At 42.8% G+C, this 144,179-nt stretch overlaps 6 protein-coding genes and 1 long non-coding RNA gene across 22 annotated transcripts; 3 read left to right on the top strand and 4 right to left on the bottom strand.

Annotated features, from left to right (window-relative positions):
- Window positions 1-40,140: 40,140 nt before the first annotated feature.
- On the bottom strand, window positions 40,141-47,427 carry ids (iduronate 2-sulfatase). The gene is made up of 9 exons (XM_029771483.1): window positions 47,330-47,427; window positions 46,868-47,004; window positions 46,560-46,737; window positions 44,474-44,562; window positions 43,980-44,180; window positions 43,458-43,628; window positions 43,076-43,202; window positions 42,570-42,743; window positions 40,141-41,776 (listed from the first exon to the last, which is right to left on the bottom strand). The coding sequence occupies exons 1-9, from the start codon at window positions 47,403-47,405 to the stop codon at window positions 41,253-41,255; spliced, it is 1,677 nt and encodes a 558-aa protein (XP_029627343.1). The 5' UTR covers window positions 47,406-47,427; the 3' UTR covers window positions 40,141-41,252.
- LOC115205469 (uncharacterized protein KIAA1211-like) lies at window positions 47,300-77,390 on the top strand. Of its 14 annotated transcripts, XR_003880622.1 has the most exons (14): window positions 47,339-47,439; window positions 48,668-48,714; window positions 60,027-60,109; window positions 65,083-65,257; window positions 65,824-65,956; window positions 67,775-67,915; window positions 68,416-68,481; window positions 70,627-70,788; window positions 71,121-71,211; window positions 71,381-73,030; window positions 73,507-73,661; window positions 73,941-74,028; window positions 74,343-74,564; window positions 76,542-77,390. XR_003880622.1 is itself a non-coding variant. In XM_029771472.1 (13 exons), exons 1-13 carry the CDS (start codon window positions 47,437-47,439, stop codon window positions 74,507-74,509), a joined length of 2,952 nt encoding a protein of 983 aa, XP_029627332.1. In that variant the 5' UTR covers window positions 47,339-47,436; the 3' UTR covers window positions 74,510-75,025. The 14 variants fall into 14 exon arrangements, 12 of the variants coding, with proteins under 12 accessions (XP_029627340.1, XP_029627332.1, XP_029627330.1 ...); XM_029771472.1 differs by lacking the exon at window positions 76,542-77,390 and having other exon boundaries at window positions 73,507-73,652; window positions 74,343-75,025; XM_029771470.1 differs by lacking the exon at window positions 76,542-77,390 and having other exon boundaries at window positions 74,343-75,025.
- Window positions 77,391-82,888: 5,498 nt separating this feature from the next.
- On the bottom strand, window positions 82,889-89,681 carry LOC115205468 (LON peptidase N-terminal domain and RING finger protein 3). The gene is made up of 10 exons (XM_029771469.1): window positions 88,706-89,681; window positions 87,931-88,049; window positions 87,559-87,822; window positions 87,210-87,432; window positions 86,987-87,077; window positions 86,382-86,618; window positions 86,068-86,226; window positions 85,614-85,776; window positions 85,343-85,492; window positions 82,889-85,232 (listed from the first exon to the last, which is right to left on the bottom strand). Exons 1-10 carry the CDS (start codon window positions 89,346-89,348, stop codon window positions 85,071-85,073), a joined length of 2,211 nt encoding a protein of 736 aa, XP_029627329.1. The 5' UTR covers window positions 89,349-89,681; the 3' UTR covers window positions 82,889-85,070.
- A 477-nt stretch (window positions 89,682-90,158) lies between these two features.
- On the bottom strand, window positions 90,159-97,319 carry commd5 (COMM domain containing 5). Its single transcript, XM_029771468.1, has 7 exons — window positions 97,022-97,319; window positions 96,695-96,855; window positions 96,531-96,559; window positions 95,792-95,842; window positions 91,789-91,884; window positions 91,441-91,516; window positions 90,159-90,787 (listed from the first exon to the last, which is right to left on the bottom strand). Exons 1-7 carry the CDS (start codon window positions 97,161-97,163, stop codon window positions 90,686-90,688), a joined length of 657 nt encoding a protein of 218 aa, XP_029627328.1. The 5' UTR covers window positions 97,164-97,319; the 3' UTR covers window positions 90,159-90,685.
- Window positions 97,320-98,851: 1,532 nt separating this feature from the next.
- On the top strand, window positions 98,852-100,577 carry LOC115204891 (uncharacterized). 3 transcript variants are annotated; one of them, XR_003880509.1, is made up of 4 exons: window positions 98,852-98,988; window positions 99,151-99,295; window positions 100,267-100,345; window positions 100,441-100,577. It is a non-coding gene; the product is annotated as an uncharacterized LOC115204891 (long non-coding RNA). The 3 variants fall into 3 exon arrangements; XR_003880508.1 differs by having other exon boundaries at window positions 98,852-99,295; window positions 100,247-100,345; XR_003880507.1 differs by having other exon boundaries at window positions 98,858-99,295.
- Window positions 100,578-110,459: 9,882 nt separating this feature from the next.
- LOC115205466 (protein FAM199X-like) lies at window positions 110,460-115,996 on the top strand. Its single transcript, XM_029771467.1, has 7 exons — window positions 110,460-110,587; window positions 112,048-112,232; window positions 112,341-112,560; window positions 112,652-112,804; window positions 112,889-113,050; window positions 113,205-113,465; window positions 114,606-115,996. The coding sequence occupies exons 2-7, from the start codon at window positions 112,063-112,065 to the stop codon at window positions 114,777-114,779; spliced, it is 1,140 nt and encodes a 379-aa protein (XP_029627327.1). The 5' UTR covers window positions 110,460-110,587; window positions 112,048-112,062; the 3' UTR covers window positions 114,780-115,996.
- Window positions 115,997-120,070: 4,074 nt separating this feature from the next.
- On the bottom strand, window positions 120,071-122,008 carry LOC115205465 (homeobox protein ARX-like). Its single transcript, XM_029771466.1, has 5 exons — window positions 121,799-122,008; window positions 121,312-121,648; window positions 121,115-121,160; window positions 120,691-120,956; window positions 120,071-120,326 (listed from the first exon to the last, which is right to left on the bottom strand). Exons 1-5 carry the CDS (start codon window positions 121,971-121,973, stop codon window positions 120,236-120,238), a joined length of 915 nt encoding a protein of 304 aa, XP_029627326.1. The 5' UTR covers window positions 121,974-122,008; the 3' UTR covers window positions 120,071-120,235.
- Window positions 122,009-144,179: the final 22,171 nt, after the last annotated feature.

Here is a 144,179-nt window from a genome sequence, read left to right as displayed (position 1 = left end):
TTTACCCAGTGTGTGTGTGTGCTCGCATGCGTGTGTACGTGCGTGTGTGCGCAAGGACAGAGACGCCTGATGATGAAGTACTGGTATTGATCATAGCCACCTCCTATCCTGACGTAATATCATTAGCCAGTGTTCCTGCTCCTAGCGGCTCCAAGTGACTCCTAGTGACTCCTCGCTACAGGGTGACCTACATTAACACCATCCTTCTCTTTATCATACCTCATCTCAGTGGAGGGATACACACTGGCAGAGAGGGGCAGAGATACTCACTGGCGGTGCAGAGATACTCACCAGCAGAGAGGGGCTGAGATACACACTGGCAGAGAGGGAGTGAGGAACATTGGCAGAGATACACACTGGCAAAGAGGGACAGGAATACACACTGGCAGAGAAGGGCGGAGATACACACTGGCAGAGAGGGGCTGAGATACACACTGGCAGAGAGAGGCAGGGATACACACTGGCAGAGAGGGGCTGAGATACACACTGGCAGAGAGGGGCTGAGATACACACTGGCAGAGAGGGTAAAAGATACACACTGGCAGAGAGGGGCTGAGATACACACTGGCAGAGAGGGTAAAAGATACACACTGGCAGAGAGGGGCTGAGATACACACTGGCAGAGAGGGGCTGAGATACACACTGGCAGAGAGGGGCTGAGATACACACTGGCAGAGAGGGGCAGGGATACACTGGCAGAGAAGGGCTGAGATACACACTGGCAGAGAGGGGCAGGGATACACACTGGCAGAGAGGGGCTGAGATACACACTGGCAGAGAGGGACAGGGATACACCCTGGCTGAGAAGGGCTGAGATACACACAGGCAGAGAGGGGCAGGGATACACAATGGCAGAGAGGGGCTGAGATACACACTGGCAGAGAGGGGCAGGGATACACACTGGCAGACAGGGGCAGAGATACACACTGGCAGAGAGGGGCAGGGATACACAATGGCAGAGAGGGTCAGCGATACACACTGGCAGAAAGGGACTGAGATACACACTGGCAGAGAAGGGCTGAGATACACACTGCAGAGACTAGCTGAGATTCATGCTGGCAGAAAGGGGCTGAGATACACACTGCAGAGACTAGCTGAGATTCATGCTGGCAGAAAGGGGCTGAGATACACACTGGCAGAGAAGGGCAGGGATACACACTGGCAGAGAGTGGCTGAGATACACACTGGCAGAGAGGGGCTGAGATACACACAGGCCGAGAGGGGCAGGGATACACACTGGCAGAGAGGGGCTGAGATACACACTGGCAGAGAGGGGCAGGGATTCACACTGGCAGAGAGGGTCAGAGATACACACTGGCAGAGAGGGGCTGAGATACACACTGGCAGAGAGTGGCTGAGATACACACTGGCAGAGAGGGGCAGGGATACACACTGGTTGAGAGGGGCTGAGATACACACTGGCAGAGAGTGGCTGAGATACACACTGGCAGAGAGGGGCTGAGATACACACTGGTTGAGAGGGGCAGGGATACACACTGGCAGAGAGGGGCTGAGATACACACTGGCAGAGAGGGGCAGGGATACACACTGGCAGAGAGGGGCTGAGATACACACTGGCAGAGAGTGGCTGAGATACACACTGGCAGAGAGGGGCAGGGATACACACTGGCAGAGAGGGGCTGAGATACACACTGGTTGAGAGGGGCAGGGATACACACTGGCAGAGAGGGGCTGAGATACACACTGGCAGAGAGGGGCAGGGATACACACTGGCCGAGAGGGGCAGGGATACACACTGGCAGAGAAGGGCTGAGATACACACTGGCACAGAGGGGCTGAGATACACACTGGCAGAGAGGGGCTGAGATACACACTGGCAGAGAGGGGCTGAGATACACACTGGCAGAGAGGGGAAGGGATACACACTGGCAGAGAGGGGCTGAGATACACACTGGCAGAGAGGGGCAGGGATACACACTGGCAGAGAGGGGCTGAGATACACACTGGCAGAGAAGGGCTGAGATACACAATGGCAGAGAGGAGCAGGGATACACACTGGCAGAGAGGGGCAGGGATACACACTGGCAGAGAGGGGCTGAGATACACACTGGCAGAGAGGGGCAGGGATACACACTGGCAGAGAGTGGCTGAGATACACACTGGCAGAGAGGGGCTGAGATACACACTGGTTGAGAGGGGCAGGGATACACACTGGCCGAGAGGGGCAGGGATACACACTGGCAGAGAGGGGCTGAGATACACACTGGCAGAGAGGGGCAGGGATTCACACTGGCAGAGAGGGTCAGAGATTCACACTGGCAGAGAAAGTCAGAGATACACACTGGCAGAGAGGGGCTGAGATACACACTGGCAGAGAGGGGCAGGGATGCACACTGGCAGAGAAAGGCTGAGATACACACTGGCAGAGAGGGGCTGAGATACACACTGGCCGAGAGGGGCAGGGATTCACACTGGCAGAGAGAGGCAGGGATACACACTGGCAGAGAGGGGCAGGGATACACACTGGCAGAGAGGGGCTGAGATACACACTGGCAGAGAGTGGCTGAGATACACACTGGCAGAGAGGGGCAGGGATACACACTGGCAGAGAGGGGCTGAGATACACACTGGCAGAGAGGGGCAGGGATACACACTGGCAGAGAAGGGCAGGGATACACACTGGCAGAGAGGGGCTGAGATACACACTGGCAGAGAGGGGCTGAGATACACAATGGCAGAGAGGGGCAGGGATACACACTGGCAGAGAGGGGCTGAGATACACACTGGCAGAGAGGGGCTGAGATACACACTGGCAGAGAGGGGCAGGGATACACACTGGCAGAGAGTGGCTGAGATACACACTGGCTGAGAGGGGCAGGGATACACACTAGCAGAGAGGGTCAGGGATACACACAGGCCGAGATGGGCAGGGATAGACACTGGCAGAGAGGGGCTGAGATACACACTGGCAGAGAGGGGCAGGGATTCACACTGGCAGAGAGGGTCAGAGATTCACACTGGCTGAGAGGGGCTGAGATACACACAGGCAGAGAGGGGCTGAGATACACACAGGCAGAGAGGGGCAGGGATAAACAATGGCAGAGAAAGTTAGAGATACACACTGGCAGAGAGGGTCAGAGATACACACTGGCAGAGAGGAGCTGAGGTAAACACTGGCAGAGAGGGGCAGAGATTGATGACAATGGAATGGTGAAGCTGTAAACACTGCAGTTATAGTAATGGACTTGATCAAAAATTGTTGTAATTGACCTAGCGGGTGAAATGAATAGTAATATGTAGATAACATTGGTCATCAGGTTATTTGAATGCCTTGATTGACAGTATTAATGGTTGTTAAAGGGCTTTCAGGATTAAATCAGAACTACCTTAGTGTTTATGAAGTTTCATTGTTTACAAACTACTGCCTGTGTGCACACACATATCTTATATTGAAAACTGTAGGCATCTACCTATTAGTGGAATCTACAGTATTTTACAATAAATACCATCATGCAGCTTTGATTGAATAGAGCCCAGAGTCTGTAATATATTATTCTGGCAGACAACCAGTGATTCATTCATAATTACTCTTTCTCTCCCTCTAAAGCCGTTTTCTGACAAAGACACTTTGATTGAGGCTGTGCACTTAATTAGGCCAAATTCCGTTGAGGAATATGAAACTGCAAGTATCTCTTTTTTCCCCTATTAACTGCTGCTGCATTACTCAGGCATCTTTAGACAATGAAACACAAGGAGGGTTTGCTTCTCTTGGAAAAAAAGATATGCTTTCTGCATTGTTGCCATGGAAACCTCTTGCCTCTTTCTGTTCTCTCGTTTAGCAAGACAGAAGTCTGCCTCGATGCCAGGTCAATATTCTCTACTCCCCCTTGTGAAAGACAGGCTCAACTGCTACTTCACTCCTAAGCTAGGTTTTCCAAATGTTTTATTATCTAGAGAGGATGGGAACACAGGACAGGCCTGTATGCTTCCCAGACATGGTCTAACGTAGTCATGGGTGTATGCCTAAAGGAATCCTATATGGTAGCCTAGCTGTTTATGGACTGTGTACTGGTGACTCGATGCACATTAGAGCATTGTTAAGTTGTCCTAGTAGTACTATTTCTGACCAGATACAAGGACAGCAAACTAGTTAGTGTTTCACAATCCTTAACGCATCGTTTTTGACACCATCTTCTTAGAATTACCATGAACCGGTTGCTAAGGTGAGAGGTGAGTGAAGGATTTTACCTTTGTTTTGCTATTCAAGAAATAGTGTCTCACCTGACCTTGACATCAAGTGAGTTGACAGTTATTCTACAAGTTTCAATAAGCTGAAAGAAATGACAACTGAGCATACACACATATTGCATACGATCACACAAACAGTGACTAAATTTCTTGTTAAAGTAATGGTTCCCTGACTATACAAACACTAAATACAAAACACAGCCTTTCCGTTTTCTGGTGTGAGAGGAAAGGGAGAGGGAGATGAATGTTTTTGCTCTGCCAGTAAATGTTTAATGTGTGTTGCGAGAGCAGCAGCGGCTCATTACTGGGCTTTGGAACATCAGCGTTCTCCTCTCCTCCTCTCCTCCTCTCCTCCACTCCTCCACTCCATGGCATGCCACTTGGTTAATTACACCCGGGAAGGGAGACATGGTTGTGGCTGCAGGCGGGGGCTGGGTGCTGCAGACTGATTAGACTCCCAGGCTGGGCCCTTGGGCCCCTTATAATGGTGCTCATTTAGCAGGCCCTAATGAAACTGCACTCTTAACACTTATACACAGAGAGTAGACTAGATACCTCCTCCAAAACATTAATACACAGAGAGTAGACTAGATACCTCCTCCAAAACATTAATACACAGAGAGTAGACTAGATACCTCCTCCAAAACACTAATACACAGAGAGTAGACTAGATACCTCCTCCAAAACACTAATACACAGAGAGTAGACTAGATACCTCCTCCAAAACACTAATACACAGAGAGTAGACTAGATACCTCCTCCAAAACACTAATACACAGAGAGTAGACTAGATACCTCCTCCAAAACACTAATACACAGAGAGTAGACTAGATACCTCCTCCAAAACACTAATACACAGAGAGTAGACTAGATACCTCCTCCAAAACACTAATACACAGAGAGTAGACTAGATACCTCCTCCAAAACATTAATACACAGAGAGTAGACTAGATACCTCCTCCAAAACATTAATACACAGAGAGTAGACTAGATACCTCCTCCAAAACACTAATACACAGAGAGTAGACTAGATACCTCCTCCAAAACATTAATACACAGAGAGTAGACTAGATACCTCCTCCAAAACATTAATACACAGAGAGTAGACTAGATACCTCCTCCAAAACATGAATACACAGAGAGTAGACTAGATACCTCCTCCAAAACACTAATACACAGAGAGTAGACTAGATACCTCCTCCAAAACATGAATACCCAGAGAGTAGACTAGATACTTCCTCCAAAACACTAATACACAGAGAGTAGACTAGATACATCCTCCAAAACACTAATACACAGAGAGTAGACTAGATACATCCTCCAAAACACTAATACACAGAGAGTAGACTAGATACCTCCTCCAAAACATGAATACCCAGAGAGTAGACTAGATACTTCCTCCAAAACACTAATACACAGAGAGTAGACTAGATACCTCCTCCAAAACACTAATACACAGAGAGTAGACTAGATACCTCCTGTAATAAGGGTCGTCTAAAGGAGACTAAAATGCAGCGTGTGAAGTGCTCATATTACTTTTAATGAAAACACTTTGCAAAGTAACAAAAACGACCAACACAGTCCCGTCAGGTACAAAGACTAAAACGGAAAACAACCACCCACAAAACCCCATGAAAAACAGGCTGCCTAAGTATGGCTTCCAATCAGAGACAATGAAAAACACCTGCCTCTGATTGGAAACCATACCCGGCACCAACGTAGAAAATACAACATAGAACGACAATCTAGACAACCCATATAGAAAACAGAAAACCCCAAATACATAGACAAAAACACCCCCCTGTCACGCCCTGACCAATCTACTATGGAAAAATGACCTCATACTAAGGTCAGAACATGACACCTCCTCCAAAACACTAATACACAGAGAGTAGACTAGATACCTCCTCCAAAACACTAATACACAGAGAGTAGACTAGATACCTCCTCCAAAACACTAATACACAGAGAGTAGACTAGATACTTCCTCCAAAACACTAATACACAGAGAGTAGACTAGATACCTCCTCCAAAACACTAATACACAGAGAGTAGACTAGATACCTCCTCCAAAACACTAATACACAGAGAGTAGACTAGATACCTCCTCCAAAACACTAATACACAGAGAGTAGACTAGATACATCCTCCAAAACACTAATACACAGAGAGTAGACTAGATACCTCCTCCAAAACACTAATACACAGAGAGTAGACTACATACCTCCTCCAAAACACTTATACACAGAGAGTAGACTACATACCTCCTCCAAAACACTAATACACAGAGAGTAGACTAGATACCTCCTCCAAAACACTAATACACAGAGAGTAGACTAGATACATCCTCCAAAACACTAATACACAGAGAGTAGACTACATACCTCCTCCAAAACATTAATACACAGAGAGTAGACTAGATACCTCCTCCAAAACACTTATACACAGAGAGTAGACTAGATACATCCTCCAAAACACTAATACACAGAGAGTAGACTAGATACCTCCTCCAAAACACTAATACACAGAGAGTAGACTAGATACCTCCTCCAAAACACTAATACACAGAGAGTAGACTAGATACCTCCTCCAAAACACTAATACACAGAGAGTAGACTAGATACCTCCTCCAAAACACTAATACACAGAGAGTAGACTAGATACATCCTCCAAAACACTAATACACAGAGAGTAGACTAGATACCTCCTCCAAAACACTAATACACAGAGAGTAGACTAGATACATCCTCCAAAACACTAATACACAGAGAGTAGACTACATACCTCCTCCAAAACACTAATACACAGAGAGTAGTTTCTACCTTTATCCCCCCACTATAATCCCCATACTTTAATGAAGATAGCTTCTCCATCCTGGAGGGGGAAATCAATAATTTCCATGCCCAGGGACATGTACTAGTCTGTGGCGACCTAAATGCCAGAACCGGACAAGAACCTGACACCCTCAGCACACAGGGAGACAAACACCTGCCTGGAGGTGACAGCATTCCCTCCCCCATATGCCCCTTTAGGCACAACTATGATAACATAACCAACAAAAACAGGTCACAACTCCTGCAGCTCTGTCGCATGCTGGGTCTGTACATAGTCAATGGTAGGCTTGAGGGGACTCCTATGGTAGGTACACCTATAGCTCATCTCTTGGCAGTAGTGCTGTAGACTACTTTATCACTGACCTCAACCCAGAATCTCTCAGAGCGTTCACAGTCAGCCCACTGACACCCCTATGAGATCACATCAAAATCACAGTCTACATGAACAGAGCAATACTCAATCATGAGGCATCAAAGCCAAAGGAACTGAGTAATATTAAGAAATGCTATAGATGGAAGGGAAGTAGTGTGGAAACCTACCAAAAAACAATTAGGCAACAACAAATTCAATCCCTTTTAGACAACTTCCTGAACAAAACGTTCCACTGAGATAGTGAAGGTGTAAACTTGGCAGTAGAAAACCTAAACAGTATATTTGACCTCTCAGCTTCCCTATCAAATCTAAAAATGTCAACCAAAAAAACGAAGAAAATTAACAACAATGACAAATGGTTTGATGAAGAATGCAATAACCTAAGAAAGAAATTGGGAAACCTGTCCAACCAAAAACATAGAGATCCAGAAAACCTGAGTCTACGCCTTCACTGTGGTGAATCACTAAAAGAATACAGAAATACACTACGGAAAAAGAAGGAACTCAATGTAAGAAATCAACTCAATGTAACTGAAGAATTCATAGACTTTAACCACTTCTGGGAAAATTGGAAAACACTTTTACATTTTTTATCTATTTCACCTTTATTTAACCAGGCAGGCCAGTTGAGAACAAGTTTTCATTTACAACTGCGACCTGGCCAAAATAAAGCAAAGCAGTGTGACACAAACAACAACACAGAGTTACACATGGAATAAACAAACGTACAGGCAATAACTAATCTATATACAGTGTGTGCAATTGAGGTAAGATTAGGGAGGTAAGGCAATAATTAGGCCGTAGTGGCGAAGTAATAACAATTTAGCAATTAAACACTCGAGTGATAAATGTGCAGAAGATGCATGTGCAAGTAGAGATACTGGGGTGCAAAGGAGCAAAAAAATATGAATAACAATATGGGGATGAGGTAGTTGGATGGGCTATTTACAGATGGGCTGTGGGCTCTGACAGCTGATGCTTAAAGTTAGTGAGGGAGATATGAGTCTCCAGCTTCAGTGATTTTTGCAATTCGTTCCAGTCATTGGCAGCAGAGAACTGGAAGGAAAGGCGGCCAAAGGATAAATAGGCTTTGGGGGTCACCAGTGAAATATACCTGCTGGAGCGGGTGCTACGGGCGGGTGCTGCTATGGTGACCAGTGAGCTGAGCTAAGGCGGGACTTTACCTAGCAAAGACTTATAGATGACCTGGAGCCAGTGGGTTTGGCAACGAATATGAAGGGCCAGCCAACGAGAGCATACAGGTCGCAGTAGTGGGTAGTATATGGGGCTTTGGTGACAAAACGGATGGCACTGTGATAGACTGTGTCCAATTTGCTGAGTAGAGTGTTAGAGGCTATTTTGTAAATGACATTGCCGAAGTCAAGGATTGGTAGGATAGTCAGTTTTACGAGGGTATGTTTGACAGCATGAATGAAGGATGCTTTGATGTGAAATTGGAAGCCAATTCTAGATTTAATTTTGGATTGGAGATGCTTAATGTGAGTCTGGAAGGACAGTTTACAGTCTAACCAGACACCTAGGTATTTGTAATTGTCCACATATTCTAAGTCAGAACCATCCAGAGTAGTGATGCTGGACGGGCGGGCAGGTGTGGGCAGTGAGCGATCTGTTGAAGAGCATGCATTTAGTTTTACTTGCATTTAAGAGCAGTTGGAGGCCACGGAAGGAGAGTTGTATGGCATTGAAGCTCGTCTGGAGGTTAACACAGTGTCCAAAGAAGGGCCAGAATTATACAGAATGGTGTCGTCTGCTTAGAGGTGGATCAGAGAATCACCAGCAGCAAGAGCTACATCATTGATGTATACCGAGAAAAGAGTTGGCCCAAGAATTGAACCCTGTGGCACCCCCATAGAGACTGCCAGAGGTCCGGACAACAGGCCCTCTGATTTGACACACTGAACTCTGTCTGAGAAGTAGTTGGTGAACCAGGTGAGGCAGTCATTTGAGAAACAAAGGCTGTTGAGTCTGTCGATAAGAATGTGGTGATTGGCAGAGTCGAAAAGCCTTGGCAAGGTTGATGAATACGGCTGCACAGTAGTCTTTTATCGATGGCGGTTATGATATTGTTTAGGACCTTGAGCGTGGCTGAGGTGCACCCATGACCAGCTCGGAAACCAGATTGCATAGCAAAGAAGGTAAATTGGGATTCGAAAAGTTCGGTGATCTGTTTGTTAACTTGGCTTTCGAAGACCTTAGAATGGCAGGGTAGGATAGATATAGGTCTGTAACAGTTTGGGTCTAGAGTGTCTCCCCCTTTGAAGAGGGGGATGACCGCGGCAGCTTTCCAATGTTTGGGGATCTCAGACGATATGAAAGAGATGTTGAACAGGCTAGTAATAGGGGCTGCAACAATTGCGGCGGATAATTTTAGAAAGAGAGGGTCCAGATTGTCTAGCCCACCTGATTTGTAGGGGTCCAGATTTTGCAACTCTTTCAGAACATCAGCTATCTGAATTTGGGTGAAGGAGAAATGGGGAGGTTTGGACAAGTTGCTGTGGGGGGTGGAGGGCTGTTGACCGGGGTAGGGGTAGCCAGGTGGAAAGCATGGCCAGCTGTAGAAAAATTATTATTGAAATTCTCAATTATCGTGGATTTATCAGTGGTGACAGTGTTTCCTAGCCTCAGTGCAGTGGGCAGCTGGGAGGAGATGCTCTTATTCTCCGTGGACGTTACAGTGTCCCAGAACTTTTTGGAGTTTGTGCTACAGGAAGCAAATTTCTGTTTGAAAAAGCTAGCCTTTGCTATCCTAACTGCTTGTGTATATTGGTTCCTAACTTCTCTGAAAAGTTGTATATCACGGGGGCTATTCGATGCTAATGCAGTTCGCCACTAAACAAACAACAACACGAAGAGTTATCTACCCAAAATGGATATGTATGGGTAAACCACTTCTCCAATCTTTTTGGCTCTATAACAAAGAACAAACAGCAAAAACATATACATGATCAAATACAAATCTTAGAATCAACTATTAAAGACTTCCAGAACCCCCTGGATTTTCAAATTATCTTGAATGAACTACAGGACAAAATAAAAACCCTCCAACCCAAAAAGGCCTGTGGTTGTTATGGTATCCTCAATGAAATGTTAAAATATACAGACATCAAATTTAAATTGGCTATACCTAAACTCTTTAACATCATCCTGAGCTCTGGCATCTTCCCCAATATTTGGAACCAAATTTGACCCCAATAACTACAGTTGGATATGCGTCAACAGCAACCTTGGGGAAATCCTCTGCATTATCATTAACAGCAGTGCATTTCCTCAGTGAAAACAATGTACTGAGCAAATGACAAATTGGCTTTTACCAAATGACCGTACAACAGACCACGTATTCACCCTGCACACCCCTATTGACAAACAAACAAACCAAAACAAAGGCAGTGTTCTCATGCTATGTTGATTGTAAAAAAAGCCTTCGACTCAATTTGACATGAGGGTCTGCTATAAATTAATACACAAATAACAAGTCTGAGGTTAAAATTAAAAACACACACAATTCTTTCCACAGGGCCGTGTGGTGAGACAGGGATGGATCATAAGCCCCACCCTCTTCTGCATATATATCAACGAGTTAGCGAGGGCACTAGAACAGCCTGCAGCACCCGGCCTCACCCTACTAGAATCTGAAGTCAAATGTCTACTGTTTGCTGATGGTCTGGTGCTTCTGTCACCAACCAAACAGGGCCTACAGCAGCATCTAGATCTTCTGCACAGATTCTGTCAGACGTGAGCCCTGACAATATATCTCAGTAAGACCAAAATAAAAGTGTTCCAAAAAAGGTCTAGTCAGCAGGACCACAAATACAAATTCCATCTAGATATCGTTGCCCTAGAGCACACAAAAAACTATACATACAGTTGAAGTCGGAAGTTTACATACACCTTAGCCAAATACATTTAAACTCAGTTTTTCATAATTCCTGACATTTAATCCTAGTACAAAATCCCTGTTTTAGGTCAGATAGGATCACCACTTTATTTTAAGAATGTGAAATGTCAGAATAATAGTTGAGAGAATGATTTATTTCAGCTTTTATTTCTTTCATCACATTCCCAGTGGGTCAGAAGTTTACATACACTCAATTAGTATTTGGTAGCATTGCCTTTAAATTGTTTAACTTGGGTCAAACGTTTCGGGACTCCTTCCACAAGCTTCCCACAATAAGTTGGGTGAATTTTGGCCCATTCTTCCTGACAGAGCTGGTGTAACTGAGACAGATTTGTAGGCCTCCTTGCTCGCACACGGTTTTTCAGTTCTGTTAACATATGTTTCCCATGCCAATAAAGCCCCTTGAATTGAATTGAGTAGACTGGCTACCTCCTCCAAAACGACAAGGACAATGGCAGCAACAGTCAAAGAAAGAGGATACCGTTCTTTATGGTGTGATGTCAGTATGTAAGAACAGGGCTCCGGGCAGCCGAGCGGAAATGGAGGAAAACTCGCCTCCCTGCGGACCTGGCATCCTTTCACTCTCTCCTCTCTACATTTTCCTCTTCTGTCTCTGCTGCTAAAGCCACTTTCTACCACTCTAAATTCCAAGCATCTGCCTCTAACCCTAGGAAGCTCTTTGCTACCTTCTCCTCCCTCCTGAATCCTCCTCCCCCTCCCCCCTTCCTCCCTCTCTGCGGATGACTTCGTCAACCATTTGGAAAAGAAGGTTGATAACATCCGATCCTCGTTTGCTAAGTCAAACGACACCGCTGGTCCTGCTCACACTGCCCTACCCTGTGCTTTGACCTCTTTCTCCCCTCTCTCTCCAGATGAAATCTCGCGTCTTGTGACGGCCGGCCGTCCAACAACCTGCCCACTTGACCCTATCCCCTCCTCTCTTCTCCAGACCATTTCCGGAGACCTTCTCCCTTAACTCACCTCGCTCATCAACTCATCCTTGACCGCTGGCTACGTCCCTTCCGTCTTCAAGAGAGCGAGAGTTGCACCCCTTCTGAAAAAAGCTACACTCGATCCCTCCGATGTCAACAACTACAGACCAGTATCCCTTCTTTCTTTTCTCTCCAAAACTCTTGAACGTGCCGTCCTTGGCCAGCTCTCCTGCTATCTCTCTCAGAATGACCTTCTTGATCCTAATCAGTCAGGTTTCAAGACTGGGCATTCAACTGAGACTGCTCTTCTCTGTGTCACGGAGGCTCTCCGCACTGCTAAAGCTAACTCTCTCTCCTCTGCTCTCATCCTTCTAGACCTATCTGCTGCCTTTGATACTGTGAACCATCAGATCCTCCTCTCCACCCTCTCCGAGCTGGGCATCTCCGGCGCGGCCCACGCTTGGATTGCGTCCTACCTGACAGATCGCTCCTACCAGGTGGCGTGGCGAGAATCTGTCTCCGCACCATGTGCTCTCACCACTGGTGTCCCCCAGGGCTCTGTTCTAGGCCCTCTCCTATTCTCACTATACACCAAGTCACTTGGCTCTGTCATATCCTCACATGGTCTCTCCTATCATTGCTACGCAGACGACACACAATTAATCTTCTCCTTTCCCCCTTCTGATAACCAGGTGGCGAATCGCATCTCTGCATGTCTGGCAGACATATCAGTGTGGATGACGGATCACCACCTCAAGCTGAACCTCGGCAAGACGGAGCTGCTCTTCCTCCCAGGGAAGGACTACCCGTTCCATGATCTCACCATCACGGTTGACAACTCCCTTGTGTCCTCCTCCCAGAGTGCTAAGAACCTTGGCGTGACCCTGGACAACACCCTGTCGTTCTCCACTAACATCAAGGCGGTGACCCGATCCTGTAGGTTCATGCTCTACAACATTTGCAGAGTACGACCCTGCCTCACACAGGAAGCGGCGCAGGTCCTAGTCCAGGCACTTGTCATCTCCCGTCTGGATTACTGCAACTCGCTGTTGGCTGGGCTCCCTGCCTGTGCCATTAAACCCCTACAACTCATCCAGAACGCCGCAGCCCGTCTGGTGTTCAACCTTCCCAAGTTCTCTCACGTCACCCCGCTCCTCCGCTCTCTCCACTGGCTTCCAGTTGAAGCTCGCATCCGCTACAAGTCCATGGTGCTTGCCTACGGAGCTGTGAGGGGAACGGCACCTCCGTACTTTCAGGCTCTGATCAGGCCCTACACCCAAACAAGGGCACTGCGTTCATCCACCTCTGGCCTGCTCGCCTCCCTACCTCTGAGGAAGCACAGTTCCCGCTCAGCCCAGTCAAAACTGTTCGCTGCTCTGGCACCCCAATGATGGAACAAGCTCCCTCACGACGCCAGGACAGCGGAGTCAATCACCACCTTCCGGAGACACCTGAAACCCCACCTCTTTAAGGAATACCTGGGATAGGATAAAGTAATCCTTCTAACCCCCCCCCCCCCCCCTAAAAGATTTAGATGCACTATTGTAAAGTGGTTGTTCCACTGGATATCATAAGGTGAATGCACCAATTTGTAAGTCGCTCTGGATAAGAGCGTCTGCTAAATGACTTAAATGTAAATGTAAATGTAATCACCACTTTATTTTAAGAATGTGAAATGTCAGAATAATAGTTGAGAGAATGATTCATTTCAGCTTTTATTTATTTCATCACATTCCCAGTGGGTCAGAAGTTTACATACACTCAATTAGTATTTGGTAGCATTGCCTTTTAATTGTTTAACTTGGGTCAAACGTTTCGGGTAGCCTTCCACAAGTGAAATAATCTGTCTGTAAACAATTGTTGGAAAAATTACTTGTGTCATGCACAAGGTAGTTGTCCTAACCGACTTGCTGAAAATAGAGTTTGTTAACAAGAAATTTGTGGAGTGGTTGAAAAACGAGTTTTAATGACTCCAACCTAAGTGTATGTAAACTTCCGACTTCAACTGTATGTACAGTAGCTTTGATTGGAATGATCATGTCAACATCTTACTTTCAAAGTCTTGATTATGAATCAAGTCGACAATCTACTGGCAAATCCTTTTTAGTCCTTGTCATATGAAGAGAAATAATGAAGAGAAATTATAGATTAAACCTAACAATGCTCATTGGCCATAAAGATTACACAAGTTGGAAATCGCAAATTCAACAATGAGTGGTTTGTAAGGAATCAGTGGCTAACTGCAAGCATTGCAAAGCAACCTCTAACGTTAGCCTGCTATTCAATGGAATGGCTGTGCGTTTTTTCTTTGAGTTTCCACCATAAATCCAGAAAATGCAAGACTTTGAGGACAAAGTTTGATGACAAAATTTGCCCACAAAGGACCGCCTTCACAAGGTGAGTCCAAAAATGTCTTGCATGCTGCTTCGTAAATGATGTAAAATGCAAGGGAGATATATGTATACTGTAGCTAAAAAAGTAATACTAAGTGTATGTTGTGTAGTAAGCTGTTAGTAGCCCATGTGCCTCACCCTAATCATTTGGTCTATTTTCACCAACGCTGTTGTTTGTGGCCTGTGTGTGCTTGTTTGCAAACTTTTTTGTCCAGTATTGACAGTGCTACTGATAGCACTACGGCCATTCATGTGCAAAGTATTGCATTTCCATGAGCATAGTTATCAGCTGTATGTACGATAGTGGAATTCCTTTTTGTCTCTCCCTTTCCCTCTCTTTTGGATCCGCCATTTTGTGTAACAAGCCGTCGTATCGGTTTAGTCCACTAGGGACCTTCCATTGCATTAGAAACCAATAACTATACCGTGTGTGTGTATGTATTTCTGTATGATTAGTTAGTAAATAAATAATTAAGCCAAATTGAATATCGCTGATTCATAATTTATGCTAGGAATCATGCAGATATCCAAGAATTTTGCGACATTCAGAATGAGACCGATCAGGTAAATAAGAATTCATGAATTGACTGTGACTGATGTAAGAGATATTTATATCTTTAAAGATTAGTCAGGAGATAATAACTTGTTAAATAACTTTCCCGTGGTGCCCCAGATTACTAATTACTTAATTGTTATATGATTAACTTAATCGCATAATAATTGAACATGGTATGTCATTATTTTATAAAATAACAGTCAAACCGTCACGGGTGTCGTAGGGATTGGACCAAAACGCAGCGGGAATGTGAATGCTCATTTTTTCTTTATTAAATAAAAATGAACACTGAACAAAAAGAATGACGAAAACAGTCCTGTCAGGTGCAACAAACACTAAACAGGAAACAACTACCCACAAAACCCATAGAAAAACACCCCTACTAACGAGGAACAGCTGCCTCCAATTGAAGGTCAAAACAATAAACTAGACATAGAAATAGAAAAACTAGAAAATAGAACATAGAAATACAAAACATAGAACACAACCCAAAAACCCCGACAACACATATCAAACACACCCCTGCCACGTCCTGACCAAACTACAATAACAAATAACCCCTTATACTGGTCAGGACGTGACAGTACCCCCCCCCCAAAGGTGCAGACCCCGGATGCACCTTAAACAAAAACACAAAAATAAACCCAAAACAAAAATAATCCCAAACTAACCGTCACCAACGGTTCTTGTGCTACACCCCCCCTCCCCAACCTCCTACTACAGAGATGACTCAGGCTCCGGCCTTACTCCCCAACCTAACCTGTCCACCCCCGCTAACTGGTTATTATATTTTACCCCTCCTGAAGTCTCTGGACTAAGGCGCATCGCTGAAGACCTCGGGCTGAGGCGCGTCGCTGGAGACCTCGGGCTGATGCACGTCGCTGGAGACCTCGGGCTGATGCGCTTCACTGGAGACCTCGGATTGGCGGGCGACTCTGGGAGCTCCGGACTGGAGGGCGACTCTGGCTGCGCCGGTTCCAGACTGTAAGGTGACTCTCTCGGTTCCGGACTGTAGGCCGTCTCTCTCGGTTCCGGACATCGCCGGAAGCACTGGACGGGGAACTGTTGCCGGAAGCTCTGGACGGGGAACTGTCGCCGGGAGCTCTGGACGGGGTACTGTCGCCGGAAGCTCTGGACGGGGTACTGTCGCCGGAAGCTCTGGACGGGGTACTGTCGCCGGAAGCTCTGGACGGGGTACTGTCGCCGGAAGCTCTGGACGGGGTACTGAAGCCGGAAGCTCTGGACGGGGTACTGAAGCCGGAAGCTCTGGACGGGGTACTGTCGCCGGAAGCTCTGGACGGGGTACTGTCGCCGGAAGCTCTGGACGGGGTACTGTCGTCGGAAGCTCTGGACGGGGTACTGTCGTCGGAAGCTCTGGACGGGGTACTGTCGTCGGAAGCTCTGGACGGGGTACTGTCGTTGGAAGCTTTGGACGGGGACTGCGCACTGAAAGCCTGATGCGTGGGGCTGGCTTTGGAGACGGCAGACTATTTACACGCACCACAGGGCTAGTGCGAGGAGCAGGAGCAGAACGTACTGGACTGGGCTGACGTACTGGAGGCCTGGTGCGTGGGGCTGGTACTGGAGGTACCAGACTGGGGACACGCACCCCAAGGCTAGTGTGAGGAGCGGGAACAGGACGTACTGGACCATGAGTAGGCACCGGCGGTCTGGAGCGCACCGCCTGCACAACCCGTCCTGGCTGGATGGTAACAGTAGCCCTGCACGAGCGGAGTGCTGGCACAGGGCGAACTGGGCTGTGCAGAGGCCTGATGGCTGCCGTGCGTAGAGCAGGCGTAGGGTAGCCTGGGCCTAGGAGGCGCACTGGTGGCCAGATGTGCTGTGCAGGCATACTCCTACCCGACTGGATGCCCACTCTAGCACGGCACTTGCGAGGAGCTGGGATCGCTCGCACCGGACTGTGCGTGCACATGGGCGAGATCGTGCGCACTTCCGCATACACCGGTGCTCTCACTGCCAAACGCTCCCCATAATAAACACGGGAAGTTGGCTTAGGGCTTACCCTAGGCCCAGCCAAACTACCCGTGTGCCCCCCCAAAAAGAATTTGGGGGCTGCCTCTCGCACTTGCCTCTCGGTGCGTATAATGCCTCATAATAGCGCCGCTCCACCTTGGCTGCCTCCAGCTCCTCCTTAGGGCGCCGGTACTCCCCAGCCTGGTGCCAAGGTCCTGCCCCATGCAGAATCTCTTCCCATGTCCATGATTCCACAGAGCTCTGCTGCTGCTCCTTCCTCTGCTGCTTGGTCCGTTTGTGGTGGGTAGTTCTGTCGCCGTTGTCGTAGGGATTGGACCAAAACGCAGCGGGAATGTGAATGAACACTGAACAAAAAGAATGACGAAAACAGTCCTGTCAGGTGCAACAAACACTAAACAGGAAATAACTACCCACAAAACCCATAGAAAAACACCCCTACTAAATAGGACCTTCAATTAGAGGCAACGAGGAACAGCTGCCTCCAATTGAAGGTCAAAACAATGAACTAGACATAGAAATAGAAAAACTAGAAAATAGAACATAGAAATACAAAACATAGAACACAACCCAAAAACCCCAACAACACAAAACAAACACACCCCTGCCACGTCCTGACCAAACTACAATAACAAATAACCCCTTATACTGGTCAGGATGTGACAAACACATTAATGATAGTCAAGACATGACACAGCAGTGGTCAGGTGTTGGGACTGCTGTTGGGACTCTGATGGGACAGCTTTATGTAGGCCCTAACAATTTGTGGGCACCGTTTGTCATCGTTATAGTGCAATTCATGTATTTTTTAGTGTTGTGGCTTTCTGGCATGCATCACACTTTTTTTTCACCCCACCAAGATTTACATGCTAAAATCGCCCCTGATTATTAAAAAATGGAATTAGCTAATCACAGATATCCCCAGAAACAGTGACCTTTTGCATATACCTTATCATTCATAAGTTTGTTTATTTACACCACACTTCTTATCAATCAGAATGACTAATGACTTACAGGAGAGAAGTAGCCTATGCTGATAGACCACCTGCCAATAGCAAATACTTTTTGCCAGCAGGTCCCAGAGGTTTCCATTACAGCATGACTTCCCTGCACCCAATTAAATCCTCCTCACAGCTGTTGTGACAGTTCGTCAATTAATAAGGATTCAGATTTATTAGGGAGGCGTGTGAGAACATCATACCTTTGACGGAACCTTCAGTACTGCTTAACCACTGACAAGTTTTAATGGCACCCCTATTCACCTTACCAGTCACAACACACCGTCATAATTGGATAATAACAATTAAGCCTGTGATGCACTTTGGAACTGGATCTGTGGTGTCCAATTAGCAATGTACCCCTTTGTCCATACTCTCCCTCTCTTTCTCTCTCTCTGTCCCATATTTTCACCTACTCAGGAAGTGACAGCTAAAGATTACGGGACAGTAAGTGTCTGAAGAGCTGGAGGACGGTTTGTTGATCGGAGAGAAATTGACTGGCATGCTGAACCTCTGCACCAGAGTCAAGTGATAGGCCACAGAGGAAAAGGCCTGCAGCCATTCTCAAAAACAATATGTCAAATGCACATGCTGAAGGCATGACAGCCAAGAGAGAGCGAAAAGCCAATATGTGCATGTGGAGAGAGAGAGAGAGAGAGAGAGAGAGAGAGAGAGAGAGAGAGAGAGAAAGAGAGAGAGAGAGAGAGAGAGAGAGAGAGAGAGAGAGAGAGAGGAGAGGGAGAGGGAGAGAGGGAGAGAGGGAGAGAGAGAGATGTTTCTGGTAGCAAGTTGTTTCTGGTAGCATCATCCAGTTGTTTCTGGTAGCATCATCCAGTTGTTTCTGGTAGCATCATCCAGTTGTTTCTGGTAGCATCATCCAGTTGTTTCTGGTAGCATCATCCAGTTGTTTCTGATAGCATCATCCAGTTGTTTCTGATAGCATCATCAAGTTGTTTCTGGTAGCATCATCCAGTTGTTTCTGGTAGCATCATCCAGTTGTTTCTGGTAGCATCATCCAGTTGTTTCTGGTAGGATCATCCAGTTGTTTCTGGTAGCATCATCCAGTTGTTTCTGGTAGCATCATCCAGTTGTTTCTGGTAGCATCATCAAGTTGTTTCTGGTAGCATCATCCAGTTGTTTCTGGTAGCAAGTTGTTTCTGGTAGCATCATCCAGTTGTTTCTGGTAGCATCATCAAGTTGTTTCTGGTAGCATCATCAAGTTGTTTCTGGTAGCATCATCAAGTTGTTTCTGGTAGCAAGTTGTTTCTGGTAGCATCATCAAGTTGTTTCTGGTAGGATCCTCAAGTTGTTTCTGGTAGCATCATCAAGTTGTTTCTGGTAGCAAGTTGTTTCTGGTAGCATCATCAAGTTGTTTCTGGTAGGATCATCCAGTTGTTTCTGGTAGCATCATCCAGTTGTTTCTGGTAGCATCATCAAGTTGTTTCTGGTAGCATCATCCAGTTGTTTCTGGTAGCAAGTTGTTTCTGGTAGCATCATCAAGTTGTTTCTGGTAGCAAGTTGTTTCTGGTAGCATCATCAAGTTGTTTCTGGTAGGATCATCCAGTTGTTTCTGGTAGGATCATCCAGTTGTTTCTGGTAGGATCATCCAGTTGTTTCTGGTAGCATCATCCAGTTGTTTCTGGTAGCATCATCAAGTTGTTTCTGGTAGCATCATCCAGTTGTTTCTGGTAGCAAGTTGTTTCTGGTAGCATCATCCAGTTGTTTCTGGTAGCATCATCAAGTTGTTTCTGGTAGCAAGTTGTTTCTGGTAGCATCATCCAGTTGTTTCTGGTAGGATCCTCAAGTTGTTTCTGGTAGGATCATCAAGTTGTTTCTGGTAGCAAGTTGTTTCTGGTAGCATCATCAAGTTGTTTCTGGTAGGATCCTGAAGTTGTTTCTGGTAGCATCATCAAGTTGTTTCTGGTAGCAAGTTGTTTCTGGTAGCATCATCAAGTTGTTTCTGGTAGGATCATCCAGTTGTTTCTGGTAGGATCATCCAGTTGTTTCTGGTAGCATCATCCAGTTGTTTCTGGTAGCATCATCCAGTTGTTTCTGGTAGCATCATCCAGTTGTTTCTGGTAGCATCATCAAGTTGTTTCTGGTAGCATCATCCAGTTGTTTCTGGTAGCAAGTTGTTTCTGGTAGCATCATCCAGTTGTTTCTGGTAGCATCATCCAGTTGTTTCTGGTAGCATCATCCAGTTGTTTCTGGTAGGATCATCCAGTTGTTTCTGGTAGCATCATCCAGTTGTTTCTGGTAGCATCATCCAGTTGTTTCTGGTAGCATCATCAAGTTGTTTCTGGTAGCATCATCCAGTTGTTTCTGGTAGCAAGTTGTTTCTGGTAGCATCATCCAGTTGTTTCTGGTAGCATCATCAAGTTGTTTCTGGTAGCAAGTTGTTTCTGGTAGCATCATCAAGTTGTTTCTGGTAGCATCATCCAGTTGTTTCTGGTAGCATCCTCAAGTTGTTTCTGGTAGCATCATCAAGTTGTTTCTGGTAGCAAGTTGTTTCTGGTAGCATCATCCAGTTGTTTCTGGTAGCATCATCAAGTTGTTTCTGGTAGCAAGTTGTTTCTGGTAGCATCATCAAGTTGTTTCTGGTAGCAAGTTGTTTCTGGTAGCATCATCCAGTTGTTTCTGGTAGCATCATCAAGTTGTTTCTGGTAGCAAGTTGTTTCTGGTAGCATCATCAAGTTGTTTCTGGTAGGATCCTCACGTTGTTTCTGGTAGCATCATCAAGTTGTTTCTGGTAGCAAGTTGTTTCTGGTAGCATCATCAAGTTGTTTCTGGTAGGATCATCCAGTTGTTTCTGGTAGGATCATCCAGTTGTTTCTGGTAGCATCATCCAGTTGTTTCTGGTAGCATCATCCAGTTGTTTCTGGTAGCATCATCCAGTTGTTTCTGGTAGCATCATCAAGTTGTTTCTGGTAGCATCATCAAGTTGTTTCTGGTAGCATCATCCAGTTGTTTCTGGTAGCATCATCAAGTTGTTTCTGGTAGCAAGTTGTTTCTGGTAGCATCATCCAGTTGTTTCTGGTAGCATCATCAAGTTGTTTCTGGTAGCATCATCAAGTTGTTTCTGGTAGGATCATCCAGTTGTTTCTGGTAGGATCATCCAGTTGTTTCTGGTAGCATCATCCAGTTGTTTCTGGTAGCATCATCCAGTTGTTTCTGGTAGCATCATTCAGTTGTTTCTGGTAGGATCATCCAGTTGTTTCTGGTAGCATCATCCAGTTGTTTCTGGTAGCATCATCAAGTTGTTTCTGGTAGCATCATCCAGTTGTTTCTGGTAGCATCATCAAGTTGTTTCTGGTAGCAAGTTGTTTCTGGTAGCATCATCCAGTTGTTTCTGGTAGCATCATCAAGTTGTTTCTGGTAGCAAGTTGTTTCTGGTAGCATCATCAAGTTGTTTCTGGTAGGATCCTCAAGTTGTTTCTGGTAGCATCATCAAGTTGTTTCTGGTAGCAAGCTGTTTCTGGTAGCATCATCAAGTTGTTTCTGGTAGGATCATCCAGTTGTTTCTGGTAGGATCATCCAGTTGTTTCTGGTAGCATCATCCAGTTGTTTCTGGTAGCATCATCCAGTTGTTTCTGGTAGCATCATCCAGTTGTTTCTGGTAGCATCATCAAGTTGTTTCTGGTAGCATCATCAAGTTGTTTCTGGTAGCATCATCCAGTTGTTTCTGGTAGCATCATCAAGTTGTTTCTGGTAGCAAGTTGTTTCTGGTAGCATCATCCAGTTGTTTCTGGTAGCATCATCAAGTTGTTTCTGGTAGCATCATCAAGTTGTTTCTGGTAGGATCATCCAGTTGTTTCTGGTAGGATCATCCAGTTGTTTCTGGTAGCATCATCCAGTTGTTTCTGGTAGCATCATCCAGTTGTTTCTGGTAGCATCATTCAGTTGTTTCTGGTAGGATCATCCAGTTGTTTCTGGTAGCATCATCCAGTTGTTTCTGGTAGCATCATCAAGTTGTTTCTGGTAGCATCATCCAGTTGTTTCTGGTAGCATCATCAAGTTGTTTCTGGTAGCAAGTTGTTTCTGGTAGCATAATCCAGTTGTTTCTGGTAGCATCATCAAGTTGTTTCTGGTAGCAAGTTGTTTCTGGTAGCATCATCAAGTTGTTTCTGGTAGGATCCTCAAGTTGTTTCTGGTAGCATCATCCAGTTGTTTCTGGTAGCAAGTTGTTTCTGGTAGCATCATCAAGTTGTTTCTGGTAGGATCCTCAAGTTGTTTCTGGTAGCATCATCCAGTTGGTTGTCTCTTTGGCTTAAGTAAACGTAACATGTAACACATTGTTGGTGTTATTGTGTGAGCAAAATACTGTATATCAAGTCGCCATAGTGAATCCTTTCCAGACGACAGAGTTCCTGTTTAATCACTGGAGAAAAGCTATTTTCCAGTGAACCAATCCAGGGATCACATTTCAACATTTGATTCCAATCACAGAAATTCTCTGATAGCCAAAACATCTCCTGCCCCCACCCCAAAATGTCAAAGCAATCACTCTTTGCACAATAACATGAACAATACAGCTAAGATGACGCAACAGCACTTTGTATGAAAACATCAAGATCTAAGTTACATATTAGAGTGTGGAGTATTGGAAGAATATGCAGGAGATTATTTGACTCTCAAGTTCATTTATATTAATTTTATCCATTTGCCCTCACACTGTGCAATGCTGGACATTTGTGGGAGTTTGTGGGAGTTTGTAACAACCCAGAATGGCTTTAATCCAGTTAGTGATTGTTAATGACTGTTAGTGGTTGTTAATGACTAGTGATTGTTAATGTGTTTAATCCAGTTAGAGTGATTGTTAATGCCTATGTGTTTAACCCAGTTAGAGTGATTGTTAATGCCTGACTATGTGTTTAATCCAGTTAGAGTTATTGTTAATGCCTATGTGTTTAATCCAGTTAGAGTGATTATCAATGCCTATGTGTTTAGTCCAGTGAGACTGATTGTTAATGCCTATGTGTTTAATGCAGTTGAGTGATTGTCAATGCCTATGTGTTTAGTCCTGTTAAAGTGATTATTTATGCCTATGTACTTAATCCAGGTAGAGTGATTGTTATTGCCTATGTGTTTAGTCCAGTTAGAGTTGTTGTTAATGCCTGCCTATGTGTTTCATCCAGTTAGAGTGATTGTTAATGCCTATGTGTTTAAATCAGTTATAATGATTTTAATGACTGCCTATGTGTTTAGTCCAGTTAGAGCGATTGTTAATGCCTATGCGTTTAGTCCAGTTAGAGTGATTGTTAATGCCTGCCTATGTGTTTAATCCAGTGAGAGTGATTGTTAATGCCTTTGTGTTTAGTCCAGTTAGAGCGATTGTTAATGCCTATGTGCTTAGTCCAGTTAGAGCGATTGTTAATGCCTGCCTATGTGTTTAATCCAGTTAGAGTGATTGTTAATGCCTATGTGTTTAAATCAGTTATAATGATTTTAATGACTGCCTATGTGTTTAGTCCAGTTAGAGTGATTGTTAATGCCTATGTGTTTAGTCCAGTTAGAGTGATTGTTAATGCCTTTGTGTTTAGTCCAGTTAGAGCGATTGTTAATGCCTTTGTGTTTAGTCCAGTTAGAGCGATTGTTAATGCCTATGTGTTTAATCCAGTGAGAGTGATTGTTAATGCCTTTGTGTTTAGTCCAGTTAGAGCGATTGTTAATCCCTATGTGTTTAGTCCAGTTAGCGCGATTGTTAATGCTTGCCTATGTGTGTAATCCAGTGAGAGTGATTGTTAATGCCTATGTGTTTAGTCCAGTTACAGTGATGGTCAGTGCTTATGTGTTTAATCCATTTAGAGTGATTGTTAATGCCTATGTGTTTAATGCAGTTTGCGTGATTGTCAATGGCTATGTATTTAATCCAGTTCGCGTGATTGTCAATGGCTATGTATTTAATCCAGTTAGAGTGAATGTTCATGCCTGCCTATGTGTTTAATCCAGTTAAAGTGATTGTTAATGCCTGCCTATGTGTTTAAACCAGTTAGAGTGATTGTTATTGTCAATGTTTTTAATCCATTTAGAGTGATTGTTAATGCCCGTGTGTGTAATGCAGTTAGAGCGATTGTTCATGACCATCTATGTGTTTAATCCATTTAGAGTGATTGTTAATGCCTATTTGTTTATTCCATTTAGAGGGATTGTTAATGCCTATTTGTTTATTCCATTTAGAGGAATTGTTAATGCCTATGTGTTTAATTTAGTTAGCGTGATTGCTATTGCCTGCCTATGTATTTAATCCAGTTATAGTGATTGTTCATGCCTGCCTATGTGTTTAATCCAGTTAGAGTGGTTGTCAATACATATGTGTTTAATCCTGCTTGTGATTGTTAATGTATCCATTTGTTTTGTCTTGTTCCCTGCATACCTGGTTTTCATTCCCCAATCAATTCATATGTATTTATTCCTCTGTTCCTCATCATGTCTTTGTGTCGGATTGTTTGTGTTACGTGTATTTTGATATTGTGGATATTGTTACGCGCATTACTTTTTGTCTATGTTCTGTGTTTTTGGCACATTTATTGTTAGTTTGTGATGTCATTTTGACCGGAATAAAAAGTGTGCCTGTTCACTACACTCTGCTCTCCTGCACCTGACTTCGCCTCCGATACACACTCATAACAGTTCATGCCTATGTGTTTCATCCAGATAGAGTGATTGCTAGTGTCTATGTGTTTAATACAGTTAGAGTGATTGCCAATGCCTATGTGTTTAATGCAATTAGAGTGATTGTCAATGCATATGTGTTTAATCAAGTTGAAGGCAATGCTAATGCCTGCCTATGTATTTAATCAAAATATAGTGATTGTTAATGCCTATGTCTTTAATCCATTTAGAGGTTTTGTTAATGCCTATTTGTTTAATGCAGTTAGAGTAATTGTTCATGCCTGCCTATGTGTTTAATCCAGTTAGAGTGATTGCTAATTCCTGCCTATGTGTTTAATCCAGTTATAGTGATAGTTATTGCCTGCCTATGTGTTTAATCCAGTTAGAGTGATTGTTAATGCCTGTGTGTATAGTCCAGTTAGAGTGATTGTTAATGCCTGTGTGTATAGTCCAGTTAGAGTGATTGTTAATGCCTATGTGCTTAATCCAGTCATAGTGAATGTTAATGCCTATTTGTTTAATCAAATTAGATTGATTGTTAATGTCTATGATTTTAATCCAGTTAGAGTGATTGTTAATGACAATCTATGTGTTTAATCCATTTTGAGTGATTTTTAATGTCTATGTATTTAATACAGTTAGAATTGTCAATGTCTATGTGTTTAGTCCAGTTATAGTGATTGTCAAAGCCTATGTGTTTAATCCAGTTAGAGTAATTGTTCATGCCTGCCTATGTGTTTAATCGAGTTAGAGTGATTGTTCATGCCTGCCTATGTGTTTAATCCAGTTAGAGTGATTGCTAATTCCTGCCTATGTGTTTCATCCAGTTTGAGTGATTATTCATGCCTGCCTATGTGTTTAATTCAGTTAGAGTGATTGTTATTGCCTGCCTATGTGCTTAATCCAGTTAGAGTGGTTGTCAATACCTATGTGTTTAATCCTGCTTTACCACCATCATCTTGCTCTGACATGCTTTGATGAGAAAGTTTACATACACTTAGGTTGGAGTCATTATAACTTGTTTTTCAACCACTCCACACATTTCTTGTTAACAAACTATAGTTTTGGCAAGTCGGTTAGTAGTAATTTTTCCAACAATTGTTTACAGACAGATTATTTCACTTATAATTCACTGTATCACAATTCCAGTGGGTCAGAAGTTTACATACTAAGTTGACTGCGCCATTAAACAGCTTGGAAAATTCCAGAAAATGTTGTCATGGCTTTAGAAGCTTCTTGACATCATGTGAGTCAATTGGATGTGTACCTGTGGATGTATTTCAAGGCCTACCTTCAAACTCAGTGACTCTTTGCTTGACATCATGGAAAAATCAAAAGAAATCAGCCAAGACCTCAGAAAAAGATTTGTAGACCTCCACAAGTCTGGTTCATCCTTGGGAGAAATTTCCAAACGCCTGACGGTACCACGTTCATCTGTACAAAACAATAGTACGCAAGTATAAACACCATGGGACCACGTAGCCGTCATACCACTCAGGAAGGAGACGCGTTCTGTCTCCTAGAGATAGAAAAAATAGAATAGAATTGTTTGGCCATAATGACCATCGTTATGTTTGGAGGAAAAAGGGTGAGGCTTGCAAGCCGGAGAACACCATCCCAACAGTGAAGCACGGGGGTTGCAGCATCATGCTGTGGGGGTGCTTTGCTGCAGGAGGGACTGGTGCACTTCACAAAATAGATGGCATCATGAGAAGGTAAATTATGTGGATATATTGAAGCAACATCTCAAGACATCAGTCAGGAAGTTGAAGCTTGGTCGCAAATGGGTCTTACAAATGGACAATGACCCCAAGCATACTTCCAAAGTTGTGGCAAAATGGCTTAAGGACAACAAAGTCAAGGTATTGGAGTGGCCATCAGAAAGCCCTGACCTCAGTCCCATAGAAAATGTGTGGGCAGAACTGAAAGTGTGTGAGAGCAAGGAGGCCTACAAACCTGACTCAGTTACACCAGTTCTGTCAGGAGGAATGGGCCAAAATTCACTGAACTTACTGTGGGAAGCTTGTGGAAGGCTACCCAAAATATTTGACCCAAGTTAAACAATTTAAAGGCAATGCTACCAAATACTAATTGAGTGTATGTAAACTTCTGGCCCACTGGGAATGTGATGAAAGAAAGGTATGTATAAACTTCCGACTTCAACTGTATTTTGATTGTTGGCCAAATGTTTACATTTTGAATATTGTTCTAATTCTAGACATTCAGTTACATAGCATTGTTTAAATATCCCCCATGTAATGTTAATGGAGAGCTAACATGGCTGCCATAGAATGTTGTAGTGTCATGTAAATCCATCATGATACAGAAACCACATTGGCCCAACTCTCTAGATACATGGTTCTGATGGAACCAGATAAAAGGTTAAACATGAAAAACCAAAGTAGCTCACAGTTCTAAAAGATTCCAAATTATCAAAATCAAGAGAACAGTAAATAGTGTAATTTCCCTCTTTGATGTGGGAATTAAATATTTATCAAGAGCAGAGTTCTTTCATCACTCGTCAAAGAGGCGCCTTTGAGAGATAAAGGTTCAATAAATTCGGAATTTGATTTCAATTTCAATTTGTTTGAAGGGTAAGAAGGGAGTTGGGGTGTGTAGTACGTGCAGTATGCGATCTACTTGGGAGGCATGGCAATGTGTAGTCCTCGAGTGACTGCAAAACACTCCTAATAGCTATTGAATTGTTTTGATATCTGGCCCGTGCCCAAGGGGAAAGCTCTGACCCCTCCAGTCTCATTATATCCAAAGATACTCCAATGCCATTGAAGTGATTGTTTTTTGGTTCACTGGCATTTCTATTGCTTTCAGTTGTAAGGATCACACTTGGCGCTGGGAAAGAGGTTGATAATGAGCGAAGGACATAATCAGATTCAGGGACTTGCTAATCACACTGTCTTGTCTCTGCTCTGCCAGAGGAGTGATCCTGTTCAGGAACAGTTTAAAGTGCCATTAGAAAAAGGGTGGCCTCTGTCACAGTCACACTCACGCTGGTAGTCTAGCAGTTAGAGGCAAGCAGAGCCAGCAACCGGAGGGTTGCCAGTTCAAATCCCTGGTCTGATCAGAAAAAACGAACGGGAAGTGAGCTGGCAACCAGAGGGTTGCTGGCATTAAATCCTAGTTGCCATTGCCTGCTGTTGTGCACTTCAGCAAGGCACTTAACTTCTCACAACAGCTCCCTGGGTGCCCAGTGTGAACTGCACCTCTCCAAAATATCTATACTGTATGTCTTTCGTAGGGGTTTGGTTAAAAGCGGAGTCACATTTTGGTTGGACCAATAAAGTGATCGTAATCACATTTTGAGCATGTTAATCTTGGCTCTGGCTCACTTATACCACAGACGGCATGTTAGCCTTGTCCTGCTGTGCTAGCATGAGGACAGAACATCCTTCCACAGACGGCATGTTAGCCATCTCCTGCTGTGCTAGCGTGAGGACAGAACATCCTTCCACAGAGGGCATGTTAGCCATCTCCTGCTGTGCTAGCGTGAGGACAGAACATCATACCACAGACAGCACGTTTGCCATGTCCTGCTATGCTAGCGTGAGGAGAGAACATCATTCATGTGGGCAGGCATAAGAGTGACAGGAATTGAATGATGGTTTGTAGCTCAACTACATTATCCTCAAAATCATTTAAAACAAAAAGTCAATTGCATGGCCACTGTTACATAAAGTACCATATATATATATATAATTCAAAAACCTTGACTTTTTCCACATTTTGTTTTGTTACAGGCTTACAGCCTGCATTTAAAATGGATTAAATTGAGATTTTGTGTCACTGGTCTACACACAATACCCCATAATGTCAAAATGAAATTATGCTGAAAAGCTGAAATGTCTTGAGTCAATAAGTACAGTTGAAGTTAAAAGTTTACATACACTTAGGTTGGAGTCATTAAAACTTGTTTTTCAACCAGTTGACTGTGCCTTTAAACAACTTGGAAAACTCCAGAAAATTGTGTCATGGCTTTAGAAGCTTCTGATTGACATAATTTGAGTCAATTGGAGGTGTACCTGTGGATGTATTTCAAGGCCTACCTTCAAACAGTGACTCTTTGCTTGACATCATGTAAAAATCAAAAGAAATCAGCCAAGACCTCAGAAAAAAAATTGTAGACCTCCACAAGTCTGGTTCATCTTTGGGAGCAATTTCCAAATGCCTGAAGGTTCCACGTTCATCTGTACAAACAATAGTACGCAAGTATAAACACCATGGGACCACATAGCCGTCATACCACTCAGGAAGGAGACGCGTTCTGTCTCCTAGAGATGAACGTACTTTGGTACGAAAAGTGCAAATCAATCCCAGAACAACAGCAAAGGACCTTGTGAAGATGCTGGAGGAAACAAGTACAAAGCATCTATATCCACTGTAAAACGAGTCCTATATTGACATAACCTGAAAGGCCGCTCAGCAAGAAAGAAGCCACTGCTCCAAAACCGCCATAAAATGCCAGACTACGGTTTGCAACTGCACATGGGGACAAAGATCGTACTTTCTGAAGAAATGTCCTCTGGTCTGATGAAACAAAAATATAATTTTTTGGCCATAATGACCATCGTTATGTTTGGAGGAAAAATGGGGAGGCTTGCAAGCCGAAGAACACCATCCCAACCGTGAAGCACGGGGGTGGCAGCATCATGTTGTGGGGGTGATTTGCTGCAGGAGGGACTGGTGCACTTCACAAAATAGATCGCATCATGAGGAATGAAAATTATGTGGATATATTGAAGCAACATCAAGACATCAGTCAGGAAGTTAAAGCTTGGTCACAAATGGGTCTTCCAAATGGACAATGACCCCAAGCATACTTCCAAAGTTGTGGCAAAATAGCTTAAGGACAACAAAGTAAAGATATTGGAGTGCCCATCACAATGCACTGACCTCATTCCTATAGACAAATTTGTGGGCAGAACTGAAAAGGCGTGTGCGAGCAAGGAGGCCTACAAACCTGACTCAGTTACACCAGCTCTGTCAGGAGGAATTGCCCAAATTCACCCAACTTTTTGTGGGAAGCTTGACGCTTGACCCAAGTTAAACAATTTAAAGGCAATGCTACCAAATACTAATTGAGTGTTTGTAAACTTCTGACCCACTGGGAATGTGATGAAATAAATAAAAGCTGAAATAAATCTCTCCACTATTATTCTGACATTTCACATTCTTAAAATAAAGTGGTGATCCTAACTGGCCTAAGACAGGGAATGTTTACTAGGATTGAGTGTCAGGAATTGGGAAAAACTGAGTTTAAATGTATTTGGCTAAGGTGTATGTAAAATTCTGACTTCAACTGTATTCAACCCCTTTGTTATAGCAAGCCTAAATAAGTTCAGGAGTAAAAATGTGTTTAACAAGTCACATAATAAGTTGCATGGACTCACTCTGTGTGCAATAATAGTGTTTAACCTGATTTTTGAATGACTACCTCATCTCTGTACCCCACACACACAATTATCTGTAAGGTCCCTCAGTCGAGCAGTGAATTACAAACAGAGATTCAACCACAAATACCAGGGAGGTTTTCAAATAGCTCATTAAGAAAGGCTTCTATTGGTAGAAGAGTAAAAATATATTAAAGCAGACATTGAATATCTCTTTGAGCATGGTGAAGTTATTAATTACATTTTGGAATGTGTGTCAATACACCCAGTCACCACAAAGATACAGGTGTCCTTTCTAACTCAGTTGCCGGAGAGGAAGGAAACCGCTCAGAGATTTCACCATGAGGCCAAAAGTGACTTTAAAACATTTACAGAGTTAAATGGCTGTTATAGGATCAACAACATTGTAGTTACTCCTCAATAATAACCTAATTGACAGAGTGAAAAGAAGAAACTGTGCAGTAAACAAATATTCCAAAACATGCATCCTGTTTGCAACAAGGCTCTAAAGTAATACCGCAAAAAAGTACTTTTTGTCCTGAATACAAAGTGTTATGTATGGGGCAAATCCAATACAACACATTAATGTGTATCACACTAACGGTTGTCGTCGGGGATAGAGGACCAGGACAAAACGCAGCAGGAATGTGAATGCTCATCTTGTTAATTTATTTTAAATCAAGAGAACACCAAAATAACAAAAACGAAGAACTCACGAACAACAAAACAGTCTCGTCAGGCTCACACAGGCAAAACAAGAAACAATCTCCCCCCACACTACACCAAACAATTACCCATATATAGGACTCTCAGAGGCAACGAGAAAGCACCTGCCTCCAATTGAGAGTCCAACCCCCCATAAACCTACACATAGAAATACCACAAACCAGAAAGAACATAGAGATACAAAACATAGACCAAAACCCAGAAATAATAAATCAAACACCCTACTACATAAAACACCACCCCGAACCACAAACAAAATACCCTCTGCCACGTCCTGACAAAACTACAATAACAAATAACCCTTATACTGGTCAGGACCTGACAGTACCCCCCCCCCCCCCCTAAAGGTGCAGACCCTGGATGCACCTCATAAATAAATTAAAAAATTTAAAAAAATTAAAAATCCCCCTAAACTAAAGGGAGGGAAGGGAGGGTGGCTGCCGTCACCGACGGCACTTGTGCTACACCCCCCCTCCCCAACCCACCTATACAGGAGGTGGTTCAGGCTCCGGCCTACTGTCCTCCAGAATGCAGACAGACCTGCTTAGTTTCGGGCCGTAGGCAGACTCCCATTGTTACGGATCGTAGGCAGACCTCTTCCTTTCCACACTGTAGGCAGACTCCTTAAATACATAGTTAATCATATTTAGTTCGGGATCGTCAACTGACTTACTTAGTTCCGGGTTGCTGATAGACTCCCTTGGTTCCGGGTCATAGGCAGACTCACCCGGTTCTGGGTCGCAGGCAGACCCCTTCGGTTCCAGGTTGCAGGCAGACTCCCTCGGTTCCGGGTCGCAGGCAGACTCCCTCGGTTCCGGGTCGCAGGCAGACTCCCTCAGTTCCGGACCAGACACTGTTGCCGGATACTCTGGACCGCACACTGGTGCCGGATACTCTGGACCGCACACTGGTGCTGGATACTCTGGACCGCACACTGGTGCCGGATACTCTGGACCGCACACTATTGCCGAACTCTTGAGGCTGGGCCGACGCACAGGAAGCTTGATGCGTGGTGCTGGTACTGGAGGTATCAGCCTGGGAACACGCACCTCAGGGCTAGTGCGGGGAGCAGGAACAGGACATACCGGACTGGGCTGATGCGCTGGAAGCCAGGTGCGTGGTGCTGGTACTGGACGTTCCAGACTAGGGGTTCGCACTTCAGGGCTAGTGCGGGGAGCGGGAACAGGACGAGTTGGACTGGGCTGACGAACTGGAGGCCTGGTGCGTGGTGCTGGTACTATCTTCACTAGACAGCTAGCACACACCTCAGGACTAGTATAAAACGCTAACTCAGGTGATATCATTAGGACACGCTCTGTAGGGCGAATGTCGTGCCTAATACACCAACACAGTGGCTCTCTCATCCCTTTCTCCTCTAATTTTCCCATCAACTCCTTTATAGTCTGTTTCTCTCACCTCCAATTTTACCCCGACTAGCTCTGGTTCCATCCTCGACTCCGCCGATCTGTCCGTGTGCCCCCCCCAAAAATGTATTGGGGCTGCCACTCCGGTTTCCTCGCCAGTCGTGTACCCGGTAGCGTTCCCGGTCCTCACCAGACTTCCTCCATAGGCCCTCTCCGGCCAGAATCTGCTCCCATGTCCATTTCTCCCGCCAGTCCATATTGAATTCCCCTTGCTCCTTACTCCGCTGCTTTGTTCATTTGTGGTGGGAGATTCTGTAACGGTTGTCGTCGGGGATAGAGGACCAAAACGCAGCAGGAATGTGAATGCTCATCTTGTTAATTTATTTTAAATCAAGAGAACACCAAAATAACAAAAACGAAGAACTCCCGAACAACAAAACAGTCTCGTCATGCTCACACAGGCAAAACAAGAAACAATCTCCCACCACACTACACCAAACAATTACCCATATATAGGACTCTCAATCAGAGGCAACGAGAAAGCACCTGCCTCCAATTGAGAGTCCAACCCCCCATAAAACTACGCATAGAAATACCACAAACCAGAAAGAACATAGAGATACAAAACATAGAACATAGACCAAAACCCGGAAATAATAAATCAAACACCCTACTACATAAAACACCACCCTGAACCACATAAACAAAATACCCTCTGCCACGTCCTGACCAAACTACAATAACAAATAACCCTTATACTGGTCAGGACGTGACACACACTCCATATTTTCAAGCATAGTGGTGGCTGCATCATGTTATGGGTATGCTTATAATCGTTAAGAACAGAATGGAGCTAAGCACAGGCAAAATCCTAGAGGAAAACCTTCTTCAGTTTGCTTTTCACCAAACACTGGGAGATTAATTCACCTTTCAGCAGGACAATAACCTAAAACACAAGGCCAAATCTACACTGGAGTTGTTACCAAGAAGACAGTAAATGTTCCTGAGTGGAAGAGTTACAGTTTTGACTTTTATCTACTTGAATGGCATGACCTAAAAATGGTTGTCTAGCAATGATTATGACAGAGCTTATAGAATTTTGAAAAGGCTAATCGGCAAATGTTGTGGAAGGAGCTTTAGCCTTGTTCACATTCGCAGTTCGAAGTGACTCAAATCCAATTTTTCTGCATATCCGTCTCGAATCTGTTCTTGTTCTTGTAGTCTGAACAGCCAACAAACATGGCTTCCTATGGCTTCCTATTTCGCAACAAAGCATCCTTCACTCATGCTGCCAAACATACCCTCGTAAAACTGACCATCCTACCGATCCTCAACTTTGGCGATGTCATTTACAAAATAGCCTCCAATACCCTACTCAACAAACTGGATGCAGTCTATCACAGTGCCATCCGTTTTGTCAACAAAGCCCCATATACTACCCACCACTGCGACCTGTACGCTCTCGTTGGCTGGCCTTCGCTTCATAATCGTCACCAAACCCACTGGCTCCAGGTCATCTACAAGACCCTGTTAGGTAAAGTCCCCCCTTATCTCCGCTCACTGGTCACCATAGCAGCACCCACCTGTAGCACGCGCTCCAGCAGGTATATCTCTCTGGTCACCCCCAAAGCCAATTCCTCCTTTGGCCGTCTCTCTTTCCAGTTCTCTGCTGCCAATGACTGGAACGAACTACAAAAATCTCTGAAACTGGAAACACTTATCTCCCTCACTAGCTTTAAGCACCAGCTGTCAGATCAGCTCACAGATCACTGCACCTGTACATAGCCCATCTATAATTTAGCCCAAACAACTACCACTTCCCCTACTGTATTTATTTATTTTATTTTGCTCCTTTGCACCCCATTAACTATTTTTTTACTTTGCACTTTCTTCTACTACAAATCGACCATTCCAGTGTTTTACTTGCTATATTGTATTTACTTTGCCACCATGGACTTTTTTTGACCTTAACCTCCCGTATCTCAGCTCATTTGCTCACATTGTACATAGACTTATTTTTCTACTGTATTATTGACTGTATATTTGTTTTACTCCATGTGTAACTCTGTGTTGTTGTATGTTGTCGAACTGCTTTGCTTTATCTTGGCCAGGTCGCAATTGTAATTAAGAACTTGTTCTCAACTTGCCTACCTGGTTAAATAAAGGTGAAATAAAATAAATAAATAAAATAAATATGGAATCGGATATTTCAAGCAACATTTCCAACCACCTTCGTATGTGGTTTGAAGTCAGATAAAAATCAGATTTCTGGCCATGTGACTTTTGTCTGAACGGTCAAATCGGATTTATTTGCCCTCAAGTGGTTTTTAGACTGTTATTCGGCATATTATGTTCCTTGCTAGCTACTCACTATGTTGACAGTTTGATAAGAACATGTGGTAGCTAACTAGCTTGTTAATTGTTTACAAAGAAATTAGTGAATGTGCTAGAAAGCTAAACAGCCACCTAGATAACTAGTTGACTGCTGTGGCTAGTCAAAAAGGACTTGTTTTGAAAGTTGGATTATTTTATGAGGCTTTAAAAGTGTTTTCTTACAGTATGATTCTTAACATTCAAAGCAACCGGATAACGTTCATGGCAGGCATTGTTGTCACCTTAGCTTGTTACATAACTTCTAAGTGATAGGACGCAGGAGCACCACCACCAATCAGCCTACACCACTGAACGAACACACACTCGTCATTACTATGACAACTAGCATGGCCTTGTCAGCAAATGACTACTGTCTGAACACACACAAATCTGATTTGGTCACTTGTAACTTGCTGTTTGGATAGTCAGTGGTCCAAAATGGATTTGAAAAATAAAACTGACTTGAAAATGAAAGCCTGCAATGTGAACAAGGCATTAGAGACTTACCCAGAAAGACTCAGTTGTAATTGCTGTCAAAGGTGATTCTAACATGTATTGACTCAGGGGGTCCTTACTAAACATATTGCCTATTGTGTCATGTACAGGGATCTGAGATCAATAAATTCACAAAATGTCTGCCTGATAATTGATTTAATATTTTCAAACTACTGTACATTTTCTTATGAACCATTCCACTGATCATGAAGTAGTAGAGGGGTTATTTTCAATTTATACAGTGTATCCTTTTCCTGAGGAAGAATACATGTGTTTCCGCCATTTTCCTTCTTTCAGACACGTCCCCTCTGGGTGAGCTTTTAAAGGATGGACTCGTTATACTCCAGCATCATATAGGATAACATGTTATAAAGCGACTACAGGTCTCCTATGCAGGATAACATGTTATAAAGCGACTACAGGTCTCCTATGCAGGATAACATGTTATAAAGGGCCTCCAGGTCTCCTATGCAGGATAACATGTTATAAAGCGACTCCAGGTCTCCTATGCAGGATAACATGTTATAAAGGGACTCCAGGTCTCCTATGCAGGATAACATGTTATAAAGGGCCTCCAGGTCTCCTATGCAGGATAACATGTTATAAAGGGACTCCAGGTCTCCTATGCAGGATAACATGTTATAAAGGGACTCCAGGTCTCCTATGCAGGATAACATGTTATAAAGGGACTCCAGGTCTCCTATGCAGGATAACATGTTATAAAGGGACTCCAGGTCTCCTATGCAGGATAACATGTTATAAAGGGACTCCAGGTCTCCTATGCAGGATAACATGTTATAAAGGGCCTCCAGGTCTCCTATGCAGGATAACATGTTATAAAGGGACTCCAGGTCTCCTATGCAGGATAACATGTTATAAAGGGACTCCAGGTCTCCTATGCAGGATAACATGTTATAAAGGGACTCCAGGTCTCCTATGCAGGATAACATGTTATAAAGGGACTCCAGGTCTCCTATGCAGGATAACATGTTATAAAGGGACTCCAGGTCTCCTATGCAGGATAACATGTTATAAAGCGACTCCAGGTCTTCTATGCAGGATAACATGTTATAAAGCGACTCCATGTCTCCTATGCAGGATAACATGTTATAAAGGGACTCCAGGTCTCCTATGCAGGATAACATGTTATAAAGCGACTCCAGGTCTCCTATGCAGGATAACATGTTATAAAGCGACTCCAGGTCTCCTATGCAGGATAACATGTTATAAAGCGACTCCAGGTCTCCTATGCAGGATAACATGTTATAAAGGGACTCCAGGTCTCCTATGCAGGATAACATGTTATAAAGCGACTCCAGGTCTCCTATGCAGGATAACATGTTATAAAGGGACTCCAGGTCTCCTATGCAGGATAACATGTTATAAAGCGACTCCAGGTCTCCTATGCAGGATAACATGTTATAAAGGGACTCCAGGTCTCCTATGCAGGATAAGTGTGTAATAGGAATTTCCAGTTGAACAAAAAGAAGAGCAGTCGTAGGTAAAGTTCATCAAAAATCTATCTGGTTTAAGTTGCAAAAGAGAGACACCTCCAGCACAGAAGCAGAGAAAATGTAAAGTGTCTGCTTGATAATTGTCCCCTCTAGGCAAGCCTGCTCAGAGGATGAACTCTAGTATTCAACAGCATGGATAATATGTTTTTAAAGGATTCCTAAAATATTAAAAGGGGAATGGGCCTAAATGGATGAGCACAAGGTCATGTTGCACCAATGGCAATTATATATGAGATATAACCAGATCCCACCAGATCAAACAGCATCCACTCAGAGGAACAGATAATGAAAACCAGTCCCTTCAGGTCCCCTATGTTTTTCTCAGAGTGGTGTCCCAGTGATAGTAGTTATGTTCCTATCACAGTATAGACACTTCTCTTACAGTCACTAATGAGTCACAATAAACCTTTCACCCTCGATCCCTGTTTATTGAAGATGAAATCTCCCATCATTCATGTCTGTATTATCTCATCTACCAAAGAAGGAAGCATCTCTTATCTGTCACATTGTGACTATATACTGTACAGATGAGTAACACCAAACCACGCAGTGAAATGGAAACATGTCTTTCTTGAATTAGAAAATGCGTATTTATGTTCAGCTGAATAATGAAAATGAGTTTGGGCCAATTAACAAGAGCAAATCAGTCTCCTCAGTTTAGCTTTAGGGGATGACATTTATCACAAGCTGCAAATTGATATAAACATTTCTCTACTCCCATTAGGATGTTATTTTCCTGAACAATAACTGTGTATGATATAAATACTATTTTGTAGCCATAATTTCATTCTTTCAATAATATATTGGATAGTCTTCCCTTGATGATAAGTGCTTGAGCTGCTGCTACAAAGATAAATGATGCATTTCCACCAATTACATCATGGCTATGTGCTGTAATGCTGTGCTGTAATTTTCAGTTCCACCACCACAAAAGCTCTTTTAATTGCATGTTTAAGACAGAAGTGACTAGCTGTCCTTTAAAGCAGTATGATATACAACTATTTCATTACACTTAATGTCCTGGAGTGATTTAAGCAATCTAGCGATGCCCCTGGGATGCATCTCCCTCTAATTCCACAATCTCATAGTATTAGTATTATTATGATTAGCCACAGTGTTTTTCAGAAGTAGTGTCCTCATTCTAACTCAGGTCGTTATGATTCCTGTTTTAGCACCCTGCCTGCACCAGCACCTCCTTCTCTGACTTGGTAAAGCGTAAACAGATGGCCCTGTACCATAGGAGATAACAGCACATCACAGCAGATGGCAGTCTGAAGGGCACAGACCCCAACATCACCATACTGAGGATAGACGGAGGAGAGGAGGGACTGAACCTTGGGGTAATGATCTTACACCTCAAGTCCCTCTCCTCCCAGTGTCCCTAAGGTCCAGTGAGAGGCTTTCACATAGCACCCTAGTACAAACTATACAATTAATCGATTAATTTAAGTAGATCGACAGGTTTTGGAAATTGGGTCATCTTTATTCATAAAACCTATAGCAAATTCACGACAAAAAATACATTTGCATATTAATTGATATTGGCATACACATTCGAATAACAATTTCAGACAGCAATATTATGTTTGTATGAAAATCTTAGTGGGTTTTATTAGTAACTTCACGTAATTGTCTGATATGGAATGTTTTCACATGGAGCGTCAACTCTGGATCTGTTTTACTTCGTAATGCATCTCCATGGAAATGATTATGACTGAAATTAAACATATGGCAGCTGTCAGTAGAAAAGGAGGTAAAAAAATGATGAATTATGCATCTTTGATGTTACTCTCATTAAATACACAGACAGTCGGGTAAACAAGAGTCACAGATAGTACGCTAGGTCTATTTAAAGGACTGACCAGTACAATAGTGTAAGTGGAGTTTTTTTGTCACACAACACAATGCCACAGATGTCTCAAGTTGAGGGACTGTGCAATTGGCATGCTGACTGCTGGAATGTCCACCAGAACTGCCAGAGAATGTAATGTTGATTTCTCTACCATAAGCCGCCTCCAACATTGTTTTAGAGAATTGGGGGGAAGGGGTTCTAAGGAGTATTTTTGTCTGTAATAAAGCCCTTTTGTAGGGAAAAACATTCTGATTGGCTGGGCCTGGCTCCCAAGTGAGTAGGCCCTATGCCCTCCCAGCCCCACCCATGGCTGCGCCCCTGCCCAGTCATGTGAAATCCATAGATTAGGGCCTAATCAATTTATTTCAATTGACTGATTTCCTTATATGAACTATAACGCCATAAAACCTTTGAAATTGTAGCATGTTGCCTTTATATTTTTGTTCAGGATATATATAATCTTACAAACAAAAGCATTGTATTCTTTGAAATGTATAAAGGCTTTTGGAAGCCACCCATTATCAACACTGAAATATCCCCTTATTGCTACTGTATGTTGAGAGCATAGTAGTGACCACTTGTCTCCGATCCCAGACGGCTCTGTTTAACACAGCTGTCAACATGTTCACTACTGAGATAGTCCTCTGCTCTGGCTGTGGGCTACATCTCAGCTTCACTGTGCCAGGAGATAGGGGAGGAGGGGGGCATAGACTCTCTGCTGGCCTGGCTGGCACTCTGCCTCACTAGGCCAGATGGAGGGCATCAGATCCTGGGCTGTAATATCTGCCACACCATTCACTGGAGCACTGCTGTCTACCAGCCATATCCTACAGTACAACACCCTCTGGAGATAAACACCGTCTACCAGCCATATCCTACAGTACAACGCCCTCTGGAGATAAACACCGTCTACCAGCCATATCCTACAGTACAACACCCTCTGGAGATAAACACTGTCTACCAGCCATATCCTGCAGTACAACACCCTCTGGAGATAAACACCGTCTACCAGCCATATCCTACAGTACAACACCCTCTGGAGATAAACACTGTCTACCAGCCATATCCTACAGTACAACACCCTCTGGAGATAAACACCATATCCTACAGTACAACACCCTCTGGCAATAAACACTGTCATTATGAGAGCTTGCTCATGATCTCCAAGTTGCTCTGATTGCCAGTGTGATAGTTGTCAGAATAGTTCCTAACAGTCCAGCTGGCTTTTATGGGTTTGACATTAGGCTGATAAACAAATCTTTACTCTCCATCCTCCAGCAGGGTCCTGCTGCTGCAACTTGGGAGTTGCATTTCCAAAACAAAGACTTGTTTTTCAGCAACATTCTCTGAATTCATTAATCGTCATCAAGCATGTTTTCCATGAATAACTTGCCATTACCTGTTACCCTAATAAGGTGCATCTGAATCAACAAGACAAAGTGACACTAATTTGATATGGATTTGTTAAATACCAACAAATGGGGCTTGATTCCTAAACACAACGAACCTGCATGTGACTTTCAAAACCACCCCTGAATGTATCAGATCTACTTCACCACAGGGTTGTATCAAAGCAATAATTATCTTCAGCAGTGATCCATTACCACATCGCTTCCTTGTTTAATCATATTAACAGGTTTGCATGGTTAATGCCCATCGTCTATCAGCGTTAGGTCACATTATCTTTGTTAATGTTTGTCTACTTTAGGGTAATAACATTCCTGTGTCAGTGAATGGAGCCCTCGCCTGTCCTATTACATCAGGATGGTGTTGCAACTCAAGGTTGAGTGTCAGTAGCTGACAGATTAAAGTCAAATTAACCTATTTTAGTGTATGCGCTACCTTACCTTCAGTAGAGCAACGCTTACAAAATAAGTGAAGCATACACATTTGTAAATAGGACTAGTTGAGTGGTAAGAATAATTTCTTTTGGACAATGTTTGAGGAGTTGCACATCCTCTCCAGATAACACTGTCTGGGAGCTGAAAGGCCTCATTCACAGGGGAAGAAAACTAAATGTGGAACATTTTCTAGCAGAACTTGGAAACAGGAGTTGAAAGAGAATTAAAATCACAGATAAAGTTTGAGCACAAATGCAAGTCCCCTTTGGCGCGAGCAATTAAAATAAGCTTCAATCAGCCCATGGATCCATCTCCAACTGGCCTGACCTCACTTTTAATGCTTATTTGGATTGGATACATTTTAGAAATTCATACTTGTACAACATTTCAAAAAAGTATCTGTGTGCAAAATATGAACATGGATAGTTTTACAGTACAGCATGTTCACCAAGACCTCCCCATGTTGGCCCTAATGATCTTTCCCTATATAAAAACATTTCACCATCGCAGTTTGTTACAGTACATTAGGAAATCATACCTTATGCTTGAAAAATAAGTCTAGTGATCTCAAACCTAGCCTACTGATAACCAGTGAACTAATGGAGTTGTTATGTGCGATTTAGAGGTGGAGTCAAATTCCTGCCGTTGAAATTTACCATCAACATTCAGAAATCTGAAATGCTAAGACAATGATTACACCTAAAAACCCTGTATTGTAGGTTAACCATATGCTAACGCTTAACTACCTAAAGTGCCAATAGAAGCTGAAACAATCTAGTTATAGGCACTTGCCTAGAATGGAAACATCCCTTATGAACACAGCAAAAATGAATCCCTTCCCTCCTAAATAGTTCATTACACAAAGCATCATGCCATCCCTTTAGATTTAGTCCCTGCAGTGAGGTAAAGGAGGTGTTGTTTGAGGGTCTGTGCCCAGGTTTGCTGCTGGCCCAGCTTGCAGAGCAGCAGGCTGTGCTCAGAGCTGTTGTACAGGTTGTGGTCCTGGCCTGGGTCTTCCTCCAGGAGGTACAGCTCCCCACCGTGCACGTCTGACAGGTTAACCTGGAAGCTAGCTGGGTCGAAGCCCGCCCACACAGTGAAGCGATAGTCCCAGGAGCGCAGAGAATAACCCATTATTCGGATGTCCTTCAGGTCGGGCAGGTCTGAGTTCTCCTGGGGGGTGTCGGCGGGCCGGGGGTACTGGCTGAAGGCAATGGCCTCAGACTTCTTGCTGTTGTCATTGTTGAAGGTGTAGGCCAGGTCGTGTCCCTCGGTGCAGAGCTCCACGTGGAAGGAGTTGTCGGGACAGGGGAGTGGGGGCTTCAGCCCAGCCAGGACAGACACAGTGGGGAAGAGATCTACCAGCTCGTTCACGTTGCTCACTGTTCCTCCTGTGGAGAAGAGTTAGTGTGAGTCCCAGCACCACAAGCGATAGTCTACTACATTATATGGGGAATAACAATGTACATAGGCTGCCTGTCTAAATGCAGGCTAATGCTGATATTTTTCACCAATTGCCATTTTGACCAATGAGATCAGCTCTGAAAAAGATATGTGATTGATCAAAAGCCCAATTAGTGGGAAAAATATTAGTATTGTGTAAACGCAGCCATAGAGAAGCACAAACTTCTGGCAATAATCTGTCCTGGGAGAATGACTGGCAGAAACAGAAGAATAGAGTGTCTCAAAGGTTGCATTTACACAACCAGCCCAATTCTGATATCGTTTTCACTAATAGGTCTTTTCACATCAGCTCTTTTTCCAGAGTTGATCTGATAAGTCAAAAGACCAATTCCTGAAAAAAATTGCAGAATTGAGATACCTGTCTAAATGCAGCCCATTTACTCAATTGCATACTCCTCAGAACCCATTGGATGAGAAAGCCAGAGGTCCCTCCCCTCTGCCAATGGGTTTTGAGAAGATGCAAGGAGTATGCAATTCAATCTTCCTAATGGCTTCCTCTCCTTCACTACCACTGATGGGAAGAAAAAAACTGGATTGGTTTCCACCATATTGCCTTCATCATCATCACGTCTTGCCAGATCAGTGATATAAAGTGCAAGAGGAATGAAAACTAGTTATAGACTCTAGGAGTGTATAGACTCTAGGAGTGTATAGACTCTAGGAGTGTATAGACTCTAGGAGTGTATAGACTCTAGGAGTGTATAGACTCTAGGAGTGTACCTTGTGTGAAGCGATGCGGTGTTAGGCCAAACACATCCATGTAGGGGAAGGTCTCGTCCTCTGGCCAAGGACGGACTGCAGTCATACCTGCTACGTAGAACATTAGTGGAACGCGAGTGGCCACGTCAAAGTTGCTGTATTTGGCCCATTCTCCATGCTCCCCAAGTGACCAGCCTGTAAGAGAAATGACTCCTATTACAAATACATACCTAAACACCAACGTATTTAAACAAGACTAACATTTAATTATCGCAATACAACATGCATAAACAGTTCATAGTCAACATAAGGTTTGAAGGGATCCAAGCTTGAGGCTGGTGAAGTCTGTCAACTCAATGTAAAGGCAGAATTTGTGTTGTCACAGCCCCATCTAGTGGACAAAGAACTAAACAAGCAATTTAACTGTTGCCACACTATTATAGGCTAGACAGCAATTTGATGTAGGCAGCAGATTTCACATCTCTACAGTACATAATGTATTGAAACAGAAGGAAGAGTTGACTTACCATGGTCAGATGTAAAGACCACAACAGTGTCTTCAGCCAGGCCCAGATAATCCAGAGTATTCAACAACCGACCCACTTGGGAGTCCATGTACGACACAGACGCATAATAGTGCTGTTGAATCTGGAGCTGAATCCAACATTTATGGTATATCAGTAATACATAACAGTATGCAACCTGCTGTAGTATAATATGCTGCTTCTACCTGTAAATTATTGTGAAAACGTTTAAATAGCTCAACATTTATCTGCATCATATCACCTCATGTAACAGATTGGAAGTAAAGAAATCCACCAGTGGTGCTTCAACCATCTATAGCCACATTAAAAACCATATAGAAAAGATACCTTGCTCCTACAAATCATGAAACTATACCTAACCAACCTGGAAATCCTTTGGGATTGGCCCATATGGGAAGCTGATGTTTAGAGCTTGGACATCTTCCCGTTTCCTGATGTCAGTCCAGGGATTGTAGGCCACGCTGGGGAGGCCTTTAGGAACATCAGGGTCTGGAGCCAGGCGCATCTTCTCCAGGGGATAGAGTGTCAAGAACTCCTAATACAGAGTTAGGCAATTTAAAAACGAAATTACAGTTCACGAGTGCAAAGGCAGTCTCATCAGTATGTTTCAAATCATATCTACATTTATTGAGAGATTCGTATTTATTGCTCATCTGTCATGGTTTAACCCAGCGTATTCCAAACTCAGTCATCAGGACTCCAAGGAGTGAACGTTTAGTTTGCCTTACCACTACACAGCTGATCCAAATGATCAAAACTTGATATTTGAGTCAGCGGTGTAGAGCTAAAAACAAAACGTGCACCCCTTGGGACCTGAGGACCAAGTATGGGGAACCCTGGTTTAACCGCTCCTGGTGTTATGAAGTCAGCCAGGCAACTGCAGTACCTGTGGGATTCTGAAGGGAATGTGAGGTTTGTGGAATCCAACAGCCAGAAAGAAATTCTTGCCAGAATCCCTTGTGGACTTGAGCAGCCTGATGGCCTCCTCTGTGCTCTCCATGTCTGGCAGTGTCCCAAGGGGGGTTTCAGACACATTAACTGAGCACAGCAGGTTGGCATGCAGTTTGCCATCACTGCCCTTGCAAACCTAAACAAAGCAGTACATTTCATTCATGCTAAACATTAAACCTTTCGGGAATTTGTTAAAATGCATGAGAAACATCTTATTAGGCAGTTAAACTAGACATAATACACAGAGGGCTCAAATCAGACAACATGCATAAGCATCCATAGCCATTTAGCTTAAAGTGTCTGTATACCAAATGGAATCCATTCACTAAAGTAAATAGACTATTCAGTATACCGACATCATTTAAGCCATATATGGCTAAAGCATCTGTAGACTAGGGAGTTATGGCAGCAGTCAAGACAAACACTGACCTTCATATTTTCATACTTGAAAGAGGGAGGATGATAAGGAGGTACAGACCAGCTGTACGGGTAATCATCCGAGTGATTAGAGGCTATGCCTTCAGCACAAAACACAGCGATATTAGTATTAAGACGACATGGGAAACTTTGATAAGATTCTTTGATGATTTGAAACTTTGCTTATTTTGTGCAATAAAGGGTTTTAAAACATTAAACACTGAGCACACAAGATAATTGTTACAAATTTCTCAATGTAGACTTAAGAATTCACCAACCACTAACATATTAACTAGGTCTAAGACAAACGGCAGGTTGGCATTTATTGGGATGAATCTTGTCCTGGCGGCAGCTCTGCTGGTTGGTCACTAGCCACAAAGTCAGATTTGAAACCTAAACACGCTACTAACCTTACACCTAACTTTCAATTACAGTGGGGCAAAAAAGTATTTAGTCAGCCACCAATTGTGCAAGTTCTCCCACTTAAGATGAGTGGCCTGTAATTTTCATCATAGGTACACGTCAACTATGACAGACAAAATGAGAAGAAAAAAAAAAAAAATCCAGAAAATCACATTTTAGGATTTTTAATGAATTTATTTGCAAATTATGGTGGAAAATAAGTATTTGGTCAATAACAAAAGTTTCTCAATACTTTGTTATATACCCTTTGTTGGCAATGACACAGGTCAAATGTTTTCTGTAAGTCTTCACAAGGTTTTAAACTGTTGCTGGTATTTTGGCCCATTCCTCCAAAACAGTCTGGAGACTGGCTAGGCCACTCCAGGACTTTGAAATGCTTCTTACGAAGCCACTCCTTCGTTGCCCGGGCGGTGTGTTTGGGATCATTGTCATGCTGAAAGACCCAGCCATGTTTCATCTTCAATGCCCTTGCTGATGGAAGGAGGTTTTCACTGAAAATCTCACGATACATGGCCCCATTCATTCTTTCCTTTACACGGATCAGTCGTCCTGGTCCCTTTGCAGAAAAACAGCCCCAAAGCATGATGTTTCCACCCACATGCTTCACAGTAGGTATGTGTTCTTTGGATGCAACTCAGCATTCTTTGTCCTCCAAACACGACGAGTTGAGTTTACCAAAAAGGTATATTTTGGTTTCATCTGACCATATGACATTCTCCCAATCCTCTTCTGGATCATCCAAATGCTCTCTAGCAAACTTCAGACGGGCCTGGACATGTACTGGCTTAAGCAGGGGGACACGTCTGGCACTGCAGGATTTGAGTCCCTGGCGGCGTATTGTGTTACTGATGGTAGGCTTTGTTACTTTGGTCCCAGCTCTCTGCAGGTCACTCACTAGGTCCCACCGTGTGGTTCTGGGATTTTTGCTCACCGTTCTTGTGATCATTTTGACCCCACGGGGTGAGATCTTGCGTGGAGCCCCAGATCGAGGGAGATTATCAGTGGTCTTGTATGTCTTCCATTTCCTAATAATTGCTCCCACAGTTGATTTCTTCAAACCAAGCTGCTTATCTATTGCAGATTCAGTCTTCCCAGCCTGGTGCAGGTCTACAATTTTGTTTCTGGTGTCCTTTGACAGCTCTTTGGTCTTGGCCATAGTGGCGTTTGGAGTGTGACTGTTTGAGGTTGTGGACAGGTGTCTTTTATACTGATAACAAGTTCAAATAGGTGCCATTAATACAGGTAACGAGTGGAGGACAGAGGAGCCTCTTAAAGAAGAAGTTACAGGTCTGTGAGAGCCAGAAATCTTGCTTGTTTGTAGGTGACCAAATACTTATTTTCCACCATCATTTGCAAATAAATTCATAAAAAAATCCTACAATGTGATTTTCTGGATTTTTTTTCTCATTCTGTCTGTCATAGTTGACGTGTACCTATGATGAAAATTACAGGCCACTCATCTTTTTAAGTGGGAGAACTTGCACAATTGGTGGCTGACTAAATACTTTTTTGCCCCACTGTAGGACCAAAACAAACGTTTGTTTATGCATTTTTTACTATATAGCCAATTTTGACTTTGCGGCTGGCCAATCTAACAGAAACCACTCAACCTTCAGGAATAGATTCATCCCAATAAAATGTCAACCTGCTGACAAAATGTCTAGGATCCTTTTACCTGGGTGAAAAACCTTTCCAACCGACATGGTAGTGTAGCCCTTTGACTTGAAGTACTGAGGGAGAGTGGTGTAGTTCCCCGCATGCACTCTCCAGTAGGAGTTAAAGTCATATAACCGGGTTGTGTCAGGTCTACGACTTGTTAATAAGGAGGTCCGACTTGGTCCACACACTGCTTGCTACAAATTGAATGAGAGAGACAAAAATGGGACATTAATTTATATAGTTACAATCACTGGTAGAAAATGAATTGTCAACTAAAGTAGGCTTGCGCTACAGCGTTAAATCACTTGTTTGTTGTAGGACTACCTGGGCATATGCGTTGAGAAAGACATTACTTTTAGAGGCAAGTTGATCAATGTTCGGTGACTTTACAATAGGATCCCCGTAGCATCCTAATGTTGGTCTCAAATCGTCAGCCATGATGAAGAGAACATTGCGCCTAACTAAAGAAAAACAAATTAGTCAAGGTTACAATGGCTGCGTTCACAGACAGCCCAATTCTGATTCATTCGCCACTAAAATTGGTCTTTTGACCAATCAGATCAGGTATTTCGCAAAAGATCAGAATTTGGCAGCCATAATTGCCCCGCCTTAAAAAAATACAAAAAAAAATCAGCTACAACGAAGCAAGCTTTGAACAAACGCCACACATTGGGCAACATGACTAAAGTTGTAACAATGTTACTGATCAATAATACGTTCTCACAGACGCCTTTCAAACCTCAACAAGAAGCGATCTACTATAAAGGTTTTTGAAGAGTGAGTTACCTGTTTTTGCAACAACGTCATGAGAGAATCTAAACAGAATCAGGACGCAAAACCATTTCTGGACAGACAGAGACATCGTGAGGCAACAGCCTCTCCAAGCTAAGAAAATGGTAAGCTAATGATGCTCGTGTGTGGTCTATAAAGGTATTGCATGGACATATATATATATACACACACGCGACAACTAATCACTGTGTCAAAACAATGATTGCATCGTGTCTGCTGAAATACCTTCCTGGTGAAAGGACCTCCCCTTTGTCTATTTCCATTGGTCGTTGGAAAGTCTACGTCATGCTCTGAAACCTAGACGCCCCGCCTTTATTTATGCAGTTGACAGGTAATCCTGTCCTTTTCAATATGCACAAACTTATTCTATACAAATAAAATCAGTGAGTAGCTAACTTTCCATCCAATTGGCGACTGATTTTCCTGAGAATATTCTAGAATCCGCATAACAAATTCGGCATTTTTCCACCAGTGGTGTGTTTCCACAAAATGGACTTGTTGCAGATACAAATCAGTGAATGATGACGTAATGCACGCGATGCACTTTTTCGCTTAAATTTTCATGTACCGAATAAAAATCTAAAACTCAATGTGTGTCCATCGCATTTTCAAACTCTACCGATAGTTTTGTCACAAAAACACATACAGATGCAGTGCGGGTAGGCTGTCTACATTAAGAGATTATTATGGATAAGGCGGATAATATTTGTATTTGTCAAACGGCAGTCAAGCATCGATCATCATGTCACCAGAATAAGACCCTTATTGGAAAGTAGCATCAAGCGCATCATCATGCACTTTCACCACCCTGTGAAGTTCATCATAATTGATTTTATCTGTAACCTAATAAACGGCATGGTTTCCCGGGTCGTAGTGGGAGGACTACACACCATATCATCTCGAGACTCACGAAATTTAACGTCGATATGATGGTTATTGTGTCAGTTTTTGCGCTAAAGTCGTTTTCACCTCCATTTCCCACATAATTCATTTGGACCATGGCTGGGAAGACAATGGGAACGGCTTTGGGCTGATGCAGGTTGATTTGTGTGCATATGTTGTTGATTGTGTGAGAATGAGGAAGCAGACTTTACCAAGGGGATTTCTGTTGAAATCTGGCAGGTTTTAATAGCATCTTCCTATTCTTCTTTTCGATCGTAGTATAGGCTATTCATTCATATTACATTACATTTGATAATTGCTCCATGGAGCTAGAAAAATAACATTTCATGATTTTGAATAGCAGTGATGCTATAATCAGTGGCTTGAATTGTATTTTAGGAAAGCATTAAAAAGTGATTTGATTGATTTATAAATATTGTCTTTCCCGAGGATCCAGGCGAAATTCCCAGCATGGCCCAAGGAGCACCAGCTGAAAGGTACCCATTGTCTCACCCACCACTCTACTCTGTAGTTTGATAGAAGCAGTGCTGGAAAAAGCACTCAATTGTCATACTTGAGTAAAAGTAAAGATACCTTAATAGAGAATGACTCAAGTAAAAGTCTAAAAGTATTTGGTTTTAAATATAGGCCTACTTAATTATAAAAAGTAAATGGAATTGCTAAAATGTACTTAAGTATCAAAAGTAAAAGTATAACCCATTTCAAAATCCTTATATTTAGCAAGCCAGACGGCACAATTGTATTTTTATTGACGGATAGCCAGGGGCATACTCCATCACTCAGGCATAATTTACAAACGAAGCATTTGTGTTTAGTGAGTCCGCCAGATCAGAGGCAATAGGGATCCCAGGGATGTTCTCTTGATAAGTGTGTGAATTTGGATAATTTTCCTGTCAAAATGTAAAAAGGTACTTTTGGGTATCAGGGAACATTTTCTTTTCTTTGGGAAGGTAGTGAAGTAAAAGTAGGAAAAATATAAATAATAAAGTACAGATACCCCCAAAAAACTACTTAAGTACTTTACACCACTGGATAGAAGTGACGAGTTACATGTTTGTTGTGTGTGCAAATGCATGGAGACCTGGCAAAAATCTATTGTCTGTGTCTTTTCAGGTGGGATTTCCAGATCCTACTCCCTACCACTTCCTAGTACTTTTCTTCCTACTGTAGGCCTTTACCACCTGTCCTTGAGTCTGCCTATGGTGAAAATATCTCCATCTCTTTCTAGCACTGCTGAGTTTTTAGCTAATTGCAATGACTGATGTGTGGTTGTTTAGTTGGACTTAGTTTACCTGCCTGTTAGTCTCTTTGGATAAAATACTATGTCAAATTGCTAACATTTAAATGTAGAATACATGTATTCTATCTATTTTACGAATAAAATCATCATGGAAATGGTGTGGTCAAGTTGTATAATGCATAGATTTGTCAAATTTTCAGCCAGAATCCTTTAAGATCCATACAAAAAACTACCACTAGAGGGCATTGCTGGCCATATATTTAACCCATCAATTCTCCTAGTTCCCCAGCACAGATTATACACAGTGTTTGATTTGGGCAGGAGCTCACTGGACCTGAGTACCTGTACCATTTATAGAATATTAGCTCAAAAGTACTGATTATCTATGGACAAAATTATTTGACCAGAAAATCCGTAAATACATATATTTTTTTATACAGATGGAATTGAGACATGTCATACAAAAAGCAATAGCTAGGAACGCTAGGGGACCGTACACTTTAAAATGTTGCATCTTTGACTGATACTGTAGGCCTAAATTGTTAAATTATTGTTTGGGGTAAATTGTTTGGTTAATTTTACAGTTTATATTTATCTAAAGAAAATTCCCAGTGAGTCAACTGGTGCACACAATTTGTCGACTTTCGCGGACGGCATGGGCGGTACTCCAGTGCTTCTGCGGGCTAGTTGAAGACACGAGACCTCAATGGGCCAGATATAATCATCACAAATCACCGCTGTCTTCTTGACTTTGATGGATGACTGCGTACTCTGAAATATATAACTCAGTTTGTAAGTACCATTTTCTTTCAAGACGAACTTGGAGACAATTGTTTGATAGGCGAAGTTTCCATATGGTTCGCTCCAGTTTTCTAGTTTGCTTTGTGTTTGATTCGCAAAAAGCCTATTGAATTCAGTTGACCGTTTCTTCAACTTTACCGAAGCGATGTTATTGAATTATACCTCACTTGAAGAAACTCCTGGGACATAATTCGATGTTATCTTTAGTTTGCGACTCATTATCCTCTTAAATTTATTTAAAACTTTATTTTTTTTGGTGATGGTGATGAGTGTTTTTGCTGTTTCAATAGGCTGTGGTCAATACAATTTAGTTCAGTTGCTTATTGCCAAATAGCTATCTGGTATGATCAGTCCATTAATAACGTTATATTCCTTATTAGAATACAAATAATAACGCCCCATCATTTTTAAGGGATATAAAATGCTATTCACTGTTGCCAAGTACCTCAACTCCTCCACAGAGTTGAGCGCATAGGCTACTAGAGGTTTTTTTAACGGTTTTTTAATGAGCCTTTACATGATACTTAAATGTACATTCTTAAACCCTCACCATGTACCTATGTTTGACCTCTTGTTGCATGCCTTTGTTTACTGAAAACCATACTTTTGAATAAAACCTTAATCAAACACAACCACCGACTCAGCAAGAAAAATAAATGGTTCCAATCGTTTTTCCACCATTCATTCATATTTCCCATAGGGGATTTTAGAAACACTTCAAATAAGGTCTGTGTCTCATGTAGGCTTACCCTGGCGTGACGTTTTGATTACCATTAGTTTTTCTGACCATAATGGCATGAAGAAAGCCTATTGGCTTAGGTAGCTGGTCCACAAAGTTTTTAATAGGGGTCAGTTCTCAACCACACCCATTCGACCAGTAGGACCAACCAGATTGAGCCATGGCACTATTTCCATGTTTTCAATAGAGGATATCGCTAAGAGCACAACATTTAAAACAATTTTTTTAAAACCACAATTAGTTGATTATCACCATGCAATTAAACCCTTCAGATAAATACCTTCTCGTGTGCCCTTAAGGCCCACATGCTGTGCAGCAAATGATTTGGAATGGAAGGAATGCCTTGTGAAAACAGTAACAACTGTAGGTTAAAGGCAGACTAGAGGGCCTTTAGCAGTTTCATCTAGCAGTAAAACCCAGCAGGATCCCTTTTCACGTGGAGAGTGGGATAGCAGAGTGGGTCGCTTCAAGGGTCAGCTCTAAAAGGTTTCCAGCACCATGAGAAGATAACCAGGCCAGACAGAGAGGACAGTGTGTTGCTGCTGTATAGACATCCCTGTCTGTCCGTGACACATTCAGCCTCCCACCCAGCATGGCTGGCTCCCTAGCTCAGTTCTACAGTATCATGTGTTTGTTATTTACAGTTCTGCTGCATACATGGCCTTAATTAGAGTTGATTAGAGCCAGAGAGATCGCTGCTCGTAGAAGATGTGTTCCAGATGTGAGCAGGAATTCCGAGCGCTTTGTAAAGAAAAGAAACAGTACTCTGCAGGGGTTAACTAAAGAAACCTGAGTCAGAGCAAACTGTTGAGGGGATGAGGGATTGAAGAGAACAGGGGGAAAAGGGCCTCCTGCTCAATCATGGGCAAATATTTAATTCTTCAGAATTCAACTTTATATAAGTAACTATAGTTGAAAACAGTATGTTATTTTACTCTGAATTTCAACTACAGTATCTTGGTAAACCACAAAGTTGAGGACAATCACAATGCTTGATATTTGCACTGAGAAATGATCTCCTGAACTAACTCCAATGCCCATCCTGTCCTTCTCACCATCGTTAGCTGCTTTACTTTCTCAGTTCTGAGCAAAGCAATAGGTTTCTGTGGGGGCAGTTGAAAAATGGTTCAGGAAATACCACAAAAAAAATCAAGGAGTAAAACTGACAGACATTGCTCTTAGCTTTAAAAACAGAGGGATATATGTGTTTTTTGAAATTAGTCCACATATAGTTTGTATGAATTGAGATTTCCCATGTGTGACAATCTACTCGGTGTCAGGTAGTCTGTCTGGATGTTTCAATACTAAGATGGTGGCTGCTTGTGATTGCTGTCGGTGTATAGAAGACACCAGATTGTATACATTGAGTTGATAAGCAAAGTCTATTGATTCTAATGATGTATTTGATCAATTATTTGTTATCACCCAAGTCATATTCCTTTGGAATGCCATTAAGTAGAGTAAATGCTATGGTAGCGCTGTGGTTACTCTCTGACACAGGCTTCTAATGTGTTTACACTTTCAGGATGAGGGAAATATTTCATTTTGAAATGGAGTCTCGGAGGTCTGGAGCTAATAGAGTTTGAGTGGATTGTTTACGTGAACACATTCTTTATTCCCAGGAAAAGGGCTCCACTTGGATAGATTCCAAGCAGATCTGGCCATTTTGGTTGTATTCTGATCCAGCTTTACCAAATCCTTCACAGACCCTGATCTCACATAGAGATGTTCAGTTAAAAACTTTCCGACTGACTTGAGTTATTCATGAGTAAAAAGTTGTATTAGTTTCATTTGAATATTATTGTAGTAAAAGGTTTATTGTTAGCATTTTGCCATAACATACTTCTGGGCAATTCCATGGTGACAGAATGATGCCAAGACTTAGATTTTTCACTTTAAAATGTCAAACAAAAACCACTGATTGGAAAGTTAAACAATACAACTCTATGCACAAGGACAACTGTTAACAAATCCCACAGAAAAAGTTACAAAAACACATTTTACTTGAACAGTGCAGATGGAAAGTTTGGTAACAGAATGACGGTTTGTGCTGTTTATCTGATAATTAGGCCTTATTATCCAACCTGTTGATCAGTAGCCCATATTGATTTTCTACTTAGTCGTCCATATGAATTGACATCACAACATGAATGACACAAAGGTTGAACCATAGTTAGCCATAGTTAGAGGTTAAGATTTAGACATCTGTTGTCTGTGTTGACTCTGACTCTATGGCAGGGTGGTACTCTTGGTTGGGCAGTTTTGTTTTTCAGATGGGGATAGGATAGAGTTCCTAGCCAGGACAATCCTCATGTCTCCTCACGACACCCCCTATCTAATTATCACAGACACACGGGTCAGATCGGCTGGAAGTAAGCTGCCTGGTTGAGACAATAGCTGCAGGCTGCCGCTCGGGATTAGGCTAATGACGGGGCAGGGAGTGGGAGGAGGGAGGTGGAGATGGGTGGGAAAAGTAGCTTGGGGCTGGCTGTTAGTTCACACTAGTGTCCTCCCACTGTAGGCAGGTCACTGGGAGGGAGGGCGGGCAGGTATCCTCAAAGTTAGCTCTGTGTCTTTATTGTTGTCTTTCTGCCGTTCTGTCTTAATTCATGTACATGAAGAAGAGGGGTGTTTGTGTGTAGTGGACTGGTGGCCTTTAACGTTGCAGTTGGGGCTTGCACAGGGACTCTTCCACTTGCCGCCATCACTCAGACAAGCTGGGAAAGGGTGTACTGCCTGCTGTATCTCTTGAACATTCCCAACTAGAAACCATGGCTGGATTTTACGGCTGCTTGCAGGGAAAGAAGTAAGTCTGTTCTCTCTGCTTTTCTGGTTCGACTTGTTTGATATCCTGGCAAGGTATGAAGACAGAGGAAATACATCTATCGCCAGAGCATTTATCTGAAGTGAACATAGTCATGTATGCTATTTGTCCCTGGCAGTCTTCTTAATGTACATGGCATGTGTACATGTGTCTTAGAGAAGGGCAATAGTTATGTTCTGGTTCTGAACCCTAATATCAGGACACAGTAGGCCTGCATTGATTCTGCAAGTCATAACATGAACAAATAGTTAATTTGAAACTAAGACCACTGTTGTAGCCTCGTGGACTAGATTGTAAATGCACTGTATAGGGGCTGTTTATTCGCAGTGTTAAAGAACCATCTCCCCCTTTATCCTTCTGTCTCAAGACATTAAAAAGACAATAAAAGCTTTATTGACCCCTCACTCAGTTCATTGATCAAATGTGAGAAAGAGCCAGACAGCCTTTTTTTAACTGTGAACTGACCCACTTAGTAAGTCAGCCTGAACGGGATCAGCTCTTCTCCCCCAGAGTGAGTAACTGACTACCACGGTTTATTCACATCCATCCACATCCCAAACATCCATTTCGTGGTTTGTGTCTGTCAGCTGTCCCAACTAAGTTCCTCTTAGCAGCAGTCTGGCTAAGTAATGGCTTTCATGTGACATCTTGTACACAGACTGACTTAGAAATGGAGAACATATGACATACAGTATGGATGAGTACAAAACATAACATGCTAGTGTAAACAGCTTGGCACAGATGTGTGGGTCACCTGCACCGTTTCACATGGTTCTCGTTTAAACAGTCATCCTTCCTTGATATTGGACTGTAAAAGCCTCACTTTTTCCAGATGGAACTTGTCTGATCTGGTTTAATCCTCCTTGTCCTACAGAACAGGGGTAAGGAAGGCTGCGTTGAACTATGCTATACTACTAACACCAAAATGTTTATTTTTCCTCTTGTTGGATTAATATGTTCAAGCTAGATTAATGCATTCACGCATGTTAAGCCCTGTTGCACACAACATCATGTGAGCGCAACACACAGAATGTCTTTCTTGCTACACACAACTCGTATTTGGGACAGATGTGTAGCCTAACCCTTCCGTACAGAATGCACCCTTGATACAACTTCTAAATTCAATAAGCTTTTTTTTTCCAAAGTCTGACTTAGTCACTCCTCTCATTTAGAAAGAGTGAGGAGAGGAAATTCCATGGGTTTGTGGCTCTGGTTCAAGACAAACATTAAGGTATGTGAGGTTTTACTCAACAGCTGAAAAAAAACTTAGGAAAAAAAACTGTGCTGTGATGAGCAGACCATCCACTTTGGATATGCAGCCTCATATATGGGGGCTCCACCCAATGAAAAGTGTTCACTCAGCATAGCAGAGAATGGTGGGTTAAACCTCCAATAAAAAAGACAGCACATCCTTCTTTGATATCCTGAAAGTCCGCCCATTGTAACTACTCTAGGAGTTCTTCCTTCCAGGCAGCTGTGCCCTGCAGTAGCCTTGTCCTGGGTACTGTGCTTCTCCTGTTAAGTTTCATTGGAGCTCCTGTTTGGTTGCTGTGATCATCTTGTATGTTCTGGGGAATCGATGATTTACCCAGATTGCATTCAGTTTGGACATCTTTATGTAGGGCTACTGGCCTACTACACCCACTACTAACGAACTACACTGCACATCATCTACGGTGCCTTCAGAAAGTATTCAGACCCTTTGACTGTCCACATTTTGTTACGTTACAGCCTTATTCTAAAATAGATTTTTTTAATTCACTCATCAATCTATACACAGTACCCCATAATGACAAAGCAAAAACATTATTAAACCCTGAAATCTAACATTTACATAAGTATTCTGACCCTTTACTAAATACTTTGAAGCACCTTGGCAGTGATTACAGCCTCAAGTCTTCTTGGATATGACTCTACAAACTTGGCACACCTGTATTTGAGGAGTTTCTCCCCTTCTTCTCTGCAGATCCTCTCAAGCTTTGTCAGGTTGGATGGGGAGCTTTGCTGCACAGCTATTTTCAGGTCTCTCCAGAGATGTTCGATGTCCGGGCTCTGGCTGGGCCACTCAAGGACATTCAGGCACTTGTCCCGAAGCCACTCCTGCGTTGTCTTGGCTGTGTGCTTAGGGTCGTTGTCCTGTTGGAAGGTGAACCTTCACCCCAGTCTGAGGTCCTGAGCGCTCTGGAGCAGGTTTTCATCAAGGATCTCTCTTTGCTCCTTTCATCTTCCCCTCGATCCTGACTAGACTCCCAGTCCCTGCCGCTGAAAAACATCCCCAGAGCAAGATGCTGCCACCACCATGCTTCACTGTAGGGAGGGTGTCAGGTTTCTTCCAGACATGACGCTTGGCATTCAGTCCAAAGAGTTCAATCTTGGTTTCATCAGACCAGAGAATCTTGTTTCTCATGGTCTGAGAGTCCTTTAGGTGCCTTTTGGCGAACTCCAAGCGGGCTGTCATGTCCCTTTTTACTGAGGAGTGGCTTCTGTCTGGCCACTCTACCATAAAGGCCTGATTGGTGGAGTGCTGCAGAGATGGTTTTCCTTCTGGAAGTTTCTCCCATCTCCACAGAGGAACATCGGGTTCTTGGTCACCTCCCTGACCAAGGCCCTTCTCCCACGATTGCTCAGTTTGGCCGGGCGGCCAGCTCGCTTTGTCATTATGGGGTATTATGTGTAGATTTATGGGGAAGGCTGTAACGTAAGAAAATATGGAAAAAGTCAAGGGGTCTGAATACTTTCTGAATGCACTGTATGTCTGTCCTTAGTGCTCCATGCTCCACAGGCTATGTGTATAATTTAGACTGCCAGAGGACTCTTGCGCCAGTTAAAATGTAAAGGCATGCCTGTATAAACTACCAAACAAAATGGCCAGTATCATTGCTTGGCACTACTGCTAACAATATTCACATGGAGCGTTTTATTTCTTACCTTTAAAAAACATGCATAAGAACTTTGGCGTTTCTGAGAATTTGTGTTCAAGATAACTGAGTGGAATGTGTTGTGTACCGTCCCTACTTAAGATAACGTAATTGCTTATTTAACCCAGTTGATGGTTTGCGCTGTTACATAGGCATATTAGTCTATATTGGATTGACTTTAGATATGGTTTGATATTTTAAAAAAAAAAGTGAATTCCTACAAACTCCCTATTTCCTTTTCCACAAATATTAGAAGTATCCTGGATGTTGAGGAATACGGTTTCCGAGGACACTGTGAGGCTTCAATCACACTCTGTTCTGCACAGCATAGGTGGATTTATTAAGACTTAGACCAGAAGGCAGTCTACTGACTGCTGAAGAGTGTGTGAACATTAGAATCAAGGTGTTGTCTGTCTTGTACACCTTGCTAGTTGCTTGATTGCATAACATAGGTGACTCCTCACATCTGGCTCTGAAATAGGGGATCGCCCAGTACTGAAATAGGGGATCGCCCAGTACTGAAATAGGGGATCGCCCAGTACTGAAATAGGGGATCGCCCAGTACTGAAATAGGGGATCGCCCAGTACTGAAATAGGGGATCGCCCAGTACTGAAATAGGGGATCGCTCAGTAAAAAAACAATACTCAAACCTGGCTGTATCTTGGAACTGGCCGACTCAACTGTTTAACTCCCTGTGCTCAAATAAATATTTTCTCATCTTCTAAATAATGGTTTTGTTTATCTAACAAGCTCTTTTGTTCTCATAATGTAATACTGCTCCTTCCCACCAACTCTCTTCCCTTTCAACCCCTGAAAAGTTAAGACATGAAACAGAGGACGTCATCGCTGCTGGTCAGTATTGGAGTCAGTCCAAGGTCAGTCCATTAGCCCAGCTGAACCCTCCTGCCCCTGAACCATGTTGCCCCACTACGTCGTGCGTACTCAGTAGTTCTCTCCTTTTCTAGAGGATGTTCCTCTGTGGAAGCAGAGCTGTGTGACTGGGGTTGGTCACATGGTCAGACCCGGGGAGGTTATGGTTCATAGGCTAGCTGTGACGACAACCCCAGGCTGCATTCTCCCCAGAATGCTCTCTGTTGGTCACAAGCACAAGTAGTACCCCTTCCCATGGTCTAGTCTATACAGATCCCCAGTCTCTCTCTTATTATCCCCTAGTCTTAATCGACTGTGTGTGATGTGTGTTTGTGTTGAAGATGTATTGGTGGTGGGGGGTTTCAGTCACACATTGTCTCCCTTGGTATTGGTGGGGGGGGGGTTCAGTCTGTATCTCTGAAGTGTTATTTCTCTGTGAAGCAGGTAACATTTACTCAGAGATACAGAGGAAATGAAGAGGCAGATTGGATCTCTTTCTCTCTCAATTCAAAGGGCTGACAAACATTGTGGAATGTTTCAACTCACTAAAATAATACTTACAATGTCTATATAATATCTTTAGGTCAGTAAAGTTACTACTAGACAACACATTGTCTGAGTAACTGAACTTTTTCTCAGGTGCTTTCTGTTAAAATGGTTTTCATAACAATTTTCATAACTATTCTAACAGAAAACACCTGAGAAAAGGTTCAGTTTCTCAGACAATGTGTTGTCTAGTAGTAACTTTACCTAGTCTGGAGTGGGCCTGTCTGTTGTACTGTTTGGTACAAGCGTTGCCAGGGGAACAGGGAAACCAGTTGAAATGTATGTTTATTTATAACTGTCAAGGGTTTGTAAATTGTTGAAATAAACAAATTAAACTAATGTAATCAAATGGTTTTGTGCCACTGAGAAAGGCCTGCAGTTAGGAGTTCAACATATGATATTCTCACAGCTGGTATAATGAAGTTGCCATGTGTTTATTGATTATTGAAGAAGATTTCAGATACAGAAGGCACATGTTTTATCTCACACAAGGAACATTATGTTCTTATTGAACAACAATGACGTAGATGGGGTAGTCTCAGGCTGAGTTGAATAGCTTCAAGCTATTGGGACAGGGCCTTGGACTTCAGCAGGGATGTAACTGTAGATGTTACGTGACACAGGAGGCTCCCAGCAGCTTATGTCACACCAGGAAGCGGAGTCCAGTACGCACTGCAGCTGCTTATTCCCATGAGACAGTACTGCCTTTGAATTTTCTCAGCTGGGTTTATATTTATTCTCTGACTGCCTCAGGTATTTGTACTACGCTGCTGGGTGTAATGATTACACATTTTAGTATTGTAACTTCTAATTCTTTCGTTCACTGTTTCTGTTGGGTGTTTCTTGTTCTTATAATCATCACATCCAGACTTAAGATAATGTGGAAATAAACAAGTCAATCCTCAGATATTATATTTGAGAATTCTTCATTAAGACCACCCCCGAGACATGGATCTAGATTTTCACAAAACATAGCCGCTCTGAGCTCACCAGGTTCTTCACAGAGTTGGCAGAGGAGGTAATTACCTTATTAACGGAGTAACTCGTTTTGCATGTGCGGTCGAAATCCAAATTGCCTCCACATCCTGTTTAGCCATTCCGTGGGGCCAGAGGTTGAGACTCGCTGTCACTGACCGCTGATGGCTTCCTCCTGCTGGGTCGGCATGGAGGGTCTGAGGCTATCCTGCTGGGAGCTCCAGCCCCAGGCAGCCCCCTCCAGTAATCTGCCCCAGGCACAGGCTGCTTATCTCAGCCCCATCCTGTGACATGACAGGGTGGTGTCACTGAGGGCATTGTAGTAGAGAGAGATTGGTAGGCTGAGACCATCCCTGATCTCTCCTTATATAGAGAGCAGGGTTATGGACGTGGTTGTTGCCCTCAGTGGAGATGCACACAGCTGAGTTACAGTAAATAGGGATGATTTGAAATACAGTGCCTGATTGAATCTACATTGTACTCAGCCCAAACTGACTGTGGTCTCATTATTAGTTGCCCAAATCCCTGGAAGGCTTCCCTCTATAATAGAGCTAATTATAGAGCTAATTATCTCTCCCTCTGCTCCATAGTCAATGGCTCTCTCCCTCTGCTCCATAGTCAATGGGGTGGCAGGTAGCCTAGTGGTTAGAGCGTTGGGCCAGTAACCGAAAAATTGCTCTATCGAATCCCCGAGCTGACAAAGTAAAAATCTGTCGTTCTGCTCCTGAACAAGGCAGTTAACCCACTGTTCCTAGGCCGTCATTGTAAATAAGAATTTGTTCTTAACTGACTTGCCTAGTTAAATAAAGGTAAAAATTTTTTTTTAAATGACTCTCTCCCTCTGCTCCTTAGTCAATGACTCTCTCCCTCCCAGTAGTGACTGCAGTATCATGGCCTCTGGACCATCAGATGTGTTGACCAACCAGGATCCAGCAGACACCACTGAAGAGTGCACAGGTAAACCCATACTTTAACTGGCATTGCTAGCCCTTTAAAGGGGCTCTTCACTTTTCTCTGGTCATGGAACTCTGTCTGTCTGTGGTAGTGCTATGGGGAATGTGTGACAGCAGATCCTATCTGATCAGATTTACAGGATCTAATCTGTGGATCTATGCCTCGCCTGAAGATTTGTGTCTGAGAAGCCTTGTGGTTCATTGCAAGTTGAAGTGAGATGATTTTATCATGATGAGAATCCCTCCACAAGATCCATGCTACAGTATCAGTGTTTCTTCTAGACCAGTGTGCTATTATCTCTTTCTTGCAGAGAGCACTGGGCTTCAGGGAGGATCAGGTCAAGCTTAAGAAGGAGATTTTCTTAGTTTTATTGGCAGGAAATGAAGTACAAAAAATATATCTCATCAGCTCCCATAAGAACATATTTTCCCACTGTCTGTCTGCCAACCCTTCACCCTGCTGTGATGCGCTCTGGGAACAAGGAAGTCGGGATCTGCAAGGTCAGGCTGGGAACTGTCTCTGGAGGGCTAGCTGGGACGTGGATTAGCCCTTTCCTTCAGGAATAGCTCCCACTGACAAGGGGAATAATCTACTCTATCAGATTGAATTTCTAAAGCGGAGCACGGAGGGCGAAGTCCATTATTAAAATAAATAATTTGTCAATGGCTGGCAGTGTGCTGGCTGGCGGTGGGCCGGGGGATAATTTGGAATACCCTGATGGGCGGCTGCCCCATGGCATTATCCTCGTGGCGACCTGGGAGGGTAGTGGGGGACGGGTGAATATTCCAAGGAGTTAATCTTCAGTCAAGATAGTAGATCTTTGTGTACTACAGACTAGGTCTTGGTCATGACTCTTCCCAAGATTTTTTGATTTATAATACACAGTTTATTAGGTACAACCATCTAATACTCCCGAGTGGCGCAGCTAATACTCCCGAGTGGCGCAGCGGTCTAAGGTACTGCCTGTCAGTGCTTGAGTTGTCACTACTGACACCCTGATTCAAATCCAGGCTGTATCACAACCTGCTGTGATTGGGAGTCCCATAGGGCGGCGCACAATTGGCCCGGCGTTGTCCGGGTTTGGCCGGTGTAGGCCGTCATTGTATATAAGAATTTGTTCTTAACTGACTTGCCTAGTTAAATAAAGGTTCAATAAATAAATAAAAAATGTCAGAAGTTCCACGGCGGACCCCATTTTTTCCTCCAGAACAGGCTGAATTCTTCAGGGAATAGATTCTATAAGGTGTCGGAAACGTCAGTTGCTGAATTGGTATCAAGGGACCTAACGTGTCCCAGGAAAAACATTCCCCACACCAGTATACCACCGCCACCAGCCTGTATACCACCGCCACCAGCCTGTATACCACCGCCACCAGCCTGTATACCACCGCCACCAGCCTGTATACCACCGCCACCAGCCTGTATACCACCGCCACCAGCCTGTATACCACCGCCACCAGCCTGTACGAGGCAGGATGGGTCCATGGACTCATGCTGCTTACACCAAATCCTGACTCTGCCATCAGCATGATGGAACTGGAATTTTGTCGAACCAAACAATGTTTTTCCACTCCTCAATTGTCCAGTGTTGGTGATCGCGTACCCACTGGAGACACTTCTTGTTTTTAGCTGATAGGAGTGGAACCTAGTGTGGTCGTCCTTGAGTAATAGCCCATCCGTGACGAGGACTGACGAATTGTGCGTTCCGAGATGCTGTTCTACACACCACTGTTGTACTGCGTCATTATTTGTCTGTTTGTGGTCTGCCTGTTAGCTTGCATGATTCTTTCCATTCTCCTTCCACCTCTCTCATCAACAAGCTTCTTTTTTTTTTTGTCGCACCATCTCGGTAAACCCTAGACACTTTCGTGCTTGAAAAGTCCAGGCACCGACGATCATACCACGCTCAGTCGCTTAGGTCACTCGTTTTTCCCATTCTAACGTTCAATCGAGCAGTAACTGAATGCCTCGATGTCTGTCTGCCTGCTTTATATAGCAAGCCACGGCCACGTGACTCACTGTCTGTAGGAGCGATACATTTTCATGAACGGGGTGATGTACCTAACAAACTGAGCAGTGAGTGTATATAATAATAATATGTCAATTAGCAGACGCCTTTATCCAAAGTGACTTAGTCATGTGTGCATACATTTTCCGTATGGGTGGTCCCGGGAATAGACCACCTACCCTGGCGTTACAAGCGCCATGCTATACCAACTGAGCTACAAAGGACCAGGTTTACCTGGGCTAACAGTTTGTAATAGGTTTAACATCAACTCAAGGGGAGTAAGTTGTGGTTGGGTATGGCAGTGCTCTCCAGATCAACAAGGAGATGCAGTGCGTCAGAATGTTTCTGTTTCTGACTGTTTATCTCCTGGTCATGCTTCTCCTTCATGTGTCCCATCTAGGCCTACATTTTGCCTGTTTGAAAAAAATACCCTCTCTGGACAAAATGTCTTCATGTTTACATTTTCAGCTATACAGTGGGGGAAAAAAGTATTTCATCCCCTGCTGATTTTTGTACGTTTGCCCACTGACAAAGAAAGGATCAGTCTATAATTTTAATGGCAGGTTTATTTGAACAGTGAGAGACAGAATAACAACAAAAATATCCAGAAAAACGCATGTCAGAAATGTTATAAATTGATTTGCATTTTAATGAGGGAAATAAGTATTTGACCCCCTCTCAATCAGAAAGATTTCTGGCTCCCAGGTGTCTTTTATACAGGTAACGAGCTGAGATTAGGAGCACACTCTTAAAGGGAGTGCTCCTAACCGCAGCTTGTTACCTGTAAAAAAAGACACCTGTCCACAGAAGCAATCAATCAATCAGATTCCAAACTCTCCACCATGGCCAAGACCAAAGAGCTCTCCAAGGATGTCAGGGACAAGATTGTAGACCTACACAAGGCTGGAATGGGCTACAAGACCATCGCCAAGCAGCTTGGTGAGAAGGTGACAACATTTGGTGCGATTATTCGCAAATGGAAGAAACACAAAAGAACTGTCAATATCCCTCGGCCTGGGGCTCCATGCAAGATCTCACCTCGTGGAGTTGCAATGATCATGAGAACGGTGAGGAATCAGCCCAGAACTACACGGGAGGATCTTGTCAATGATCTCAAGGCAGCTGGGACCATAGTCACCAAGAAAACAATTGGTAACACACTATGCCGTGAAGGACTGAAATCCTGCAGCGCCCGCAAGGTCCCCCTGATCAAGAATACATATACATGCCTGTCTGAAGTTTGCCAATGAACATCTGAATGATTGAGGACAACTGGGTGAAAGTGTTGTGGTCAGATGAGACCAAAATGCAGCTCTTTGACATCAACTCAACTCGCCATGTTTGGAGGAGGAGGAATGCTGCCTATGACCCCAAGAACACCATCTCCACTGTCAAACATGGAGGTGGAAACATGCTTTGGGGGTGTTTTTCTGCTAAGGGGACAGGACAACTTCACCGCATCATTTGACGGGGCCATGTACTGTCAAATCTTGGGTGAGAACCTCCTTCTCTCAGCCAGGGCATTGAAAATGGGTCGTGGATGGGTATTCCAGCATGACAATGACCCAAAACACACGGCCAAAGCAACAAAGGAGTGGCTCAAGAAGAAGCACATTAAGGTCCTGGAGTGGCCTAGCCAGACCTTAATCCCATAGAAAATCTGTGGAGGTAGCTGAAGGTTCGAGTTGCCAAACGTCAGCCTCGAAACCTTAATGACTTGGAGAAGATCTGCAAAGAGGAGTGTGCCAAAATCCCTCCTGAGATGTGTGCAAACCTGGTGGTCAACTACAAGAAACGTCTGACCTCTGTGATTGCCAACAAGGGTTTTGCCACCAAGTACTAAGTCATGTTTTGCAGAGGGGTCAAATACTTATTTCCCTCATTAAAATGCAAATCAATTCATAACATTTTTGACATGCGTTTTTCTGGATTTTTTTGTAGTTATTCTGTCTCTCACTGTTCTAATAAACCTACCATTACAATTATAGACTGATCATTTCTTTGTAAGTGGGCAAACGTACAAAATCAGCAGGGGATCAAATACTTTTTTCCCCCCACTGTATGTACAGTATGCATCCAAAATATGTAGTACCTCTCCTATTGGGAGGAAGTTTTCCATGAATTGTTGACTTTTTCCAGCCATACTGAATGGGCCAGTTTAAAGTGTGTGATCATACCATCTCTAGGCCTTGTCTACAGTTAGATCTCAAGTGTTTTCCAGAGCATGTGAGCCAGTCACGGGATGGTGTGGCTTTATATATAAATAGTCTCTCACTAGCAAGCTTCAATCCTCCAAGCAGCACTCACTCTTTAATCAGACGATTGCATTCCTGGCTGCTGAAGGTCTCCATCCGAGGATTGTTCACGTTGCAGTCATCCCCTCCCAAATATTGGCAACATTTCTATGGATCCAACTAACTTGACCTTCTCTTTTAAGAATTGGCCATTCTGCTTTGTTTCTGGCTATGCTGCTACTTTGGTGTAATCAACATATTGTTTCTAAAACAGCTTGATGTGTTGTATTCATGAGCTGTAGGCAAATGTCTCAGATCTTGCCCTGCTATTATTCTCAACAAAGGGAGAGGGAGTTTACACTCACAAAAAAACACTTGAAGTAGTTAAAAAGAGGTGTTGAGAATTTCCACTGTGGTGCTAATGTAAATGGAACAGTGGGAGTATTTTTACTATCTCATTAATGCCACCTGGGTTTATGACCAGCAGAGTAACTACTCTCACTTGAGTTCACATGAGGGAATAGTTACATTTCAAATAATGATTGAGGTTTGTTACAAAGCTTTCTGTTAGGTGGTCTTATTTGTTCAGTGGTGGAAAGATGTGAAGGAAAATGGTGAAAAAGAACATGTTTAAAAACTGGTGAAAACTGGTAGTGAAGGAATAGGTCCCATTTTGTTAACTGGAGATGAACAACCTCTGCCATGCTATATTCTTGATGTGATCTTCAATGTAGGCAAGAAGAAGTCCAAGTTCCAGACCTTCAAGAACTTATTTTCTAAGAAGAAGAGAAAGGAGGCCGCTGCGCCTGCCGGGGGGAACAGTGGGTTGAAGTGTAGCCAGTCTAGTGACAATGTCAACGCCCCTGAACCTGCACTTCTCATCCGCTCTGAGAAAGACGAGGGCTCTGGGTAAGATGATTTTCTTTTCACGATACAGGCAATTTAATTTTATTCCCAAGGAACAAATGCGCCATTGAATTTCTACCGGGTAGTGTGAAGTCTCCTCTACGTATGTTTACAACTTTAAAGGTACATATTTGTACTAATTTAGAGTGGACTGCTGGAAATTAACATTCTGCCTACCAATTAGTCACCTGAATAATAAACCCAGTCTTCTCCGCTCATTCTAGATCTTAGTGAATTTTTATTCATTAAGCATGCAGCCTTATAGGCTACCTGCTGCAGATTCCTTCCCCAGGGCTGCGTCCCAAATGGCTCCCTATTTGGTGCACTACGTTTGACCAGGGTCCATAGGGTTCTGGTCAAATGTAGTGCACCTCACAGGGAGTAGGGTGCCATTTGGGACACAGACAGGGCTAGTGGCTTGTCATTTCTGCTCCTTAGGTTTTTCTCCAAACTTTATTACACTTAGTCCTACATGATTGAAGGGAGATAGGCAGTGTCTGGGTTAACTGCTACTGCCTAGAAGCGCAGATGTTCTGATCTGTCATTTTTTCTATTTCTTTCTTTCAAAGGTCAAAAATAAATATGGGTAATAAGGCTCTGTCACATGACAGTGTCTTTGTCTCTGAATCTCCCCTGTCAGAGGTGACTGAGGGTCTGGGAGTCTCTCAGGACAGCATCCATGGGAAAGTCAAGTCTCTACAGGTAGGTAGTAGAGCCTCTGTCCTATTCCTCCATACTGGGACTGGCTGTAAGATGACCTGTTGTAGCTATGCTCCTATACTTTACTATCTCCGACATTCAGGTCTCTTCATTGGTATTAGCGTTGCCACTCCGTCTGTAGAACCTGGGTATAAAATTAGCCAGTCTGGTCATAAGCCGGTTAGACTGGGCGCTAGCTAGCCAAGGCTCATCCTTAGTTGTCACCTGTTCTAGACAGCATCCCACCGAGGGTCAGAGTGTACGTACAGAAGTCTGAAGCACAGTACAGCTAGTGTTGGCTAGGCACAACAACATGCTAGAACAAGGAGGAGATAATCGAGAGAGAGAGAGAGAGAGACTTGACTGGTGGTGTTCAGTCATTTGGATAAGGATAGGGATTCTAAAGCCTTGGAGGAAACAGACCTGAGACTGTGTCCTCGGGAGCAGCTGAGCTCATACTAATAGAGTATTTTCAGTTTGTGCGTCTGTGGTACCGCTTTCTTTCACCACGCACAGTCTATTTCTCAGCTAGAGTGGACCTATTACTTCTTAACTCACTTTCACTTATCATTCCACTTTGAGAAGAGTTCTCTTCCACTGGGTTGGATAGCATGGTCTTGGAGAACACTTAGTCTGACAGGAAAAGCCACTCTGCTTAGTACACTAATCCTGCACACACATCATGATAGCCACTCCCTATGAACACATAAAAATACTGAAAACACTTGAAAATAGCTGATAGAAGTGGTTAAGTTTCAGCTGGAGCTGCAGGGGAATCAGGCTCTCCTCCGTCTCTGTTGAAACAGGTCATAAGGCTCTCCTCCGTCTCTGTTGAAACAGGTCATAAGGCTCTCCTCCGTCTCTGTTGAAACAGGTCATCAGACTAGGCTCTCCTCCGTCTCTGTTGAAACAGGTCATCAGACTAGGCTCTCCTCCATCTCTGTTGAAACAGGTCATAAGGCTCTCCTCCGTCTCTGTTGAAACAGGCCATCAGGCTCTCCTCCGTCTCTGTTGAAACAGGCCATCAGACTAGGCTCTCCTCCGTCTCTGTTGAAACAGGCCATCAGACTAGGCTCTCCTCCGTCTCTGTTGAAACAGGCCATCAGACTAGGCTCTCCTCCGTCTCTGTTGAAACAGGCCATCAGGCTAGGCTCTCCTCCGTCTCTGTTGAAACAGGCCATCAGGCTAGGCTCTCCTCCGTCTCTGTTGAAACAGGTCATCAGGCTAGGCTCTCCTCCGTCTCTGTTGAAACAGGTCATCAGACTAGGCTCTCCTCCGTCTCTGTTGAAACAGGTCATCAGGCTAGGCTCTCCTCCGTCTCTGTTGAAACAGGTCATCAGGCTAGGCTCTCCTCCGTCTCTGTTGAAACAGGTCATCAGGCTAGGCTCTCCTCCGTCTCTGTTGAAACAGGTCATCAGGCTAGGCTCTCCTCCGTCTCTGTTGAAACAGGTCATCAGACTAGGCTCTCCTCCGTCTCTGTTGAAACAGGTCATCAGGCTAGGCTCTCCTCCGTCTCTGTTGAAACAGCCCATCAGGCTTTCCTCCGTCTCTGTTGAAACAGCCCATCAGGCTAGGCTTTCCTCCGTCTTTGAAACAGGTCATCAGGCTGTCCTCCGTCTCTGTTGAAACAGGCCATCAGGCTAGGCGGTCCTCCGTCTCTGTTGAAACAGGCCATCGGGCTAGGCGGTCCTCCGTCTCTGTTGAAACAGGTCATCAGGCTCTCCTCCGTCTCTGTTGAAACAGGTCATCAGGCTAGGCTCTCCACCGTCTCTGTTGAAACAGGTCATCAGGCTAGGCTGTCCTCCGTCTCTGTTGAAACAGGTCATCAAGCTAGGCTCTCCTCCGTCTCTGTGTGTGAAGAAGATGGATGACGCAGGGACTCTTTCAGAGGATGACGGCCTGCCCTGCAGCCCACCAGAGTACTCCACCCTGCACACTGTCCTGGCTGGGGTGTCTCACAGGGTACGCATCATTATGCAGTCAGGACTGGCATAGTATTCATGGGGTCTGTGGGGTCAACTTCATGTTAGCGATCATTGCACCAGATTAGCTACGTAGCTAATTCTCATCTTCAGTCCCTATTATAATTGTGTGGTATGTACTATGTGACTGCAATCACACGATCCCTTGCACATACAATAGATATACAATACATACCACACATTCATGCTTCATGAAAGCTACCAAGAGGATGACTCCATGCACTCCTGCTTACTTCTACAGCACAGGAGGCTTGTGAGGCTAGGATGGCTCATAATAATGCCTGGGATGCAGTGAATGGTATTAAAACATATGGAAACCATGTATTTGATACCATTCCAGGAATTCCGTTCCAGCCATTACAATGAGCCCGTCCTCCCCAATTAAGGTGCCTCCAGCCACCTGTGGTCTACAGATCTATTACTGCCGATCACCCTTTTTCTAACTGCATTGTCCCTCATCCCATCTGTCTCTAATTCTAGTCTTCCAAACCGGTGCAGAGGAACAGCTCCCTGAGTCTGGAAGGGACTGACAGTGATGAAGACCAGGTAATAACCAGTTATCCATGTCTCCAGTATACTACTTTGTTATTGTTATGCGCTTCCTGTTCCTGTTCTTTGCCTCCACACTATGGCAAAATGTGTAGAATTGCACGTAGCTTCTATTATTTTTCTATCAATGATGGTAGACCATTTTTCTCTTCAGCTGTCTTTTCCCCATAGCCGTGAGTTTAACAGGAGGTCAGAATGGAGTGGAAAACCTCCAGAGAGTACCTCACTCCATTCAGCATTTTAAAATCTAATTTTCTTTGTCACATGCTTTGTAAACAACCGGTGTAGACTAACAATAAAATGCTTACAGGTCCTTCCCAACAATGCAGAGAGAAATAATAGAAAAATGTTCATCCTCAAACACACACACACACACACACACACACACACACACACACACACACATGCAGTAGTTTGTGCCTGAACCTCAAAATAGTTGTCATGTGTTTGTGTTTTGCCTTGTTTGAGATGCTACAGTTTGACCCAGAGCTGTATCAAGCTAGAAGATGGTTTTTCAAGCCATAAGAGGGAGCGTGCTGTTAGTTTTACCTCCTCTGTGTGCAGTGAGCACCACTGAGAAGCCCAGCACAAATCTTTAGTTGAAGGTGTTGACCTGACAGTAATAATGCTGCATGTCATTCTACTGCTCTGTTTCTGCAGGATGTATTGTTTGACTAGGAGAGAGAAAGGTGGGGGGGTGTTTTTTGAGTCTCCTGTGTGGTCTGAATTCATTCCAATGGTTTTTCTCTTGCATTCAGGCTGTCTGCTACAAATGGGGACATAAGGGGGCCCTGCCAAGTTGAGCTCTGGTTATAGTCTGGCTATAGAACAAACACAACATTAATTTACTATATCTAATAATCTAATCCACTGGATACAATACCCAACACAGTACATTCAATTTACTATATATCTAATAATCTAATCCACTCTTGATACAATACCCAACACAGTACATTTAATTTACTATATATCTAATGATCTAACCCACTCTGCTGGATACAATACCCAACACAGTACATTTAATTTACTATATATCTAATGATCTAACCCACTCTGCTGGATACAATACCCAACACAGTACATTTAATTTACTATATATCTAATGATCTAACCCACTCTGCTGGATACAATACCCATCACAGTACATTTAATTTACTATATATCTAATGATCTAACCCACTCTGCTGGATACAATACCCAACACAGAGGTAGTTTGAATTATGACTACCTGTCTCTGGTTACACAGGGCAAATACGCTGTTATGCCCATAATGGGAGCAATCCTGTTTGGTAATATGTTTGTATTAAATGCCAGATAGCTATTTATCCTAAGCATCCATTTTTAGTATGAAGGCAAGACCAGAGGTGGCCCATTGGCGTCTTCTTTAGAGCTCACTATTCCTCACTTTCGGATTGACAGGTTGTCATATCAGATCACTTAAAGTAAGTCAGGGTGTCACTGAAGGTCTTTCGCCCTCCTGTCTCCCGTCCATCTCTTTACCTTTTAGGGTGAATTGCTGTCAGAAACAGTAGATTAGACCTACATTCCAGTGGGCTGAGAACAGAGGCCTGTATTTGTTCAGCTAATGTATGGGGGAGCCAGGCAGAAAAATGCCAGGATGCAGGTCTGCCTGGGACTTCAGTGGCTGGTTATTTTTAGCTGCTGAGAGGTCTTGATAATGGCGTCCCTGACATTGTTTATCCAGCTGTTGAAAAAGTCAGTTCTCCCTCTGTCTGACATTGTTTCTCCAGCTGTTTAGACAGTCAGTCCTCCCTCTGTCTGACATTGTTTCTCCAGCTGTTTAGACAGTCAGTCCTCCAGCTGTTTGACATTATTTCTCCAGCTGTTTAGACAGTCAGTCCTCCCTCTGTCTGACATTGTTTAGCCAGCTGTTTAGACAGTCAGTCCTCCCTCTGTCTGAATGTTTTTCCTTCGTCTTGAGTAGGAGACTGAGCCATGTCTCAGGATAGGGTTCATCTGTATCAGGAGAACCACAATACGGCATTCTTGAATCTGTTTAGCTGGTATCTGGCATCAGCAGAAAGTTGTGATGTGTGTAGACAGAGATGTCTGAAAACATTGAGGTTGTAATAATTGTATTTACTGTATCAAAATGTTCTCTCTAACCCTCATGTGTAGATGTCCTGTGAGACAGGCTCCAGATCGGTCAGTCCCCTGGTCTTCCTGCCTGTAGACTTCAGCCAGCCTGCCAGTTCCATGGGCTGTCTGGACAACACTGCCGCTCGCCACCGCCTGGCTGTCCGACACAAGGCCTGTACCAAGACGAGGAAACCCACCACTGTAAGATATATATATATATATATATATATATACCCATCCCCTTCCAACACAACCATCCGCTCCACTTCCCTAGCCAACACACCCGCACCACCCCCTGCTCCACGCCTAGCCTAACTCTGATCACTAGAGCAGAACCCCTCAAAATCTATCCAATGAGCCAAGAGTCCAGCCCATGTAGCCCAAACACAACGCACCAGCCTGCCATCAGTGTGCGTGGCTCATGAGTCTACGAGATCTGTGTAAAACATGTCCATATGACTGAAGCTGGAAAGCTTAGTGATCTTTAAATGAACTGTATTGTTATTAAGATAAAATGACTGTTCTCTGTTCAGAGGGTTGATGGCAGGGCTGAGGGAGAATCATTCCAGGAGGAAAGACAGAATTGTATCATTCCAGAATCTGTGGAGGAGGATGAGGAGGAAGGTAATATAAATGATCCTTATCACAGTAACATTACACAGATATACACAAGTGTAAATATTGGTAAAATATCAGAAAGATGATCATTCTTACCCAATACAATGACTGATGAGAGTATAATTATATAGGAACTTAGTGGGGCTGTGCTCTGACGTAGTTATGTATGCTCCAGATGTGAAACGCGAGCAGGCTGGTGTTGAGGAGGAGGAGGAGGAGGAGGAGGAGCAGCAGACAGATGGGGTCGTGGTGTCCCAGCAGGCCGAGCGGTCAGCCCCAGATGAGGAGGATAAGCAGGGTGTCCAACAGGAAGTGTCTCATGCTCAGGATGCCCCCTCCCTCTCCATACAGAATGACTCTGACTCTGAGGAATGTTTTTCAGGCCAGGCTGAGGTTCCAGCTCCCTGGCTCCAGACCGCCCCACTGCTTGGCTCCCTGAAGTCTCTGGAGCCCCCTACTGGAGATGACTTCCTCCTGGCCCCTCCTGGGTGTGAGGTGGCTGTGGAGGGAGGCTCTCTACTCCAGGAGGTGTTGAGCTCCCTCAAGGGTCCACTGACATCTGTCCTGGGACTGGAGACAGAGGCTGTGCTCCTGGAGGTGGAGGTGAATATGGAGGGGTCAGAGGCTGAGAGCGGGGTGGATGAGCTGGCATTGAACCCACAGGAAGAAGCGTGTCTCCCCAGTGATGGACCGGACTGCCCAGCAGAGCCCCGAGAGGAGGTGGAGGGTGAGCCTTATGAATCTGAGGAGGAGTTAGTGGTGGAACATTTCAATCCAAAGGAGGAAGAGGAAGATGCAGAGGAAATCAACCCTGAATACTTTACCAAAGAGGATCAGGACATGCCTTCAGTGGAAAAGGAGGAAGAAGAGGAGAGGGAGGAGGGGGCAGAGGTAGAGGAGAAGGAAACAGAGGAGGTTGTGGAAGATGAGAGGAAGGAAGAGGAGGACAAAATGGAGCCAGTCTCAGATGTGCCAGTGCAGACAGCCTTACTGGAGCCAGGGGAGGAAGAGGATGTAAATCCAACCTCTGTGGAGGATGATTTCCAGCAGGTTCCAGACAGAGACCCTGAGAGAGCTTGTGAGAGCCCTGAGTGCACCACTGAACTGTCTGACCAAACAGTCACGGACCAAGCCTGTCTCCCCCAGCTGCCAAACAGCAGTACACCTCCTCCAGAGTCCCTAGACCAGCCTGAGGCCCCTGCACACACCACACAGGACCAGGAAGAGCCCAGTGTAACAACTGACCAGCCCTGTATAACCAGTCCCAGTGCAGCCACCGGCCCAGAGCAGAGCCTCCAGGAGCACTGCAGTAGACCAACTGCCACCGAGGATCCTGGGAAACCATCTGGTGGTTCTGAACATAATAGACCCAGGTACACCATTGCCCCTGCCTGGCAAAGGTTGGCTACCAAAGAGCTAACCTCCCCTTCTCCATCTCCCTCGGTCACTGTGCCTGGGGCTGTGGAAGCAAAAAGAGACCCCCCAAGTGGAGTGGAGCCACTTAGCCCTGTGGGGGCTGATGTCCCTGCTAGTCCCAGCCCAACACAGAGCACCACAGCACCCATCATGTCACCTGAAGACACTCCCCCTGCAGCCCAGGAGGAAGAGACCCCTGAGAATCTGTTTGGTGTCAGGCTGAGGAAGACCTCTGTGGGTATGCTTCGCTTAGGCTCAGAGAGTGAAACTCCCCCTGCATCCCCAGCACACTCACTTCCCATAGAGCCACAGAGGGCCTCGTTCACTGAACCACAGCCAAACAGCAAACCTGCCCTGCCCAGAAAGCCCTCAGAGCTGGATGGTATGGTCAAGCCCAAGAGAACACCAGGTACTAAAACCATCTTAGTCACCATCACATCAGTGTTTACAGACGTGTGCTATTTGGCATATCCTTCACTTGCAAGGTCATCTTTGTTTATATCTATTTTACAATGTTGATCTTAAGACTTCAGATGACAAAACATTTAGCCTGTGTATGTTATAGGAATATGGACTCCTGCTGTTCTAACTTTGAACTAACAATTCATACTGAAACAGGTCCATGAGTGCTGTTGAGAGCAGACTTATTGAGAGCTATCTAAAAAGAGACTCATAAACACCAAGGAGAGATTCCTCCATATGACTATTTAGAGCAACAAATTAGCTGGAATGCTATTGCTTTTCAAAATTGTGTCTTTTATTAATTTGCACCTCTTATCTTCCATTTCCACTCCAAAAAAATCATTATGCCAAATGAAGTTACCAGGCAGCTCCTATATATTCCACACCAGTTGAAGACATTTCTCCTGTGTTCTTTTGTTTCAGATCTGTCTGTGGGTCGAGAGCCTAGTGGGGGACCTGGTGGGGGATCTCAATCGCCAAGCTGGCTCTCAGTGGCCAGACAAAAGCAGAGGATCTTAAAAGAGAACTCATTGGAGGAAACCACGGATAACAAAGTCCCTGCAGAGGTGGTAGGGATGGTGCATATTGTTTCATGTGTTCTTTTGTTTACCGAGAAGCCCACTGTTTGAGAGAGGAAAAGAGTTGACTCGTCAATCAATCAATCCATCCAGTCCTCACACTTGAGCAAAATAGGTATTTTTGATCTTGTGCATACTGGGCAGCTCTTTATCATTTCTTTTGACGCGAAAACTAGATGTTTTATGACTGGCTATAAAGTTGTATAGGTTCCATTTACTTTGTTAAATTAGAATGAATAAGCACATAATTCAATCTCTTCACAAAACCTATATTTCCAGGAGGAGCCTAACAGAAAAAAATCAATTCGTACATTGACAAGGCCTGTCAACAAAGACCAAGCCAAGCCTCCAGGATCTCCTGTTAAAGGTTAAGACTCATCAGTATCCGACTCTGCTACCACACATGCAGCACTTTCTTATTGAAGTGTTTTCATTGTTCTCACAAGTGTGATTGATCCACTGCTGCCCCCTTGTGGACCACACCTGCAAATAGAATGTTCCCATTGATAATAATCCCTACCTAACCACTACTAATCTTCAATTACATGCCTGAAATAAGACAACAACAAAAATATTATAGGCAATTTTTATAAAAATGTACTTTGTGGTAGGACTACTTTTTTGGGGACAATGCTAAAAGTGATTGTATCTTTAAAGATGTTCTCTGCTCGTTGTCCATAGTGTTGTGTTCCCTGGAGATCTCCAAACCTGTCGTGGTTGAGAAGGAAGGGAAGAGAGTCCTGGCTCACCCAGCCCCTACAGCCCTGGCTCAGGACGAGCCCCCGTGGTTGGCCCTGGCTAAGAAGAAGGCCAAAGCCTGGAGCGAGATGCCCCAGATAGTGCAGTGAAGATGGGCCAAACCATCCGTCCGCTGATGGATCAGAATGCATTTGCACACCCAGAGTATACATTTTGTTTTCTACTTCTTCTGCTGTTCTAATACCTTCAAGCTTCTGATTGGTCAGATACTGAAACCCTCAAATCACACGCTGCAGTGAAAGGTGTGAGTTGGGAATTGGGCCAAATGAGTAAATGTTTTGAATTATTGATTGATACGGCATACAATTGGATTCAGTTGACATGATATGTCTTTAAGTAAGACAGACCAATGACTAAATTAGTTATTTGTTTTAATTTCTTAACTGACAATGTCAGTCTGTATGAGGTGAGGTTCAGGTGTGTCAAAACCTTAAACCTAGCCTTGATCTTTGATTTGGGGATGAATAAGCATGGATGGAAAGAAAGAGATGAAGGTTTCTTCTTTTTATTTATTAAATCTCATGTTTGATGTATTTTTTTATTTTTTGTATCACATTTGAACGTGTGTACATGACTTGTACATAAAATGTGCGGTAATGAACAAATGCTGTTTCTCTTTGTCATCTGAACTCAAGAACAGTAAGATACAAGGAAGGTACATCTGACAGTTGCTCCTTTTTGTACCTACTGACAATCGAGCTGAAAAATATAGTGCATCACAGATTTTTGTACAAAAAAATGTACTGTTTAACTGATGCCCCACTTCGCATTTCAACCCCCCCTCCCCCCCAAAATGGAAACCGATTTATTTTAAACTATTATTTTTGACGAATCGAAAGATTCACTTCGCTTTTGTGTGGTGATTCGGTTAAATCGTGTTGGATCAAATCATGGGTAGTGATTCCTAACAGTGACCCTAGTATTTTTACAATGGGTTCAAATAGTATTTAATTTATTTATTCGCTCACTCGCCTCACTGTTCTAAAAATGAAATCTGTTATACATTATAAAATGTGGAACAACCTTACTGTAGTGACCCTGTGTTTATACGCGGGGATGAGAACTCTGCCACTAGAATTCTTTTGTGGCACAGTCGATGGTGTGCAGGGCTAGGCCAGAAGATTGAGGGTTCACCGACCACAGTGGATATCCACACTTCTGACACCACACCAGTGTAATGAAACAGGCAGGGAGAGTGAGCTTGTTCCCTCAACCTTTTGGCTCAATTCATGAATTTGTGAATATACAGTGGGGTCCGGAATTATTGGATTCATTGATAAAGAGCAAAAAAGACTAGAAAATAAATAATACAAATACTGAGCTATATTGTATGAAAATAAAGTTAAATTATATTATTTTTTACTAATACAATTTCTCAGAGAAAGATATATATTTTTAGGTGATAAAAAACAATCTCAAAGATAAGGGTTGGAATGATTGGCTCCCCCGTTTTCAGTATTCTAGCAACCTGAGCCTTTTAGAGAAAGGTTTTATGATTTTGGAGAACAAATTGGGAGGGATCTTAGACCATTCCTCCATACAGAATCTTTCCAGATCCTTTATCTGTCTGTGCTTATGGCCTGCCCTCTTCAATTCAAACCACAGGTTTTCATTGAGGTTCAGGTCCGGAGACCTTTAAAATGCTGCTCCTCTCCCAGATCAATCTCTTCAGTGTCCTTGTGGGACCAAGAAAGGATGTTTGCATGGAGTGGACACTTTGCATTGGCAGCACACACTTCAGTGGACACTTTGCATTGGCAGCACACACTTCAGTGGACACTTTGCATCGGCAGCACACACTTCAGTGGACACTTTGCATCGGCAGCACATGCTTCAGTGCTCTGGGAGTATTTATAGCCCTGTGAGTTTGACACTTCATTATCGAGCGCTGTCTTTCATGACAACCGTACCCACAACAACCATTACTTTTACCACCATCTTCATCTAGATATTTGCCACTGACTTTCTAGGTAAAAAAACAAAACAATTTTTACACAAATGATGTGACTCCATTACAGGGTGTCTTGAGAGTTGATGTACCCATGCGTTTTGTCATCAAATCTTTGTCAAACATTGACGTTGAGGGAGAATCTAAGCAATCAATTATTGTTTTTTTTTCAGAAACAAGGGAACAGATCATTGGGACTCAGATACAATCTAGATTCAGTGGCAGCGGAACTTATAGTGATATCACTCTGCCCACCAGTGGAGTCCAGACTGAAGGTGCTGGGACGTACTGCAGGTGCTGAGGGAGAATTGAAGAGACAGTGACATGGAACACTGACTAAACACCCACCTAAGAACCCACCCAGCTCCTGATCTGGGCCACCAGGCTGATAAAAATACAGAGGTTGACAGAGCTGCCAGGTGAAGGATGGAATCTGAGCATCAACAAAAGCCAAATAACTGTTTCAGCTCAGACCCTGGGAGGACTTGCTGCTAGATCCGTATCGGTCCAGCAGAGCATCGAGATTAGTGCAACTGCGACTCCTCTCCTTCCCATCCCATCGCAGGAAGACCACTAGCACACACAGCAGAGCAATTGCCACTCTGAGGATGTTGTCCTTGGGGTTAGTTTTCTTCTACTATATGTTGGTGTTCAACCTCATCTTCAAAAGGCTGTTAAGTGAGGGTTTCATCATTGTCATTGTTCGACTGCAGAACTGTCACTCTCAAGCGTTCTCCAGTATCTATGGTCACTGGCAAGGTTTGCTATTTGATGTGGTTGCAGCCAAGGTTGTAAAGCAAACATAATGCAAATATAGTAAGGGGGAAAACCCAATAAAACATGCTTGAGCATTGCAATAAAAATAAACAAATCTTTGTTTTGAGAAAATGTCTATTCAAGGTACAGATTGACTAACTCTAGCTTTGACTCATTTTATGCAACCCAAAATGATTTCATGTAACTACAAAAATTCTTCTGAATTACCAAGAAATGTTGATTAAATATTATTACCTCAATTTAAAGTGGAGTCTGTGATTAACTGGACTGACCTACAGTACCAGTCAAAAGTTTGGATACACCTACTCATTCAAGGGTTTTTCTTTATTTGACTATTTTCTACATTGTAGAATAATAGTGACATCAAAACCATGAAATAACACACATGGAATCATGTGGCAACCAAAAAACTGTTAAATCAAAATATATTTCAGATTCCTCAAAGTAGCCCCCTTTGCCTTGATGACAGCTTTGCACACTTGGCATTCTCTCAACCAGCTTCATGTGGAATGCTTTTCCAACAGTCTTGAATGAGTTCCCACATCTGCTGAGCAGGTGTTGACTGCTTTTCTTTCACTCTGTAGTCCAACTAATCCAAAACCATCTCAATTGGGTTGAGGTTGGGTGATTGTGGAGGCCAGGTCATCTGATGCAGCACTCCATCACTCTCCTTGGTCATATAACCCGTACACAGCCTGGAGGTGTATGTTGGGTCATTGTTCTGTTGAAAAACAAATGATATTCCCACTAACAGCAAACCAGATGGGATGGCGTATCGCTGCAGAATGCTGTGGTAGCCATGCTGGTTAAGTGTGGCTCGAATTCTAAATAAATCACACAGTGTCACCAGCAAAGCACCATCACACCTCCTCCATGCTTCATGGTGGGAGCCACACATGCGGAGACCATCCGTTCACCTACTCTGCGTCTCACAAAGACACGGCGATTGGTACCAAAAATCTCAAATTTGGAGTCATCAGACCAAAGGAAAGGTTTCCACCAGTTTAATGTTCATTGCTTGTGTTTCTTGGCCAGAGCAAGTCTCTTCTTATTATTGGTGTCCTTTTAGTAGTGGTTTCTTTGCAGCAATTTGACCATGAAGGCCTGATTCATGCGGTCTCCTCTGAATAGTTGATGTTGAGATGTCTGTTACTTGAACTCTGAAGCATTTATTTGGGCTGCAATCTGAGGTGCAGGAACTTGTCCCTTGCAGGAGGGCCAACTCTCGGTCTTCCTTTACTGTGGCGGTCCTCTTGAGAGCCAGTTTTATCATAGCGCTTGATAGTTTTTGTGACTGCACTTGAAGAAACTTTCAGAGTTCTTAAAATGTTCCATATTGACTGACCTTCATGTCTTAAAGTAATGATGGAATGTCGTTTTTCTTTGATTATTTGAGCTGTTGTTGCCATAATATGGATTTGGTCTTTCATCAAATAGGGCTATCTTCTGTATATGACCCCTACCTTGTAATAACACAACTGATTGGCCCAAACGCATTAAGAAGGAAAGAAATTGCACAAATGAACTTTTAACAAGGCACACCTGTTAATTGAAATGCATTCCAGGTGACTACCTCATGAAGCTGGTTGAGAGAATGCCAAGAGTGTGCAAAGCTGTCATCAAGGCAAAGGGTGGCGACTTTAAAGAATCTCAAATATAAAATATATTTTGATTTGTTTAACACTTTTTTATTATTTCATAGTTTGATGTCTTCACTATTATTCTACAATGTAGAAAATAATAAAAATATTTTAAAAAGCCTTGAATGAGTAGGTGTGTCCAACATTTTGACTGGTAGTGTATATAAAACTCAAAGCATACCGTGTTGATCCATTACAACTGCAGTAGCATGGAAACGAAGTCAGAGGAAGCATTAACACTGCCTGTGGCTATTAATCCATTCCTGCATTGCACAGTACACATTCCACATACTGTACCTGAAAATACCCTTTGGTTTGTAATGACTTAGATGGAACTTAATTTTACATGATATGACTAAGCAGGCACACTATCTTCCTTCCTGTGTACTAGTATTTATAACTAAGTAGCCTACTGTACCCAATTACCTGTTATACAACCACACTTGGAACGGCTTGGCTCGCTTGACCTTCTTGGGCTGCTCTGCCATTGCAAACCTCTGTGCCATTTTCTGCTGTGTTACACAAGCACATTACTCACATCAAGGGCTTTATTATGTCTAGTGAATAAGGCACCTACACACCCAGTGGATGGCCCGGGCCAGGTACTGTTATATAAAGGCTGTTCAGCTGCAGCTGTCAAAGTGCAGATATGTCAGCCCAGACATTTTCTTCTATGATCAGAGTGTTAAAGGGTTACAAACCTTATTAAATGCTAGGTATTATTTATTTTTGACAACTTAGTGAATTGAGCTTCACCTCACTAAAGAAGTGTGATTCTACAGTTTTCCTGATGTCCATAGTGTCCACGTTTTGACTACTGGACCCAACTGCCAGTGACCTGGCGGGAGAGGGGGTATTTGTTACATCATGCAGATAAAAGCATGTACAGTGCTGAGAAAAAGTATTTGCCCCCTTCTAATTTTCTCTACTTTGGTATATTTTTGATACTGAATGTTATCAGATCTTCAACCAAAACCTCTTATTAGATAAAGGGAACCTGAGTGAACGAAGAACACAAAAATGACTTAGTTATTTCATAAACAAAGTTATGCCACACCCAATGGCCCTGTGTGTAAAAGTAATTGCCCCCTTACACTCCATAACTTGTTGTGCCACCTTAAGCTACAATGACTCCAACCAAATACTTCCTGCAGTTGTTGATCAGCCTCTCATGTCGCTGTGGAGGAATTTTGGCCCACTCTTCCATGCAGAATTGCTTTAACTCAGGGACATTTGTGGGTTTTCAATCATGAATTGCTCATTTCAAGTCCTGCCACAACATCTCAATTGTGATTAGGTCTGGACTTTGACTAGGCCATTCCAAAACTTCACATTTGTTGCTTCTTAGCCATTTTCATGTAGACTTGAGTGTGTGTTTTGGATCATTGTCTTGCTGCATGACCCAGCTGCGCTTCAGCTTCAGCTCACAGATGGATGGCCTGACATTCTCCTGTAGAACTCTCTGATACAGAACATAATTCATGATTCCTTCTATTAAGGCAAGTCATCCGGGTCTTGAGGCAGCAAAGCATCCCCAAACCATCACACTACCGCCACCATTATGTCTGGCGAAAACTACATGTGAAGTTTTGGAATGGCCTACTCAAAGTGCAGATCTAATCCCAATTGAGATGTTGTGGCAGGACTTGAAACGAGCAATTAATGCTTAAAACCCCACAAATATCACTGAGTTAAAGCAGTTCTGCATGTAAGAGCGGGCAAAAATTCCTCCACAGTGATGTGAGAGACTGATCAACAACTACACATGTTGTATTCGGCGCATGTGACAAATAAAGTTTGATTTGATTGCAGCTAAAGGTGGCACAACCGGTTATTGAATGTAATGGGGCAATTACTTTTTCACACAGGTGAATTGGGTGTTGCATAACTTTGTTAATTAAATAAATAAAATAAGTATATTTTTTTGTTATTTGTAAACTCAAGTTCCCTTTATCTAATATTAAGTTTTAGTTGAAGATCTGATAACATTCAGTATAAAAAATATGCCAAGACAGAGAAAATCAGACAGGGCAAATACTTTTTTTCATGGCATTATACTTCCAGATGACAAAAGTGGTTTGGAGAGGGGAGATAACCGAGGCACTGACTCATGAAATATCTTTTGTGTTCCACAACCTTCCATTTCAGCCCATGGGTTAAGCTCGTGTGCATGGGGTGTTTTGTTGGAGGCACAGAACAAACATTCCCAAGAGTCAGGAATTTTTCAGTGGCAGAGATGTTTCCTGTGTTTCAGCTCATGTTGATAGCCCTCTCAAACGTTGCTTTTGAAAAGCCTTTGCAATCTAATGGCCCCCTCATCTGGTGTTTAAAGAATACGTATTTATTTAATTGAATTAGAGTAGACAAGTGTAATGCAAGATAAGACTATGGCCACATACACAATACAACTTGTGCAACTGATGTAAAATGCATTTGACACAATGGTTGTGATACAACAGTCTGCCTGCACAAAAATCATAACACAGTCATTGGGTAGTGTCTCCACATTGCCTGTGTAAAAATGTTTTTGCGGACAAACTCTCTGTTGTATCACAACTGTTGTCACGTGTTGTAAACTAGGATGTGTACTCTTTAGTTTGACTATTCCTCATCACAGACAAAGCTTTGAGGGATACAAAGACAAACCCTGCAATATCCGCTGCAATATGATAACCATTATACAACACTTTGATTAGGCACATTAAAATAGCATGCATTTATTCGCAGCAGCTTAAGGCTGAGGGCAGGCTGTCTGCACATTACAAGCACAGCCAGCACAGTGTGACAGCATGGAAGTGTTGGCAGCATTGAAGCGATAGGAGACAGTATCGAAGCCAGAGCCCACCCTCTGTGCCATCCATCCACTGGCAGCATCTCAGAGCTATCAGCCACAGGCAGCAGCATCTCAGGGCTATACATTGAGCACCTAACACTGTATCATATGAGCTTGTGGCACACATAGTCACACACTTCTCACAGGGGCACACTCTAGCCCTTTGACACACTGCCCTCTCTCTCACGCAGTTTCCCACACTGTTTACAATGGACGATCTAGCACTAAGTGTGAGTTCTGTCATCACATCAGCACACAGACAGGCACTTAACCTCCCAGATGCCTTTTCTGGGTAAGTTAGGTAACCATTTTTCCCACAATGCACTGCTTTGCCCTACTTCTGTCAGTGTGTTACATGTTTTATAAAATTGGGGGAAGGTGTATCTGCCAAGTTCCAATAGCAACCCCTCTAGTGACCTTATCATTTCAGTTACATAACCTTACTTGGCGTGTAACATAGGACTAGTGTTATGTGGCCAGTCTGGCCAGGGCACACTGATGAGGGATCTGTTTTAAGGCGTATGCTAAGAAAGAGTATCTTTATACTACCTAGTTCCAGTGGGGCTCTCGGTACAGTTGAATAATATCTGGCTTAGTCGCTTCACACCTTTGAGATCCCATTTGTCACTCACTAAAGATTGTTTCTGCATTTTTCTGTCCTGAACAAACAAAGCATGACACCTTATTCAAAATAACAAAGATGGGGGGAAAAAGAGTCCCTTGCCATTTTGGCACGATTCCTGGACCGACTGCTGAAAAATGCCCTCTCTCAAAGGCAGAACAAGATACCCTGATCCTCTGCAGATGCTAACCCCATTTCAAAGTTTACGTAACGTCTGACTGCCTTGTTATGTAAGCCCTATTAAACATATCCCCATGGCTTCTCCCTCCCTCACTCCCACCAGACAGACAGCCTGCTAATTACATTGGTGCTACTTGTCCCCTCTTCATCGGAGTCCATTATCCCTCCCAGTCAAGGAGGTGCGGTTCGGTATGGGTAAGGTCATCTCCTCCAGCAAAAAGGCAGAATGTGCAGAATGTGGGGCAGTGGGGCAAGGGGAGTGGAATAGTGTTTCCTTCCTCCTAAACCGTGACCTACATTCACACTGTTGTGTAAAGCCAATGCAGCCTTACATAAGCTTTCTGTTATGTCCCAACATTCTAGATGTTTCTAAAGAGCTATATTGACACTACTTTAGACTAACACCGAACCAAAGGAGAAAAATGTTGAACACGGGACGAGACAAATGAAAGACCATCTGTTTAGCACTTATTCCACTAATTAAGAGCCTTTTTTATTCAGAAGTGTGTTTTCTGTACATTGTATAACATTGCAATGACTACATTTCCATCAAAACAGGAATATAACGTCAGATAAGATGCCTACAACATACATTCCATTTTTTTTGTAAACACATACAGTTAGAGGCAATTATACCTGTGTTATACAATCACCCAAAAAAGACTCCATCCATGGTCACCTCATCGCCATAGAAACAAATGACATGTACATTTTAATTAGCATGTTCTGTGGTGGAAGAGCTACAGGTCAGTGTGTCAGAGGTAGATGGCTTCAATCATTAGAGCAAGGTTCAATGTGGAATTCAAAAAGGGCAGGAAGATACTACCGTTGAATTTCTGTTGTTTTGGCATTTTCTGATGTAAATGGGAAAAATGAATCTTTGCATAGAATTTGGCTTACATGCAACAGCCATATCAAATGTATATACATGCAAATGTGTGATGTTGGAGGAAACATTATCTACTTGAATTGACATGCCAATCAATTAACTTTTATCCTGACATTTAATTCAACCACTCAACCAAGGCTCAATGTTGTTGTTGTATATGAAAGTCCAGCTGAAAATACTCAAATTGTGTTCTTGCATTGAGATGATTTTCATTTAGTTGGGATAAAATACACAATATAATACCAATATTTGTAACAACAGCAATACTCACAATGAACCAGGACTGGAATTGTTTAAAATGACTGTTTGTCTCCTCAGCAATAGTTTGGACTTTAAGCCAAGTCTTCCTCGATGGAACGCTACCTTGAACCCTGAATTCTGCTACATAGTTTGAGCTTAATGGTACTGGCATCATGGAGGAAATCCAACTTAAGGCACTAAATGTTGAAAAAGATTAGAAATCACTGAGTGTTTGATGCTACAGTTTATGATTCCAGTGGACAATAACTGGAATGACAAGATGACAGTTCAAATGTCAGAAATAACTATTCCAACTCCTTCATGAGCTTTTAGAATGGTTAGACTGCTGCCTGTTTCATCTGACTGTAATGTGTGTTAGGAAAATCATTTCAGAGTGTTTTGGGCAACCAAATGCAAAAACGTTTTTCTAAAACCAAACTGAGAATATTGGAAAGTGGTAAAAGTGGCAAGGCTGATAAATCCTTCACGCTCTACAAGTTGATATTTCCCTCGTCTAGTTATTTGCATGTTCACATTCACATCGTTGTCTTTTGTATACAAGCCAGGAATCACGCTGCACAAGTGGTAACCGTTATTGCAATCACTGAGTTTGTTCGTCACTTGTGTCATCTCTAATTTATGACCATATATGTTGCAAATAAGAGACAAGGCAGCCCTATATAAATACAATAACTTACAATTGGCCCTTGGAATACAAAACATAATTGTTCTTCATGAACACATTTCCACAAGATTTAACATAACCATCCTGGTTCAACATTGTCTGTATAAAAAGGTGATCATCATAACAAAAATAACAGTAGAAAACTATTTTTTTTAGAAGTCTGTCAGACAAAGAATCATGTAACATCCAACAAAACAATAAAAGGTTTTCCTTTCTTAAAGGCAAATCTCACGACCCATCTTTGCTCACCATGAGAGTATCACTTATGCTGCTGCTGCAAAGTAGGTAATATAAATAACAATACATATTCCATCGTAAGTAGGAGATAGCTCCTTTCACACTCATCTACACCAAAACAGGGATGAAATCGTATTATCTGAATGATATAGTTAAAGCAGCAGCAGAACATGTACTGTTCTGTATCGTCATTTTGTTAACTCATTTTCTACATTTTCAGGGGTTTTGGTTTTGATAATATGTCATTTGTGGTGGTTAATAAACCCTATGGAAATAAAAAGTTATTTGTGTAATAGTTTAGAGTTTGTCATCCCTCCCAGGGATGTAAACATGTTGCATGCACACGCTGTGTTTATAAATAATAACAAAAACTAAATCAATCATTATTGTCTTTAAAGCACACCGATTAAAAGATTCAGTCCATATGTAGCCTCTTCTAATCCTTGGAAGGAAGAAATAATCAGCATCACATTTTGGTAATCTAATCAAAGCCCACTTGCCAATAACCTATTTACGCAGAAGGCTTTCGTTAACATTTGGTCTTCCTGACAAAACAGACATCCACATGGAGGAGATGGATGGTTGTGTGACGGTTGGAGTTATCGAGAGGAGCGGTTGCGGGTCATGAAGAGGAGTACTCTGCGGATGCCACTGAGTCTGTCCTTCAGGGAGGTCATGGCAAGGAAGGGCAGCTGGGCTCGACCCTGCAGAGGAAGGACTGCCAGCAGCCACCAGCACCAGGACGGCCCGTTGGGACTGGCCTACAGGGGACAACCAGAAGAATCCATCCATAACCTGTTCAATACAAACTGTGTCGTATCAAAATAGAGTTAACATATATACGATCTGTATCCAGGGTTCACGTATTTACCTGTGGTTCAGAGTTTTTCTCCGGCATGGGCCCAAAGTGACCCACGATCCTCTCCATCTGTTCTGCTTTGAGGGAGTTGACCCAGATTAAGGCCTGGTCATACACTGCATCATGGAGACTCTGAAGCTCCTTCTCTGTCACACCCTCCACCTATACAGAATAAAAACAGCCTTTATTAGCACAGTGAGATACACTAATACACTTTAAACATGTTCAAACAAGTTCAGAGAACATTCACGCAAATGCTTGAGTTTATGTGATTAACAATGACCTTAATGTCTTCCAGGTATTCAATGTCTGCTGTGTTGTACCCATCTCTCTGGTGTTGCTCAATGACTTTAAACCTTCTTTTCCCGATGGTGTCAACAATGGAGCGGCCATCTGCAAAGAATTCCACGTTTCGGATCTCCAGGAGGCAACCGTAATCTGCAAATCTATGGGGATGGAAAAAAAGTAGATATGGTAACCAAATAAGACCAAAAATGTGCTTAAGCCAAACAATAAAGTAGGCTATATAAACTATCTGAAGTTGCTTATACAAAATGACATGCAAGACCTGCTCAGTTCTGATAATAGCCTAAGGCCCTCAATGGGGCCAGACAAGAGAGTTGACCCAATGGGGCTTCTGAGTTGTTAACATGAACTGCCAGATGATGCTGATATCCCCGGTCTGACTGAGGAACATGCAACACAATGTCTCTCTGCTTTGTACAGGCTTTACTCACCCTTTGAGGTTATCATCGAGGCACATTCCAAACTGCTTGGTACCCATCTCCATACACCTGCGGATCATCAGCCTGTAGCAGGGCTCAAAGACGTGAAGAGGGCATGGAACGGTGGGGAAGGCCATGGTGCAAACAAATATAGGCACGTTCTTGTTTAGACTGCAAAAGAAGAAATCAAAGTAGAGAAAATTATTTGTTTGTGGAAATAATATATCCAAAGTTACAGGTGAAGAAACATAAATGCCATGTTACATGTCTTTGTTACACAGTACTGGATCAATGGGGTAGTGTCTGTATGCTGACGTGATTCTTACTTCGATAAGTCTGCAATCTCCTCCGTGTTGACTTTCTGCCTGTCCATGAGCTCGGATGGCAGATACTTGCAGATGAGGTTCTCCACCAAGACAGTCTTGTTGTATTTACTTTCTGACAGATACTCTTTCAGATCCATCTTGCAGAGAGGACACTTGGGGTTGTAGTCCAGACATCGCTCCAGGCATTTCAGACAGAAGGTGTGTCCGCAAGGAGTGGTGACTGGTTCATAAAAGAGCCTAGGGTATACCATGGAGAGAAAAAATACTCAGAACGTCTCACACTACTCTATTGTTGATTACTTTCAGGTTCTTATTTATAGCGCATTGCATTTAAATTACAATGTTTGATAATGAAATGTAAGCTATAACGGTGAAAATAAGGCTAGATGTTTACCTATTCATCTTTATTGCTTAATACTATCAGAAAGGAAGATTGATATCTTGTGTTCACTTGTAAAATAACTGACTTGTGTCAGGCTGAGAAAATAACTTTTAATCCAAGAATATCAGAATCAAAAGCAGAACACTATATTATTATCCTTTTAGCCTTAAGTGGCAAATACTACAATTCAGCTACAAGTATTGTCATGGATGGTAGTACTCACCTCATACACAGAGAACACTCCAGGTCAGTCGGGTCTATGAGGCCAGCAAGTACTGTACTCCAGGAAGTTGCCTGTTCATTCTGTGTCACTTCTGTAAAGGAGAACCATTTGAGTTAGATAGTGAATCTCAATGACTACTTCACTTACAGTAGACATCATGCCAATAAAGCGCCATCGAATTGAAGAGCATTTAAGGGGTGAGACAAGAGGCATTTAAACTTACCATATCTGGAACGCTTGCAGATGTCGCTACTGTCCACTTGGCTGTCCTCGGATGAGCTACGTTTGAGGAAGACACTCCTGTTGGTGACGCTGGGATGGCAGACATTCACCTGATTTTCTCTTTTCTTTCCGCTGCATGTCTCAAATGAGCCATCTGTCTTAGATTCACTCATCGTGGGCGACAACGTCAACTTCTCGTCAGAGGCGATGATATTCTTGTATTCCTGTGAGAAAGGGTGATGATATTATGAACTTACCAAAATGTCCTAAGTTCATGAGCTCAACTCCAGGCACTATATGATAGTACTGTATTATATAGAAAAACTCAGAAGATAGATGACTTCTCTTACCTTGTAAGATGTGGTGATGATGCAGCTTGAGGTGTTCAGGACGCCACCTTTAAATCTACTTCTGGAAGATAGTAGACTTGTGCAGTCCAGGATTCTGTTGTGTACTTGATCAGTGACAGGGGCCAGGAGATCACTCAGAATCTTTTGCGCCTCTGTTTTTGCCAGTTTACTCTCAGGGTCTAATGCAATGACGACCAGGTACTCTCTTAATGCTTCTTCACATTTCCCCAGAGTGACAAGAGCTTGTGCTTTTCTAATATGTCCCTGGAAGAAAAGTCATGTTTAGTAATCAGTACAAACCTACAATTTCTTTGCATGGTGAAGTTCTGATGATAGATCTAAATTAAACATGGCAAAACATTCAACCCTCACCATGGACCAAAGAGGCATGAGTTTGCATGCCATCTCTGCATCATGAAGGGCATCCTGGTAATTCTTCAGACTGGAATTGATCTGTGATCGGTTGCTGTACAGAACATGGTCCCTTGGAGCTGGAAAATAAATACAACATACTGAAAATGATCATCTATGAATTATTCCATCATTCTATCATTGAATGTCACACAAGACCAGTGTTCTTTAGATCACAGTGAAAATGTGGGGATTTTGGATTATTGTTGAAAGAGATTGTTGTTCAACATTTGAAGAAGTATATGTTTAATCAATAATGACAGTGGAACCAATACTCCTGTGTCTACTGTTGAACTTGAATTACCCTTGACCCACATTTATTTTACTGTTTGTTACACAATCACAACAAAATGCCATGGCTCACATGTTACTCAATGTTTGGTCACTTAGCCCAGTGTTTCCCAAACTCGGACCCTGGCCTAGCCTACATAACATTTTATTTAACCTTCACACGCCCATGTCTGACATAAGCACGACTCTCTCCGAATTAAGGGGTTATAGCCTACTAAAACAGGATACATTGTTATAATCATTTCCCCATCGAAATCTTACAATGTAGCGCAGTTTACACCACACGCTGCTGATTCAGCTGTCAATTAAACCAGCCCATGGGCACTGAAAACAGTACCCTACATACTGTTGCAACATTGCATAGGATATAGGCCACCCATTTAATTTAATTCCATTTAGAATTAGTTTTGAACATTGATTGAAATGAAAAGGTAAAATAACATACCTATTTGTATTGCTTCGTTGTATTTTTCCAAAGCAGAATCCATTTTCTCTGAATATAGTCCATTCCCCTCACGTCTCAGATGAACAGCAAGTAATTGAACTGGAAACCACTTTGATAACAAGTTACTAAGAACAACATTTACTCTATAATTGTCCACATCATTGAATTTGGTCATGTCATTGCACTCTTTGCAGCAGACATGCATTTTTTCTCGGTCCAGGCACTTTTTGCAAAAGCAGTGTCCACAAGGCAAGGTAACTGGCTCGTATAGAAATCTATAACATATTCTGCAGGTAAATGCATCATATCCAACGCAATAAGAGTTCGTCTCCTGCCTGTTGCTTTGACTGTCTGTCCCATCATTTCTTTTAATACTGTTAGAGAGATATTTAATAAGATTCTCCAGATGGACAGGTCGGAGTCTCCCGATTTCAGCCGCTTTTCGGTAGATTTCGAAAGCTTCGTTCAATTTGCCAGCAAATGCCAGGGCATCGGCTCGTTTCACCAACAGATCTTGCTGCTTACCAGGGTCACGGAGGTGCAGCATTTGACATTCGTATATGTCTGCTGCGAGCCCGAAGTTTTTAGATTTAAACGCTTCTACCGCAAGAATCAGCATACAATCTGTACTATCCGTTCCCATGATGACTGCTGTTGTGTAGTAGTCTCGCGAAATTAATATTTCCTTTTTGGAAGTAACAGGTCGTTCTCTATTTATCTCATTTTCTGAGGTCTTCGCTCCTGTTCAGCTCACTACTCAGACGATATGATAGCACACCATAAATAATATTATATATTTTTTAAATAAATAAATACAAGTTACATAAACTGTCATGTGACCACAGCCAGCTGTTTCTATTGGACAGGTTTCTAACGCGGTTGCCTAATAACAATTCAGTTGTAACAGAGAGCGTCTGGACTGAGGATAGAAATGGGTCTAATGCGTAATACTTGTATAGATGTACGTAGGCTGAAGTCATTCCATCACTGGTCTCTTGGACAGTAGAGCATATGGCGCGGCAGGTTGCCTCGTTACTGGCGTTGGGCCAGTAACTGAAAGGTTGGTAGATCTAATCCCCGAGCAGACAAGGTAAAAATCTGTCGTTCTGCTCCTGAACAAGGCAGTTAACCCACTGTTCCTAGGACCCTCTAAAATAGGATCCAGAGAACCCTTTTTGGTTCCACATAGAACCACCTCAAGGGTGACATTTGGAAGCAGATGTTCTATGTGCTACCAAATAAGGTTTTATGTGAACTGAAAAGGGTTCTATCTGGAACCTTATTTTCAGAGGGTTCTCCTACAGGGACAAAAGGTTCTACATAGCACTCTTTCTGAGAGAGTATGTGGCAGTAGGCTATAAAGTGACATAATAGATAGTCTATTATAATTACAAATTCTTAAGCTTGTTTTACTAATGTGACACATTAATTAGGCACTGTGCCAGAGGCAGTATTACATGGAAAATGTGTTTTTATTCATTCAAGGACTAAAGACAGTTAGTGGGTTACACGGTTACCCAAATTCCTCCACACAGGTAGGTCGTCTGAGATGGCAAATTAACTCAATCCCATTTTCAGACAGCCAGGGACAGGTCAACCTTCTTTTACAGTGACTCTGAAAGTGGGCCATCGGTGTAACCCAGTCAGTCTAGACCTGGATGAGGTTTAGCCTAAATCCTGTGGCTGACCCATAACTTTCCCCCATGTCACCTTAGCAATTCTAGGTCAACTTTACTTTGAACTGTACATTAAATAACCACATGGTTATAAACAAACAAAATACATTTACTGTTAACACCGTTAAGTCAAGCGCTAATAAAAATATCTGATATTTAAAACACAACACCCATTTTAGTACAATTGATAATATTTAATATCTACAGTATGACATGTCAAAATGATATAAATCCATTTTATGGCAAAAACCCTGCCTGATGAAACCACTTACTGGTCTTCGAATAACCTAACTGACATGCATGGTTAATCTTGAATCTTCAAAACACTTCTCTTCTCCAGATCGTTCATCTCTTTAAGAATAAGTGCAACGTTGTATCGGAGTTCTTGAAACTTGGAAACAGGCACCTAGAGAGAAAAAACCCTGACATATTTAAAAAGGTAGACTGGTAGAATGACGTTGCCATGAGCAGCATGCCGGGTTCGCTTCACTAATTTACAACGTGGTAACCACGGAACCAAAACAGCGGAGAAGTTGAGCCTCGTGCTTCAACGTCCTTAGTTGTTGCGGAACTTGACCCACTATGCCGTTTTCTTTCTGCATCTTGGTCATATTGCTGAGTCTACCTTTAAAATTACCCAATTGTATTGAAGGAAATAACACTATTATTAACACTATGAATGCTGATATCAAGCTCTGTCTTACAAATGGACTATGGAATAAATGCAATGTCCGATTACTTGTTTGAACAGTACAATATTTATGTTTGAGGGAAGTGTTGGACATGCCAGACAGTTCCCAAAACCCTTCACCATAAGATGTTGATAGTCTAAAACAGATGTAGCCCATATTCTAGTCTAAACCATGTTGTATAAAGTTGTATAAAGCAGGGACACACTGTTACATAGTAACCTACTTGCAACTGTGATAGGCCAACATATTTACAGGCTGAGTAATTACACACATGCATTAGACAAACTTAAACCAACCCTCACCCTAGTAAGCCAGTGAGGAGATGTGCATATCAAAGCCATAACAAGCAAGTTGTTAGTGTTTTTACCTCAAAGCGATGGGCCTTTCCATCTGAGAGCTTCATCTGCATTAAAATGGAGGGCTGCAATGCACGAGCTAGGGAGCTTCCAAGAAAATAACAGACAATGTGATGCATGTATTATTAAAATCAGAGCCTTCTAAGCAATTCTGTTTGCTTTTTAAATTCTCACTACACAATAATGAAATGTGTTTACCATTTATCAAACCATTTATTGTACTACTATATAACGATAAAACTGCATGCATTTCATGCACATTTTCAGTTCTCACAATATTTTCTCAGTTTAATTCTCTGTTCAATTTCTCCTTCAGAAAGTTGACCCTCCTATGTGATAGTGAACAAAGTATAGTGTACCTTGTTGATATGGCCACATCCACTCTCCATCTAAAATCCTTCAGGGAGGGTAATCGAGGCCCCTGCTGTGTAGCCACTGCCTCCAGTGCTGTTCGTCTGAAAAAAAATGAAAAAAAAGAGAGAAAGCAAGGGACAGTGAGCTGATCCACAATCACAGAGTGAGCACCACAGGGGTCTTTGTGCATAATAAACCCACCACATAAGTGCTGGAAACCTTGATTTTAACTTAAGAAAGACAAACCTTTTCATTAAGTTGGTCATTTTGTGCATTCAGAAAGTAAACAGAACCAATGATTTTTTCCAAACTTTGTTACATTACAGCCTTATTAAAAAAAAATGGATTGTTTTCCCCCCCCTTAGCAATCTACACAGTGGTGGAAAAAGTACCCAGTAGTTATACTTGAGTAAAAGTAAAGATACCTCTTAAGGATCCGCCCCCTTTTTTCAATTTTCTCCTAAAATGACATACCCAAATCTAAGTGCCTGTAGCTCAGGACCTGAAGCAAGGATATGCCATTTGAAAAGTAACACTTTGAAGTTTGTGGAAATGTTAAATTAAATGTAGGACAATATAACACATTAGATCTGGTAAAAGATAAGAAAGAAAAAAGTTTTTTGTACCATCATCTTTGAAATGCAAGAGAAAGGCCATAATGTATTTTGCCAGACCAGGCGCAATTTAGATTTTGGCCACTAGATGGCAGCAGTGCACGTGCAAAGTTTTAGATCGACACAATGAACCATTGTATTTCTGTTCAAAATGATGTATCAAGACTGCCCACATGTGCCTAATTGGTTTATTAATACATTTCCAAGTTCACAACTGTGCACACTCAAACAATAGCATGGTATTCGTTCACTGTAATAGCTACTGTAAATTGGACAGTGCAGTTAGATTAACAAGAATTTAAGCTTTCTGCCAATATCAGACATGTCTATGTCCTGGGAAATGTTCTTTTTACTTACAACCTCATGCTAATCACATTAGCATACGTTAGCTCAACCCTCCCGCGGGGGACCCACCGATCCTGTATTAATAGAAAATTACTCAAGTAAAAGTGAAAGTCACCCACTAAAATACTACTTGAGTAAAAGTCTAAAAGTATTTGGTTATAAATATACTTAAGTCTCAAAAGTAAATGTAATTGCTAAAAAAATAATAATACATATATTACATCATTTACAAATTAAGCATGTGTTTAGTGAGTCCACCAGACCAGAGGCAGTAGGGATGGCCAGGGATGTTCTCTTAATAAGTGCGTGAATTTGACCATTTTCCTGTCCTGCTAAGCATTAAAAAAATGTAAGTACTTTTGGGTCTTAGGGAGAATGTAAGGAGTAAAAAGTACATTGTTTTCTTTATGAATTTAGTGAGGTAAAAGTAGTCAAAAATATAAATAGTAAAGTGAAGTACCTATACCCCCAAAAAACTACTTAAGTAGTACTTTCAAGTGTTTTTACATTAGTACTTTACACCACTGACAATACCCCATAATGACAAAGCAAAAACAGTTGACATTTTTGCAAATGAATAAAAAAATACCAAACTTAAATATTACATTTACATTAGTCTAAAAGACCCTTTACTCAGTACTTTGTTAAAGCACCTTTGGCAGCTATTACAGCAGAGTCTTCTGGGTATTACGCTACAAGATTGGCACACCTGTATTTGGGGAGTTTCTCCCATTCTTCTCTGCAGATCCTCTCAAGCTCTGTCTGGTTGGATGGGGAGCGTCGCTGCACAGCTATTTTCAGGTCTCTCCAGAGATGTTTGATCGGGTTCAAGTCCGGGCTCTGGCTGGACCACTGCACTTTGCTCCATTCATCTTCCCACGATCCTGACTAGTCTCCCAGTCCTTGCCGCTGAAAAACATCCCCACAGCATGATGCTGCCACCACAGTGCTTCACTGTAGAGATGGTGCCTGCTTTCCTCCAGACGTGACACTTGGCCTTCAGGACAAAGAGTTCAATCTTGGTTTCATCAGACCAGAGAATCTTGTTTCTCATGATCTGAGTCTTTAGGTGCCTTTTCCAAAACTCCAAGAGGGCTATCATGTGTCTTTTACTGAGGAGTGGCTTCCGTCTGGCCACTCTACCATAAAGACCTGATTGGTGGAGTGCTGCAGAGATGGTTGACCTTCTGGAAGTTTCTCCCATCTCCACAGAGGAACTCTGGAGCTGTCAGAGGGACCATCGGGTTCTTGGTCACCTCCCTGAACAAGGCCCTTCTCCCACAATTGCTCAGTTTGGCCAGGTGTCCAGCTCTAGGAAGGGTCTTGGTGGTTTCAAACTTCTTCCATTTAAGAATGATGGAGGCCACTGTGTTCTTGGGGACCTTCAATGCTGCAGAAATGTTTTGGTACCCTTCCCCAGATCTCTGCCTCGACACAATCCTGTTTCGGACCGCTACGGACAATTCCCTTGACCTCATGGCTTGGTTTTTGCTCTGACATGCACTGTCAACTGAGGGACCTTATATAGACAGGTGTGTGCCTTTCCAAATCATGTCCAATCAATTTAATTTAAATAAAGGTGGACTCCAATTAAGTTGTGGAAACATTTCAAGGATGATCAATGGAAACATGATGCACCTGAGCTCAACTTCAAGTCTCATAGCAAAGGGTCTGAAAACTTACAGTACCAGTCAAAAGTTGACACACCTACTCATTCAAGGGTTTTTCTTTATTTTTACTATTTTCTACATTGTAAAATAGTGAAGAGATCAAAACTATGAAACATAAATAATATAATGTAGTAACCAAAGAAAAGTTACTCAAAGTAGCCACGCCTTTGCCTTGATAACAGATTTGCACACTCTTGGCATTCTCTCAACCAGCTTCATGAGGAATGCTTTTCCAACAGTCTTGAAGGTGTTCCCACATATGCTGAGCACTTGTTGGCTGCTTTTCCTTCACTCTGCAGTCTAACTCATCCAAAACCATCTCAATTGGGTTGAGGTTGGGTGATTGTGGAGGCCAGGTCATCTGAGGCAGCAAACCAGATGGGATGGCTTTTCGCTGCAGAATGCTGTGGTAGCCATGCTGGTTAACTGTGCCTTGAATTCAAAATAAATGTAAAATAAGTCACAAACAGTGTCACCAGCAAAGCACCCCCACACCTTTGAACTCTGTGAAGCATTTATTTGGGCTAAAATCTGAGGTGCAGTTAATTCTAATTAACTTATTCTCTGCAGCAGAGGTAACTGGGTGTTCCTTTCCTGTGGCGGTCCTCATGAGAGCCAGTTTCATCATAGTGCTTGATGGTTTTTGCAACTGCACTTGACGAAATCTTCAAAGTTCTTGAAATTTTCCGGATTGACTGACCTTCACGTCTTAAAGTAATGGACTGTCGTTTCTTTTTGTTATTTGACCTGTTCTTGCCATATAGGGCTCTCTTCTGTATATTTCCCCTACCTTGTCACAACACAACTGATTGGCTCAAACATATTAAGGAAAGAAATACCACAAATTAACTTAAGGCACACCTGTTAATTGAAATGCATTCCAGGTGACTACCTCATGAAGCTCGTTGACAGAATGCCAAGAGTGTGCAAAGCTGTCAAGGCAAAGCGTGGCTACTTTGAAGAATCTCAAATATAAAATATATTTTGATTTGTTTAACACTTTCATGGTTACTACATGATTCCATGTGTTATTTCATAGTTTGGATTTCTTTACAATGTAGAAAATAGTAAAAATAAAGAAACCCTGGAATGAGTAGGTGTGTCCAAACTTTTGACTGGTACTGTATGTAAATAAGGTAATTCTGTTTGTTTTTTTAATACATGTGCAAAAATGTCCATAAACCTGTTTTCACATTGTCATTGTGGGGTATTGTGTTTAGATTGATGTGCAAAATGTTTTACTTTATCCATTTTAAAATAAGGCTGTAACGTAACAAAATGTGGGAAAAGGGAAGGGGTCTGAATACTTACCGAATGCACTGTATGACAACAAAATGTTGGGAATATAGGCTAATGTTAATCCATAGCAGTCAACATACCGATTGCCAAACACCACACTTGCAAAGTCTGTGATGAATTCCTCAGGTATCCTACAATGAAAGAATGGAATGTCAGCTGAAAACAATTCAAAACATTTCCAGATAATATTTTGACGGCACAGTATGAATCATTGCTTTGAATAACGTAGACTACCAAGTGTAGAGTCAGTGTTTCATATTACGATAAATGCAACAATAACAAAAAACCTTTGGGGTTAATTTACACAATGATATATTGTAATAATGTGTGTGATCTAATATACCGCCAGCTCCTTCTGTGATAAACAAATTATGGGGATCTTGGATTGCCTATTGCAGGGTTCCCCAACTGGTGGCCTGTGGGACGAATTTGGCCTGCAGGTGGTTTTATTTGGCCCCCTAAGTTCTCTGAGCAAATAGACTGTAAAAACACCAGGAAATCAGCTTCAAGTGATATTCATTTAGGAAATATGTTTGCAAGTACTCCCACACATAATAGAGAGAGAATTGATCATATACAAACACAAGCAAGATTTGAAATTATTATGTTTTGGTCAAATCTATTTGGGCTTCACGCGGACAATTTGCGGTCTAGAAATTATTTGTAATTAGGCACCCGACCATCCTTGGCTGAATCTAGTTGATGATCTCTGGCCTATTGTAAGCAGTTGTTCAATTCCTTGATACAGGCAAGATAAACTGATGCTTCACAGCTTTGAGATGTGATGAGGTGATGAAGGTGACACATGGAAGAAGCTACCTTAGTTCTCTTAGATCTTCTTTGAAGACCTAGAAGATGTAAAAAATATATTTTATTGTAGATGTTATGTAGGAGTCATGAAATCAGACATCTTGAAATCCAACCTGACCATGGTCTATGACAGTATGGTTTCAATACAACATAAACAATAACCAGTTCTTTACCTCTTGTTTTAAAGATGATGTGGGGATACGTAATGCCTCTTTTAGGAGTCTGTACATTCCAGCCACAACATAACTCAACCGTTCTTCAGGGAGGGCAGCATTTTCCGCGATAACCTTCATTGCTTCTCTGCAGTCCTTGCCCTCAATAGCACTCACCACCGCTGAGAATAGACACAAGAAAAGTGATGTCAAAATGGTTTACGTGTGTGTGTGTGTGTGTGTGAGAGAGAGAGAGAGTGAGTGCGTGGACAAACGGAAGAGAGAGAAATGGAAACGAATTAATTTAACAATATACCAAAGTTAATAGCATGCAATTTAATAACAAACCTTTGAGTATTTTTCTAAACATTTCTTGGTCTAAATCCTTCAGCTGTTTAGCCATGATTTCGATTTCTGATGGTATCCTTCCTCCCAAAAAACTTGAGTCTTTGGATGCACCAACCGCGACTTTGGCATGGCTTGACGACATTATACTTCATATATAGCTAAACTTATTGAACAAACCTAAATGAGCGTAACTTCTTTTCAAATTATGATGTGTTTGAGCTGAGTAGCTTGTCGGTTTATTTATTCCAGACGATTTCTGTAATGGTAGATCACATGACATGCCTTCTTCTAATGGCGGTCTGCAAACAACCGTTAGAGGTGCCTCTGCCGCCACCTACTGTACTGGAGGGTGTGGTCAAGCATAGTTTACAGATTTTAGAATAAAAGGAAACAAACGAACATACAAACAAAAATTAAACCCTCCTACCTAATCATGTACAGTAAATAAAAAAAGAGCCCTACTAACTTTTAACAAAAACAAACCCTCCTGTATCTCCAGAATCCCTTCCAACCTTCCCCAACCGAGATGCATCCATCTGCAGTCCTGCAGCATAGCCTCTGACAAATACTAGCCTGTCACTAAAACCAATACTATCTATCGCCATCTACTGGTCGTGGTTAATCCCTTACGCAAACTGTGCATGTGAACTCCTTTCCTTTCCTAGATTACTTTCCTTCTTTCCTCTCTCCCTTTCCTTTTCTCCTTTCCTAGTTTCCTTTCCTCCTTTCTTAGCTTCATGTGGCAGCAGGTAACCTAGCGTTACAGCATTGGGCCAGCTGGTTCGAATACCCGAAGTGAGCAAGGCATTTAACCCTAATTTGCTACTATGGCTGACGCTGTAAAAAAAAAAAACAGTTCCCTGCACATATCTGGTGTATGTGACAATAAAACATCTTTATAAAAAAAATCCTTCCTGACTTCCTCCCCTAGCTTCCTTTCCTTTCCTCCGTTTTATTCCCTAGATACCTGCACTCCTTTCCTAGCTCCCTTTATTTTCCTCCTGTCTAGCTTCCTTTCCTCTTTCCCTAACTTGCTTGATTTTCATCCTTTCCTAGTTAGGAAAAAAGTGAAAGAAAGGGAGATATGGAAGGAGGAGAGGAAAGGGAGGTAGGGAAAGAAAGGAAGCTTGGAAAGGATGAAAGGAAGCTAGGAAAATATGAATAGAAAAGAAGCTAGGACGGGGAAAGGAAAGGGAGAGAGGAAATTAATCTACAAAATAAAAGGAGTTGACGTGTATGTGGTAGGGGTTAATCATGGTCAGTAGATGGCGATAGTAATAAAAAAATACAAATCTTGGTCACGTTCACATATTTAAATCAAACCAAATCAAATCAAACTGTATTTGTCACATACACTTGTTAATTAACAGATGTTATTGCGGGTGTAGCGAAATGCTTATTGGTTTTAGTGACAGGCGGGTTTTAGTAACAGGCTAGCTCTGTTTTATTTTTTACAGAAAAGTAGTTTGATTTCTTTTTTTTCTTTTTTTGTAGTTTGTTCAGTTTTTTGGGAATCCTGTTTCCATCCTGCACAGTGGGTGGCGGGATGCACATCAAATTCTGCGAATGCCAATATACTGCTGCTGCTGCGGGGCTGCAGCTGGATACTGTTGAGTACCACAGTATGAGTCACAATACCAAAAAAAACCTAGCGGTAAAACCAGTAAATGGTTCCAATTGTAATTCGACCATTCATTTTTCCATAGGGGATTTTAGAACTGCTTCATATAAGGTCAGTGCTCCATGTAGGCTTACCCTCGTGTGACATTTTGATAACTACCCAAATCTCTCTCAGACAATGTCAATTTTATCAATATATTCACCTGTAATCACCCCCCCCTCCTCAAATGAAACGCTAATTAGCAGCTAATGTGGCTATCATACAGAACTACACAGTAATCACTCAATGTGCAGGGTGGGAAAAACCTCCACATTTCTCCATGTAAACTCTCATTGACAAGTAACAAGTAAGCTAGCAAGTACAAATTATAGCTCTTTTTAGTTTCTCGTGTAAATAATTGATATTGTGTTTTTCTCGTGTGTATTCTTGTTTAGCATTTTGAAAATTACTTAGCTAGCTACCTTATTTTTTAATTCTCAAAATGTTCTAATTGCCCTGGCCTTTGAAGCTAACTAGCTTCTCCGTTGATCAGAAGCAAGGATGGTTCTGTGCTATGTAACGGATTTGTCAATCACTACTCTGATAAGCACACGTGCATTTGATAATTTTCCGACATCTGTAAGCGTGAGGCATCGCTGGAGCTGTGTGATAAGGTAAGCCCTGTTTGCTAGCTTCGAACAAGCTATTTTGGTTAGGTCAAAGATCTGTGGTTAGCTAGATGCTTTTGAAAATTACCTTCCTTAGAAGTAAAAAAAAAAAAAAAAAAAAAAAACAGGCATAGGCCAGCATAATCACTGTTGTGACCTTTTATTATTGACAAGTTCTTTGTGATCTAGCCAGCTAGTTAATGTTAGCTCACGGTTTTTGTAGTCATACTTTTTCACGTGGTGACATGCTAGTTAGTTAATGTTAGCCCACCAGGGCAGGGATATAGCTAGCTAAATATCGCCTGGTGGGCTAGCAAGTTAGGCACTTTGGTTGGCCAGTTGTCTACATTAGCTAATGTTAGCTAGCCAACGTTGCAACATTTTTCACTGTGGTGTAGTCGAACTTTCCCGACAGGCAGTGACATGTAAACGAATGTGCCTAATGTTAGTAACTACACGAACGACGAGCTAACTTAGCTAGCTAAACGTTAGCTATCCCTGCCCTGGTGAGCTAAAATTAGCTAGCATGTCACCATGTGGAAAAGTGTGATCACACGATTGGTGAGCTAACGTTAATTAGCTGGCTAGTTCTCACAAAGCACATATGGGCTCAATGTTTTCCCATACAAAACCCAAACGATATTGAGCCACATCTAATCAAAATACCTGTGAAGTCAGTTATACATGTCAACAGGGATGAAAATTAAGCTAGCCCGAGGCTAGTACTTTCAGACTGGGCTAGTAGACAATGTGCCAAACTTTTCATTTTACAAACAACTTCCAAGACCCATTAAATCAGAGACATAGCTGTTGATTGAGAAACAAGAATAAACAATGAGGCATGAGGATTGGGTGTTGAGGGACCACTTGTCACATTATCAGGGTGGCAGGTAACCTAGTGGTTAGAGCGTTGGGCCTGACAATGTACAAATCTGTCGTTCTGCCCACTGTTCCTAGGCCGAACCCACTGTTCCTAGGCCGTCATTGTGTCAGTGTGAACTGAGCACAAGCATCCAGTTGTGGAGACTGCAGCACATCAAGCCTGTGGACGGACAGGTCAGTAACTCAGATGTAATAATATTTTGTGCACATCATTGAATTTCTAGATGCATCGACATATTGACTTTGTCCCCTTTTCCCCCATGTTTTAGATATGAGACGTGACATGTGGTACATCAGGCTCACCCCATGAGAAGCACTGCATGATCAACGCCACCCTCTATCTCTCCATTAAATTCAAAGGGCTTTATTGGTGTCACGGTTGTCGTAAGAACGGGACCAAGGCGCAGCGTGTGTAGAGTTCCACATCTTTATTCCAAAGTGAAACTTCAAGCCAAAAACAAAGAAATCAAATAAACGAACAACTAAACGTGACTACGTGCTGCACAAAACAATATCCCACAAACACAGGTGTGAAAAATAGCTACTTAAATATGATCCCCAATTAGAGACAACGATTACCAGCTGCCTCTAATTGGGAATCATACAAAACACCAACATAGAAAATATGAACTAGACTACCCCCTAGTCACGCCCTGACCTACTAAACCATAGAGAAACAAGGGTTCTCTATGGTCAGGGCGTGACAGCACCCCCCCCCCCCCAAGGTGTGGACTCTGGCCGCAGAACCTGAAACCAAGTGGGGGGTTGGGGGGGGGTGAATAGTGTCGGTAGCGGCTCCGGTGTGGGTCGTAGCCCCCCCCCCCCCCCAGAGCTGACCATGGCGCCGGGCTGAACGCCATGCCTAGACTGGGCACCGGCGCAGAGGAGGGCTCCGGCCATGGAGCGGGACTGGACGCCGTGCCTGAACTGGGCACCGTCGCAGAGGAAGGCTCCGGCCTTGGAGCTGGACTGGACGCCGTGCTTGGACGCCGTGCTTGGACGCCGTGCTTGGACTGGGCACCGTCGCAGAGGAAGGCTCCGGCCTTGGAGCTGGACTGGATGCCGTGCTTGGACTGGGAATCGGTGCAGGGGAAGGCTCTGGCCATGGAGCCTCCGGCCCCGCACCGTAGACCGCCACCGGAGGCTCTGAATGTGCACTAGAGGCCGAGTGCGTGGAGCCAGTACCGGTGGCACCGGACTGTTGAGGCGCACTGGAGGCCTGATGCTTCGAGCCGGCACAGGTGGTACCGGATTGGTGACACACACTTCAGGGCGAGTGCGAGGAGCAGGCACAGGACGTACTGGCCTGGGGAGGCGCACTGGAGGCCTGATGCGTGGGGCCGGCACAGGTTGCACCGGACTGGTGACACGCTCTTCAGGGCGAGTGCGAGGGGCAGGCACAGGATGTACCGGACTGGGGAAACGCACTTCAGGGCGAATGCGAGGATCAGGCACAGGACGTACCGGACTGGGGACACGCACTGGAGGCCTGATGCGTGGGTCCGGCACAGGTTGCACCGGACTGGTGACCGGATCCTCTGGTCGGATGTTGAGCAGAACACACTTGCACAACATCTCTCTCATCTCTCCCCATGTGGTCTCTGGCTCTTCCCTCTGCTCAGCCACCAGCTCCATGTGCCCCCCCCCCAAAAAAATGATTGGGGTTTCTGTGGCCGTGGTCTGACGACACGCTCCTCCAGAGTTTGCCAATCGGGCTCTGGCACTCTCCTAGACCGGCCACCCCTTGTTGTGCCCCCCCCCCCCCAAAAAAAAATATTGGGGTTGTCCTTGGGCTTTCTGTGGCCATGAACCCTGGCGTTGTCGCCTTCCTCCATCATTACCTTCCGTCTGCCACCAAGGAAGGGTCTCGCATCCACCCATTACTTCTTCCCATGTCCAAAACTCCTTCACCTGGTGAACACGCTGCTTGGTCCTGGTTTGGTGGGATATTCTGTCAAGGTTGTCATAAGAACAGGACCAAGGCGCAGCGTGTGTAGAGTTCCACATCTTTATTCCAAAGTGAAACTTCAAGCCAAAAACAAATTAATCAAATAAACGAACAAATAAACATGACTACGTGGTGCACAAACACAAAACAATATCCCACAAACACAGGTGGGAAAAATAGCTACTTAAATATGATCCCCAATTAGAGACAACGAATACCAGCTGCCTCTAATTGGGAATCATACAAAGCACCAACATAGACAATATAAACTAGAACACAACATAGAAATATAAACTAGACTACCCTCTAGTCACGCCCTGACCTACTACACCATAGAGAAACAAGGGCTCTCTATGGTCAGGGTGTGACAATTGGCATGGGAAACATATGTTTACTTTGCCAAAACAAGTGAAATAGATTATGAACAAAAGTGAAATAAACAATAAAAAATGTACAGTAAACATTACACTCACAAAAGTTCCAAAGGAATAGAGACATTTAAAATGTCATATTATGGCTATATACAGTGTTGTAACGATGTGCAAATAGTTAAAGTACAAAAGGCAAAATAAAGAAACTTAAATATGGGTTGTATTTACAATGGTATTTGTTCTTTTCATGTGGCAACAGGTCACAAATATTGCTGCTGTGATGGCACACTGTGGGAGTTTATCATAATTGCATTTGTTTTCGAATTCTTTGGGTCTGTGTAATCTGAAGGAAATATGTGTCTCCAATATGGTCATACATTTGGCAAGAGGTTAAAAAGTGCAGCTCAGTTTCCTCCTCATTTTGTGGGCACTGTGCACAGATCAGATCTGCTTACGGCGGCCTCTCTCAATAGCAAGGCTATGCTCACTGAGTCTGTACATAGTCAAAGCTTTCCTTAATTTTTGGTCAGTCAAAGTGGTCAGGTATTCTGCCACATTGTAGTCTTTGTTTAGGGCAAAATAGCATTCTAGCTTGTTGTTTTTTTTGTTAATTATTTCCAATGTGTCAAGTAATTATCTTTGTGTTCTCGCATAATTTGGTTGGGTCTAATTGTGTTGCTGTCCTGGGGCTCTGTTTGTGAACAGAGCCCCAGGACCAGCTTGCTTAGGGCACTCTTCTCCAGGTTCATCTCTCTGTGGGTGATGGCTTCGTTATGGAAGGTTTGGGAATCTTTTCTGGATTTTGATAATTAGCGAGTATCGGCCTTATGCTGCTCTGCATGCATAATTTGGTGTTTTACATTGTACACTGAGGACATTTTTGCAGAATTCTGCAAGCAGAATCTCAATTTGCTGTTTGTCCCATTTTGTGAATTGTTGGTTGGTGAGCGGACCCCAGACCTCACAACCATAAAGGGCAATGGGTTCTATAACTGATTCAAGTATTTTAGCCAGACCTTAATTGGTATGTCAAATTTTACGTTCCTTTTCATGGCGTAGAACGCCCTTCTTGCCTTGTCTCTCAGATCGTTCACAGCTTTGTGGAAGTTACCTGTGGCGCATTGGTGTATGGATGGAATTTGTATTTGTTGTCCTGTCAACTGGACCTTTTTTGGAACACCATTATTTTTGTCTTACTGAGATTTACTGTCAGGGCCCAGGTCTGGCAGACTCTGTGCAGAAGATCTAGGTGCTTCTGTAGGCCCTCCTTGTTTGGGGACAGAAACACCAGATCATCAGCAAACAGTAGACATTTTACTTTAGATTCTAGTAGAGTGCTGCAGAATGTTCTAGTGCCCTCGCCAATTCATTGATATACATGTTGACGAGGGTGGGGCTCAAGCTGCATCCCTGTCTCACCCCACAGCCCTGTGGAAAGAAATGTGTGTCTTTTGCCAATTTTAACTGCACAACTTGTTTGTGTACATGGATTTTATAATGTCCTATGTTTTTCCTCCAACGCTTTCCATCAATTTGTATAGCAGACTCTCTGAGTCAAAAGCATTTTTGAAATCAACAAAGCATGAGAACACGTTGCCTTTGCTTTGGTTTGTTTGTTTTTCAATTAGGGTGTGTAGGGTGAATACTTGGTCTGTCTTATGATTATCTGATAAAAAGACAATTTGACATTTTCTCAGTACATTGTTTTCACTGAGGAAATGTATGAGTCTGCTGTTGATGATAATGCAGAAGATTTTCCCAATGTTGCTGTTGACGCATATCGCACTGTATTTATTCTGGTCAAATTTGTCTCCATTTTTGTGGATTGGGGTGATCAGTCCTTGGTTCCAAATATTGGGTAAGATGCCAAAGCTGAGGATGATGTTAAAGAGTTTAAGTATATCCAATTGGAATTCGTGGTCTGTATATTTTATCAAATCAAATGTATTTATATAGCCCTTCTTACATCGGCTGATATCTCAAAGTGCTGTACAGAAACCCAGCCTAAAACCCCAAACAGCAAGCAATGCAGGTGTAGAAGCACGGTGGCTAGGAAAAACTCCCTAGAAAGGCCAAAACCTAGGAAGAAACCTAGAGAGGAACCAGGCTATGAGGGGTGGCCAGTCCTCTTCTGGCTGTGCCGGGTGGAGATTATAACAGCACATGGCCAAGATGTTCAAATGTTCATAAATGACCAGCATGGTCAAATAATAATAATCATAGTAGTTGTCGAGGGTGTAACAAGTCAGTAACACAAGAGTAAGTGTCAGTTGGCTTTTTCATAGCCGATCTTTAAGAGTATCTCTACCGCTCCTGCTGTCTCTAGAGAGTTGAAAACAGCAGGTCTGGGACAGGTAGCACGTCCGGTGAACAGGTCAGGGTTCCAGCAGGTCTGGGACAGGTAGCACGTCCGGTGAACAGGTCAGGGTTCCATAGCCGCAGGCAGAACAGTTGAAACTGGAGCAGCAGCACGGCCAGGTGGACTGGGGACAGCAAGGAGTCATCATGCCAGGTAGTCCTGAGGCATGGTCCTAGGGCTCAGGTCCTCCGTGAGAGAGAAAGAGAGAATTAGCGAGAGCATATTTAAATTCACACAGGACACCGGATAAGACAAGAGAAATTCTCCAGATGTAACAGACTGACCCTAGCCCCCCGACACATAAACTACTGCAGCATAAATACTGGAGGCTGAGACAGGAGGGGCCAGGAGACACTGTGGCCCCATCCGATGAAACCCCCGGACAGGGCCAAACAGGCAGGATATAACCCCACCCACTTTGCCAAAGCACAGCCCCCACACCACTGAAGGGATATCTCCAACCACCAACTTACCATCCTGAGACAAGGCAGAGTATAGCCCACAAAGATCTCCGCCACGGCACAACCCAAGGGGGGGCGCCAACCCAGACAGGAAGACCACGTCAGTGACTCAACCCACTCAAGTGACGCACCCCTCCTAGGGACGGCATGGAAGAACACCAGTAAGTCAGTGACTCAGCCCCTGTAATAGGGTTAGAGGCAGAGAATCCCAGTGGAGAGATCATTTATCATTTCATTTAGGATACATCAACACCACATGCCTTTTGGGGTTGGAGGGTTTGTATTTTGTCCTGTAGATCATTCAAGGTAATTGGAGAATCCAGTGGGTTCTGGCAGTCTTTAATAGTTGATTCTAAGATTTGTATTTGATCATGTATATGTTTTCGCTGTTTGTTTGTTCTTTTGTTATCGAGCAAAAAAGATTGGAGAAGTGGTTTATCCATACATCTCCATTTTGGTTAGATAACTTTTTGTTGTTTAGTGTGTTCCAATTTTCCCAGAAGTGGTTAGATTCTATAGATTCAATTACATTGAGCTGATTTCTGATGTGCTGTTCCTTTTTTCCCCTCCGTAGTGTATTTCTGTATTGTTTCAGTGATTCACCATAGTGAAGGCGTAGGCTCAGGTTTTCTGTGCCTCTGTTTTTGTTTGGATAGGTTTCTCAATTTCTTTCTTAGGTTTTTGTATTCTTCATCAAACCATTTGTCGTTGTTGTTCATTTTCTTAGGTTGGCTGCTTGACATTTTTAGATTTGATAGGGAAGCTGAGAGGTCAAATATATTGTTGAGGTTTTCTACTGCCAAGTTTACGCCTTCACTATTACAGCGAAACGTTTTGTCCAGTAAGTTGTCTAGAAGGGATTGAATTTGTTGTTGCTTAATAGTTTTTTGGTAGGTTTCTACACTACTTTCCTTCCATCTATAGCATTTTTAAATATTATGCAGTTCCTTTGGCTTTGATGCCTCATTATTGAGTATTGCTCTGTTCAAGTAGACTGTGATCTGATAGGGTTGTAAGTGGGCTGACTGTGAACGCCCTGAGAGACTCGGTTGAGGTCAGTGATAAAGTAATCTACAGTACTACTGTCAAGGGATGAGCTGTAGGTGTACCTACCATAGGAGTCTCCTCGAAGCCTACCATTGACTATGTACAGACCCAGCTGTGACAGAGCTGCAGGAGTTGTGACCTGTTTTTGTTGATTGTTTTGTCAGGGGGGCATATTTGGGAGGGAATGCTGTCACCTCCAGGTAGGTGTTTATTCCTGTGTGCTAAGAGTTTCAGGTTAATGTCTAGTTCTGGCATTTAGGTCGCCACAGACTAGTTCATGTCCTTGGGACTGGAAATGGTTGACCCCCCCCCCCTTCTAGGATGGAGAAGCTGTCATCGTTAAAGTATGGGGCAGCAACTAAGACACAGGAGGTAAGAAATAATTTGAACATCACAGATATAAATTCCCACTGTGCCCATGATAAAGTTAACTACATTATTTTAGTTGGCTGCTTTGAGCAATACGTGTATGTAATATAACCTATTCTGGGAGCCTACAGTAGTGTGTGTTTGTGTGTGTCTAAGAACTACGTGGAATATTTTTGGACCGTTGGCTTCCCTGAAAACAGGTACTGACAGGAGGCGTAACGAGAATGCTGATTGGAATAAAACCTCAAGGTAAGAACTGATTTGTGTGAAACTATTTACAAGATATGCTGTGCCAACTCTGGGAGCATGTGGTCCTTGAAAAACTCCTCTAGTCCAGCAATATGAGTCTGCCAGAGGTCGTCACTTTGGATGGGAATGGTGATGGAGGCTTTGGTGGTCCACACAACGAAGAAGCAAGTGTCCCTTCCAGTAATGTGGAGCTGCCCTTGGGCCTGGTGCCAGTAAGGATGGTCTTCAGAGACGGTAAGACCCTCCCTCCTGGATATAGAAATCATTCGACTTCACTGCCTTTTCAATGGCAAGGTCCTTGCAGCATAGGGACACTTGACCTCCACCACTGCTGTGGTGCCCACCAGACCATCCGGTGAGGCACCCAGGATCCCAGACCCCGTGACCCAAAGCCTTGATGTGTAGGCCTTGATGTGTAGGCTCCTACACATCCATCCCTGTAGCCATGTTGAATGCCTTGATGCCCTCCTTCATTATCTGTGCCCCAAAATGTTAGATAACACCCCATCTAATGACTTTGATCTGAGGACTCTTTTTTTTTAGCAGCGATGGAGTAACGAGCTTGGGCCTAACCAGTACTCCAAAATTGTTTTCTGTCAACTTCCCTCTCCTCACGGTGTGCCAGTTGGGGTTGGTGCGCTGTCCAACTGTTGCCTACTTCTCCACCGACAGCACAATGCCAGCCAGGATGCCTGCATGCCCCAGGTGCCTTTTTAAAACAATGTCTGGTACAGACAGGAATGACAGGGAGAGTAGAGGTTGTTCTGGCTCAGGTTCAAGGAGACAAGGAGACCTGCCCCGGAGACAGTTCCTTAGCCACTGAACATCCTCCTCTGTGGGCTCACTCTCTCTCATGGCTGGCTTCCTCCACTCACATTCCACATCCGTACAACCGATATTGTGAACTGCAAAAATAGCCAATGCAACTACATTGCTACACTTATGAGCTCCACGGTGCATTTGCATGCGTTAGAGAGAATCCCCTGGTCACCTATTGAGACCTGCCAAGAGGAAGGATGTTAAGTGCTACATTCCTTTTCAATGCTTTTAACACCTTGAAAAGCATTTTTTGTAAGAAATGTGCTATATAAATAAAGTTTGATTTGATTGATGACATTACAGCTGTAGAATATGTAATAAACTCTAATTTTCACATGAAGACAAGTGCAGTTTTTCCATAAGCAATGTTTTCTAACTTGACACATCCATCATACAGTGGGAAAGATCCTATAAATGAAGAATGTGTGACTGCATGTACCACTTTGAATATATAAATGATGTGCCTTTGAGGTTTTCCCTCTGGACATAGAGGCTGGATGTCTAAACAAAGTCAATCATTCTGAATGTCAATGGATTTAAAAAAAAATCTAATTAATGACAACATTCTAGAACTGAGTCATCACTCATCTGTGTCTGGTGTAATCTAATATACACTGAACAAAAAAAATAATTGCAACATGTAAAGTGTTGGTTTCATGAGCTGAAACAAAAGATCCCAGAAATTTTCCATATGCACAAAACGCTTATTTCTCTTAAGATTTTGGCCCAAATTTGTTTACATCCCTGTTAGTGAGCAGTTCTCCTTTGCCAAGACAATCCATCCACCTGATAGGTGGATTATCAGGAAGCACATGATCATTACACAGGTGCAGCTGGCGCTGGGGACAAAAGGCCACTCTAAAATGTGCAGTTGTGTCACACAACACAATGCCACAGCTCTGTCAAGTTTTGAGGGAGCGTGCAATTGGCATGCTGACTGCAGGAATGTCTACCAGAGCTGTTGCCAGATAATTTAATGTACATTTCTCTACCATAAACCGCCTCCAACATTGTTTTAGAGAATTTGGCAGTACGTCCAACCGGCCTCACAACTGCAGACCACGTGTAACCTCGCCAACCCAGGACCTCCACATCCAGCTTCTTCACCTGTGGGATCGTCTGAGACCAGCCAGCCGTCTCAGGGAAGCTCATCTGCATGCTGGTCATCCACACCAGGGTCTTGATCTGACTGCAGCTCGGAGTCGTAACCGACTTCAGTGGCAAATTCTCACCTTTGATGGCCACTGGCAGGCTGGAGAAGTGTGCACTTCACAGATTAATCCCGGTATCAACTGTACCAGGCAGATGGCAGACATTGCATTGTGTGGGCGAGCGGTTTGCTGATGTCAATGTTGTGAACAGAGTGCCCCATGGTGGGGTTATGGTATGGGTAGGCATAAGCTACAGATAACGAATACAATTGCATTTTGATGACAATGTGAATGCACAGAGATACCGTGACGAGATCCTGAGGTCCATTGTCGTGCCATTCATCCACCACTTTCACCTCATGTTTCAGCATAATATATGGCCCCATGTCGCAAGGATCTGTACACAATTCCTGGATGCTGAAAATGCCCCAGTTCTTCCATGGCCTGCATTACTCACAAGACATGTCACCCATTGATCATGTTGGCAATGCACTGGATCAACAGCGTGTTACAGTTCCCGCCAATATCCAGAAACTTTGCACAGTCATTGAAGAGGAGTGGGACAACATTCCACAGGTCACAATCAACAGCATGATCAACTCTATGCAAGGAGATGTGTTGCGCTGAATGAGGTAAATTGAGGTCACACCAGATACTGGTTTTCTGATCCAAGCCCCTACCTTTTTTTAAAGGTATCTGTGACCAACAGATGCATTAATTTATTCACAGTCATGTGAAATCCTAATTAATTTATTACAATTCTGTAATTTAGTAAAATCTTTGAAAATGTTGCGTGTATATTTTTGTTCAGTTTAATTGATTAAGTGGGTCTTCCTTGTAGAATGTTCACAGCTATATAGAACATATTGTATTGCTAATATGCTCAAACTTCATTTAAGAGCTACATCGACACAGGATAAACATCTCCCATGATAGCCCTGACCAAACCTGTAAATTGTCACTCACTATAGCTGCGCTTCTCCACATACCCAGATTTAAAGCATTTTTTAAATTTATTTTACCTTTATTTAACTAGGCAAGTCAGTTAAGAACAAATTCTTATTTTCAATGACGGCCTAGGAACAGTGGGTTAACTGTCTTGTATATGTATTAGTCAAAGGGGGCCAACTCAGTCTCCCATTAATATGGATCAGGGGTCCGAACAAACAAGGAGCTGGGCAGAGCCAAGCACGAGCTAACGAGAGCCTATTGGCGCGTTCTAGCATTTAATTGTATATTTCCGTTAGGACACAACTACTCTGTGAAGTGCGCAATAACTCAATTAGCCTTTGCACTCCTAAACAACGTATTTTGGCAAAGGGTAAAGTTTACAAAACGTAGTCCACTCTGTTCGTAATAGTTTTCTAGTTTGGAGAACAGACAATTGTATTGAGATCGACCTCTTTGCTTCCTCTGGAAACGCCAAGTGGATGTTTCAGATTTATACGTTCGGTGAAATATCTGTTTCATTGTTCTATCTGTCCTTATAGCAGTCTTTTCCATGACATGACATCTACTTCCTATTTTCACTTGCAAGGGGGCGCAGTCGTTTTCAAGCGTCGAATTGACGTATGTGATTGCGGAGTTGCGTAGTGTTTGCAAATGGAGGAGGAAATAACTGTTTTTCTCTGAACAACTGCAGGTTTGTTGTTTGGTCAACTTCTTTCGACCAGGCAAGGTCTTCCGTGGCAAATAATGTTTGGCATATTATTAGTGAATGGATTATTATCTCGAACAAGCCAGCTAACGTTAACTCTCTGCCTTTTCGATTTCGCTGAGGATTTAGCTAACGAGGCCTCGTTGTTTGCCTTCAAAATGATGTATTTTTGTCCCAAAATAACTAGCTAGCTAGATCATTAGCATGTAACATGTCGTTAACATTTGAAATGGACAAGTTAGCCATCTACTGTACCTTGCTAGTTAACTGACTAACCAACTCGGAAGCTTGCTGGGGACGCTAGCTAACTAGGTAGTTAGCCGGTGTTAGCAATGTTTTGTTAACAGACCGCTAGTCGCTACGTTGCCAGTTAATTTATCTTGCCAGCCAATCTCAGATACACTATGTACAAAAGAATGTGGATACCGCTTCAAATGAGTGGATTCGGCTATTTCAGCCACACCCGTTGCTGACAGGTGTACAAAGTCGAACACACAGCCATGCAATCTCTATAGACAGACATTGGCAGCAAAATGGTCTTACTGAAGAGCTCAGTGACTTTAAACGTGACACCTTTCCAACAAGTCAGTTTGTCAGATTGCTGCCCCTTAAACTGTAAGTGCTGTTATTGTGAAGTTGCAACGTCTTGGAGCAACAACAGCTCATCAGAGAAGTGGTAGGTCACACAAGCTCACAGAACGGGACCGCCGAGTGCTGAAGCTTGTAGCGAGTAAAAATCGCCTGTTGCAACAGTCACTACCGCTTTCCAAACTGCCTCTGGAAGCAACGTCAGCACAATAACTGTTCATTGGGAGCTTCATGAAATGGGCTTCCATGGCCGAGCACCGTGCGGGTGAGATCACCATGATCTCACCATGAGCAATGCCAGGTGGTCGGCTGGAGTGGTGTAAACTCACCGCCAATGGACTCTGGAGCAGTGGAAACGTGTTCTCTGGAATGATGAGTCATGCTTCGCTATCTGGCAGTCCGACAGATCTGGGTTTGGTCGAATGCCAGGAGAACGCTACCTGCCCCAATGCATAGTGCAAACTTTAAAGTTTTGTGGAGGAGGAATGATGAGTCTTGGGCTGTTTTTCATGCTTTGGGCTTGGCACTTTTGTTCCTTTTGAAGGGAAATCTTAATGCTACAGCTTGGGGAAACAAGTCCCCACAGCAATGTTCCAACATCTAGTGGAAAGCCTTCCCAGAAGAGTGGAGGCTGTTATAACAGCAAAGGGGGGGGACCCACTCCATATTAAGGCCCATGATTTTGGAATGATATGTTTGACGAGCAGGTGTCCACATAGTTTTGGTCATGTAGTGTAGGTAGGTAGCTAATCTGCTTAATTATCCAAGTGGAAGAGCCTTGTTTAAACATTTGACCGGCTAGCTAGCTACCTATAAAACATTTTCTAATTACACTTATTTCCCACTGTTTTTCTCAGGTGGAGAAAACCAAAATGTCTGAGGCTCTTTATGAAAAGTTCCTCTCTCCAGAGGAGCCCTTTCCACGGCTGCTGTCTCAGCGAGGGAACATCAGTGAGACGGGCACATTGGATGTCAGTGACTTTGGCTGTCAGTTATCCTCTTGTCACCGGACAGACCAACTGCGCCGCTTACATAGTAACAGGTAAGGCTGATGGCTACCTGTTTTTGACTTGCATTCCACTTTTTAATGCAAGACGATAGTGGAACAGGCTAACCACACCAAAATGTTGCTTTTGTTGACTGTTTTCAGATGGAACCTGACTTCTTGTGGAACCAGTGTGGCCAGCTCCGAATGCAGTGAGGAGCTGTTCTCCTCCGTTTCTGTGGGAGACCAGGAAGACTGCTACTCCCTTTTGGATGACCAGGAGTTCACCTCTTTTGACCTGTTCCCGGAGGGCAGCGTCTGCAGCGACGTGTCTTCCTCTATCAGCACTTACTGGGACTGGTCAGACAGCGAGTTTGAGTGGCAGGTATGTGCCCCCCAATGTGATAACATAAATCTTTTTGGCAAGTTATGTTGGTAGTTGTTTCATTTGGGTTAATGTTTTTGTTTATCCACAGTTGCCTGGAAGTGACATAACCAGTGGAAGTGATGTACTCTCTGACATCATACCCAGTGTTCCCAGCTCCCCATGCCTCTCCTCCAAGAGAAAGACCAAACCCCATAGAAATCTGGATGAGCTCCCTTGGAGTGCTATGACCAATGATGAACAGGTATGGAGACCAGCTCTCAAATTCACAATGCCAAGAATTGTAAAGCAGTGGTTGCAGATGTTATATGCTTTGTCTCTCTGTCAGGTGGAATATATTGAATATCTAAGCAGAAAGGTCAGCACAGAGATGGGGCTGCGAGAGCAGTTGGACATCATCAAGATCATTGACCCGTGTGCACAGATATCCCCCACAGACAGCGAGTTCATCATTGAGCTCAACTGCCTGACGGATGACAAACTGAAACAGGCGAGTGAATAGCACACACGGTACACTTTTTTTTTAAACATTTTTTATTTATTGGATTGTGACACTATGCTGTGCAGCGTACTCACATCTAAAGAAATAGTAAAGCTTTTCAGATGTGTGTTGAACCTGAAGCTTTAACATTCCTATCCTCCAGGTGAGAAACTACATCCGGGAGCACAGTCCGCGGCAGCGCCCCAGCAGCACCCGAGACGGCTGGAAGAGGAGTGGCCACAGCAGTGCTAGCACTAGTGGGGTGAGCAGCAGTAATGCTAGCTTGGTCAGCAGTGCCAGCAGCTCCACCGGATCCACAGGCTCCACCGGCAACTCCACGTCCAACTGCAGCACAGCTAACATCAGCCGTGCCCACAGCGACGGGAACCTGTCCAGTGCAGCTGAGCGCATCCGGGACTCCAAGGTAAGGCAGGGGCTTCACTCTTGACTGTTGAAGTTCGCTATGGCTTTTGAATAGCTCCAAGTTTTCCATACCTACAGATTAAACAGCTACTAAAATTGAAATTGCAATTTGACTGAAATCAACAACATACAGAGCATTGAAGGATGATCTTTGGAAACAGGATGCACCTGAGCTTTAAATAAAAACAGACAGAAGTAGGTATCCTCCCTAGAAAAATGGACCAATGATTTGGACATCTCCCTCGACAGGGAAGCTCAGAGGAGAGGAAAGTATTTACCAGCGCTAACAGCATCTTGCGTAATTCAAAAACAAATGTTATCTATTACGCAGTATTTTATGTTTTGCTAGCTTAATCTCCCAAGAATAGATTTTAAATGAAGAGATGAAGAGTATTTCGATGAAGTAATCTTCCTTCCCTCTTCCTGTAATTTATTGCCTGGTCGAGTAGTTAGCTTAAAAATGTTAAACTGTGCTAGCATACTAGCTACTAATCCACGGATGGGAGGCATAGACGAGTGGAAGGTTCAAAAGTATTTGGACAGTTTGTTTTAGCTCTGTACTCCAGCACTTTGGCTTTAAAATTATACAATGACTGAGGTTACATTAATGTAGAAGTGTTTAGAAGCATATTCTGAAAAGATCCTCAAATTAAAGCTGACACTGTTTACACTTTAACCTCATAGTCATCGTGTCATTTAAAATCCAAGGTGCTGGAGTACAAAGCCAAAACAAACAAATGTCACTGTCCAAATACTTTGGGACATCAATATATGTATTTCACCTTGCATAATTATTGCAGTCACTTCCATGTGGTGTCAATGTGGTGCGCGTTACTCTACATGAGGTATTCAAATGGGTTTCTATTTGATATGTACACACTCCTACAGTTTAGTCATTTTGCACAGTGATAACACGGACATATTCTCAATATGTAGGTGACCTACTGTAAGATGAAGTGACCAGATATAATGGAAAATGGATCTACTGCCTCAAGTAAAAAACATTACTCTACATTTGAGTCATGGAACTGTAGCCTGAGCCTCTGTTTTGCACTGCTTGGTGTGCTGCCTGTTCTCGTGTGTGTGCTTGGTGTGCCACTGCCACACATTGCTTATCTTCTTGTCCTATTTGTTTTGGAAGAAACGCTCTAAGCAGAGGAAGCTGCAGCAGAAAGCCCTGCGTAAGAGACAGCTGAAGGAACAGAGACAGGCCCGCAAGGAGAGGCTGAGTGGCCTGTTCCTCAACGAAGAGGTGCTGTCACTCAAAGTCACCGAGGAGGACCATGGAGAAGATGTGGTGGATGTCTTCATGTGACAAGAATGAATCAGTCAGTGTTCCCTCTAAGCCTCACAATAACGTCCTCCACTAACATCACAGCTGGTCCCACATCCTAGAGCCCCATTCACATTGAAGCAAAGCTGCCCTATTGGGACCATTCTTGAGTTCTAGTTTATATCCTTAGAATTGGACACCTGCACAGAATATTATTATTTTTAAATGAACCACCTTGTTTTGAAGAATCTAGTTCTCTTTTTATTCTGTTTTATTTGTCTTAATCTATAGACATTGGAAGTATGATCCTGCTGAGGCAAAGCACTGAGCACTAATATTGAATGAGTATTCAAGTAAAACTACTCATTTTAAGATGAGGTTAACTTCCTAATTCTGTGGTTCATTTAATCTTGAAGGCATAGATGGAACACTGAGTCACTGCATGGGAAGTCATCACTGTTGGCATTGAGTTAAGTGCGGTTAATCATAAAGAACAGTTTTTGCATCAAGTCTCCCCTTTAAGGTAAAATATAAAGGCTTACACATTCATAAATGCAACATGGTAACACAGTGTTCGCCTCTAACAAATCTCCTTTTGTTTTTTTATTTTCCTTGTGTTTTGTGCATGGGGGCTAGGGTTGAGCATGACATGTAAAATAATGCAAATATGCATTGCACACAGGAGATATTTTTATGTTGCTGAATGACATGAAACTTTAGTATGACTGCATTGTCTTTGAATGGGAAGGTATTTCATGATGTCTTGGCTTACTCTCCTTGGCTACTGATCCTGTTCTGTAGAACTCATTACTCTTTCCACTTCAACAGTTAACACTAACTGCTGTACATTAGAACATGTATTTACCTTAAGAAGCTTTACTTCGCTTTGTCTTTTTCCTGTATAAAGTTATGCTTTTAAGTAATTCTGAAAACAATATAATAGATCAACTAGATATTGTGAGTAGATCTTTATTTTGAATGAAAGAGATAAATAGCCATAAAACAACTATTTCTGTGTATATTGTACCATTCATTCTGGGGAGGAAAGTTCAACGGACCAAGATGGGATGTATTCGTCGGTGCTTTCTTGAAAGTCCAATTATAAATTGTATATACTACAACCACGTATTACTGACCTGACTGCGGTGTTGGAAATATAGTGTTGCAGAACAGACGCAAACCAGAACTCAGTTTCTGTGTGATGTACTCAATAGTAATGTAATGCATAATGAGAAATAAATTGCCATCGATGCATCATATTTTCCTTGATGTTTCTTTTAATTTTCATTAGAGAAATATATCAATGGATAAACTGTAGTTCTTGATTGGCTTTTGCAATGCAATTTGCATTGCAATTTGAGTGCCTGGATACAGCCCTTAGCCGTGGTATATCAGCCATATACCACAAACCCCCGAGGTGCCTTATTGCCATTATAAACTGGTTACCAACGTAATTACAACAGTAAAAATAAATGTTTTGTCATACCTGTGGTATACGGTCTGATATACCGTGGCTGTCAGCCAATCAGCGTTCTGGGCTTGAACCACCCAGTTTATAAATGACTTTATTGCACATATCATTTTACTAGCCTATACTTAGTCATTACATGAACTGGTTTCTTCTGGGGCTGACATTTCTTAAGACTAATATACTGTATTTCATTGTGTAACAGCATGCAATGGCTAAGGAGTTCATCATTTGAGCTTCATTGCAGATCCGTTTCCTCTGTCATAGACTGAAGGTCAATAGGTAGTGCATTAGAAGAAATACATTATAGGTATAAACCGAGACAACCGTTCTAAAGGGGTAGATAGTGTTTGAATGAAAGCAATGAAATTGATCTGTGATTAATCAGTGTGTTAGTGACTCCTCACTGTCCAGGGTACATTAGAAATGTGTTTGCTTAGCTCCATTAGCGTTATCTGGAAGAGATACAAGCACATAATCAGCTAGACTGTAATGGTGATGGAGGTGCCATATCATATTGATTGGATCCTAAAAAAATTGCTATTCCAACCACTACCTAAATAAAGTGGATGCTAAATGATCTGGTTAAACTTAGCTTTTGCAATTTAATACTTGATAAGATGTTAATCAAGAGAGTAATAGTTCATGTAGCCTATCTGACATCTACTGATTTAGACCTATTTCCCTGAAATGGATGTCTGAAACTCATTCAAATCTGGTTATTTTGTCTGCAATGGAATAAAGTATGGCAAGTATATCTATCACTCCAGTGTTTAATTGCTAAATTGTAATTATTTTGCCACTATGGCCTACTTATTGCCTTACCTCCCTAATCTTACTACATTTGCACACACTATATCGATTTGTTCTATTGTGTTATTGACTGTGCGTTTGTTTATCCCATGTGTAACGCTGTGTTGTTTGTGTCGCACTGCTTTGCTTTATCTTGGCCAGGTTGCAGTTGTAAATGAGAACTTGTCCTCAACTGGCCTGCCTGGTTAAATAAAGGTGAAAAAAAAGAGGAAGAGACGAAGCGAGATGATTTACTCCACCCAAAATCTGTCCGTGTGAGATAAGCCTTTTTTGTACGGAGGTATATGAGGGAGTGTCGATTTACATCAGTCCTATCTGATGGAATAGACGTTTTGTAATGTTTAGGCTGTTACGAATGTACTGATATAAGTGGATGCATGTGGCATTCCGGGCACTTTGATAAAAACAACTACTGTAAGATAGATGTGCCTGTTCACACGCGCATCTGCCGTCTAATTGGCTAGAATGGTCCCACCTGATCTCCCCTGCCTTCTATCTTTGAGTACATGTATTTCCGTTAGAGCGGCTATCTTGTCAATATAGTAGGTTATCTTTGGTATATGCCATTATTCCACTGCCATAGTTTTTGATGGGAGGTTTTAAATTAACCTTGAAGTTAATTGGAAGTAGGTGCAGATTTCAATAGAGGTGCTCTTCACTGTAATTAACTAACAGGCATACTGGTGAGCAGGAGGGCTGGGATTTGCCAGGGAATTCACGATATGATATTATTACGATACTTAGGTGCCGATAAGAAATGTATTGCGATTCTATATGTATCACGATTTATTAAAATTCTATATATGTGTTGTGTTTCGATACTGCGATTTTTATGGAAATGTATTGTTCTGCTGCAGAGGGACAAGAGAGAGCTATAATATAAATGAGTTTTGATCAGTCATGAAAGTAAAATTGCTGAACTATAGGTGGAGAAATACTAAAGTTTTGGCGCAGGTACAGCCAACTAGCGTTAGCTAACGTAAACTACCTAGCAAAAACGGTCTGAGAATGGCTGCCACAGGGAATGGGACCGTTACACAGTTGAGCCATCGACAATACTACTGATACACCAATGCATCAAGCCTTATATCATGAACAATGTAATGTCTTTTTTAATCAATTCTCTGTTGGCCCAAACAATAGAATAGTATACAATTTATGGAGCAAGAAGTGCTGAAGAACTGATGTAAATAATAGGGCAATTCAGTGGCAGGAAACAGAGGATGCCATAGCGTAAGCTTCTTGTGGTTAATTATACTTACAAAGAAACATAGAAATGTTACTGAGAATAGATGGTCCCTTTTCAAATCACCACTTCCTCTTTTTCAAGAAAAGCATTAGATGCATTACTGATGAACCCACTATTTCTCTGAATTGCGCTGAGGGAGGTGAAGTCTGCATAACTTGAAAAGATAATCTGTATGAGAACAACCTACTGCCAATGCAGCCGCTACCTTTTGTTTTCTGTAGTGTATGTACACAGACAGACTGTGTTGCAGAAATAAGTATTTGGTCATGCACCATTGCATTTCTGATGGTTGTATTTGTCCCCATCCAAGAGAATAGGTGAATCAGAGCCACAAATTGGTCCCTGTGCTTCTTACTGAATACTAAGCACACCAGCAATGTTTTACAACCCTTATCGGAAGCAATAAACTTCCATTCATGTATTTATTGTAAGAGAACATAGTGTAGGAACACTAGTGCTGATGATATCAGTTAGAGCTGATAGGGTGAGTAAAGTTTATTTTGAAAATACTCTGAGTCAAGATGTGGTCGTGAACGTCAGTCTCATCACCCATGAAACATTTGAGTGGCACCGGTCTGCATGGCTAGTTGAACAGTAATGGTCAACAATATGTGTGTTATTTGTCTGTTAAGTTAAGGCAGGACCTAAGTCATTCCCATCTGATTTCAGTGGGCATTTGAAGCTTTGCAGTCAGTTATTGCCTTACGTGTTTCCCATTGACAGGTAGGCTGCTCCTGAAATCCAAGCTGACTATTGTTTAGAGGAGCCTAACGGACTCGTCTGTCAAATCATGGTGTCCCATTGTTAGCTGGTCTATTGCTTTTGAAATTGTGTTTTTGTGTGCAAGACATTTGAAGGACGTTTTGATTGACCATCAACTAGAGTGATTGTTATGTCTCGATCCCTTTTAACAAAGTCATTAATGTTATCTGAAAGCTTGGTCAATATCATTTGTGGATGAACATAACCTGAGTAAAGACATACGTATCCATATGCACAGTACTGTATTTGCCACTGGGAATGTCAGGCGCATATTGAAAAGATCATGTTTAAGTGGTACACAGATAAAAAAATATATTGCTTACAAAATATATGTTTTTGTCTATATATAGTTACCGTATTTACCAAAAATATATAGTAAAGGTATTTTGTAAGATGTCCAACATCTTTACATTCAATCAATAAATCATACAGGACACACTACAAACACTAAATCAATAAACCATACAGGACACACTACAAACACTAAATCAATAAACCATACAGGACACACTACAAACACTAAATCAATAAACCATACAGGACACACTAAATCAATAAACCATACAGGACACACTACAAACACTAAATCAATAAACCATACAGGACACACTACAAACACTAAATCAATAAAGCATACAGGACACACTACAAACACTAAATCAATAAATCATACAGGAAGGACACTCTACAAACAATCAATCAATAAATCGTACAGGACACACTACAAACACTAAATCAATAAATCGTACAGGACACACTACAAACACTAAATCAATAAATCGTACAGGACACACTACAAACATTCAATCAATAAATCGTACAGGACACTACAAACATTCAATCAATAAATCATACAGGACACTCTACAAACACTAAATCAATAAATCATACAGGACACTCTACAAACATTCAATCAATAAATCATACAGGACACTACAAACACTAAATCAATAAATCATACAGGACACTCTACAAACACTAAATCAATAAATCATAAAGGACACTCTACAAACATTCAATCAATAAATCATACAGGACACACTACAAACATTTGAACTGAATCTGATGATGCTGACATTCAGATAACAAAACACTGCACCAATATAAACCAAGCATGGACAAGATGGACTGGATAATGTCCCTTAATCTGTTAGACTACTGTCTGTGGACTGAGTGCTGCTTGGTGTGGGCAGTAGCCTCCTGTCATTACCCAGTATGGCATCTGGTCTGGGATGGTCTGGTAGCTTTGGTCATCAGGGTTGGAGTGTTACCCAAAGGATTCATCACGGTTAAAAACCTTAGGAGATAAAAATAACTTCAGGTTTCTATACTCTTAGAAAAAAAGGTGCTATCTAGAACCTAAAAAGGGCTATTCGGCTGACCCTATAGGAGAACCCTTTTTGGTTCCATGTAGAACCTTATGGAGACAGCCGAATAACCCTTTTGGAACTCTTTTTTCTAAGAGTGTAGTATATTGACAAATTAAAACCCAAAATGCATAGTCCCATCTCCCACATGGCGTTAGGTTTGGGTTTAGTCTGTCTTAACCATTACCAAGATGTGTAGCTATGCAAGTGTTTTTCAGATCAGAGTAAATCCAAATTGTAATCGCTACACATTACGTAACATATGTCTGGCTCAACAGAAGACTGATAAACTACCTGCTGAAGTTTGGATGGATAAGAGGATGTCCACACAGTGAGACCCAGGCCAGAGTGCCAATATCCAGGGTTCCCACAGAGTCAGGCCCATATAGAGAGACTGTATGTGGGGTTCCCCCCCAGGATGGCTCCACCACAGAGGCCTGGTGCAGGGGGACATCCAAGTACAGGCTCAGGGGGTTGGTTAGAGGTAGCCCAGGGACCGAGCTCAAAACGCCAGACTTCTCAAGCTTACGCCACTTGGCTCTGCGGTTTTGGAACCACACCTGGACACACAGGTGTAGCAAGTGGAGAAATGTCAGGAGCCTATTGGTGGATCCATGACTGGCTACGATGTGTTGCAGCCTCACACTAAATAAGAATCAGCTCCAAGAACAACATTTACAGTATAAAGGGAAAAAAACAAATGATTGGGTATGTGTACCTGGACCCTTGCCTCCGTCAAAGTTAGACGTGTCGCCAGTTCTTCTCTAGGGAAATAAAGAGCCAATGATCTATGAACAGTTTCTGTCTTTTAGAATAAACATGATTGAAAGGTGAGGTACGTAGTATACTACATTGCAACAAGACCCCCACTACTAATGTCAATAACCAGTAGTAATGATAGCATAATGTTATTACCTGGCAAAAAAGTGTGGATAATGAGATTTGCGGAAAGCCCTCTCCAGTTGGTCCAACTGGGAATGAGTAAAGGTGGTTCGATAAAGTCGTTGCTTCCTTGAGTTGATGTTGTGTCCACCTAGACTTTCTGCTGTCAGCTGCTCTTTTTGGTCTCTGCTGGAGCCCACCTCTGTCTCTCTACTAGTGTTTACTGGGAGCGCCATCCTGGTATCTTCGTGTAGCTGTGAAGTATCTTGTTTGTTCTCCTCAGGAGCAATACGATGTGTTATTGATATCTGCTTGGACTTGTTGGATTGACTCTCAGGCCCTTTGAGAGATGTAGGACCCATGGTATCCACTGTTTGGAAAATGTGCACAGTTAGTCATCTATCGTGTAACAGAATTATTTTCACCTTTTTAGAAATTTCACCATTCACAAACAATTTCCCCTGCGGCACTTGCAAAAGTTAATGGACAATTTCCCCTAAATGTAGTTTAGGTACAGTACCTCCTCTGTTGATCCCAGTGTCTTTGGTTGCATCTTTGCCCAGAATGGAATCAATCAAATAAGACGATGAAAATGTAAATGTCTGTAGCCCATGTGATGACTTCTGGTTTGTAGGATGGTTCTTCTTTTCCAAATCCTGTGGTTTAGGAGACCACCTTACAGCCCTCTCACTCATTTCTGTCTACTACAGATGAGATCTCTGAGTTACTCTGACAGAAGAGTTAGATGTGTACAAAGCATTGGCTCTCAAATAGTGGAAGCTGTGCTGCTCTCTATTGGTTCATCACTGTAGTGTTGTCAATATCATTAGCATCTTTACTTGTCCATCTGCCAGGAGAGGGATGAAGACTTTATGTCCAGTTGTTTGTGAATTTGTAGATTGATAGCCCTACTTTGCCATGAATGAGCAAAAATAGGTAATACTACTAGCAATACTAATAGAAGTTGTGTTAGTATCAGCTCTAGTAAACTCTAGCTATATAACAGTAGCTGTAACAGATAACTGCAGCTCTATCCTTGTAATGGGGGTTGATAGGTTATATAACTGTTTATTGGTTCTGAATTATTTTATTATGAAGGACATCAATTTACTGACCATATAAAGTAATTGCACTTAATTTGAATTTGTATACCACTAAATGACATTCAATGATGATGGGAGATGAGTGCACTCTAGTGGCCACCTGTGGAAATCAATGTGGAAAGAAAAAGGGATCTGAACCACAGTTTGTAAACCCAGAGGCGCAACATTGCGAGACTTCCGGGTACTCTTGTGAAACAGACCAGGCAGGGGTTTGTGGTTGGAGAATCAAAGACAGAATGGAAAAATCTTTCCTTAGTTGTTAATTTGCTCTAAATCTAAAGGCACAACCAAGATTCGAGCCAATGTCTTAAGTAGTTGAGCATGTTGTTACTCCGACCTCGTAAAAGTGACAAACTGACACGTATATAACTTTATTTCGAACGAGTGCCTTTGATTTGACGTCCTGCACATGCGCATTTCGCCGCGAGACTACCGTCAGACCCGAAGACGTTTTTTACGCATGAGCTTAGTTAGTCAACGTAACCACGACATCACCTAAAAGTGTGATAATGGGTTTCTATTAGAGAAGCAGTTTTAGCCCATCGTCATACTGTACTGTCTTTGTCTGAACAGCAATTTTTATCAAATTAAATCAAAGTTTATTGGTTGCCTATACAGATTTGCAGATGTTATTGCAGGTGCAACAAAATGCTTATATTTTCTAGCTCCAACAATCAGTAATATCTAGCAATACAATAGCAATACATACAGTTGAAGTCGGAAGTTTACATACTTAGGTTAGAGTCATTAAAACTCATTTTTCAACCATTTCACAAATTTCTTGTTAACAAACTATAGTTTTGGCAAGTCGGTTAGGACATCTACTTTGTGCATGACACAAGTCATTTTTCCAACAATTGTTTACAGACAGATTATTTCACTTATATCACAATGTATCACAATTCCAGTGGGTCAGAAGTTTACATACACTAAGTTGACTGTGCCTTTAAACAGCTTGAAAAATTCCATAAAATGATGTCATGACTTTAGAAGCTTCTTGACATCATTTCAGTCAATTGGGGGTGTACCTGTGGATGTGTTTCAAGGCTTACCTTCAAACTCAGTGCCTCTTTTCTTGACATCATGGAAAAATCAAAAGAAATCAGCCAAGACTTCAGATTCTTTTTTTTTTTTTAGACATCCACAAGTCTGGTTCATCCTTGGGAGCAATTTCCAAACGCCTGAAGGTACCACGTGCATCTGTACAAACAATAGTACGCAAGTATAAACACCATGGGACCACACAGCTGTCATACTGCTCAGGAAGGAGAAGCGTTCTGTCTCCTGGAGATGAATATACTTTGGTGCGAAAAGTGCAAATCAATCGCAGAACAACAGCAAAGGACCTTGTGAAGATGCTGGAGGAAACAGGTACAAAAGTATCTATATCCACAGTAAAACAAGTCCAATATCGACATAAACTGAAAGGCCGCTCAGCAAGGAAGAAGCCACTGCTCCAAAACCGCCATAAAAAAGCCAGACTACGGTTTGCAACTGCACATGGGAACAAAGATTGTACTTTTTGGAGAAATGTCCTCTGGTCTGATGAAACAAAAACATAACTGTTTGGCCATAATGACCATCGTTATGTTTGGAGGAAAAAGGGGGAGGCTTGCAAGCCGAAGAACACCATCCCAACCGTGAAGCACGGGGGTGGCAGCATCATGTTGTAGGGGTGCTTTGCTGCAGGAGGGACTGGTGCATTTCACAAAATAGATGGCACCATGAGGAAGGAAAATGACGTGGATATATTGAAATAACATCTCAAGACATCAGTCACGAAGTTAAAGCTTGGTCGTAAATGGGTCTTCCAAATGGACAATGACCCCAAGCATATTTCCAAAGTTGTGGCAAAATGGCTTAAGGACAACAAAGTCAAGGTATTGGAGGGGCCATCACAAAGCCCTGACCTCAACCCTATAGAAAAGTTGTGGGCAGAACTGAAAAAGTGTGTGCGAGCAAGGAGGCCTACAAACCTGATTCCGTTACACCAGCTCTGTCTGGAGGAATGGGCCAAAATTCACCCAACTTATTGTGGGAAGTTTGTGGAAGGCTACCCGAGACATTTGACCCAAGTTAAACAATTTAAAGGCAATGCTAGCAAATTCTTATTGAGTGTATGTAAACTTCTGACCCACTGGGAATGTGATGAAAGAAATAAAAGCTGAAATAAACCATTCTCTCTACTATTATTCTGACATTTCACATTCTTAAAATAAAGTGGTGATCCTATCTGACCTAAGACAGGGAATTTTTACTAGGATTAAATGTCAGGAAAAATGAAAAACTGAGTTTAAATGTATTTGGCTAAGGTGTATGTAAACTTCCGACTTCAACTGTGTATATATATATATATATATATATATATATATGTATATATACACACATACATACACTGCTCCAAAAAATAAAGGGAACACTTAAACAACACAATATAACTCCAAGTCAATCACACTTCTGTGAAATCAAACTGTCCACTTAGGAAGCAACACTGATTGAGAATAAATTTCACATGCTGTTGTGCAAATGGAATAGACAACAGGTGGAAATTATAGGCAATTAGCAAGACACCCCCAATAAAGGAGTGGTTCTGCAGGTGGGGACCACAGACCACTTCTCAGTTCCTATGCTTCCTGGCTGATGTTTTGGTCACTTTTGAATGCTGGCGGTGCTTTCACTCTAGTGGTAGCATGAGACGGAGTCTACAACCCACACAAGTGGCTCAGGTAGTGCAGCTCATCCAGGATGGCACATCAATGCGAACTGTGGCAAGAAGGTTTGCTGTGTCTGTCAGCGTAGTGTCCAGAGCATGGAGGCGCTACCAGGAGACAGGCCAGTACATCAGGAGACGTGAAGGAGGCCGTAGGAGGGCAAGAACCCAGCAGCAGGACCGCTACCTCCGCCTTTGTGCAAGGAGGAGCAGGAGAAGCACTGCCAGAGCCCTGCAAAATGACCTCCAGCAGGCCACAAATGTGCATGTGTCTGCTCAAACGGTCAGAAAGACTCCATGAGGGTGGTATGAGGGCCCGACGTCCACATGTGGGGGTTGTGCTTACAGCCCAACACCGTGCAGGACGTTTGGCATTTGCCAGAGAACACCAAGATTGGCAAATTCGCCACTGGCGCCCTGTGCTCTTCACAGATGAAAGCAGGTTGACACTGAGCACTTGACAGACGTGACAGAGTCTGGAGACGCCGTGGAGAACGTTCTGCTGCCTGCAGCATCCTTCAGCATGACCGGTTTGGCGGTGGGTCAGTCATGGTGTGGGGTGGCATTTCTTTGGGGGGCCGCACAGCCCTCCATGTGCTCGCCAGAGGTAGCCTGACTGCCATTAGGTACCGAGATGAGATCCTCAGACCCCTTGTGAGACCATATGCTGGTGCGGTTGGCCCTGGGTTCCTCTTAATGCAAGACAATGCTAGACCTCATGTGGCTGGAGTGTGTCAGCAGTTCCTGCCAGAGGAAGGCATTGATGCTATGGACTGGCCCGCCCGTTCCCCAGACCTGAATCCAATTGAGCACATCTGGGACATCATGTCTCGCTCCATCTACCAACGCCACGTTGCACCACAGACTGTCCAGGAGTTGGCTGATGCTTTAGTCCAGGTCTGGGAGGAGATCCCTCAGGAGACCATCCGCCACCTCATCAGGAGCATGCCCAGGCGTTGTAGGGAGGTCATACAGGCACGTGGAGGCCACACACACTGCTGAGCCTCATTTTGACTTGTTTTAAGGACATTACATCAAAGTTGGATCAGCCTGTAGTGTGGTTTTCCACTTTAATTTTGAGTGTGACTCCAAATCCAGACCTCCATGGGTTGATAAATTGGATTTCCATTGATTATTTTTGTGTGATTTTGTTGTCAGCACATTCAACTTTGTAAAGAAAAAAGTATTTAATAAGATTATTTATTTCATTCAGATCTAGGATGTGTTGTTTAAGTGTTCCCTTTATTTTTTGGAGCAGTATATATATATATATATATATATAAATAAAATATGCGTTGGGACTTATTGAATATGATGTCAGTTCAGTTGGCGTCTGAGACATGATTACTGATGATAGGACGACATAAACTGTATCTTGGAAAATCTACACATTCTAGTTATCAGATTCACATGGAATTGTTGTGCAATTTAAATGTTTAAATATGAAATTATTTGTGAAAAGATGAAATGTAATTTTTAGCTTGTTAATGAGAGAACGGTTTATCAGAAGAACACCACTCTGCTCACTCAAAGGCCCCACCCAAGTGAACAGACATGGGTTGTAAACTATGAAACACAGCCCTCTCTTCCAATCCTATATAAGCTCCTTGACAAAAATGTAACTTTCTGTTCCGAGGACGTTAGGGCGACGGTCCTACATTAAAAGGGCTCAGATAATAACCTGTTCCAAGGACGTGTGGACTTGAGTTCCCCACGTTGAAAGGACAAAGACCACCTACAGAACTAAGCCAACCTCAACAAGAATCTAACGAAATTAGCATCGAATTTCAATGTGAAGGTGACGACCTACACGCCGGAAGGATGAATTTCGACTATACCAGCCAGAATATAGCATGAGCTTAAAGTATGGCAACTTGGTATGAACTTTGAACTCTTATTCACTAAAGAAGTGATACCTCCTAGCCGACGCGTTAGTGGAGCAACTGTAGACGTGGGCTAGGAGAGGACGGACAGAGTATCTATTCTACAACACGATGACGGTACTACCAAGTATCCATTCTACCACCAGAGATCCATGCTGGACCACCCGGCCTCCCATCTACGAACAATCTACCGAGGCGCAGCTCAGAGTAAATATTTATTGCATTTTCTTTTTTCAAATGGGCGGTAATTTAGAATGCATAAGATACTGTATTTACGATAGCTTCTTCCTTTGTTCCTCAGTCTTCACGCTCTTTCACTCAACCCCCCCCCCCTTTCTTTGTGTAACCAGCCGCTATATCGACTCCGTTCACCAGGTCCATCAATATATGAGTCATTCTGTGTATATGTAATTCTGTATGATTAGTTAGGTATTTAGTAAATAAATAATTAAACCAAATTTTGTATTGCTGATTCAACTTGTTAGCCAGGGTTCGTGAAGATAACCAATCATTTACAACTTTCAGATGAGACTAAATAAATTGAGGATTAAATATTGACTGCTACTGACGTAAAAGATTACCAGGTCTTTAAGAGTTTATTCGGAAGATAACAGCTCTATAAACATTATTTCGTGGTGCCCCGACTCTAGTTAATTATTTACCTGAGTAGCTTAATCAGTTAATATGAATTACAGAGAAATTATTTTATAGAATAGCATGTCATATCACTTAATCCGGAATAGCCAACGACACGACAGTATATATATATACATATATATATGGTGTGTGTATAGACTGTATGGATAGTATGAATAGAAAAGGTGTGTACAGCAGTAGTTATATAGCATGAGCCTTGACTAGAATATAGTATATACATATGAAGTGGGTGAAACAGTATGTAAACATTAGTAAAGTGACCAGTGTTCAATGACTCTGTGTACATAGGGCAGCAGTCTCTAAGGTTCCGGGTAGAACACCGGGTGGTAGCCGGCTAGTGACAGTGTCTAAGGTTCAGGGCAGTGTAGTGATGACTGTTTAACATTCTGATGGGCTGGAGATAGAAGCTGTTTTTCAGTCTCTCGGTCCCAGCTGTGATGCACCTATACTGTCTCTGCCTTCTAGATGGTAGCAGTGTGAACAGGCCATGGCTCGGGTGGCTGAGGTCCTTGATGATCTCCTTGGCCTTCGTGTAAGACCAGGTGCTGTAGATGTCCTGAAGGGCTGGCAGTGTGCCCCCGGTGATGCATTGGGTTGATCGCACCACCCTCAGTAGAGCCCTGCGGTTGCAGGCGGTGCAGTTTCCGTACCAGGCGGTGATACAGCCTGACAGAATGCTCTTGAAGGTGCATCTGTAGAAGTTGGTGAGGGTCTAAGGGGCCAAGGTGAATTTCTTCATCCTCCTGAGGTTGAAGAGGCGCTGTTTAAATTTGTTGGGCCTTCATCACCACATTCAGTGCCTTCGGAAAGTATTCAGACCCCATTACTTTTTCCACAATTTGTTACAATACAGCCTTATTCTAAAATATTTTTGATTAACCTTAGCATGCTATGTCATGCTGGTAGTGGCAGGACACAGGCTTCCATCATTGCGGCATTATCCATCAACATCTACAGTGCTGCTGTGCTGCAGAGAGCTTTTAGAGAGCCAGGATTCTCACATAGGCTCATAAGCTCAGGCTTACTTGCTCTTTGGTGCAGAATTGAAAATGTTGTGACTGATTGTTGTCCATACAGCACCAATCAGTCCAAGCAATAGTAGCACTTGCCCAGAATAATGTCATTAATTATTCAAAACCCACATTGATAGATACATTCCAAACACTCCTGGAGCTATTTAATATCAGGACTATGAAAATCAGCTAGTTTAATTTCATCAATGAGGAGGCAGGCATATGGAGGCCAGCCCACAAGTTGGCGTTAATGTGGTTTAATTGAAGCATGGAGGGGGCTCTGATAAATGTACAGGAGATCAGTCTCTTCATGATTTATGACAGTAACTATTAGTAGGGAAGTGCCAGAAAAGGATCCTATTTGAAACTCCAAACCTCAATTTCTCACTTTCTTACGCAAACACAGGGTGTCAATATTGCCACACACATCGATTTGGAATCCCAGCCAGCCTGTCCTTCAGTCAGCCAGCTATAGCCTGCTACCTGCTGCACAGCTTTTAGCTGTAACTAACAGTCTTTTTGATGATGCCCAGGTCCTATTCGTTTAATCTGGGCAATGCTCTGGGAATGCTTGAAATGTGAATGTGCACCAGCATGGCTTCACTTATGCAAATCATATTTTTGAATTAACATGCCACTGGAGGGGATATTTGACATAATATGAATCAGTGAGGATAATGTTAAACGTATGTGTGTGTGTGTCTGCATGTACACTGCATCACCATGTTTGATTTTCAAACCAACAAGTTCAAAACTAACCAGTCTGAACCATTTTCTATCAGATGATGTAATTCATTTGTCCTATGATGGTCCTCTCAGGGAGAAAAAGAAGCCTCACAACAGATAGTGGTTTATTCCACTGGATGGCAGTAGTACACCATGTGGAATAATATCTAAGGTACATTCTAAATCTATATTTGTAAGATTTAGGAAATCATATTTAATCCACAGGAATGAACCCTATGCTTAAGACTTGAGCACACAGTGAAAACATGAATATTTAAAAAAAGGGGGGGGGTTTACAGCATTAGATTTCTCATCTCTTGTGTAATAGCAAACAAAATAGCAAACTTTTCTTGTGTAAAGCAAGTTGCTTTACATTGACACTTGGCCAAAGAAGAATGCTTCCAAGTAAAGTTGGATTGATTGTTGGATCATTGCTCAGAACCATAGCGGTGCTCTGTCCAATTTAGCCCATGTGGCAGTCAATGAAACACCTCTGGGATCTGGGTCTTTGCGACAAACAGAATGTGCTCAGTCCTGAATTGTTCACTTTTCAGGAGAAGTTAAGCGGAGAAGTGTACATGTGTATCGAGAGAATAGGAAGAGAAGGGGGGACTTTGGTTTCTCGGGTGGAAGAGAAGAAATTCTGACATCTTGCTTGGAGACTGTGGAAAACAAGTTATTTTCTGTCGATGTACAATTCAAAAGATTTTTGAAACTGTGGTCCCATTCAATCTACTGACCACCACTCTACCACTGTTCAGTCTTCAAAATCAAATAAAATGATATTGGTCACATACACGTGTTTAGCAGATGTTATTGCGGGTGTAGCGAAATGCTTGTGTTTCTAGCTCTGACAGTGCAGTAATATCTAACAAGTAATATCTTCTCTTCCCTGTAATGTCTGACATGTCTTTTGTAATGCCAAATTCATTATCTTTCAAAATTCAATCTTACAAGCCAGCATGGAATAATTTGATGATAATCATTCATCACATTTATCTTTGCTTTAGCTCTTCTTCTATTTTCACAGCTTGGGTTTGTGTCCAGATCAGCCTATTGCCCTATATCAGCATACACCATTCCCTCATTAGAATCCTGTGAGGACTGACCTGAAGAGACCTCATGTCACGGCTGTTAGAAGGAGTGGACCAAGATGCAGCGTTTTCGTAGTTCCACATATTTATTAAAAGTGAAACTGAATGCAAATACAGAAAACTTGAAATACCAAAACAAACCGTGACACAGAGAGGACGACACAATACTCAAAAGACAATAACCCACAAACCACAATGAGAAAAACCCCTACTTAAATATGATCTCTAATCAGAGGCAATGAGGATCAGCTGCCTCCAGTTAGAGATCAACCCCAAACAATCCCAACATAGAAATAGACAAACTAGAACCTAAACATAGAAAACAGATAAACCAAAAACACCTCCTGCCACGCCCTGCCCTACACTACTATAGAAAATGACATCTTACTAGAGTCAGGACATGACAGTACACCCCCCCAAAGGTGCAAACTCTGAATGCAAACAAAAACCCAACAAAACAACCACAAAAACACAAAGGGAGGGTAGGGTGGGTGACTAATGTCTATGGCGGCGGCTCTGGTTCCGGGCGTAGTACCCCCACTGATCCCCCCGCTTCTGTATGTCTGGAGGAACCAGACCATGGATCATCCCCGGAGGCTTCGGACCGCCAACCGCCGCTGAAGACTCTGGGCTAAAGGCCGCCGCTGAAGACACTGGGCTGCAGACCGCCGCTGGAGGCTCCGGGCTGAGGAGTGTCGCTGGAGGCTCCGGGCTGAGGAGTGTCGCTGGGGACCGAGTGCTCACAGCAGGCACTGGCTGTACCGGGTTATGGATGCGCATTGGAGGGAGAGTGCGAGGAGCAGGAATCGGTCTCACCGGACTGGGGAGACGCACTAAGGGTCAGTGCTCACAGCAGGCACTGGCTGTACCGGGTTATGGATGCGCACTGGAGGCCTGATGCATGGGGCTGGCATAGGAGGCGCCAGGCTAGTCACACACACCTTCAGGCTAGTGTGGGGAGCAGGAACAGGACGTACTGGGCTCTGGTGTCACTGGAGGTCTGCTACGTGGGGCTGATATAGGAGGCGCCAGGCTAGTACCACATTCCTTCGGGCTAGTGCGGGGAGTCGGAACAGGACGTACTGGGCTATGGTGGCGCACTGGAGGTAGAGTACGCGGAGCAGGCACAGGGTACACTGGGTCTTGGAGACGCACTGGAGGTCTGGAGCGCACAGCCTGCACAACCCGTCATGTCTGGATGGTCACTGTAGCCCGGCACGGGCGGAGCGCTGGCACAGGGCAAACTGGGCTGTGCTGGGGAATGAGGGCTGCCGTGCGTAGAGCAGGCGCAGTATAAACTGGGCCGAGGCGATGCACTGGCGGCCAGATGCCCTGAGCAGGCACACTCCTTCCTGGCTGAATGCCAATCTTAACCCAACAAGGATGAGGAGCTTGCACCGAGCGCACCGGGCTTTGAATGCGTATGGGCGATACAGTGCGCATTTCCGCATAGCTCGGTGCTTTCCTCGTCACCCGCTCCCCACGGTAAGCACGGGGAGTTGGCTCAGGTCTCCATCCTGACTTAGCAAACCTCCCCGTGTGCCCCCCCACAAAATGTTTTGGGGCTGCCTCTCGCACTTGCCTTTCGGTGCATATAACGCCTCGTAGTATCGCCGCTCTGCCTTCGCTGCCTCAAGTTCCTCCTTCGATCGGAGATACTCCCCAGCCTGACTCCAGGGTTCTTTCCCATCCTGGATTTCTTCCCAAGTCCATTTCTCCTGCTGCTCCATTTCACGCTGCTTGGTCCTTCTTTGGTGGGTTATTCTGTCACGGCTGTTAGAAGGAGCGGACTAAGATGCAGCGTTTTCATAGTTCCACATATTTATTAAAAGTGAAACTGAATGCAAATACAGAAAACTTGAAATACCAAAACAACAAACTGTGACGCAGAGAGGACGCCACACTACTCAAAAGACAATAACCCACAAACCACAATGAGGAAAAACCCCTACTTAAATATCATCCCAACATAGAAATAGACAAACTAGAACCTAAACATAGAAATAGAAAACATAGATAAACCAAAAACACCCCCTGTCACGCCCTGCCCTACACTACTATAGAAAATGACATCTTACTAGAGTCAGAACAGATCATTAGAGTCCTGTGAGGACTGACCTGTAGAGTCTCCTCATCCTTTCCTGTCATCCTACTCCAAACTGGGTGCCATCCCCCTCCATCCCTCCATCCCAGGCGGTCTGGTTGATGGACCCGAGGCAGGAAGAGAGAGAGAAAAAGAGAAAAGAAAGAGAGAGAGAGAGAGAGAGAGAGAGAGAGAGAGAGAGAGAGAGAGAGAGAGAGAGAGAAGACTTCCTCCTCAAAATACTGCCGGGTCACCTTGATCATTCACCAATTTGCTGTCGGAATTAACATTGTAAACTTGGTGTGAATTAGATAGTTTTATGTCTCTACATGACAGTTTTTTATATGAAATGGTTAACAAGAATCATATTGTTTATCGTGGGTACATGTTGTCTTGCATGTGAGGGAGGCCCAGGTGTTAATCCCACTGGCACATTTCTAAATTACAACCCTCTCTCATATGTCAAGTGTTTGCTTTAATAATGACCTCAAAACACCACTGTCAATTATTGGCCTTCCACAGGATTAGCCCCAAGGCAATCTTGGTTCAATTACATTCTATATTTTGCACCCATTTTTGTCTCTCTTAATTGTTTTGGTAGGTTGAAATATCGTTTCATTTTGCAGCTTTTTGATGGTTCACACTGATTTAGATACAGCGCCAATTCATTGGACACTGTCTGATAGAGGAAGGCAGCCATGTGTTTGACACAGTTTTTCTAACACTCGTTTAGGGCCGATTATTGGCCCTTTATGGGCTGTAAAGTGCTGATTTGCTGGGCAGCAGGGAGTCAGAATTAGTGGGCCATAAACCTGATGGTGCATTACAACGTCTTTAATATGCAATAATGGCCAAAGATGCTCTCAGGGTAAGAGCCAGAGCCCATGGAGAGTCCTGTTAACTGTACGTTACCTATCTACTGTGTGGGTTGTTTGCAGTATGTTTGCTTGTATAGTCTTATACAATATTGTCCATGTTGTGTAATAAATGTACAGAAATGAGCGCAGTGTTTTTTTCAGTATGTTGTTTTGTCACGACTCCTACCGTATGTAGTTCCCCCTCCTGTTCGGGTGGCACTCGGCGGTGGTTGTTTTTCCCCCTTTTCATTTATTGTGTGCACCTGTTTTTGGTTTGGGCTGATTAGCTGGGCTATTTAAGCCAGGAGGCCCGCCTGCTCTGTGTGCGGGATTATTTGTTCGTTGTATTGCTTGTGAATGCACGCTCATTTGTATTTTTGAGGTGCGAGTGCGTATTTTGCGCCGACCTGTTTTTGTCCCATGTGTTTGGGCACTTTGGTTTTTGTGTGCGCTCTAGTTCGCTGTTGGGGTGGCTTGTGTTTTGCCGTTGTGTGTTGAATAAATAACACTACCCTGCATTCTCTGCCTCCTGCTCCTGACTCTGCACCCACTACGCCCAAGCGTTACATGTTTAAGTTAGGGTTCTATTGGCCATGCTAGTTTTTACAATACTATCTTCAATTTCATGAGAATTATACTCTGTAGACTGTTGCATATATACATGCGTAGTTGTCATGAAACAGATAGGATGAGTCAATCTATGAAGGCTATCTCTTCTTTCTCAGTATGCTCTCATGGCATATTTAAGAGATTGGAATTATGGGAAGGAGAAAGTAGGCTACATAATCAATCTACATCAGATATATGAACAAAAAGTACCTTTTTCCGCTCATAAAATATGTGTTTTCTCTGGAAGAACATTGGGTTTTCCTCTGGAAGAACATCGGGTTTTCCTCTTCAAGTACATCCCAAATGTGGCTAAAGTTGACATGATTGAAAGGTAAAAAGCAATAGTCATATTTACGGCTGTGAAAATGAATTCAGAAGCAGGATTTAGCCTCAGGCCAGATACGAACAACTAGACATTCAATTACATGTTCTGTATGTTTCTTAATGTTGACAGTAATTTGTGGTCTCTGAAGCCAACTGTGGCACAGCAGTTGAACCAACTGGCTTTGTATTTCCTTGTTCATCTAAGAGAAATGCAATTTATGCTCGAGACAACTACTGTAGTCTGGGCTTCTCTCCCACTTGTTGTACTTAATAAAGTTTATGACAAGCGTGGCTATGTTTTGATTAGAGTGATATTCCTAGCTTTAGCAATAAGATGGGTATAGCACACTGTCTGCTGAAAGAAAATACAATTGCTTCTTTTAAAAAATGTGTTGCACTGGCTGTACATCTAGTTGAATGCTCTTTAGGGACCAGTGTTTGAGAAGAGTTTTAGACCTTATGAGCCACCTTTGATCACCGGTTCTGTCTGTGTTTCAGATAATTGGACACTAATTACAACCATCAAACACATTCTGCTGTCACTGCAACAGATCTGTTCCTCTTCAGGTCTCACTGTGTACAACATAGCTAGACTGTTTATTTCTGTTGTGGTAGGTTCATGTTGTTGTCTTTTTCATTCAAATCATTAGACTATATAGGAATGTATCACAATATAATGTATGTATAAAACCAGCCTCTTGAGCTCCATGCCTAAGTGATGTAGGTTTAATGGCATCAAGAGCCAGTGGTTCAATGCTGTCGTGCGTATTGGGCGATGTGGTGTCATCACCATCAGCACATCAACTAGAGACACCTTAATGACAGCCTTCTCTCTCTTGTTCTCACACACACACACACACACACACACACACACACACACACACACACACACACACACACACACACACACACACACACACACACACACTGATCCCCCCTCCAAACCCAATAGTAAAGTCACCTACAGAGCACATCACACAGGGAGGCAGGTCTCTGAGAACAGCACAGACCCTGTCACACTTAACTAATCCATCAGGCAGGCTGAGCTGCCAGTGATAGCAGAGTGGGCCTCACCATCTCGGCTTCCTGCCCAGGAGCGTGTCACCGGAGGAGGGGACACTGCAGATGGGTCTAATGTCACTTAATGTGGAGGCATGAAGGCTCCTCTTAATTAGCCTGTGAGTCTGATTACTCTGACGGCAACAAAGAGGGCACAATAGGAGGGCTCCTTCAAACACGTGGCATTTGCTTTTCTCCTTGATTATAGGAGTTGCTGTGTGATGCAGGCCACCTAATGGGCACACTTGTGGTCCCCAACGCTGGCTGATGTATGGCATCACACTCCGAGGATAGTCATCACTCGACTGGCTCCTCAGTTACAGTGTAGAATCACAAAAGACAGGTATAAATTATTGTTAGGCTAGAGTTTAGCAGGGGCTAGGCTGGGGAGGATTATTATCAAATCAAAATAAATGATAGCATTGCTTGGGTCTTAATATTTTCTTGCTCTCACATAGCAATTTCAAATGTTGTCTTCTGATATTGACTGTACCTTTAGGACAGTGAGAGAAAACACTTATTAGTGAAATTAAGCAATAATCCCAGTGACTATAATTGCAGGTGGAGGGAATTTAGGCTTTGATTGAATGTGATTCTTTTCCAGCCTCTAGCTGCCAGTAGCTGGTTTAAGTTCCTGAACTCAAAGATGATCAAATCCTAGAACCTAGAGCCAGCCTCTGTGATTGTAGGTCATGCCAGTCAACACGAGTCAACACTAGTCTCATCAGGCAAAAGTAAACCTGACAGGAGTGATGAGACAGTGGATGCATACTAAGACCATCCTGGTTGATTGACACATGACAGAGAAGAAAGGCTTCTCGGATAAATGTAAAGTACTGTATATTATAGTGCTGGAATTCATTTGACATCTATGTGTCACCGTATTGTTTTATGTATCCATCCAATATACGATAGTTTTGTTGTAGCAATGACTGTGAAGACTGTTATATTATCAAATCAATTCTCTGTAATTATTCCTTACATGATTAAACTAATCATGTAGCTTTAATTAACTATGAAGTCGGGACACCACAGAATTTTTTTTATAGAGTCTCTATTTCCCGAGTTAACTCTTCAGATATTTTCATATCTTATCGATTACAGTCTTCTATTAATGCATTGTTACCTCATCAGTCTCATTCTTGAATGTCGCAAACCCTTTGATATCTGCACAAACCCTAACATAAATCATGAATCAGCGATATACAAATTGGCTTAATTATTTATTTACTAACTAACTAATCAATCACAGAATTACATGAACACACACACAATTAGTTATACATTGGGTACTAACATGACACAAGGAAAAGTCCCTAATGGACGAAACCGATATGACGGCTTGGTAGACAAAGGAAAGGGGTGGGGACAGCTCAAGAGTGGGAAAACTCTTTTTTTTAACTACACTGATGGAAATGCTAGTACTTTTAACATGAACAACTGCTCATTCGAAAATAAATTGCAATTTACATATTTACGAGTGCATGCTTTTGTTGTTCCTCTGTTGTTCTGTCTGCTGGATAGTTAGTCAACAGAAAGCCTCTGGTTTGTCCACCAGAGATCAAAGTCTGTCGTAGTTGTAGGTTGATGTAATGGATAGGTCACCGAGTACCAATCGGGAAATATTCTTTGATCGGATGCGTTTACCAGACTAAAGTATTTAAACAGCTGCAGCCTGAGTCATTGATCTTTAGTTTGTAGATTTCTTCACCATTTCAGTGTGGGGATGATCTCCATGTTCTCTGGTCTTGTCCTTTGTAGTTTAAACCACTTCACACACCAGCATCACCGGCATGTTTTGGTCTAATGTAAATTTTGTCGGAAGTAGGTTTTATACTTTTAGTAGAAAAGGGGGCGTTCCATGACGTCGATGTAAATGTCTGTGCTCACGGGGTGTGGTCACTGATTAGTTAAAACTTTATATGAAAACCCATACTCTCATTTAGAAGGCTAACATCACATTTCATAATTTCAAAAGTATTCATATACTCAATAATTCATTTTATACACATTCAGATGCAAACCCCATAATTGAGAAGTGTATACAAACAAAGAAATAGTAATGTGTGTCTCCTGTCCTTCATGAGGTCACCAAATGAAACAAACTCGACATGACTGTTCCGTAAGTGTCCACGGACCACTCCAACTGCTTGGAATACAGAAACACTGTTCAATTATTCAACCTTTTGACGTTACCGTACTGCAGTCTTTTTCTGTGGTAACAAAGGGATTCTCAACCTTCATTTTGGCCGAGTGGAGTAAAGAGTTTTAGGTATTTATGACCGTCATAAACCTGTGGTGGGAGAGAGAGAGAGGGCTAAGATCCTCACCCAAAAAGAGCACGTCGTAACAGTATTTTTGATGGAAGTTTTGATATTTGGATTTCTTGCAGACTACAGGAAGCTGTAGAGGACTTTGCAGGTCAGAACATGAATCTAAGCACCTCACTGGTTGCCATAGTATTGCCCTTTCTTAGTTGTCCAGGATCTACGGTTCCTCCTTGCTTCACTTGTTATCTATAGTTGTAACAGCCTATAGGGAAGTCGTGAGAATTACAGAAACATTTCAGGTATTTACAGTTGAAGCACACCAGTCAAAACCAACACATATTTTCTCCCAAACACACAGTTATTTCTTCAGCATTCAAAGACAATGTCACTTTTTGTCCTTTTCATTATTTACACTAGTAAATAATTCCCAGGAGCACAACAGATGGGCTTTTTGAGCTGAAGTTAATGCGTCAGGCACAGTTGATGTGTGTCATCCTGGCTGCTGTGTTTTATCTGCCCTTGTCTCCTTCAGGAGGAACACACCATTAAGGGTTTCTTCTAATTGTCGGGTTGAGAACTCAGTCCTCACACAGTGCAGCTAGCTGAACTCTGATTAAACATGCTCTTTCTTTCTCTCACTCACGCTCATTCTCTCTCTCTCTCTCTGTCCATCTTTCTTTTTTTCTTTCTCTCTCTCTCTGTCGCCCTCTCCCTCTCTCGCTCTCTCTCTCTTTCTCTCTCTGGATCAAAAAGCTATCCTTCATATTTCATAGATGAGAGTTGCAAGGAGATCATTGGTCATGACTTACCATGAAAAAAAATCACATCAGTGCATTGCAACACAATAGAGCATTTATCTAGGAAAGACAAGATTAAAGATTAAAGGCTATTTTGTAAGCGTTTTTTTAAAGACAGAAAATACCCACCACATGATTGTCTTATTCCTTCAGATATCAATGCAGTAAAGAGATCAATGGAATTTGACCAAAACAATGGAAACGCCACATACGCAAAGATTGAGAATCACCTCATTGCCACTCATCTCAATTAGCCTACATTTAGGCTATTGTTTATATGTGTATTTCAAACATGGGACCAACACTTTACATGTTGCATTTATATTTTTGTTCAGTGTATGTCCATGTCATCATCACCAATCAACTGAATTACATTTAAAATGGCTTCAACTACCACCCCCAATTTCTATACTGAACAAAAATATAATTGCAACATGTAAAGTGTTGGTCTCATGTTTCATAAGCTGAAATAAAAGATCCCAGAAATGTTCCATTCCCACAAAAAGCTTATTTCTCTCAAATGTTGTACGCAAATTTACATCCCTGTTAGTGAGCATTTCTCCTTTGTCAATATAATCCATCCACCTGGCAGGTGTGGCATATCAAGAAGCTTATTAAACAGCATGATCATTACACAGGTACACCTTGTGCTGGGGGCAATAACAGGCCACTCTAAAATGTGAAGTTTTGACACACAACACAATGGCACAGATGTCTCAAGTTTTGAGGGAGCGTGCAATTGGCATGCTGACTGCAGGAATGTCCAACAGAGCTGTTTCCAGAGAATTTTATGTTAATTCCTCGTCCATAAACCGCCTCCAACGTCGTTTTAGAGAATGTGCCAAATATTTTCAATTATTCAAGCTATTTTCAATGGGGACAGGCTGCTTGGGGGAGACAACTCAAGGGAGCTTTAGCAACAAATTGACATCAACCCGTATCTCGGTTTTGGGTCGGGCATTTAGTAATTCAAACATATAAAGCCAGGGCAGCCTTGACACCTATGAGCATGAGATGTTTGTTCCTCCTGTTGTCATGAGGTTGTTGGTTATTGTTCCGAATTCCCTGTGAAGCATGAAGCTAGACTTGTTTCTTACTCTTAAAAAGACAAGGAATCCTGAAAGTGAAATCATTCCTGAGACGTGACAGTAATCTGAAGCTCCTCCGCTTCCCTGGTTCTCCTGCCAGGTTGGAGATTCAAACTTGTTCCTTTAGATCACATCTAACAAGCGGATCAGTATCTCTCTCTCTACATTATCCAGAGAGACTTATGTGAGTGCATACATTTTCATCGTACTGGTCCCCTATGGGAATCGAACCCACAACCCTGGCGTTGCACACACACACACAGAGAGAGAGAGAGAGAGAGAGAGAGAGAGAGAGAGAGAGAGAGAGAGAGAGAGAGAGAGAGAGAGAGAGAGAGAGAGAGAGAGAGAGAGAGAGAGAGAGAGAGAGAGAGAGAGAGAGAGAGAGAGAGAGGAGAGAGAGAGAGAGAGAGAGAGAGAGAGAGGAGAGAGAGAGAGAGAGAGATGAGAGAGAGAGAGAGAGAGAGAGAGAGAGAGAGAGAGAGAGAGAGAGAGAGACGAGTTGTTGGTTTTCCCATTGGCTGTGTCAATGAGAAATGCTCCAGGGAAATGATATGTGTAATCGAATTAATGGGAAAGTCCGCTGTACTCATTAAAAGTTCTCCACTGCATTTTGTCCAGATTTCTCTCCAAATCAACAATTGAGAGAGTCTCCATAAACACCGTCCCTCCTCTAGCACATTAGAACAAAGAGAAAAGATGCTTCCCTGCTGAGGATGGGAAAAGGGGACGCGTTTTTGTCTGCATAGGATGAAGCAACTGAATAAAGCTTAATTCCAAAAAGTGTGTATAACACCAAGTAAGGTGAAAGTTGATTTCCATAACATTTTCTTTGACCCAAATCCTAAAATGCACAGTGGTACAGCGAGACTTTAGTCATGCTCCAGAAATTGGGAATGATGCACTGGGGTGAGCCAGGGCACTGATTGAAGGATAAGGACAGCCAAACAAGTGAATAAGCCCTCTGTCACTTCTACTAAAAAGTTAAACAAGTCCAACAAAGCCAACTAAAGACGAGTCAGAACTTCAGAACTTGTCACCCTTGCCTTTTTTTTGTGCCAGGGTCTTTTCAGTGCCGGTTAAAGGTTGTCTTGACTTGATGTGATGTCTCTGTAACATTACATAAACTCCACTTATGAAACAATCAAATTAAAAAAAATCTAGCCCTCGATAGATAATGATGCAGCATGCAGTCAGTCCTTGATTATTCCACAGTGCATCCCCATAGCTATGAAGAGAAAGATCCAGCTGGCCTCCTCCATCTGTTGAATAGAACCTGTCCACAGATGTCACTAGCATGTCTAACGTAATCTACAGTAGTTACATACTTCTGATGTTACAGTAGCCTAAATGTGGCATGTAGGGTGTGTGACTGTGTTCCCATTAAAGATGTATGGCTGATGCTGCAGTGTTGCTGGGGAACAGGTGGTGGCAGACCCTCTGCTCTGTGGGTGGGTGGATGGGAGAGGGGAATGTTAAAACACTTCCAACCAAAAGAGCCCTGAGTTGAGCTGTCTTCTCCTCTGCCGCAGAGCCCAAGTTGTTTCAAAGTTGAAAGGCAACCATAATGCACTATTCCCTTTTTAGATTCCCCCTACAGTTTTATATCAAACTAGAGGGTAACGACCCCATCTCCAACAGTTTTATATCAAACTAGAGGGTAACGACCCCATCTCCAACAGTTTTATATCAAACTAGAGGGTAACGACCCCATCTCCAACAGTTTTATATCAAACTAGAGGGTAACGACCCCATCTCCAACAGTTTTATATCAAACTAGAGGGTAACGACCCCATCTCCAACAGTTTTAAATCAAACTAGAGGGTAACGACCCCATCTCCAACAGTTTTATATCAGACTAGAGGGTAACAACCCCATCTCCAAAAGTTTTATATCAGACTAGAGGGTAATGACCCCATCTCCAACAGTTTTATATCAGACTAGAGGGTAATGACCCCATCTCCAACAGTTTTATATCAGACTAGAGAGTAATGACCCCATCTCCAACAGTTTTATATCAGACTAGAGGGTAATGACCCCATCTCCAACAGTTTTATATCGGACTAGAGGGTAACGACCCCATCTCCAACAGTTTTATATCAAACTAGAGGGTAACAACCCCATCTCCAACAGTTTTATATCAGACTAGAGGATAACAACAACATCTCCAACAGTTTTATACCAGACTAGAGGGTAATGACCCCATCTCCAACAGTTTTATATCAGACGAGAGGATAACAACAACATCTCCAAAAGTTTTATATCAGACTAGAGGGTAACAACCCCATCTCCAACAGTTTTATATCAAACTAGAGGGTAACAACAACATCTCCAACAGTTTTATATCAAACTAGAGGGTAATGACCCCATCTCCAACAGTTTTATATCAAACTAGAGGATAACAACAACATCTCCAACAGTTTTATATCAGACTAGAGGGTAACAACAACATCTCCAACAGTTTTATATCAGACTAGAGGGTAACAACAACATCTCCAACAGTTTTATATCAAACTAGAGGGTAATGACCCCATCTCCAACAGTTTTATATCAGACTAGAGGGTAATGACCCCATCTCCAACAGTTTTATATCAGACTAGAGGGTAATGACCCCATCTCCAACAGTTTTATACCAGACTAGAGGGTAACAACAACATCTCCAACAGTTTTATACCAGACTAGAGGGTAATGACCCCATCTCCTACAGTTTTATATCAGACTAGAGGGTAACAACCCCATCTCCAACAGTTTTATATCAGACTAGAGGGTAATGACCCCATCTCCAACAGTTTTATATCAAACTAGAGGGTAACAACAACATCTCCAACAGTTTTATACCAGACTAGAGGGTAACAACAACATCTCCAACAGTTTTATACCAGACTAGAGGGTAATGACCCCATCTCCAACAGTTTTATATCAAACTAGAGGGTAACAACAACATCTCCAACAGTTTTATACCAGACTAGAGGGTAACAACAACATCTCCAACAGTTTTATACCAGACTAGAGGGTAATGACCCCATCTCCAACAGTTTTATATCAGACTAGAGGGTAACAACCCCATCTCCAACAGTTTTATATCAGACTAGAGGGTAACAACCCCATCTCCAACAGTTTTATACCAGACTAGAGGATAACAACAACATCTCCAACAGTTTTATATCAGACTAGAGGGTAATGACCCCATCTCCAACAGTTTTATATCAAACTAGAGGGTAACTGCCCCATCTCCAACAGTTTTATATCAAACTAGAGGGTAACAACAACCTCTCCAACAGTTTTATATCAGACTAGAGGGTAATGACCCCATCTCCAACAGTTTTATATCAGACTAGAGGGTAATGACCCCATCTCCAACAGTTTTATATCAAACTAGAGGGTAACGACCCCATCTCCAACAGTTTTATATCATACTAGAGGGTAACAACCCCATCTCCAACAGTTTTATATCAGACTAGAGGGTAATGACCCCATCTCCAACAGTTTTATATCAGACTAGAGGGTAACAACCCCATCTCCAACAGTTTTATGAGCGGCTCATGTCATGACTATGAACATCATGCCAATTATTTCGTCAACATTGCTTCTCCCTAAGTTAGCAGAGCATCTCTCTGCTCACATTATTTCCTCCCGGTGGAATGACAAGCAAATTTGTGATGTTATGTTGGCAATCTTATCCACAAGGAGGAGCTGTGAGATTGTGGCAATTAGTTTAAGCATCTCCCTAAATTATTTCTAATGATGAGTTTTAATCGTTCTGTGCTTCACTGTGCCGTGGGTGAAATATCCAAGTCCCTGTGACTGTACTCATAGTGTAATAAACACGTACTAACTAGGCTTAACACTGATACTGAGGGAATCATTGGGAAAAGGAGAGCCAGCTTCTTCAGCAGGGCAGGACATTTATGCGCTTCCTGTGCTCTACCAATGGTACAAATACTTTGTTACTTATGTCTGGGGGGAAATTTAGAAGATGTGTTGTTTTCACTGTCTTGCTATCTTTCTGGAAGCTGCTGTTAAGAAAATGTCAGGCTTACAGTATATGAACATGATTTGGAATGAGGTATTGTTATCCAGGGGTTTCATGACAACATTATTGTCTCTTTGCTTGTAGTTTTTTTGTTCAGTATGATTAGCAGTCCAAGTCAGTGGTGGTTGAGGTTCTCATAAAGATGGCAGTTTACTGTGGCTTGTAAAGCGAGGTGATGGGACATGATCCATTGCGTATGTGGCAACCATACAGGACGGCCTGGCCTCTAGTGTAGAATGGTGTAGAATGTAGACTATACCTCACAGAGGACTGAGGAGGTGTGGAACTGTGTCAGGATTCTGTAACAGCATCACTGTCAAACTGGACCCTGGATCAAGGGGTCTGTTGCAGGTAGACACTGTGGAGACATCCCTGCCATTGACAGCTGAGTGGAGGGGGACATGAGGGGATGTGATATGGGCACGGAATCTAGCCGGCGGTTCAGTTGTGGATGGCTGGTTGTGGCATCTGTCAGTTCACTCTGCCCTACCTCTCCAACTGGCCCTTCATTACTTGAAACAGCATGTCTGGGTGAGTTAGGATGGTCGTCACTCCAGCATCACAACTCACTCTCAATGAACTCAAACTTTCTTCCTGG

This window comes from Salmo trutta, chromosome 13 (genome assembly GCF_901001165.1).
Source record: "Salmo trutta chromosome 13, fSalTru1.1, whole genome shotgun sequence".
Classification (NCBI taxonomy): domain Eukaryota; kingdom Metazoa; phylum Chordata; class Actinopteri; order Salmoniformes; family Salmonidae; genus Salmo; species Salmo trutta.
This window is presented reverse-complemented; position numbering and strand designations above follow the sequence as displayed.

What these genes read in the sequence shown, in the direction of transcription:
- LOC115205466 (XM_029771467.1), top strand. Translation starts at nt 112,063, where the DNA reads ATGTCTGAGGCTCTTTATGAAAAGTTCCTCTCTCCAGAGGAGCCCTTT. An exon ending in CGCCGCTTACATAGTAACAG is followed by an intron (nt 112,233 to 112,340) that starts GTAAGGCTGATG and finishes GACTGTTTTCAG; the next exon opens with ATGGAACCTGACTTCTTGTG. An exon ending in AGCGCATCCGGGACTCCAAG is followed by an intron (nt 113,466 to 114,605) that starts GTAAGGCAGGGG and finishes TTGTTTTGGAAG; the next exon opens with AAACGCTCTAAGCAGAGGAA.
- commd5 (XM_029771468.1), bottom strand. Translation starts at nt 97,163, where the DNA reads ATGTCGTCAAGCCATGCCAAAGTCGCGGTTGGTGCATCCAAAGACTCA. An exon ending in GTTTAGAAAAATACTCAAAG is followed by an intron (nt 96,856 to 97,021) that starts GTTTGTTATTAA and finishes GTCTATTCTCAG; the next exon opens with CGGTGGTGAGTGCTATTGAG. An exon ending in GATGTGGCCATATCAACAAG is followed by an intron (nt 91,517 to 91,788) that starts GTACACTATACT and finishes TTTTCTTGGAAG; the next exon opens with CTCCCTAGCTCGTGCATTGC.
- ids (XM_029771483.1), bottom strand. Translation starts at nt 47,405, where the DNA reads ATGTCTCTGTCTGTCCAGAAATGGTTTTGCGTCCTGATTCTGTTTAGA. An exon ending in TGACGTTGTTGCAAAAACAG is followed by an intron (nt 47,005 to 47,329) that starts GTAACTCACTCT and finishes GTTTTTCTTTAG; the next exon opens with TTAGGCGCAATGTTCTCTTC. An exon ending in TTCCCTTCAGAATCCCACAG is followed by an intron (nt 43,629 to 43,979) that starts GTACTGCAGTTG and finishes ACTCTGTATTAG; the next exon opens with GAGTTCTTGACACTCTATCC.
- LOC115205465 (XM_029771466.1), bottom strand. Translation starts at nt 121,973, where the DNA reads ATGAGTGAGAGGGCTGTAAGGTGGTCTCCTAAACCACAGGATTTGGAA. An exon ending in CACTGGGATCAACAGAGGAG is followed by an intron (nt 121,649 to 121,798) that starts GTACTGTACCTA and finishes TTTTCCAAACAG; the next exon opens with TGGATACCATGGGTCCTACA. An exon ending in TGACGGAGGCAAGGGTCCAG is followed by an intron (nt 120,957 to 121,114) that starts GTACACATACCC and finishes CTGTGTGTCCAG; the next exon opens with GTGTGGTTCCAAAACCGCAG.
- LOC115205468 (XM_029771469.1), bottom strand. Translation starts at nt 89,348, where the DNA reads ATGGGAACGGATAGTACAGATTGTATGCTGATTCTTGCGGTAGAAGCG. An exon ending in AATACCTGGAAGACATTAAG is followed by an intron (nt 85,493 to 85,613) that starts GTCATTGTTAAT and finishes TATTCTGTATAG; the next exon opens with GTGGAGGGTGTGACAGAGAA. An exon ending in AGAAAAACTCTGAACCACAG is followed by an intron (nt 85,233 to 85,342) that starts GTAAATACGTGA and finishes TGTCCCCTGTAG; the next exon opens with GCCAGTCCCAACGGGCCGTC.
- LOC115205469 (XM_029771470.1), top strand. An exon ending in CTGACAGTGATGAAGACCAG is followed by an intron (nt 68,482 to 70,626) that starts GTAATAACCAGT and finishes CCTCATGTGTAG; the next exon opens with ATGTCCTGTGAGACAGGCTC. An exon ending in TCCAGGATCTCCTGTTAAAG is followed by an intron (nt 74,029 to 74,342) that starts GTTAAGACTCAT and finishes CGTTGTCCATAG; the next exon opens with TGTTGTGTTCCCTGGAGATC.